This window comes from Pogona vitticeps, chromosome 4 (genome assembly GCF_051106095.1).
Source record: "Pogona vitticeps strain Pit_001003342236 chromosome 4, PviZW2.1, whole genome shotgun sequence".
Classification (NCBI taxonomy): domain Eukaryota; kingdom Metazoa; phylum Chordata; class Lepidosauria; order Squamata; family Agamidae; genus Pogona; species Pogona vitticeps.
In genome coordinates, this window is record NC_135786.1 from 1168535 (window position 1) to 1310427 (window position 141893).

Sequence of the window (141893 nt, forward strand, 5' to 3'; positions counted from 1 at the left end):
GCGCCTGGGGCAGGAGCCTCTCTTCAAGCCATGCGCCCCCATCCCCAAAAGAGGGGGGGTTAGGAAGAAAACCTCCCCCCCCCCAGTCTTCCCTTGCTTCAGCAGGATGCCCTGGGAACGGGGAGACGGAGCCACCGCAGGGGCCCGGGATCCCGGAGGGCCAAAGGCTGCCGGCCGGGAAGGATCGCCATGCCTTGGCATCGGGGCCCTTTTGGTAGCCCGGGGCAAGTAGCTCCCTGGCCTCCGGAAAGGGGGGGTTGGGCCCCACACACGCACGCATGGAATTGAGCTGTGACGAGGCAGTGCACCGAACACGAGGGAGCCGGCTGGTGAAAATGCAGGAGGCGGGATGGTCAGGGGAGCGGGAGAGCCGCGGGGGGGGCGCGCTCCTTACAGGCAGCCTGCGACTGCCCCCCCAACGGGTCCCGAAGCGTCCGAGCGGGGTCTTCCGCGGGGTTTCGCCGGATCAGCTTCCGTCTGGGGAGCCTCCTAGGCTGCAGGATCTGTGAAGACAGCAAGCGAAGCTGGTGAAAAGGGGCCCCGGGCGGTGGCGATGGATAGACGGGGCTGGAGGGGGGGGATAGTAGCGATGATGCCCTTTTTCTTCCTTAAAAGCACCCTCGCTGGCTCCGGGGAACCAAAACGGGCTCGGCCACTGGGTGAGAGGAGACGAGACTCCTAGGAAAGGTGGATATTGTGGGCGGAAAAGAGGAAAGCGAAAAATATGAGATGGATTGACTCAGTCCAGGACTCCCGACCTCGATATTTTAAGACCGGAGCAGGGCGCTTAGTCTCAAAGCAGCCTCCCTCCCCCTCCAGGCCAGGTTGTCCTTTCGCTGAGCCTCCCCCCCCCCCGCCAGTGATGGTGGCCGCTGCGCAGCATTCCTAGGTTCATCTCTCCTTGAGAGGGGAGGGGGCAACCCCTGTCTGCGCCCCTGGCCCGGCATCCTCCTCTGCCTAGGAGTCCCCGCAGCTTTTCCTGGACTTCTTCCGAAGAAAAGAAGGCTGGCCTCCCCCACCCTGCCTCCGCCTTTCCTGACAAGGAGGGGGTCACTTGGTCTCTTGGCCCTCTTCTTTCTCCCCCTCCAGGGTTATTGTGTGCTTGCAGTCGAGCACCAACATTGACAGGTAACACGAGTGGGGAAGGGAGACAAGGACAGGCAAAGAGAGGGGGCCAAGCGGGACACCTTGGAAATGGCTCCTGTGTGTGCCTGCTCTCCCACAGTTTGTCCCTTCTGAAGAGCAGGTAGACTCCTTTTCTCAGGCTCCCTTCCTTCCTCCTCCTCCTCCTCCACGAGGCAGTGGTGGAGACGGGGAGGAGGGACAGGAGCGGGAACCGGGTTGTGGGGCAGAAATTCTTATCTCTCTCTGTATGTCTGTCTGTAGGTCTGTTTATCTATCTATCTATTCTTGTGCATGTATTTCTTCTAAAGCCTACAGAGAAACAGAAGAGCCGGTGTGGTACAGTAGACTCGTGGTGGGGCAAAGAATGAATGGCATCCTTCAGTCTCAAGAGACTATGGTAACTTGCTCTATATGGAGGACTTGGAGAGTGTCCTCTCCAGAGCACGAAGCCTGGGTAAACTAATATGGAGCACAGGCTGTTAGCCAAGCAGCTATCCCCCCCGTGATAAAATTGCCCCCACCTCACCCCCACAGTTTCAACACTGAGAGAAAAAAATCATTTACCGTAGAAGACTGGGTCCTCGCAACTCTGGCCGCAACCATTGAAGCAGCACTTCTGTCTGCCAGGGCACTCGTAATCCGAAGTGCAGTCATTCACACACACACCGGATCCTGTGAGCTTGGGGCACTTTCCAGGTTTCCCTGGAACAAAATATCCCCGTTACCTCCAGAACTGGGGAGAGGATGCCCTTGCAAGCCATTTCAACCTGGGTGCCAGGCCTGACCCCATGAACCCCTCATCACAGGCCAGCGAGGCAGAGAATGACCCCCCCCCAACCCTTTGAAGATGTGTGGGGAGGGCAAGGACCCTGCCTTCAGGCCCCAGTCTGGAGTGCTAACTGGTGGCACTGGGCAAGCTGCTTGCCGGCGCAGCCACAGGAATGGGGAGCATGCCCGTGTCTTCGTGTCCTTGCAAGTGAGATCCGGCACAAGCCAGGAAGTCCCTAGGATGTCCTTAGACGGAGGGTGGTTGGTATGTGAGCCTCCAAGCCGTCCTTGCACCTGATGGTTGGGTTAAAGGAAGCCCCTTGGGACGTGATTCTCTATTCTCGGTCATATATTTCAGTGTCTTCAGTTCAGGATCTCCTGAACCACAGTCACCCCACTGCTTCCCAGTCTGGCCATGAGGTGGTTGCTACCCTGGGAGAAAAGCCTGGAGGTAAAGACATACAAGTAAACCAGTTCCCATCACAAGTTGCCCTATTTTGGTAACTGGGTGCAAACCAAGTAACTTTTCAAAAATACCACAAGTCGGAATCAAGTTACTTGCATGCTTTCTAGCTGCTTTTCCATGACCTTTTTGGCCTTTTCAGAAGTGTTTCAATGCAAATGTTTACTCCCTTTTTAATCCTAATGGATGTTGTTCTAAAGGTAAGAAAATGATTCCCTCAACATTGCAAATTTTTGCTCCCCTATCCATCCTAAGGGATGTTGTTCTTAACGTAACAAAACGACTCCCTCAACGTTGCAATGAGTAATGGCAATGGGTTAACCTTTCAAGCATTACTGTGCGTAAGGAAAATGCTTTCCTGGAAAAAGAAAGCCACGCCTTCTGGGAGCCCTGCCTAGAGGAGCAAACCTGGGCATGTCAGCCCGAGAGAGAGCTTCTCGTTGAGCGCCAGAGGTCAACCCAGGTAGGACTGGGGTGTGTATGTGTGTCGCTGGCTGGTGGAGGATGCCTCCTGGAGCCAGAGGGGCTTCTGGCTGGGTTCACCTCTGTCCCCCATCACTACCTGGGGGAGAGACACGTGTGGTGTGGGGATGCTAACTTCAGAGGGAAGGTTAGTGCTCCCAGGAGCAAAAGCCAGAGATGGGGGGGCTCTCAGGAGATCCGCATGTGCTCAGACGCCCAGCTGTGCAAGGTTTGGTTTCTAGGAGGTTCCCTGCCCATGCCAGTGTCTTTTCCCCCCCCAAGGGCATCTGGAATATTTCAGTGCCAAGTGGGTGATGCTATAAAGGGAACAGTTGATCCCTTGCAATGCTTCGGTAGTGCCCCAAAATTTGACCTCGTCTTGCCTGGAGCTAGGCTGGACCCCTCCCTATTGATGGGGATGCGGGGAAGCATCCTCTTGGGTGGAAGGGGTTGGCCATGGATCGGCAGTGTCATCTCCAGTCCCTCTCCCTGCATGCAACCTCCAGCTTCCACCGACAGCTTTCCATGTGCTTGTGGTGGGGAGTGCCTCGGAGGCTCCCATCAGAGCAGTTGGAGCTGCATGGTGGCTAGTGGGCCAAGCCCTTCCCAGCTGGCATCCTCTGCCCCAGATGGAATGGAGCCTTTAGGCCCGCGGCATCCCTGCACGGCTTACCTCCTGCAGTCATTCCGATGCAGAGGCAGAGCACTGCCACAAAGACAAGTCCCGATCTCATGGTGCCGCCGATCTCTGTATGGAAGGGCTGAGCCTTCAGCTGTGCAGAAAGGGAGTTATAAACCCTTTCCTGGAGGAGGCTGGGCTAGGAGTGTGACAGAGAGGTGATGCAACGGTGGCAGCACACGAAGTGGAGCATGAGCTCCATCTGGTTTTCGGAGGAAGGCGTTTGTGCCTGGGGTTGAGCAAAACCTGTTTGTGGCTTATGCTTGTCACAGAACCCAGTTCACGCTGCCTGGGTTTGTCTGCTTCTGGTGGGGGTCGGAAAGGTGGCAAAATCTTGCACCATCCATCTTGTCAGAGGCCCAAAGGGATAAGGGGTGTTTTTCTTGTGTCCTTCAGTTGGCAACACTTTACAAGTACTGTGGAAACACCTCCAGGAAGCTGGAACCCCAGTGGTACGGGGCGAACTGGGAATCATAGAATCATAGAAAAGTGAAATTGGAGTCGCCCATAAGGCCATCAAGTCCAAACCCCTTCTGAACGCAGGAATACAATCAAAGCAGATCTGCCAGGGGATTATCCAAGTTCTTCTTGAATTTCTCCAGGGTTGGAGCACTCACCAACTCGCGAGGTCACTAGTTGCACCGTCGTCCTGCTCTAACAGTTAGGAAGTTTTTTTCTGATATTTAACCGAAATCTGGCTTCCTGGATGGGTACAGGAAATTGTTCCTCTACCCGTCCAGCAGCTGAAGGGGACTCCTCCTCTGCTGGCAAAGGGTTGTGTGGCTCATTGTCCTTCTCTCAATCCTCACCGGCCTTTAATTGACATCTAGAGTGCTGAGATGGGTGTGGGGGAGGAGAACTCCCTTTCCTGCCAGCTGCTTGATTTAACTGGTCCTGTCCTACACCGTGTTCTAGGTGCCGTGAGGGGGCTGAGTCCTAGCCTCGCCATTGCTAGCTTTAATCTGGCGTTTTCTGCCCTCCCTGTTCCATGGCCTCTCTGGCAAGGAAATCCCAGAGCAGGAACGGGAAAGGCTGTCACGGGTACCAGGAAGAGGGAAACTCCAGGCTCATGTTCAGGTTATGCAAAGTCACTAATGAAAAAGGTCAGGAAGCCCAAAGGGTGCTTTTGAAGCAGGTGAGTTCATCAAGGTGTGGTTTCACCACCTCCCCCTTCAGATGTTTTCCATGGAATCCAACTGTTGAAGGATGACATATCCTCTGCAGCATTGTGCTCCCCATGCTATTTAGCAGCAATGCGAAAAACATGGGACCGTAGTCTGGAGGTCGTGAGTGAGGTGCTACACCTCAAGGAAGTGGCGGCTTGAGTGCTGAGCGGGTGCAGGATGGACAACCCAGAAACGGTAGGGAGCCCTGACCCTGGCTCCTTCGGGCTTCTTTTCTTCCTTGGTCTGCTTGACCCTGAGTGACCATGACTGTCTAGGGGTCTGGCAGGAGCCACAGAACCCATGAGGTTCTAGAGATGAAAGGGAGAACCAAGGGCCATTGAGCTGAGCCATTGCAGAAAACCCATGGGGTTTCCATCCAGTGGTGTCTTTCAAGTCTGTGATGGATGTCCCAAAGATGGAACCTGGGGTCTTCCGCCTGGAAAACAGGAGGGCAGCTGGACCTGCCAGGAAGGAAGTCGCTGCTGATATTACAATGTAAACAAAGAAACATCCAAAAACCACCCTCCTGCCCCCCCGGCCACATAGGGTGGATGTTAATTACATGGACGCATCTAATACTGTGCCCAGTTTAGCTGAAACCAAGGTGAGGTTTCCGTTGGGTAACGCCTCATAACACTTTGATCTGCTTCCCAATTAGTCCTTGCCAAGTGAGCAAGGTGTTGTTAGAATGCTTTGACTCAACATTTCCCATGCATCCTCCTTCTCAAACTCAACATTACAGGTATCCACATGGACTGATGAACAAAGGAAGGGAGGGGCCTTTGAGAGAGACACGATCCGCACGCCACAAATGGACTGTTCTCCTCTGCCAAAAGAACCAGCACAAAACAACGGCTTCCAAGCGGCTGTGGCAGAGGGACCACCTCCGAGAGAAACCTGGGTTCCTAATGTAGGTCCGAGAGTGGCCTCCCTCCGTTGGCCGCCACGGAGCCCTTCCCCAGAGAGCTCTCTTCACGTGCCTGTGCCCACCAAGCCCACCTGGCCACGGTCATGTGGAGTCTTTTGCTGTTGTGCCATTCATTTGGCAGTTTTTGTCAGCTGTGTGGGGCCCAGGGTGGTGTGGGTGGCACTGGGGCCTTCGGGAGCTATATAGGGCCCTCGTGTGACCCACAGGCTGCCTTTTGCCCCTCCTGGCCTGGTCCACTGGCTCGCCTTTTCTTAGAGTCCAAGAAAGATGGAGCCGAGAGAGGAGGGAAAAGAAGCCAGCGGTGTCAAAATGCTGTGGGAGAAAATGATGATACGCTCAGGTGCTGGAGCAAAAAATGGGCCAGAAATTCATAGAAGTGGAAGAGGAACCAGAAAAGGAGCACAGCCATTACAGGGATCTGGGTTCACCTTAAGGGAGCCCAAACATTGTCCCGGTTGGCCATGGAGACCTGGAAGAAGAGTCCGGCCACGGGTCTTGACAGAGTTGTTAGTGTGCCAGGGGGTGCCAACGAGATTTTCCCAGAAAGACAAAGTTGCTCAATGAGTCACCAAGCAAAGAGACAATACTTGCTAGGAGAACAGTTATATTATACTAGGTTTGTTGCAAGATATATATACAGCTTTGTCCTCATTCAGTCCAATGGTCATACATGGCAATATCAAACAAAGTTCAGTCCATAGATCAGTTCTGTAGTCGATGTCCTTGTAAATCAGTCCAGTAGCACTTCTTCTCCTCCACAATCCAGGACACCACCTCAGTTGTGTGTGCTGAGGCTGCTGGCTTTATTCCAGGTTCAGCCAATCCTTGGCTTCTCTCACAGCTGTTTTAATCATCATTTTACATTCTTTCTTTACATGTGTGTTTAGTCGTTTAGTCGTGTCCGACTCTTCGTGACCCCATGGACCAGAGCACGCCAGGCCCTCCTGTCTTCTACTGCCTCCCGGAGTTGTGTCAGGTTCATGTTGGTTGCTTCGCAGACACTGTCCAGCCATCTCATCCTCGGTCGTCCCCTTCTCCTCTTGCCATCACACCTTCCTAACATCAAGGTTTTTTCCAAGGACTCTTTTCTTCTCATGAGATGGCCAAAGTACTGGAGCCTCAGCTTCAGGATCTGTCCTTCAAGTGAGCATTCCTTTAGAACTGATAGGTTTGTTCTCCTTGCAGTCCAGGGGATTCTCAAGAGCCTCCTCCAGCACCACAATTCAAAGGCATCAATTCTTCGGCGGTCTGCTTTCTTTATGGTCCAGCTCTCACTTCCATACATCACGACAGGAAAAACCATAGCTTTGACTATTCGGACTTTTGTTGGCAAGGTGATGTCTCTGCTTTTCGAGATGCTGTCAAGATTTGTCATCGCTTTCCTCCCAAGAAGAAGGCGCCTTTTAATTTCAGGGCTGCTGTCTCCATCTGCAGTGATCATGGAGCCCAGGAAGATAAAATTTGACACTGCCTCCATATCTTCCCCTTAATTTCCCAGGAGGTGATGGGACCAGTGGCCATGATCTTAGTTTTTTTGATGTTGAGTTTCAGACCGTTTTTTGCACTCTCCTCTTTCACTCTCATTACAAGGTTCTTTAATTCCTCCTCACTTTCTGCCATCAGAGTGGTATCATCTGCATATCGGAGGTTGTTGATATTTCTTCCGGCAATCTTAATTCCGGCTTGGGTTTCTTCCAGTCCAGCCTTCCGCATGATGTATTCTGCTTTCTTTACATAGATCCTTACAAATACTTACATCATTTTCAGGCTCTTTACAACTGTTTTACAAAACTGAATTAACAATTCCCATCAGGTTTATCTCAAACCTGTGAGGTCTGTTTCCTTCTTGCTAGGAATTAAGACTGCGGTGAAGCCCTCAAGCCAGGCCAGTGCCAAGGGGCACTTTCCTCCAGGGAAGCCAGGAGCTGAGCTTCCCCCGTGCCTGATGGCCCTTCCTTCTTGCACCACCAGGCGTCAGTAGACACAGAGGTTTTCGCCTTGGTGGTACAATCACTCTGGCAAAGAGACAAACTGACGGTACTGCAATTCACCGGATGGTTCGTGCTGGAGTTGGTATGGTTACACTGGATGGATTTTCCATCAGTTACCTGATGTACAATGAGTCAGGGGTAAGGCTGGTATTTCTGGATAGCCTTTGGGTGCTTTTTAGCTCTGCCTGCTGAGGCTTGCTTGCGTTTGCTTGCTGGCTGGCTTGTTAGTTTTTGAGCAGTGCTACTCATTTCACTCTGTTTTAGCTTCTGGCCTGTGTGGTTGCCTGTAGTGATCCAAAGAGGCTGTGATGTTATTGGTGCAACATCTTCTTTAATAGGGGAGAAAAATAATTTTAAAAATGGTTTGGAGATTCTTTGAGTAGGGATGTTCCTGCTGTCATGGCATACTCTTCAATGGGGGCGATTATGCCCTGACAGGGAGAACATTCTTGTCAGATCAGCACCTCTTGCCTCTCATCCAGACAGTTGTAAAGTTATGTTTTTCTAGCACAGTGTCTGTGATTTAAGTCATGGCAACTGGACTTCTTTCTTTTTAGGTTGAAACGTTTCACTACAAATCCAAGTAGCGTTTTCAGGCTGAAGAGAGTTGTTGGAAAATCCCTGATATCTCCAAATGGGTTTCCCTTCCACCTGGTCTGAGTAGGCTCCTTAGAAGGGGGAAGGACGGGGTGGGGGTGGGGGTGAGGGATAATCCCACTTCTGCAGTCCTTCGCCTTCCTGCAGAAGGACTGTAAGCCGCCCCGAGTAGACGGTGTCTAGAGGGGCGGGGTAGAAATCAAATAAATAAATCAAATAAATAAATTCTCCACCCATTGTCATGGGTTATTAGCAATCATTAAGAGTGATCTTTCTGGTTTGTGTGGTCCTAATCTTTCTGGGGATGGATGAAAGGGCAGCAAGAAACATCCTCACCTCCACAGAAGCGAAGAAGAATGAAGCTGAACATCTGAGGACAGTCTTTAAGGCCTGTGGATATCCAAAATGGATATCAAGGTCGGGACATTTAACAAGGCTATATCCCGATCCAGGAGGATAATGGAACAGGCCGAGACCCAGAGCTGATGGGAGAACCTTGTCATTCCTCACATGGTGGGTGTGTCTGAAAAGCTCAAAATGATTTTTGGTAAACACTACATCCTCGTGCACTTGAAACCCACAAACACACTAACCCAGAGTCTCGTCCACCCAAAGTATCGGGCACCAAAACAGAACAGAAGCAATATAGTATATGGATTATAGGACAGATGTTTGAAGGCTGTCTACTGTTCTGGCTCTGTGACCAGGTAGCCAGCCCAGCCACCCCTCCACTCTAAAGCTGGTGTTGTTGAATGCCAGATCTGTATCCAATAAGTCCCAGCTGATCCGAGATCTTTTTCTGGAGGCGGAGGCAGATCTGGCTTGCATAACCGAAACTTGGATGGGCAGTGACGGGGGTGTGCCTCTGTCTCTTGCCTGTTCTCTTGCTTATGCTGTCCAACATCATGAAAGACTGGAGGGGTGTGTGTGTGTGTGTGTGTGTGGTCATGGTTTATGGAAATACTCTTGAGGTTGTTAGGCTCTCTGCTGTGGCGATGCCAGGTCTGTAGACCCTTCACATGTCGATTGGGGCCAGGGATGAGATTGGGATCTTGCTGGTCTGCCGTGCTCCCCGCAACCCAGCCATTTCCTTACGGGAGCTGGCGGACTTCATCTCTGCAGCTCTGTTGGGATCCCCAAGGCCATTGGTCTTGGATGATTTCAACATCCAGGCGGAGGTTTCTGGACCAGCTCTTGAGTTCTCGGAAACCATGGCTGCCTTGGACATATCTCCAGGATGTTAACGGCCCCACCCATGTGGGACCTGGTGTTCTCCACTGAGCAGAGTTTGCTCCGCTGGCCTGCTATGCTTGCTTCTTTTTGTCTTTATGTCACAAAAAGGCAGTGCGTGCCACCAGGAAGTCTTCAGAACGCAGCCAAGGTAGTGCGCACATGGGGCAGCTCCCCCCCCGGCGTCCCAAGCCCCACTTCTCAGAGCTGGGGGGGGACAGGGGTGTGCCCCGACAGGCGCTCCAGCCTTTAACCCTCCCTGCCCTGTGGTGACAACCCCAATCCTATGTGGGTAGGGTTGCCCAACGTCAGCCTAATGTCCTCTGTGGGGCAGGCAAAGATAAAAACCTTTAAAATGTCAGGTTTTTGTATATTTTATGTTATAATTTTGGATGGGAGGGGGAGAGGTGGAAGGACCCCCCTCCCCCTATCTTTCCCCACCCCCAACCACCTGCCAAGCCAGTCAGGAGCAAGCAGTGCCCGAGCGCACTGTATTGATTGCGGGTTTAAGATGGAGCAATTCAAATGAACCATTCAATACGTCCTCCTCTGTACTTTTTTTTTGGTCTTTCCATGTCCTCCTTTTGGTACCCATGTACTGTATCTGGCAACCCTATACGTGCGGCAGTGGGGCCAGCAGTGTTGGGCTCCGAGGGGCCTCTCGTCCTCCCTCGGGGGCTGCAACAGAAGCCCCTCCTGCGAGGGCGCCATGTGGCTAGCCCAGGACCCTGGCCCGAGCTGGAGGGGGGTTTCTCGTGTGAAGGAGTCGGAGGCTGTCCCCTCCCCTGGGGCCCAAAATCATGGCTCCCACAAGAAGGAGGTAGCAGTGGGGGGGGGGCAAAGGAGGAATGGATTGGGCAGGCTGCTGGTGGGGGCCGAAATGTATGCCTGGGGCAGGACCCTCTCTTCAAGCCCCCCATCCCCCCAAAAAGGGGGTTAAGTACAAGCCCCCCCGAAGTCTCGCCTTGCTTCAACAGGATGCAACGAGAACGGGGAGACGGAGTGACCGCAGGGGCCGGGGATCCCAGAAGCCAGACTCCACCATGGGCCCCCTTCTCGCCCGGGTTGAGAAGGCTGAAGGCGGGATGGTCAGGGGAGCGGGAGAGCCGCGGGGCGGGGAGCACTCCTTAGAGGCAGCCTGCGACTGCCCTCCCAAGGGGTCCCGATGCGTCCAAGCAGGGTCTTCCACAGGGTTTCTCCGGACCGGCTTCCATCCCGGGAGCCTCCTAGGCTGCAGGACCTGTGAAGACATCAAGCGAAGCTGGTGAAAAGGGGCCCCGGGCGGTGGCGTTGGATAAAGAGGGGTGGGAGGGGAGGGGGAGGATATGACAGGACAGGGGGCCCTTTCGGAGGATGCCGGATGTGTCAGTGGCAGGGGGTTGCACAGCCCTTGTGTGTAGAGTCCGGGAAGAACTTGGCTGCCTGCCTGTGCAGCCGGAGACACTCTGATATCTGATGTCCGGGAGGGGTGGAAACGCCTCCCCCTCCTCCTCTGTTTGAAAGGTTTAAGCACCAAGCTCCTTCCGCCCCAAAACGGGGATTGGCAGAGGTGAAATAAATCACTCAAAATCAAAGAAGATTTGGTTTCCCTTCCTCCCAGTCTGGCTGAACGACCAGGGTTCCCCATCCCGCCTTTTCTGAGTTGAACGCCCTGAGCGCAACCTCCTAGATTTTTTAAAAATCTCCAGTTCTTCGCATTCCATAAGGTAGTGAACATATTTTGCATATTTGGCCAGGTTGTCGTTTCGGTGAGCCTCCCCGTGGTGGCCCCTGCGTGGCTTTCCTGGCTTCATCTCTGCTTGAGAGGGGAGGGGGCGACCCCTGTCTGCGCCCCTGGGCCGGCCTCCTCCTCCGCCTAGGAGTCCCTGCAGCTTTTCCTCGGCTTCTCCTAAGAAAAGAAGGCTCTCCTCCCCCACCCTGCCTCCGCCTTTCCTGACAAAGAGGAGTCACTCGTGGAAACTCAACTGGTGCCCAGAGTCATCCCCCTCTTCCATCGTCCCCTGCCCCCCAATTGGGTGCTCAGGCCACGAGGGGCAGCCTTTCACATGGGGGGGCCTCTGTTCCATTTCTGGTCTTTCAGAGCCCCTGGGGGGATGGACAGAGCCCCCCCCTCCGGCTTTGACCTTGGGGGCCAGCCTCTCCGCCCCACACAGGGCCTCTTCCACTTCCGTGAGGGGAGAACAACTCCAGGGAGGGCTCCCGAGGATGGGCAGGGGAAGTGGAGGGAAGGGCCTGGCAGCAGGCGGGCACCACCCACTTTGCGGTGCGAGGGGAAGGTCTACCCCAGGAGCCCCTCGTAGGCTTCTTCTGGGAGCCCAAGGGCCCGGCCAGGAGTGGAATTGGGGTTCGGGTGCAGGAGACAGCCATGGATGCCGAAGCAGACAAACAGCAGCCGAGCAGCCTAGAAATGGGACTGCTTGGTTTTCAGCTGGGGGCTGGGCAAATTGAGCAGAAAGAGGTGTAACGATTTGTGTTTTTATGTGTATTAGAATGGGATATGTAGTCCTAAGATTGTCCCAATAGCATCCATCTTGATTTAATGTCTGTGTCTGTGGTAGGAAAATTTTACATGCTGTTTCAGAGAAGCTTTGTTCTCTGGTTATCTAGTTGCTAAGGAGAGCCAGAGAGTTACATTCCTGGTAGTCATAATAATTCTGCTACAAGACATGATAACAACTCAAGCTCCCATGAGAAAGTTAGGAGGGACAACAAGACCCAGGAGGGGGTGTTCCTTATGAAGAATTCTGGGAAGAAGAAGGAAGTTGGTAGAAGTTGGAAAAAGATGGAGTTTGACTGAGAAAGGACAGACATGTGCTTTTCCCCAAAATGGATTATAACTTTTGAATGGAGCCTTTTTGCCAACATGGACTAATGGATTACTACTGGATTTTACCTTACCAGTTGGACTATGGACTGTGAAGTCTCAAGATACGTAAGAATGACTACGCTTATGCATTATCCTAGTTTAGAATGCATTTCTTGTTTTATTTTTATAGCTGGAGTGGTGGGGGTGATCTGTCAGCCTTGATATGAAAATGTTTCTAACTGAAATGCTTTACTATAATCTGAAATCTTTTCTGAACCATATGTCTTAATAAAGCAGTAATGTTTTGGAATTGCATGGATTGGTTTCTTGAACAGACTAACCTATCTAATTGGCCATGTGCATTTGCTACCATATAGAGCCCAGATCTGCCTGAGTGTAAACTCATGGATTGTCTGTGCTTCTTGTTTGTACTTAACAAAGGGGATGGACTTGAGGAAGGAAAATTAGTGCAGGGCCTGCCTGAGATCTAGGGCTCGTCTTAGCTGAAAAGGACTGACTAATTTTCTGGAATCTCTCCTTCTGCGGCTTCCCCTTAATCTCCTTGGAGATGGGGGATTGCTTACAAGAGGCACATGTGGGGGTGACAGATGGGAGCCTGTTATGGTCTGTGTGCATTCGTGTGTGTGTGCAAGCACTATCTCTCCAACTTACTGGCTGGGAAACAGACGTTGCTGCAGCCCTGAGGGCAACATTTCTCTCTTCCTTTGCAGTCAGAAACTTGACGGCATTCCAGTTTGCAGGGCAGCCCAGGAGGGAGTTTGAACTTGGGGCATTCGCCAGGCTTTACTGGGGGGAGAAAGGAAACGGGAAGCGTGAATGTGGCTGAAGGCGTGGGAAAATCCGAAGCCGTAGGGAGAGGGAAGGCAGCGTGGGTTTGCCCAGCCTGGAGGGCTGCCAGTCTGCAAGGCCTCTCCCCAAAGATGTCTTCCCGGCCACTTGGTCTCTTGGCCATCTTCTTTCTCCCCCTCCAGGGTTCCTGAGTTATTTGCTGTGTGTTTGGAGTCGAGCATCAACATTGACAGGTAACACGAGTGGGGGAGGAAGACAAGGACAGGAAAAGAGAGGGGGCCAAGCGGGACACCTAGGAAAGCTCAAACTAAAAGATCAAAGAATATAACTGGAGTGATCAGAGAGAAATCAGGAAAGAATTGTAGCCTAATGAAAGAAAAATTAGATACTACAAGAATTAGAAAAAAAGATAAAGGATGAAGAGATTATAGAGATCATCAACAAACTAAAAAATGGTAAAACTTCAGGCTTTGATGGAATGGGATCAGAATATTATAAAGCTTTTAAATCAATACTGACCCCCAAATTAAAAATAATTTATAATGGGATATTGGAAGGAGAGAAAATACCATACTCTTGGAAACATTCATTAATACAGAGGTGCCTCGCATAGCGATCGCTCTGTATAGCGATGAAATCGCTTTGCGATGGACTTTTTGCCAGATGGTCCCTATCGGAAAATTTCACTTTGCGATGATCGCAGGGAAGCGATCATCGCAAAGCCACTATTTTCGCACAGCTGATCGGCGGTTTCAAAATGGCCGCCGGGTAAACATAATGGCCGCCCGCTGTGTTTTCTCACTTAAGGGGCACCGAAAATGGCCGCCCCTATGGAGGATCTTCGCTTAAAGGTGAGTTTTTAGCCCATAGGAACGCATTAATCACGTTTTAATGCGTTTCTATGGGCTTTTTATTTTCACTTAGCGATGTTATCGCTTAGCAGTGATTTTTTCTGCACGGATTATATAGACCTATTTCATTATTAAATCAAGATGCAAAGATATTTACTGCAATCCTGGTATTAAAGAGGATCAAAATGGGTTTTTACAGGGAGTCAAATGGAAAATTTAACTAGGAGGGTTTTGAATATTGTATATATTATCGTTGTCGTCTAGTCGTTTAGTCGTGTCCAACTCTTCGTGACCCCATGGACCAGAGCACGCCAGGCCCTCCTATCTTCCACTGCCTCCCATAGTTGTGTCTTTATAGTCCAGCTCTCACTTCCATACATCACAACGGGAAAAACCATAGCTTTGACTATTCGGACTTTTGTTGGCAAGGTGATGTCTCTGCTTTTTAAGATGCTGCCAAGGTTTGTCATCACTTTCCTCCCAAGAAGCAGGCGTCTTTTAATTTTGTGGCTGCTGTCTCCATCTGCAGTGATCACGGAGCCCAAGAAAGTAAAGTCTGTCACTGCCTCCATATCTTCCCCTTCAGTTTCCCAGGAGGTGATGGGACCAGTGGCCATGATCATAGTTTTTTTGATGTTGAGCTTCAGACCGTTTTTTGCTCTCTCCTCTTTCACCCTCTTTAATTCCTCCTCACTATATATTATAGAAAAATATAATTCAAAGGCAGGTATTTTATCATTTGATATTTTTAAGGCATTTGATTGTGTAGAATGGCCAACATTAAAGATTCTCTTAAAGGGTTGGGGGTTTGGAAAGAAATTTAGAGGGATAATAAATAAAATATATGTGGAGAATACTGAATAATGATGGGATGACAGAAGAGCTCCAGGTCGGGGCACTAGACAAGGTTGCCCTCTTTTCCTGTTTTGTTTGATTATTGAAATGTTTGCAAATGCAGTAAGGAATGATTTGAAGGTATGGGTGAAAATAATAAAATAAATATTAATTTATTTGCTGATGATTCCCTATTGACAGTGAAAAACCCTTTGGAAATTATAGATAGAAATAAAATTCATTTGGAAAAATCTGCAAGAAATAACTGGATAACACATAAATTGGCAAGAATCTGAAATAATGTTTAATCATAATAAAATAGAACAAGAAAGATTTGCTGATAAATATGATTTTAAGATATGTAAAACAGGTAAATATTTAGGTATAGATTTAGTAAAAGATATTCAAAAAATAAAGGAACATAATTATAATAAACTAAAAGAAGAATTTAAAAGGGATTACAGGAATATACTAATTAAATCTTTCTTGGTTTGGAAGGATTGCACTGATAAAAATGAAAATTTGGCAAAAATTAATTATTTATTTAGAATGTTACCTATACAGCTTAACAGATGATAATTTTAAATTTTGGCAAGGAATTATTAATAAATATTATAATGAAGGGAAGAGAGCCAGAATAAATAAAAACTATTGGTATAAAAAAAGGGGGAAAAAAGGTGGTATAGGTATACCAAACATAAAAAATTATTATCTGGCTAATCATTTGAAGTTTATTGGGGAAGTTATATATAATCCAGAAAGGTTAATTTGGTGGGAAATGGAATCATCAGAATTACAGGTTGTAGCAGAATCCAAAAAGGTGACGTCATTCCTGCATGTCCATCACAGCAGCTAAGGGGGAGGAGCCAAGGAAAGAGCAGGAGGGGCGGAGTTAGAGTGACAGTTAGAGGGAGTTGCGGGGAAAGTTAAAGACAGTTGGAGTTAGGGAGAGGTAGAAAGAGTCAGGGACCAGAAGAAGATATACGGAGAGTGTTAGGGTTCAGGAACAGATCAAATGGGTTTGGGAAAGGAACTTAAAAGTAAAACACATGGAACCAGCAGGAATGAACGTATAATAATAATAATAATAATAATAATAATAATAATAATAATAATAATAATAATAATAATAATAATAATAATAATAATAATAATAATAATAATAATATAATTTATTGTCATTGTAAGTATATACACAGTATACCCATACAACGAAATTCACAGACACCCAGAGACCAGACACATGCACACACATAAAATTCCCCAAACACTCCCCACCCACTAGAAGTCCCCCACTAAAAATACAAACATCTACACCTCAGGCCAAGTAACACAGTCCAACTAATTATTCACTACTGGTGGTCTTTAAGCTCATTATTAATTGCAATTATAGCTCTGGGATAAAAACTATTCAGAAAACGTGTGGTCCGAGTCTTAATTGTTCTGTATGTTCTGCCAGATGGTAACAGTTCAAAAAAGTTATAAGCAGGATGGGACGAGCCTCTCAGGATGCTGTGTGACTTCCTCAGACAGCGGGATGTGAAGATGTCATCCAGGGTTGGTAGATATAAAATTGATAGTAAAGTGATTGACTGCATGATCTTAAAAACTGCATGAACAAACTCATATATGATTTTCCTGTTGAATAATAATAAAAGAACACTTAATCATAAACCCTGCTTCCTACGTTATATGACCTTTTAGGGGTGGCAGCTCCTGTGTGGGACTTGAAGTGGTGTTAGAAAATACCTGGTGGCAGCGAAAAGGCCGTGTGTTCGTGTGGAGCCCAAGGAACTAGGGGCCACAAAGGGTTGATTGCCACACAGGTAGATACAGAAAAATATTTATTTGGTATGATCAAGAAGCCATCAAGTGGAAGTGACATTTGACAGTGGAAAAATAGAAGTTTCTGTCTCTCTGTGTGTGTCTGTCTGGAGAGAGAGAGAGAGAAGATGTGGTCTTTGCCTTTTTCGATTTTCACATCTGTGCACAACAAGCTATGCACCTTAAAGACTATTAAACCTACCCTTTTGTCTCCTTGAGGTCTAGCAATGGAAATCTCCGACCCCTGAGGGCTCCCGGCTCTGCTTTCTCTCCATCTTCTCCACCACTGACAAGTTCTCGTCTGCCCTCTGGTGGTGGCTGGACCATGACCGGAGGGCGGGGGGTGGGTGGGGAGAGATGGGATGAGCTTTCCACAATTTGGCCGTGACATGCTTGCAAGGCGGTTTGAGGGTCAAGCCACTCTCGTCTCTCATCCCACCGGCTGCCTTGTTTTCCAATGGTGGGGACGAAAGGCGAGGTACCAGTCAGTCAAACAAACGAAGTGACATTTCACCTGCCCGCTCCCCCGATGCCACCGATGGGATGCTGGCAGGAGAGGTTCCCAGATCTCCATGCCATCTGGCACACGGTGGGATCCATTTCAGCTGCTGAGGCATGAGGAGACGGGCAAAGCCCTTGGACAGCTGCAGCTGACCGCCTGTGGCTTCGATGCTTGCCCGTCTCGGCCACAAGCCGCTAGCCAGGCGTGAGGATCAACTGGCGGGACGGATCTAGAAGGCAGCCATAGTTTTATGATTATTTGGCGGGACAGACGAGGAGAGTTGGGGTCCTGTTGCATGACACCCCTTTCTCTCTCTCCGTGGCTTGTGACGCTATCAGGCAAGGCCCCTTTCCAGTTAAATTCATCGGGCTGGCTGGGTGTTGGTGGCACAGGGACTCCCGTGGATTTTGTCCTGTGGGCAGGACCAACTGCAAAAAGGGACACTGGGGCATTTTTGCCTCCCGATACTTGAGCTAGGAGGTCTCACAAGGATCACCCCTTCTTTTCCTTTTAAACGCCTAGAGGAAGCTGCTGGCCGAGAGTCACCAGGAACGGTCAATATGCTGGTAAGGATCTAAGTCGGGTGAGGCTTTGCAGGTGTTGAACACCTGGTTTGGGGTCCCGGAAACTGAGGCTGGAGAGCCCGAAGGAGGCCCTCTGGGGAGGCCGCTCTCCTTAGGGTAAGGTCAGGGGAGCAGCCTGCCTCACACGGGGCTGCCAGGGGTATCTGGGAGGGCTTCTCTCCACCCCCAGCAGGATCTCCAGCTAAAACAGCCAATCTCTCCACCTAATCAATTCTGGATTGGATTACTGTAGTGTGTTACCTGTGGGACTGCCCTTGAAGCTGGACAAGGGATTTTTCAGCTCTTGGCTTCGGGGATCAGGCCAACAGTTGGTGCTTATCCTGGGTCCCAAGCGATCTCAAGGACTATCGCTCTCTTTATGAGCCTGCCCAGATGTTAAGACCATCAGGAGAGGCCTTTATCTCAGTCCCACCACATTCCCAGGTGTGTCTGGTGGGGACACGGGAGAGGAGGGCCTTCCCTGGTGCTGCTCCTGAACTCTGGAACTCCCTGCCACAGGAAGACAGGCTGGCCCCTTCTCGGCTGTCCTTCTGCAAGCAGACCAAGACCTCTCTCTTCCGGGAAGCTTTAAGGAATGGCTGCCCAAGTGGGGTTTTCAATGGATGGTGGTTCCTTCCTGCTTTGAATGTGTTTTTGCTGTCGCTAACCGTCTTTAAGTCTTTTTGTTTAATCCTTTATGCTCATTTTATTTATTTATTTATTTTATTTATATCCCGCCTATCTGGTTGGTTAAGACCATTCTTTTGAAAGGGGAAAGAGCTGTCATGCCTTTCTTGGGCCTCCAGGGTGCGCCGTGGCCTCAGAAACAGCTGTGGATTTGGGGACATGCAGTCCCTCTCTCTTTTTCCCTCTCCCCAAGCACGGGCTCTCGGCAGAGCTGGCCCCTGCGGAGAAGGTGGCTCATCTGGCCAAGCCGGGCTTCCTTCGGGGCCACCCCGTCCCCTCGTCTTCGGTGCCTTCAGCGCTAAAAGGGCAGCGGGCGTCACCGGGAGGTCTCCGGAGCGCAGCTGAAAGCGCAAGCGGCTCTCCCCCCCCTCCAGTGCCCCCAGCCCCCTTTCTCACAGCCAGGGTGTGTAGCCACTCCGACCACTATCCCTCCCTGCCCTGCAGCGGCGGCCCCAATCCCACCCAGGGCACTGCTGGGCCAGCTGGTGCTGGGCTCCGAGGGGCCTGTCCTCCTTCCTTGGGGGCTTCGACGGGAGCCCCGCCCGCGAGGGGGCTGCGTGGCTGGCCCGGGACCTGGCCCCGGCTGGATGGGGTGGGCGAAGGTGGCAGGGGGGTGGGCAGCCTGCTGGTGGGGGCCGAAATGTGCGCCTGGGGCAGGAGCCTCTCTTCAAGTCACACGGAATGGTTTGCTCCGAGCCCCCCATCCCCAAAAGAGGGGGGTTAAGTACAAGGGACCCCCCCACGAAGACTCGCCTTGCTTCAACAGGATGCCCCGGGAACGGGGAGATCGAGTGACCGCAGGGGCTGGAGATCCCTGGAGGCGGCATCCACCACCGGCCCACTTCCCTCCTCGTGGAGGGGGTGCCTTTCAGTCCAGAGAGAAGTGGGGGGGCACAAAGCATCCCCTTGAGCGCGGCGGCAGGAGAGACGGAGCAACCGCAGGGGCCCGGGATCCCGGAGGGCCAAAGGCTGCCGGCCGGGGAGGATCGCCGTGCCTTGGGAGGGGGGCCCTTTCGGAGCCCGGGGCAAGGGGCTCCCTGGCCTCCGGGGAGAGGGGGTGGAGGCCCACACACGCACGCATGGACTAGAGCTCTGACGAGGCAGTGCATTGAACACGTGTTTATTGAGAGAGCCGGCTGGTGAGAAGGCGGGAGGCGGGATGGTCAGGGGAGCGGGAGAGCCGTGGGGGGGGGCGCTCCTTACACACAGCCTGCAACTGCCGCCCCCAAGGGCTCCCGAAGCGTCCGAGCGGGGTCTTCTGCGGGGTTTCGCCGGACCGGCTTCCGTCCGGGGAGCCTCCTAGGCTGCAGGATCTGTGAAGACATCAAGCGACGCTGGTGAAATAGGGTGAGGCGGTGGTGATGGATAGACGGGGCTGGGGGGGGGAGAGGATAGTAGTGATGCCCTTTTTCTTCCTTAAAAGCACCCTCGCTGGCTCCGGGGAACCAAAACAGGCTCAGCCACTAGGTGAGAGGAGATGAGACTCCTAGGAAAGGTGGATATTGTGGGCGGAAAAGAGGAAGGCGAAATATATGAGAGGGATTGACTCAGTCCAGGACTGAAAGCAGCCTCCCTCCCCCTCCAGGCCAGGTTGTCCTTTCGCTGAGCCTCCCCCCCCCCAGTGATGGTGGCCCCTGCACAGCATTCCTAGCTTCATCTCTCCTTGAGAGGGGAGGGGGCGACCCCTGTCTGCACCCGTGGCCCGGCATCCTCCTCCCCCCAAGGTGTCCCCGCAGCTTTTCCCGGACTTCTTCCGAAGAAAAGAAGGCTGGCCTCCCCCACCCTGCCTGCGCCTTTCCTGACAAGGAGGGGGTCACTTGGTCTCTTGGCCCTCTTCTTTCTCCCCCTCCAGGGTTATTGTGTGCTTGGAGTCGAGCACCAACATTGACAGGTAACAGGAGTGGGGGAGGGAGACAAGGACAGGCAAAGAGAGGGGGCCAAGCAGGACACCTTGGAAATGGCTCCTGTGTGTGCCTGCTCTCCCACAGTTTGCCCCTTCTGAAGAGCAGGTAGACTCCTTTTCTCAGGCTCCCTTCCTTCCTCCTCAGCTGTGCAAGGAGCGGGTTCCAGGGCAGAATGTCATATCTCTCTGTGTGTGTCTGTCTGTAGGTCTGTTTATCTATCTAATCTTGTACAGTATATTTATATACACATTATATATATATGTCCTAAAGGTAAAGGTTCCCCTTGACATTTAGTCCAGTCATAAACCAGTGCAGTAAGATCCTGTAGGTAGCCTGGCACATGGACTCTTCTCCCTCCCTCCCCCTCCCCCCTCTCTCTATGTCATAAAATTGCCCCTACCTCACAGTTTCAACATTGAGAGAAAAAATCATTTACCGTTGAAGACTGGTTCCTGGCATGTGTGGCCGCAACCGTTGCTGCAGCACCTCAGTCTGCCACGGCAGTCATCATCCGAAGTGCATGCTTCCACGCACGGGCCCAATCCGTAGGGCTCGGAGCACTTTCCAGGCTTCTCTGGAACAAAACAGCCCCATTACCTCCAGAACTGGGGAGAGGATGCCCTTGCAAGCCATTTCAACTTGGGGGCCAGGCTTGACCCCATGAACTCCTCATCATAGGCTGGAGAGGCAGAGAATGACCCCCAACCCTTTGAAGATGCATGGGGAGGTCAAGGACCCTGCCTTCAGGTGCCTAGTCTGGAGTGCTAACTGGTGACACTGGGCAAGCTGCTTCCCGGCACAGCCACAGGAACGGGGAGCATGCACGTGTCTTTGTGTCCTTGCAAGTGAGATCTGGCACAAGCCAGGAAGTCCCTAGGACTTCCTTAGACGGAGGGTGGTTGGTATGTGAGCCTCCAAGCCGTCCTTGCACCTGATGGTTGACTTAAAGGAAGCTCCTTGGGACGTGATTCTCTATTCTCGGTCATATATTTCAGTGTCCTCAGTTCAGGATCCCCTGAACCAAAGTCACCCCACTGCTTCCCAGTCTGGCCATGAGGTGGTTGCTACCCTGGGAGAAAAACCTGGAGGTAAAGACGTACAAGTAAACCAGTTACCATCACAAGTTGCCCTATTTTGGTAACTGGGTGCAAACAAAGTAACTTTTCAAAAATGGCACAAGTGGGAATCAAGTTACTTGCATGCTTTCTAGTTGCTTTTCCATGACCTTTTTGGCCTTTTCAGAAGTGTTTCAATGCAAATGTTTAGTCCCTTATTAATCCTAATGGATGTTGTTCTAAAAGTAAGAAAATGACTCCCTCAACATTGCAAATTTTTGCTCCCCTATCCATCCTAAGGGATGTTGTTCTTAACATAACAAAACGACTCCCTCAAGGTTGCATTGACTAATGGCAATGGGTTAACCTTTCATGCATTGCCCCGCATGATGAGAAGGCTTTCCTGGAAAAAAAAGGAAGAAAGCCCTGGAGAGAGAAAGCTTCTCGTTGAGCGCCAGAGGTCAACCCAGGTAGGGCTGGGGGGTGTAGCTGGGCGGTGCAGGATGCTTCCTGAAGCCAGAGGGGCTTCTCACTGGGTTCACCTCTGTCCCCCAGCACTACCTGGAGGAGAGACATGTGTAGTGTGGGGATGCTAATTTCAGAGAAAGGGTTAGTGTTCCCAGGAGTGAAAGCCAGAGATGGAGGGGGCCCTCTCCGGAGATCTGCATATGCTAGATGTCCAGGGCTCAGACACCGAGCTCTGCAAGGTTTGGCTTCTACCTCCTGGTGGTTCCCTGCCCATGCCAGTGTCTCCCTCCCCCCCCCAGGTTATCTGAAATATCTCAGTGCCAAGTGGGTGATGCTATAAAGGGAATGGTTGATCCCTTGCAATTCTTCGGTAGTGCTCCAAAATTTAACCTTGTTTTGACTGGTGCTAGGCTGGGGCCCTCCCTATTGATGGGGATGTGGGGAAGCAGCCTCTTGGGTGGAAGGGTTTGGCCATGGATCACCAGTGTCATCTCCAGTCCCTCTCCCTGCACGCAACCTCCGGCTTCCACCAACAGATTTCCATGTGCTCGTGGCAGGGAGAGCTTCGGAGGCTCCCATCAGAGCAGCTGGAGCTGCGTGGTGGCTAGTGGGCCAAGCCCTTCCCAGCTGGCATCCTCTGTCCTGGATGGAATGGAGTCTTTGTGGCTTACCTCCTGCGGTCATTCCGATGCAGAGGCAGAGCACTGCCACAAAGACAAGTCCTGATCTCATGGCGCTACCAATCTCTGTACGGAAGGGCTGAGCCTTCAGCTGTGCAGAAAGGGGGTTATAAAACCTTTTCCTGGAGGAGGCTGGGCTAGGAGTGTGACAGAGAGGTGATGCAACGGTGGCAGCACATGATCTGGAGCATGAGTTCCATGAGGGTTTAGGAGGAACACATTTTTCCCTTGGGTTGAGCAAAACCTGTTTGTGGCTGTTAAAGTCAGCTCTGATGTCACCTGTCCTTCAAGGGTTTGGAGGGAAAGTTATCATCCAATGGTGGTCGGAAGGCGGGACATCAGGGGGAGGAGCTGTGTTGTGTATATATAAGGTGGGAGTTTTATATGGGGAGGAGAGTAGGAGTTTGGTTCTGTGTGAACACGTGTGTAGAGTCTGTATAAGCTTGAGCCTTTCTTTACCTGATTACATGATATTTGTGTTTTACCAATCCATGTGTACCAATCAATAAACATTTAGTTCTTTTATTTTTTAAATCCATTCCAGTCTGTCTGACTCAATTCAGGGAATGGTTGGTGGCAGACTACCGGAAGTGTAGAAGTGTGGTGACGTAGTGACTTTCCTTTGGGAGGTGGAAGGAGGTCGTTACATATAAAAGTGGTGCCAGCTGGTGGGATTACAAAGAGATCCAGTGAGGCCTTGGCTGAATCGTGCCCAGAGCAAGGGTTTGTAGTCAGGGAAATCTGAGGCGAAGCGTGGGTAACCTTCTAGGATCTGGCTCATGGGGAGCAGGTCTAGTAGAGGGGCGCTGAAACTTCAGATTGGGACTAGACAGGGAAGCTCTGAGGTAACCTTTTTGGCGGGAAAAGTGCCCAGAAGGCAGAGGCTGTAGTGGGGCTGGCCTGTCCTGAGTTTAGTGAAGCTCTGAAGGGACAAGGCTGAAGCCAAAAAGACAGCTACGCTGAGGGAACTTCCCATTAGTGAACAGCAGAGCCTGAGGAAAGGCAGAGCTGTGTGAAATTAAGATTGGGACCACCGACAGAGCAAAGTGATTTCACTCTGTTTACTGAGAGGCCTAGCGAAAGGGGCAGAAGCCTGCCTGGTTACTGTTTCTAGCTGGGGGGTGCTAGAAGGACAGCAACAGTGTACAGTAGAGACTCTAAGTAAAGAGAAAAAAAAGAGTGGTGTGCGTTTATTCTGAGGCTTGGAAATTGGGAAAAAGCCTTGTGTGATTAGAATATGCCACTAACAAGCAGTCAGACATCAGAAATGGGGGAACTGAGGGACCCACTGGTGGATGAAGGGGCTGAAGAAGAATTTGGCTCAGTGCAGGGAGAAAATATTGGGGAACAGACATCAGAACTCAGGAAGATGCACTTAGCCCAACAATATGAATTGAGAGTGAGGGAAATAGCGGCTCAGAGGGAGAGAATGACAATGGAAATGGAGGAAAGAGAAAGAGAGAAACAAAGACAATTTGAATTGGAGAAAGAACGGATGGCATTTGAACTGAGGAAGTTGGAAGTAATGAATGAAAATAATAACAATAATGTTAATCCAAGTGATGAGGGCAAATTGTCAAAAGCTGACCTGAAGAAATTCCCAGTTTACAGGAAGGGAGATTGCCCTGAAGTTTTCTTTTCTCTTCTAGAAAGAACGTTTATAGATTTCTCAGTGAGGGGGTCAGAAAAGATGACCATTGTGAGGTCTTTAATTAGTGGAAGCCTGGCTGAGGTCTATGCCGAGATGCCAGTAGAGATGTTAAAAGATTTTTCAGAGTTTAAGAAACTGGTGTTTGCCCGGCATGGTATCAACGCTGAACAGTTGCGTCAAAAGTTCAGATCACTTACCAAACGGCCAGACCAAACTTTCACACAGTTAGGATCCGATCTGGTGAGGTTTTTGGAAAAATGGCTGTCTCAAGAGGGGATAGAGACATTCCAGCAATTGAAGGATGTTATAGCGTTGGAACAATTCTATTCTATCCTACATAGGGAATTAAAATTCCAGGTTAAAGAAAAGAAGCCGAAAACTCTGAAAGAGGCCACGGAAATCGCTGATTTTATATCTCAGATCAGAAAACCACTATATTCTGAGGGAAAACCTGTGAGGAAGACAGGGGAGACTTATAATAGGTTCTCTCAGGGACAAGTAAAGAGTCAGCAGGGTGGAGGTAGCCATGTTGAAGGGAAGCCCTCGGACCATAAACAACAGAGACCTCAGATTTTGGAGGGAAAACCAAAGATAGATGAGAAATACTCAGGGAACAATAGAAAATGTTACTTTTGCCAAGAAAAAGGCCACTTGATCTCCAACTGTGAGAAACTAAAACACAGAAAGGAAAATTTGCCTCAATATTTGAGCAGGAATAAGCCAAAAGCTGTTTATTGTGTACAGCAGGAGCAGAGTTCTTCTCCACTGGGAGAGACTGTTGCCATAGCGACCCCGGCACGACTTGATACAGCAGCTGAGGGGGATGCGGAGTGTATTCCTCTGGCTGAAATAAAGTACTGTCTATTAGTTAGGATGAATTCCCAACTTTTCGAGACTGCTGGAGTTAAAATAGGGATATTTGATCATGATTATTTGGCCCTAAGGGACACCTGTTCCCAGGTGACTCTTTGTCACCCTGATATTATTCCTAAGGAGCATATTATCTCACATGAGAGCCTAAAAGTTAAAGGGATAGAAGGACAAGTAATTTCTCTGCCAGTGGCTGAGGTATTCGTGCGTTATCAAGGCTGGAGGGGCAATTGGCGGATTGGAATTTCACCGGAGTTGCCAGCAGCCGTGCTTGTGGGAATTGACTTGGCTGAACATGTCAAGAGGGTGTTAATGCTTACACGTTCACAAGACCCAACAGGGACAGTTCAGGAAGTTACTGAGGAACAGGAGGTGAAAGTAGATGAGGGTAGACACGAAGATGAAGCAGTTAAAATGGTATTACCCAAAGACAAGAGCAAAAGGAAGATGGCACGCTTAAAAATTGCTTTGGTAAGGTGACAGAAACCCAGTTAACACCAGAAACGCCAGAGAGATTTCACATCAAACAGGGAATATTATACAGGGAGACACTAATGAATATCTCAAAAGGGGGAGATGGGATTAGAAGTCAGATAGTAATGCCGGTTAAATATCGCCAGATGATATTAGAAAGGGGACACTCTGACATATTTGCTGCACACTTGGGAGTAAATAAAACTAAGCACAGGATCACACAAAATTTTTATTGGCCTGAGATGGGGAAGCAGATTAAGGAGTTCTGCAGACAATGCGATGTTTGTCAAAGGCAGGGGAATAACCGCGACAGAACCAAAGCTAAGTTATGCCCATTACCCGTGATATCAAAGCCATTTAAATGCATAGGGGTGGACATTGTGGGGCCATTGCCTAAGGCCACAAAGAGAGGGAACAGATTCATCCTTACCATTGTGGACCATGCCACGAGGTACCCAGAAGCCATTCCCCTAAGTAACATAGAAACTAACACAGTGGCTGATGCCTTGGTAGGGTACATGTCTAGGATGGGATTCGCTTCGGAAATAATAACAGATTTGGGAACATCTTTTACTTCTAAGCTCATGAAACGATTATGGCAAATTTGTGGAATCAAACACAAAGAAACCACCGCGTATCATCCTGAGAGTAATGGGTTAACGGAAAAGTTTAATGGGACCCTAATGAGAATGATCAGGGCTTACCTGGCAGAAAACCCGAACAACTGGGATCAGAAATTGCAGTCATTGTTGTTCGCGTATAGATCAGTGCCACAAGCCAGAAAAGGGTTCAGTCCTTTTGAACTTTTGTTTGGGAGGAAAGTGAAGGGACCACTGGAGCTGATTAAACAGAATTGGGAACAGATCATAGAGGATGATCCCCAAGATGTAGTTACCTACATAGACACGCTAATGAATGATCTGAAGAGGAATTTAGAGTTAGCGTCAGAAAATTTGCAAGCACAAAAAGCTAGACAGAAAGCCTGGTATGATAAAAAGGCACAAGAAAGGCACTTTGGCCCGGGAGATGAGGTGTTGTGGTTAAAACCCTGCAAAGGGAACAAGTTACAGTTAAATTGGGCAGGACCATACAGGGTCATTTCAAAAATGAATGACCTGAATTACATTATCGAGAATGAGGAACACCAAGTCAGGAGAGTAATGCATGTTAACGCTCTGAAACCTTACTTCAGGGGGGATCAGAGAGTCTTATTTGCCATGAAAGCAGCTGATAGTGAGGAAGCTGACTTGCCTTTCTGGGAGGGTAGAGGTGAAGTGAAATACAACCCAGAGGAGGTGAAGATCAGTCTGGCACTCACCCAAGATCAGCAACAAGAACTGAAATTGCTGATCAACAAATATTATAAGGTCTTTTCAAATAAGCCTGGGATAGCTAAGGGAGTGATGCATAGGATCCATACAGGGAATGCACCCCCGCAGGCAGTATCCCCATACAGAGTTACAGGACCCTATAAGGACAAGGTGCGTAAGGAGTTGGATGAGATGCTCAGGGAGAATATCATAGTTCCATCTTCTAGCCCTTGGTCCTCTCCTATAGTACTTGTGGAGAAACCAGATGGGAGTGTCAGGTTTTGCGTTGACTACAGGAAGTTAAACCTAGTGACCACACCTGATGCCTACCCCATGCCCAGATTAGACAACCTGATTGAGACCATAGGGGGTTGTCGGTACATATCATCATTAGATCTGGTAAAGGGATTTTGGCAGATGAGGATTGATCCAAGAGATCAAGAGAAGACCGCTTTTTGCAGCCCTTTCGGTTTGTTTGAATTTCGTGTCCTCAGTTTCGGCCTCAGGAATTCACCAGCTACATTCCAAAGGCTGATGGACCGTACTTTAGAAGGTCTCAGTGACTTCACAGTAGCCTACATCGATGATATAGGGGTCTTCAGTAACACCTGGGAAGATCACCTGAACCACCTAGAAGTAGTGCTGCAGAGGTTAAGTGCAGTAGGGCTAACAGTGAAAGCAAGCAAGTGTCAGTTGGGTAGCCCAGAGATCAAATATTTGGGTCATATGGTAGGGGGAGGAGTGATCAAACCCCTAGAAGCCAAGATAGAGGCAATAAGTGATTGGCCTAGACCCAATACCAAGAAGAAAGTCAGATCATTTCTTGGTCTGGTAGGCTACTATAGAAAATTTATCCGTAGGTTCAGCGAGATGGCAGCGCCGCTAACCGAGCTGACGAGGAAGAAGACCGCCTAGAGTGGTCCTCACATGACCAGATAGGCGGGATATAAAATAAATAAATAAATAAATAAAATAAATAGGACCGATGACCACGTCCCGTGGACCAGCGACTGTGAGGAGGCGTTCCAGAAGTTGAAGGAGGCGCTAATCCACCATCCAGTGCTGCGTGCTCCAGACTTCGACCGGGAGTTCATCGTGTACACAGATGCGTCCACAGGAGCTGTCCTGTGCCAAGCTGATGACAACGGAGACCAGCATCCAGTGTCCTACCTTAGTAAAAAGCTCCAGAAAGGAGAGAGACACTTAGCTACCGTGGAGAAGGAGTGTCTTGCCATCGTTTTTGCAGTCCAGAAGTTATCGCCTTACATCTGGGGGAGACATTTTGTTCTTTGCAAGGACCACTCCCCACTACAGTGGTTAAAGACAATGAAAACCCACAATAGCAAACTGATGAGGTGGGCTATGATGTTACAGGACTTCGACTTCGAGGTTAAGGTTGTCAAAGGGACGATGAACTGTGTGGCTGACGCCTTATCCCGAAGACCAGAAGAATGAAGACGACCAGATGGACTATGGACTATGCAATTTGGTGGAAAAGGTTAAATGTTTATGCATACATGTTGATTAAAATGGTGTTATGTATATGAATAAAGATGAACAATGGAGAAGTAAGTATAATTGTTTTGATGCATGAAATAATTTAAGTATATGTTGCATAGTGTTGGTAAGTTTGTGAATAATGCAATGTTATCAAGTTATAATGTGTTGATTTTGCTCCTAGTTGTTTTTGGGAGAAAAGCAATCTAGCTTTCCCCCGCAAAAACAACTTATAAAGGGGGGGAGGTTTTACAGTCAGCTCTGATGTCACCTGTCCTTCAAGGGTTTGGAGGGAAAGTTATCATCCAATGGTGGTTGGAAGGCGGGACATCAGGGGGAGGAGCTGTGTTGTGTATATATAAAGTGGGAGTTTTATGTGGGGGGGGGAGTAGGAGTTTGGTTCTGTGTGAACACGTGTGTAGAGTCTGTATAAGCTTGAGCCTTTCTTTACCTGATTACATATTTGTGTTTTACCAATCCATGTGTACCAATCAATAAACATTTAGTTCTTTTATTTTTTAAATCCATTCCAGTCTGTGTGACTCAATTCAGGGAATGGTTGGTGGCAGACTACCGGAAGTGTAGAAGTGTGGTGACGTAGCGACCTTCCTTTGGGAGGTGGAAGGAGGTCGTTACAGTGGCTTATGCTTGTGTCAGAACCCAGTTCACGCTGCCTGGGTTTGTCTGATTCTGGTGGGGGAACACCTCCAGGAAGCTGGAGTCCCGTTGGCACAGGACGAACTGGGAATCATAGAATCATAGAAAAGTGTAGTTGGAGTCGCCTATAACCCTGTTCCCCAACCCGGGGCCCCCGGCCCGGTGCCGGGCCCTGGACTTCTTTGAAGTGGGCCACGGACACAGATCTTCCCCCAACCTCGCGGGTGGGCGTGTCACACATTTGAATGCAAGGGCTGTTAAAAGGAAGGTTTTGTTGCCGGCCATTGTGGAAAGAGAAGGAAGCAAGCGCCGGGTTTGTCTACTCTTTCCTCCCAGTCACTTTTATCGCTCTCCCCCCCCCATCCTCCAGCTCGGGATAGAAAGAGAGTGGGTTTTCAATAAGGCTAGGATCCAACCTTTCCTCTTTTGATTCTGGGCAACGGCGTGGGGGGGGGGGAATCAGCCCTTTCCTCCCAGTCTTTTTGATCGCTATCCCCCCCTCCCATCCTCCAGCTTGGGATAGAAAAAGAGTGGGTTTTGAAGAAGGCTAGGATCCAGCCTTGCCTCTTTTGTTCCTGGGCAGCGGCGTGGGGGGGGGGGAGAAAAACCAGGCCTTTCCTCCCAGTCACTTTGACCGCTCTCTCCCCTCCCCATCCTCCAGCTCCGGATAGAAAGAGAGTAGGTTTTCAATAAGGCTAGGATCCAACCTTTCCTCTTTTGATTCTGGGCAACGGCGTGGGGGGGGGGGAATCAGCCCTTTCCTCCCAGTCACTTTGATCACATTCCCCCCCCCATCCTCCAGCTCGGGATAGAAAGAGAGTGGGTTTTCAATAAGGCTAGGATCCAACCTTTCCTCTTTTGATTTTGGGCAACGGCGTGGGGGGGGGGAATCAGCCCTTTCCTCCCAGTCACTTTGATCACATTCCCCCCCCCCCCCCATCCTCCAGCTCGGGATAGAAAGAGAGTGGGTTTTCAATAAGGCTAGGATCCAACCTTGCCTCTTTTGATTCTGGGCAACGGCGTGGGGGGGGGCGAAACAGCCTTTTCCTCCCAGTCACTTTGATCGCTCCCCCCCCCCCAAATCCTCCAGCTCGGGATGGAAAGAGAGTGGGTTTTCAATAAGGCTAGGATCCAGCCTTGCGTCTTTTGATCCTGGGCAACGGCGTGGGGGGGGGAATCAGCCCTTTCCTCCCAGTCACTTTGATCGCTCTCCCCCCCCATCCTCCAGCTCGGGATAGAAAGAGAGTGGGTTTTCAATAAGGCTAGGATCCAACCTTTCCTCTTTTGATTCTGGGCAACGGCGTGGGGGGGGGAATCAGCCCTTTCCTCCCAGTCTTTTTGATCGCTCTCCCCCCCTCCCATCCTCCAGCTTGGGATAGAAAAAGAGTGGGTTTTGAAGAAGGCTAGGATCCAGCCTTGCCTCTTTTGTTCCTGGGCAGTGGCGTGGGGGGGGGGAGAAAAACCAGGCCTTTCCTCCCAGTCACTTTGACCGCTCTCTCCCCTCCCCATCCTCCAGCTCGGGATAGAAAGAGAGTGGGTTTTCAATAAGGCTAGGATCCAACCTTTCCTCTTTTGATTTTGGGCAACGGCGTGGGGGGGGGGAATCAGCCCTTTCCTCCCAGTCACTTTGATCACATTCCCCCCCCCCATCCTCCAGCTCGGGATAGAAAGAGAGTGGGTTTTCAATAAGGCTAGGATCCAACCTTGCCTCTTTTGATTCTGGGCAACGGCGTGGGGGGGGGGCGAAACAGCCTTTTCCTCCCAGTCTTTTTGATCGCTCCCCCCCCCCAAATCCTCCAGCTCGGGATGGAAAGAGAGTGGGTTTTCAATAAGGCTAGGATCCAGCCTTGCGTCTTTTGATCCTGGGCAACGGCGTGGGGGGGGGGAATCAGCCCTTTCCTCCCAGTCACTTTGATCGCTCTCCCCCCCCATCCTCCAGCTCGGGATAGAAAGAGAGTGGGTTTTCAATAAGGCTAGGATCCAACCTTGCCTCTTTTGATCCTAGGCAATGGCATGGGGGCGGGGAAATCAGCTCTTTCCTCCCAGTCACTTTGATTGCTCTCCCCCCCCATCCTCCTGCTCGGGATAGAAAGAGAGTGGGTTTTCAAAAAGGCTAGGATCCAACCTTTCCTCTTTTGATCCTGGGCAACGGCATGGGGGGGGGAAAATCAGCTCTTTCCTCCCAGTCACTTTGATCGCTCTCCCCCCCCATCCTCCAGCTCGGGATGGAAAGAGAGTGGGTTTTCAATAAGGCTAGGATCCAACCTTGCCTCTTTTGATCCTAGGCAATGGCATGGGGGCGGGGAAATCAGCTCTTTCCTCCCAGTCACTTTGATTGCTCTCCCCCCCCATCCTCCTGCTCGGGATAGAAAGAGAGTGGGTTTTCAAAAAGGCTAGGATCCAACCTTTCCTCTTTTGATCCTGGGCAACGGCATGGGGGGGGGGAAATCAGCTCTTTCCTCCCAGTCACTTTGATTGCTCTCCCCCCCCCCCATCCTCCAGCTCGGGATAGAAAGAGAGTGGGTTTTCAAAAAGGCTAGGATCCAACCTTTCCTCTTTTGATCCTGGGCAACGGCATGGGGGGGGGAAATCAGCTCTTTCCTCCCAGTCACTTTGATCACATTCCCCCCCCCCCACCATCCTCCAGCTCGGGATAGAAAGAGAGTGGGTTTTAAAAAAGGCTAGGATCCAGCCTTGCCTCTTTTGATCCTAGGGAACGGCATGGGGGGGGGGGGGAGAAAAACCAGGCCTTTCTTCACAGTCACTTTGATTGCTCTCCCCCCCCCCATCCTCCAGCTCGGGATAGAAAGAGAGTGGGTTTTCAATAAGGCTAGGATCCAACCTTTCCTCTTTTGATCCTGGGCAACAGCGTGGGGGGGGGGGGGAGAAAAACCAGGCCTTTCTTCACAGTCACTTTGATTGCTCTTCCCCCCCCCCCATCCTCCAGCTCGGGATAGAAAGAGAGTGGGTTTTCAATAAGGCTAGGATCCAACCTTTCCTCTTTTAATCCTGGGCAATGGCGTGGGGGGGGGGGAATCAGCCCTTTCCTCCCAGTCTTTTTGATTGCTCTCCCCCCCCATCCTCCAGCTCGGGATAGAAAGAGAGTGGGTTTTCAATAAGGCTAGGATCCAACCTTTCCTCTTTTGATCCTGGGCAACGGCGTGGGGGGGGGGAATCAGCCCTTTCCTCCCAGTCTTTTTGATTGCTCTCCCCCCCCCCCATCCTCCAGCTCGGGATAGAAAAAGAGTGGGTTTTCAAAAAGGCTAGGATCCAGCCTTGCCTCTTTTGATCCTGGGCAACGGCGTGGGGGGGAGAGAAAAAATCAGCTCTTTCCTCCCAGTCACTTTGATCGCTCTCCCCCCCTCCCATCCTCCAGCTCGGGATAGGGATAGAAAGAGAGTGGGTTTTGAAGAAGGCTAGGATCCAACCTTGCCTCTTTCGATACATCCCCCCCCATGCTCCCGCTCAAATCAAAGCAAAAAAAGTGTGCTGCTTATATACTGCACCATAGCACTTCAATCACTCTCTGGGTGGTTTACAAGTTAATGATGCAGGCTACACATTGCTCCCCCCCCCCAGCGAGCTGGGCACTCATTTAATTGACCTCAGAAGGACAGAAGTCTGAGTCAACCTTGAGCTGCTACCTGGGATTGAACCTCAGGTCGTGAGCACAGTTTTGGCTGCAGGACAGCGGTTTAACCAGCTTTGCCCCTTTCTATCCCTGGTGGCGGCGTGGTGGGGGTGGTGGGAAGAAATCAGCCCTTTGCTCCCAGTCACTTTGATCCCTTCCCAAGCCTCCTTTACTCCAGCTCAGGATAGATAGACAGGGAAATCCAGATCCAAGCCTTGGCCAAGACCCACTGCCTTTGTAAAGGCAGTGCAGCTGATCCCATTCTCCCTCGGTCTTCAGTCTTCGGTACTCTTCGCTGTCCTCCATTGTTTGAATTTCCCACCATCAGCCGGGGAGGGAGCCAAAGAGCGCAGAGGATGAGGTGGAATGGGATCAAAGCTGCACTACCTTCAGAAGTCATCCCTTCCTTTTCCTCCTTTCCTCTCTTGGGTCTCTCCTCTTCCACTTCAAGCTCAAAGCTGGAGTCTCAGAAGCCCATTAACTTTTGTTCCCATGTCTCTTTTGATTCAGCTGGTGACAGAATAAATCAAGATGGATCAGGCTTTGCCTCTTTCCGGAGCTGGAGGCACCAGCGACTCAGTCCCAGAGCATTCCCAGAAGAAGGGAACGGTAAACCTGTTCTGAATACTCTTATACCTGAAAACCCTCAGAAGTGCCACCACAAGTCAGAATTGACAGCATGTTATTATTAATAGTATATCTGGAAAAACTTAAAAAGACAAGAATTAGGCATTTCAGCAGTTTTTTTTTAAAAAAATTTCCCAGCTCTGATTAGATCTGATTAATTTTTTGTCTGCTGGATGAATGAGGCAAGAAATGATCTTCCCTTGCTGGTCTCTTCTTCTTCATGGGACCTTGCAGTCCCTGGAAGTCTCTTCAGGATGACTAAGATGAGATGGAACAATTGTAGCTGGAGGTGGGAGTGTTGTGGCTTCAGTGAAAACTGGCTGTCACCTTTCTCTTGATGGGATTATTCTAAGCAGTAGTACTTTCACTGATGGGATAAAACAAACCACATTTCTTCTAAAGAAAACATTGTGCCTGTTAGCCCGGGATTGAGTAGACTGCCTATCCAAGAGGGTTGTCCTCTGTATTCTGCCTTCTGTTTACCAATCAACGCTTTGCATGTGTTGGTCTGGCGTCACTGACATTCAAGCTCAAAGCGGGAGACTCAGAAGTTTCTTGTCTTTTGTTCCCAAGCACTTTTGATTCAACCAGTGACGGAAGAAATCAACACAACCAAACAATATATTGGCAGATTTTTTTTGCTCACTTTTGCCCTTTCCTAGTTTCCTCTATAGAGTGGCTATACGCAGAGGAGTGTGGGACTCACCTACCAGTTGTTTCGAAAGGATAGACTGACAACACTGTTTCTATATATAGGTATGCACATAGACCTACAACTGAGCTTAAAGCTTGATATGTCTGAACACAAGTTTATATAACTTGCTGTGCTTTTAACTGCTTTGTCTACTGATAATTTGTGAGGCATAGCTGGATTACTGGTGGACCCCACATGTGGCTGGACTAAACTTCCCTTCATTGCTCACATTGACTAGTTGGCTAGGATTGACTGGAACTGAAGTCCAGCAGTATCTTGAGGGCACATGTTCATCAGTCTTCTATTTTATGAAAGCTATTATTACATCTTACATCATGGTTCCACAGACAGTACGTGGAGACACTCAACAGGCTGTGCTTAAGAGATAAAATAGGTTTTCAGGTCTGTTGGATCAAGGCCAAGAATTTAGTCTAGGTCCAGAGTTCAGGTCCCGCGGTTGACCATACATTTGTCTCCAAGGGTTCCACAACGAGGGCATAATGCAGATTGTTTCTGTTTTTGATTTGTTTTTGAAACCTCTAGATTTCTGGGGTATTCTGTCTCTTTTGTCCACAGCCTCTGTATATAGAGGTTTTACTTAGCTGTCATGTACAGAAAATAAGTGAATAGAATTGTTGTTGTCATTCAACTGTGTTCTGTTTAGTTCCGTGCAACCTTTTCCTTGTACAATTGGCTTCTTAATTCTTTAAGAAAGATGTGAAGCATTTTCTATTTTATAATTTGTATGTCTGTTTCATTTATTTCATGCCTTCCCTTTATTGAATTTAAGCCTGATCTCTCCCTGTTATCATAACAATTTTGAGGAAGGTCAGAATAAGAGGATCTGGCTTGCCCAAATCATCCAGTAAATTTCGTTCCCTGGTATAACGCAGGTCTCTTCAGTTTTAATCTAGCACAGTAATTGTTATACCACAGTGTTTCTCATTTTATCGATTTGGCTTTCTTCTTCTATCTATAGATAGACTTGTTACAGTCAACACTCAGCAAGCTAACTGTAGCCAAAATGAGCAAAAAACAATCATCACTGGAGAGCTTCTTTGCAAATGGGGGAAAGACCCAATGACGAGAGAGTAGAAGACCCTAAGACTGCCAACAAAAAGAAAGCTGCATTTAAGAGAAAATACCAAGAGCCCTCCTTAAATTATGGCTTCATTGCAATGGGTGATTCACATTCTCCAAGCCCACTTTGTATAATATGTGGTGAGCAGCTATCCAACGAAGCCATGAAACCATCCAAATTGCTTTGCCACATGGAGACAAAGCACCCTGCATTAAAAGACAAGCCTTTGGAGTTTTTCAAAAGAAAAAAACGTGAACACGAAGAACAGAAGCAATTCTTGATGGCCACCACTTCATCAAATGTGTCTGCACTGAGAGCATCATTCTTAGTTGCTAACCGCATTGCTAAAACTAAGAAGCCCTTTACTATTGGTGAAGAGTTTATCCTGCCTTCTACTAAGGACATTTGCCGTGAAGTTTTAGGAGAGGCTGCAGTTCAAAAAGTGTCATGTGTTCCTCTTTCAGCCAGCACCATAAGTAGACGAATTGATGAAATGGCAGAGGATATTGAGGCACAGTTATTAGATAGAATTAAAGAGTCACCATGGTACGCACTCCAGGCGGACGAGTCCACTGATGTTGACAACAAGGCAACAATGCTTGTATTGTGTGATACATTTTTCAGGAGGATGTGCATGAGGATATGTTATGTGCACTTTTGTTACCAACCAACACCACAGCTGCAAAACTATTCAAGTCTTTGAATGATTACATGTCAGGAAAATTGAATTGGTCATTTTGTGTTGGTATATGCACAGACGGAGCGGCTGCCATGACTGGACGGATTTCAGGTTTCGCTACTCAGATCAAGGAGGTTGCTTCTGAATGTGAGTCTACACACTGTGTCATTCATAGAGAAATGCTGGCTAGCCGAAAAATGCCACCTGAACTTAACAAGGTTTTGCAGGATGTGATTAAAATGATCAACCACATTAAAGTGCATGCCCTTAACTCACGTCTGTTTGCACAGCTCTGTGAGGAGATGGATGCAGAGCATAAACATCTGTTATACACCAAAGTGAGATGGCTTTCTAAAGGTAGATCTCTGGCCAGAGTTTTTGAATTACGAGAAGTGCTCCAGAGATTTTTTTTACAGAAAAACAATCACCAATGGCAGCACATTTTAGTGACACAGAGTGGGTTACAAAACTTGCTTACTGGTGCGACATATTCAACCTGCTCAACCAACTCAATCTGTCACTTCAGGGGAGAATGACAACGGTGTTTAACTCAGCAGATAAAGTGGCTGCATTCAAAGCCAAACTAGAATTATGGGGGCAAAAAAGTAAAAGATGGAATTTTTGAGTAGCAAAGATTTTGAAAGGGACTGAGCCAGCGCCTTCTTTCTCGCAACTGGTGCATGATCATCTATCTCAGCTTTTGAAAGACTTTGAGAATTACTTCCTAACAGCAAAAGACCCCAGAACTGGGAAGCAATGGATCCGTGACCCATTTTTGAACAAGCCAGGTGAATCAAATTTATCTGTGCTAGAAGAGGATCAACTGCTTGAGATCGCAAATGACGGTGGCCTTAAACGTATGTTTGAGACAACTTCAAATCTCCATACTTTCTGGATCAAAGTAAAGACAGAATATCCTGGAATCGCCACAAAAGCACTGAAAAGCTTTCTTCCATTTCCAACATCCTATCTTTGTGAAGCAGGATTTTCTGCTATGACTGCAACAAAAACTAAATTACGCAATAGACTGGACATAAAAGATACGCTTCAGGTGGCATTGTCTCCCATCCCCCCCAGATTGGACCATCTAGTTGCAGGAAAACAAGCCCAGGGCTTCCACTGATTCTGCATTATGGTGAGTTGTATTATTATTTCATTACAGTGGTCCCTCGCTTAACGAGCGCACCGTTTAACGATGAATCCACATACCGATCTGTTTTTTGCGATCACATTGCAATGTTTTAGTGGGTAAAACATCGCATTGCACCGATTGGTAAGCGTTTCGCTTACCGATCTTCGCATTGTGATGTTTTTTTAAACATCTGATCTGCGGTTCCAAAATGGCCGCCGTGCGCCCAAAATGGCCGCCGCAACCATTTTTGCACCCTGCCCTCGCTTACCGAGGGCGCGAAAATGGCAGCGCTATGGAGGAACATCGCTGAACGGTGAGTTTATCCCCCATAGGAACGCATTAAACGTTCTGTTTAGCGATGTTTCCACATAGCGACGATTAATCCGGAACGAATTAACATCGCTATGCGGGGCACCACTGTATATATTATAATGCCTGTTACTGCCTGGTACTGTACTGTCTGTACATACTGCATTTTTGGCTTGTTTTTTAATTTTGGATTTTTGGATTTTTGACTTTCTTTTTTAAAACAGAGAGACTGCCTGTTTTGGGTGAGTGCTGTATGTATGCTGTATTTACTGTACAAGGGTTTTGCATTTTGGGTTTAGGTTGAGGGGGTCTGTTTGCTGGAATAATGGTTGCTGTATTCTGTGGCTCCTAAAGGTTTGTGTACAGTGGGGTCTTGACTTAAGAACGGCTCGAGTTAAGAACATTTTGACTTAAGAACCACTCTCATAGGAAAATATTGACTTGACTTACATACTTAGATTTGAGTTAAGAACTGAAAAAAACCCACGTGGGAGGCAGGGAAAGTGCAAAATGTGAACTTTCAGTTAACTGTTGGCCAGTGAAAAGGGTGCCTGTCTGCTTCCTCACTCCTCCCAGTGTTTAGAGAGTGGATTGGGAGACAGTCTTCAGACTGCCTGGTACTGTCCTGCCTGGACTGTATTTTCCCTGACTTCCCTGAACCTTTCTTGACCTAAGAAACAAAATATCCCCCTCTAGTGGTCGAAGGCAGAATAGCAGCTTCTCATTATTATTAATTAATTATACTTTATTGTTACGGCATCAAGCCATACAAAATTGAATACAAAACTTCAAAGACTGGCATGCACTACAAAGTCATACAAAAGGTAAAATATCTAAAACAGCAAATATAGCAATGTAAGGCCAAGGTCTAAGGGTTTAGCTGTCTAGTCTGTCTGCTATAGCATGCCGCCCAAAATTTCGCTACCAATTCTGTAGTAGTCCGATTTTGGTCGGTTAACAATTGATTACAGTAGTCTGAATCTGATTGGCCTGCCATATCTTTTAAGAGTGGTGTAATATATTTTCCTCGGATCTTATTATGCCTGTTACACCTGAGCATCATGTGCTCGATAGATTCTATCTCGCCAGAGCCACAAGGGCAGAATCTCTGTTCCCTCGGGATTTTCTTAAATCTGCCTTCCAACACCGCAGAAAGGAAGGCCTCGCATCTAGCCAGAGTAAAGGCTTTCCTATACTTGTACGTTTCCAGCTGTGATAGGTAGGCCATAGGGAGTGGACGATATTTATGCATGTCTGTTGCTCTAAAATTGGGGCATCTACTGAGATCTACCTGTCTCTCCATATCCATTAATCTCTGTTTAAGGGCTGATTTTGCTTCATCCCATTGCATGCTTAATATTGTTTGAGGAGAGAAGCCCATTACTTGCAATTTATTTAGGACCACTTTTAACCAGCTCAATTGGAAGTTGTCCTCTAGGAGTAGGTGTGTTAATCCCTGTGATTGAAAGTTTATTTTAAGCCAATACTGAAGGGAGGCTAGTTCAATTTTGGCTACCATTTTTAGTGAGCCGGTCTCTAATCGGATTTGTGCATTCGTTACGCATCTAGGGACTTCAAGTATTGCTCTAAGGAATTTTGACTGAACCCGCTCTATCGGGTCAAAACTACTGGGTGAAGGCCCCATAAAGGTGCCATAGAGCATCTGGCTGACCACCTTTGCTTGAAAAAGTTTTTGGGCTGCTGGAATATAACGACCCCCTTTTGAATGGTAGAACCTTAGGATGGTGTTTGCTGTTTTTTCCCCTTGGGTGGCTGCATATTGGATATGGGCATTCCTGTCCCCAGTGGATTGCAGGGCCATACCTAGGTATTTAAAGCAAGAGACCTGTTCAGTAGGTTGCCCATTTATAATCCAAGATATTTTCTTTTGTCTTCTACCAAAGGCCATGATTTTGGTCTTTTTATAATTTATTTCTAATTCCTTCTTTCTGCAGAAGTCTGCAAATTTCTTAAGGGCTCTCTTTAGGCCAACTGGCGTTCTCGCTAGAAGCACGGCATCATCTGCATAGAGAAGGATAGAAATATGTCTTTGTTGTAATTTTGGAGAATGAAGACTAGGAGAATTCAGATGTTCTACTTTGTCATTTATATATAAATTAAACAATGAGGGGGCCAGTAAGCAGCCCTGTCTGACTCCTCTATAGGTATTAATCGGTTCTGTTAAATTCCCTTTCCTATTGAGCCTGACCTTAAGATTGGTATTATTGTGTAGCACACGCAACAATAGAGTAATCGTTTATCTATTGAGGTGGCTTCTAAACTGTCCCATAGTTGCTGTCTCGAGATTGAATCGAAAGCCATTTTCAAGTTGACAAATGCAGCATATAATGAGGTTGGACCTTTTGTTGCATATTTCTCTATAAGATGTTGAATAATAAGACATTGGTCCATAGTGGATCTACCCTCTCTAAAACCGGCTTGCTCTACAGCAATCCTAATTTCTTCAGTCAACCAGGTCTCGAATTTGTCCTGCAGATGCCTAGCATATAGTTTACTGCATATATTTAAGAGACTAATAGGGCGATAGTTTGCCGGCTCATCTCTTAGTCCTTTTTTAAATAAAGGTACTACTATTGCTGTATTCCATTCTACAGGAAAGAGGCCTGTGGAATTGATGTGTGTGAATAATGCTGCTAAAAAAGGTGCCCACCAGTCAATATTTTCTTTGAACAGTTCTGGAGGCAAGCCATCCGACCCTGGTGCTTTGCCTATTTTCAGTCTGGCAATATGGGATGTAATTTCCTCCTGGGAAACTGGAGGCCAGACCGGTAGATCTTTGAATTCACTAGCTGGGACTGGTGTTGGTGGAAGGTCTTTATAAAGTTTATTGAAATAGGCAACCCATTTACCATGGGAAATTGGGGGATCAATTTGGCAGGGGAGGTTTTTGTCTCTTGTCCCTAACCAGTCGCCAGAACTTAGACGAGTTTTTCTGTTTTGCAGCTAAAATTATTTCCGCCCATAGGGAATGAGTGTATTCTTTTTTCTTTTGATAAATTAGATGTTTGTATGCTGCTTTTTGAACCCCAAGCTTCTGTTAGATTTCCTGTCTTTGTTTGTTGTTTGATTTTTTAAACAGGTAATAGATGGCTGTAAGGGCTTTTCTTGCTCCTTGACAATCTTTATCAAACCAGGGTTTGGACTTCCTAGAGGATGTGAATGGGTGCTCTTTAGGTTCAGTTAAATTTATTTTTAAGTCCTGTATTAAACTATTATAGATCTTAATGGGGTCCATCTGTATATTGTGATCTCACTCTTCAAATTTATGAATACTGTAATCTTTGACTTCTATTATTTCTCTAAACTTGGATTGAGTTTGTGTGGACCATCTCACTCTATGACTTAATACTTGCGAGCCTTCATAAGAAGGCTGATCAGTCATAGTTTGGATTGTAAATAAGAATTTAGCATGAAGCAGTAGGGGGAAATGGTCACTCTCTAAGTAGGGTAACACCTGGAAGCTGGTTATGAGTGGGATTAGAGAGGCACAAACTAGCATATAATCAACAGTACTAGATCCTTGGCCTGACACATAGGTGAATTCGGCCAGATGATCCTCCGGAAAGGTTCCATTCAAAAGGTACAGATCCAATTTGGTGGCTACTTTGGCCAGATACAATCCTGCAAGGTTTGAGGTTGAGTCTTTAAAAAGCCTTGGGAAAGGGAGAAATTTATAAGAGTTATCCGGATCATTAAAAAATTCCTTGTACTTAAATTCAAGGCTGGTATCATCAGGGCCAAGACGTGCATTAAAATCTCCTAGAAGTATCACCTTTGCTTTTGGGTGATCTACCAATAGGTTTGCTACATATATCTCTAGAGAATTCCAGGCTTCAGTTATTTGTTGTTTTAATGTGAGTGGGGGAATATATACATTTATTAAAATTGACTGTCTTCCCCACTTTTCAGGACTATTGCCATAGCCCTTGAGTTCATAGGAGGTTTCTCTATGCGTTTAAAATTTAGAGTCTCTGAAATTAAAAGTGCCAACCCACCTTTCAATCTTCCTAGGCCCTCTCCCCTTTTGGCTTTCACCCAATAATTATTGTAACCTTGCAGGATGATTTCTTGATCAGTCCAAGTCTCTTGGACTGCTATAATATCCAATTTCTGGCGCTGGAAGGGACTGTCATGTGAATTTGTTAGACAGCGAAACCACCCTGCAACATTCCATGAGAGTATTTTGTACGAAGAGGTTAATCATTGTCATTCTGTTTTATCTATATTTTTATCTGTTTGTTCAGTCGTTTAGTCGTGTCCGACTCTTCGTGACCCCATGGACCAGAGCACGCCAGGCCCTCCTATCTTCCACCGCCTCCCGGAGTTGTGTCAAATTCATGTTGGTTGCTTCAATGACACTGTCCAACCATCTCATCCTTGGTCGTCCCCTTCTCCTCTTGCCTTCACACTTTCCCAACATCAAAGTCTTTTCCAAGGAGTCTTCTCTTCTCATGAGATGGCCAAAGTACTGGAGCCTCAGCTCCAGGGGTTGATTTCCTTTAGAATTGATAGGTTTGTTCTCTTTGCAGTCCAGGGAACTCTCAAGAGTCTCCTCCAGCACCACAATTCAAAGGCATCAATTCTTCGGCGGTCAGCTTTCTTTATGGTCCAGCTCTCACTTCCATACAACACTACAGGAAAAACCATAGCTTTGACTATTCGGACTTTTGTTGGCAAGGTGATGTCTCTGCTTTTTAAGATGCTGTCAAGGTTTGTCATCACTTTCCTCCCAAGAAGCAGGCGTCTTTTAATTTCGTGGCTGCTGTCTCCATCTGCAGTGATCATGGAGCCCAAGAAAGTAAAATCTGTCACTGCCTCTATATTATCCAAGATCTTATTGGTGTCATTGAATACACAACCATTACGATTAAAGGAGGCTCCGTTTTTTGATGTCAAAGGTGGTAAAGGAGATATCATACTGGCTGTTTGACCATATGACTCTTGATTTGTAGCTCCTGGGACAGATGTCGATGGTATAATCAGTGGGGTCCTAACCTCCTTTACATTTGGCAGCTCGGACCCCCGTGAGGAGCCACTTGCTAACATGGGGGATTCTCCCCCGCTGCTAACTGGACAGCTTCCCATTAGTTTCTATGGACGGAAAAGAGCAGATACGGATCAAATGGTTTTCAATGCATTCCTATGGGAAATGCAGATTTGACCTGAGAACTTTTTGACTTGAGAACCGCCTTCCAATACGGATTAAGTTCTCAAGTCAAGACCCCACTGTACTGTGGTGTGCTGAACAGTACTCGTGGCTCCAAAAAAGAGAGAGAGAGAGAGAGAGAGAGAGAGAGAGAGATCACAGCAAAGGGAAGAAGAATATCATCTCCACTGAAATGAAAAAGGACATCATCAAAAAGCATGAAGATGGAATGTGTGTGACTGAACTGAAGCAGACGAAATTGGATAGATTTTTCACCAGGATGGAGCCTGCAGCCAAGAGACAGCAACAGGGAAACCCTGGAGAAGATGACCCAAAGGAGGGGAACTCTACCTTGCAGTGATGACAGTCTCATCACCCACCTGCCTGTCCTCCAGTCCAGAAGACACCATGATGTCCTCCAGTCCAGAAGACACCAAAAGCGATGTGACCTCTCTTTTGTTTTAAAAGGTGTTGGTGGGTGGGTTTAAAATTTGCTTGGTTTGGTTTAAAGTGTGTTTTGTTTAGAAGTTGCTTGGTTTAAAAAGTGTTGTTGTTAAAATGTGTGGGTGTAAAATGTGTTTTAGCCTCCAAACTGTCTCGCTCCCCCACTGTCTTCTCTCTCTCTGCCTTCTCTCTTTTTGTGCTTAAAAGCACAAACCTTTGTCTGAGGGGTCTGTGTGCCTTCTTTCTTTCTTTCTTTCTTTCTTTCTTTCTTTCTTTCTTTCTTTCTTTCTTTCTTTCTTTCTTTCTTTCTTTCTTTCTTTCTTTCTTTCTTTTCTCTTTTCCCCATTGTTCCCTCCCTCCCTCCTTTCCTGCCCTTTTTATATTTATTTATTTATTTATTTATTTATTTATTTATTTATTTATTTATTTATTCATTCATTCATTCATTCATCCAGTCATGTGAGGACCACTCTAGGCGGTCTTCTTCCTCGTCAGCTCGGTTAGCGGCGCTGCCATCTCGCTGAACCTACGGATAAATTTTCTATAGTAGCCTACCAGACCAAGAAATGATCTGACTTTCTTCTTGGTATTGGGTCTAGGCCAATCACTTATTGCCTCTATCTTGGCTTCTAGGGGTTTGATCACTCCTCCCCCTACCATATGACCCAAATATTTGATCTCTGGGCTACCCAACTGACACTTGCTTGCTTTCACTGTTAGCCCTACTGCACTTAACCTCTGCAGCACTACTTCTAGGTGGTTCAGGTGATCTTCCCAGGTGTTACTGAAGACCCCTATATCATCGATGTAGGCTACTGTGAAGTCACTGAGACCTTCTAAAGTACGGTCCATCAGCCTTTGGAATGTAGCTGGTGAATTCCTGAGGCCGAAACTGAGGACACGAAATTCAAACAAACCGAAAGGGCTGCAAAAAGCGGTCTTCTCTTGATCTCTTGGATCAATCCTCATCTGCCAAAATCCCTTTACCAGATCTAATGATGATATGTACCGACAACCCCCTATGGTCTCAATCAAGTTGTCTAATCTGGGCATGGGGTAGGCATCAGGTGTGGTCACTAAGTTTAACTTCCTGTGGTCAACGCAAAACCTGACACTCCCATCTGGTTTCTCCACAAGTACTATAGGAGAGGACCAAGGGCTAGAAGATGGAACTATGATATTCTCCCTGAGCATCTCATCCAACTCCTTATGCACCTTGTCCTTATAGGGTCCGGTAACTCTGTATGGGGATACTGCCTGCGGGGGTGCATTCCCTGTATGGATCCTATGCATCACTCCCTTAGCTATCCCAGGCTTATTTGAAAAGACCTTATAATATTTGTTGATCAGCAATTTCAGTTCTTGTTGCTGATCTTGGGTGAGTGCCGGACTGATCTTCACCTCCTCTGGGTTGTATTTCACTTCACCTCTACCCTCCCAGAAAGGCAAGTCAGCTTCCTCACTATCAGCTGCTTTCATGGCAAATAAGACTCTCTGTTCCCCCCTGAAGTAAGGTTTCAGAGCGTTAACATGCACTACTCTCCTGACTTGGTCTTCCTCATTCTCGATAATGTAATTCAGGTCATTCATTTTTGAAATGACCCTGTATGGTCCTGCCCAATTTAACTAACTTGTTCCCTTTGCAGGGTTTTAACCACAACACCTCATCTCCCGGGCCAAAGTGCCTTTCTTGTGCCTTTTTATCGTACCAGGTTTTCTGTCTAGCTTTTTGTGCTTGCAAATTTTCTGACGCTAACTCTAAATTCCTCTTCAGATCATTCATTAGCGTGTCTATGTAGGTAACTACATCTTGGGGATCATCCTCTATGATCTGTTCCCAATTCTGTTTAATCAGCTCCAGTGGTCCCTTCACTTTCCTCCCAAACAAAAGTTCAAAAGGACTGAACCCTTTTCTGGCTTGTGGCACTGATCTATACGCGAACAACAATGACTGCAATTTCTGATCCCAGTTGTTTGGGTTTTCTGCCAGGTAAGCCCTGATCATTCTCATTAGGGTCCCATTAAACTTTTCCATTAACCCATTACTCTCAGGATGATACGCGGTGGTTTCTTTGTGTTTGATTCCACAAATTTGCCATAATCGTTTCATGAGCTTAGAAGTAAAAGATGTTCCCAAATCTGTTATTATTTCCGAAGCGAATCCCATCCTAGACATGTACCCTACCAAGGCATCAGCCACTGTGTTAGTTTCTATGTTACTTAGGGGAATGGCTTCTGGGTACCTCATGGCATGGTCCACAGTGGTAAGGATGAATCTGTTCCCTCTCTTTGTGGCCTTAGGCAATGGCCCCACAATGTCCACCCCTATGCATTTAAATGGCGTTGATATCACGGGTAATGGGCATAACTTAGCTTTGGTTCTGTCGCGGTTATTCCCCTGCCTTTGACAAACATCGCATTGTCTGCAGAACTCCTTAATCTGCTTCCCCATCTCAGGCCAATAAAAATTTTGTGTGATCCTGTGCTTAGTTTTATTTACTCCCAAGTGTGCAGCAAATATGTCAGAGTGTCCCCTTTCTAATATCATCTGGCGATATTTAACCGGCACTACTATCTGACTTCTAATCCCATCTCCCCCTTTTGAGATATTCATTAGTGTCTCCCTGTATAATATTCCCTGTTTGATGTGAAATCTCTCTGGCGTTTCTGGTGTTAACTGGGTTTCTGTCACCTTACCAAAGCAATTTTTAAGCATGCCATCTTCCTTTTGCTCTTGTGAAAATGTGCTGTCTTTGGGTAATACCATTTTAACTGCTTCATCTTCGTGTCTACCCTCATCTACTTTCACCTCCTGTTCCTCAGTAACTTCCTGAACTGTCCCTGTTGGGTCTTGTGAACGTGTAAGCATTAACACCCTCTTGACATGTTCAGCCAAGTCAATTCCCACAAGCACGGCTGCTGGCAACTCCGGTGAAATTCCAATCCGCCAATTGCCCCTCCAGCCTTGATAACGCACGAATACCTCAGCCACTGGCAGAGAAATTACTTCTCCTTCTCTCCCTTTAACTTTTAGGCTCTCATGTGGGATAATATGCTCCTTAGGAATAATATCAGGGTGACAAAGAGTCACCTGGGAACAGGTGTCCCTTAGGGCCAAATAATCATGATCAAATATCCCTATTTTAACTCCAGCAGTCTCAAAAAGTTGGGAATTCGTCCTAACTAAAAGACAGTACTTTAATTCAGCCAGAGGAATACACTCCGCATCCCCCTTAGCTGCTGTATCAAGTCGTGCCGGGGTCGCTATGGCAACAGTCTCTCCCAGTCGAGAAGAACTTTGCTCCTGCTGTACACAATAAACAGCTTTTGGCTTGTTCCCGCTCAAATTTTGAGGCAAATTTTCCTTTCTGTGTTTTAGTTTCTCACAGTTGGAGATCAAGTGGCCTTTTTCTTGGCAAAAGTAACATTTTCTGTTGTTCCCTGAGTATTTCTCATCTATCTTTGGTTTTCCCTCCAAAATCTAAGGTCTCTGTTGTTTATGGTCCGAGGGCTTCCCTTCAACATGGCTACCTCCACCCTGCTGACTCTTTACTTGTCCCTGAGAGAACCTATTATAAGTCTCCCCGGTCTTCCTCACAGTTTTTCCCTCAGAATATAGTGGTTTTCTGATCTGAGATATAAAATCAGCGATTTCCGTGGCCTCTTTCAGAGTTTTCGGCTTCTTTTCTTTAACCTGGAATTTTAATTCCCTATGTAGGATAGAATAGAATTGTTCCAACGCTATAACATCCTTCAATTGCTGGAATGTCTCTATCCCCTCTTGAGACAGCCATTTTTCCAAAAACCTCACCAGATCGGATCCTAACTGTGTGAAAGTTTGGTCTGGCCGTTTGGTAAGTGATCTGAACTTTTGACGCAACTGTTCAGCGTTGATACCATGCCGGGCAAACACCAGTTTCTTAAACTCTGAAAAATCTTTTAACATCTCTACTGGCATCTCGGCATAGACCTCAGCCAGGCTTCCACTAATTAAAGACCTCACAATGGTCATCTTTTCTGACTCCCTCACTGAGAAATCTATAAACGTTCTTTCCAGAAGAGAAAAGAAAACTTCAGGGCAATCTCCCTTCCTGTCAACTGGGAATTTCTTCAGGTCAGCTTTTGACAATTTGCCCTCATCACTTGGATTAACATTATTGTTATTATTTTCATTCATTACTTCCAACTTCCTCAGTTCAAATGCCATCCGTTCTTTCTCCAATTCAAATTGTCTTTGTTTCTCTCTTTCTCTTTCCTCCATTTCCATTGTCATTCTCTCCCTCTGAGCCGCTATTTCCCTCACTCTCAATTCATATTGTTGGGCTAAGTGCATCTTCCTGAGTTCTGATGTCTGTTCCCCAATATTTTCTTCCTGCACTGAGCCAAATTCTTCTTCAGCCCCTTCATCCACCAGTGGGTCCCTCAGTTCCCCCATTTCTGACGTCTGACTGCATGTTAGTGGCATATTCTAACCACACAAGGCTTTTTCCCAATTTCCAAGCCTCAGAATAAACGCACACCACTCTTTTTTTTCTCTTTACTTAGAGTCTCTACTGTACACTGTTGCTGTCCTTCTAGCACCCCCCAGCTAGAAACAGTAACCAGGCAGGCTTCTGCCCCTTTCGCTAGGCCTCTCAGTAAACAGAGTGAAATCACTTTGCTCTGTCGGTGGTCCCAATCTTAATTTCACACAGCTCTGCCTTTCCTCAGGCTCTGCTGTTCACTAATGGGAAGTTCCCCCAGCGTAGCTGTCTTTTTGGCTTCAGCCTTGTCCCTTCAGAGCTTCACTAAACTCAGGACAGGCCAGCCCCACTACAGCCTCTGCCTTCTGGGCACTTTTCCCGCCAAAAAGGTTACCTCAGAGCTTCCCTGTCTAGTCCCAATCTGAAGTTTCAGCGCCCCTCTACTAGACCTGCTCCCCGTGAGCCAGATCCTAGAAGGTTACCCACGCTTCACCTCAGATTTCCCTGACTACAAACCCTTGCTCTGGGCACGATTCAGCCAAGGCCTCACTGGATCTCTTCGTAATCCCACCAGCTGGCACCACTTTTATATGTAACGGCCTCCTTCCACCTCACAAAGTAAGGTCGCCTCACCTCTACACTTCCGGTAGTCTGCCACCAACCATTCCCTGAATTGAGTCACACAGACTGGAATGGATTTAAAAATAAAAGAACTAAATGTTTATTGATTGGTACACATGGATTGGTAAAACCCAAATATCATGTAATCAGGTAAAGAAAGGCTCAAGCTTATACAGACTCTCCACACGTGTTCACACAGAACCCAACTCCTACTGCTCCCTCCACGCATAAAACTCCCACTTTATATATATACAACACAGCTCCTCCCCCTGATGTCCCGCCTTCCGACCACCATTGGATGATAACTTTCCCTCCAAACCCTTGAAGGACAGGTGACATCAGAGCTAACTGTAACAGATACCAATAAAATTATATTAATTGAGGCATCAGTTGGTTAAATGTTTTTGAAGATACTGCCCTTCTGAGCTGCGAGACACACTTCACTGAGGGAGGACTCATACCGGATGCTGCACTTATTTACTGCTCTATTGTGCGTAACAAGATGGAGGGAGACGGAGGATGGAGGAGGAAGGGGGATACATATAATATGCAGAAGGAGGAGGATGGGAGTGTCCTGGAAGTGGAAATGCAGTGTACTTAACCCGGGTCATCGGACCACCCACAGAGGCTGCAGGTGCCTGTAGATGAGTGGGGGAGTCCAGAGAACACTCACACTGCAGGGGAGAACATGTAATTTTAACACTGACTCGAATATAAGCTGAGGGGGGAGTGCTTTTTTTTTTAGCAAAAAAATTGTGCTGAAAAACTAGGGTTATACTCAAGTATATACAGTATTTTAAAGGTCCGACCTCATAGGCTACTGAATCCTGTAGACATGATCACTCCTAAAAGCCCACTCCACGCAGGGCTTGACTAGTGACCTGGTTTGACAAACAGCTGTGAGCTATGAAGTGGAACAGGAGAAGGCTGGAGAGCTTTTGGAGGCGGGACCCAATGGAAAGTAATCTAAATGCTGAGGCGGGGCTTTGTTGCGGTGCTGCCAGCAACTCCAGAGAAGAGCTCTCTGGAAAAAACTGGAACCCTCTGGCCCGGGATCCCCCTTTTGAAATGGGGATCAAAGGAGAGTCTAGAAGAAGTCTCTCTGAAGCAGATGGTGAGCAGCAGAAGGAGAAGAAAGGGAGGCAGACCCAGACTTTTTTCTTCTGAAGAAATCACCGTGCACGGACTGGAGCGGGCACCATTTTTTGGCACTGAGCCGCGAGGAACCCTTTACCGGGGGAGAGGAGAGCAATCAATATAAACTAATAATATAAAACAAGTAAGTAAGCCGAAGCCTCTGATTTATGAAACAGCCTCATTAAGCTGAAATAAGAATGAAAATATTTGGCTGAAAGAATAAATGCAGCGGCGGGTTTATCTTATCAGTCTGACTCAAAAGCGAAACTAAGCTTCTCCAAGTGAACTCTTAAAACACCAGGCTGATTCTAAAGCCGAGAGTCTGAGATGGAAAAATAAATCTTATGTTTCTGGAGAAGAATCCCAGACAGCAACACCGTCTGACTGGATTTAAGAGACTTTGGTGGATGCAGTGTGGCTGGGATACGTTACTCTTTGCCTTCTCTGGACTTTGGGAACTATAAATAATAGAATCTGGTGGTTTTTGGGAGAAGGAGCTGACGTGGCCGACTGGACTAAGGAGCATTAAGGGGTTAATGAAGATCACAAGACGAGCTCCAAGGACAATCTACTGGACAGTTTGAGACTTTATGATTGTTGTTTTGTTTGTCGAACTGCAGACCACGTGTGTCTAATAACAGAAGCTTGCTGAACCCAGGAGAAGAAGAAATAACTGTGTCACGGTTCTATTTGATATTGTATTTGCTGGGCTAAAAGTTGATTTTTATATTACAATATTTGGATAAAGATTGGAGGGAGATCTAAGGGGAGGATTATGATGAGGGGTTTGAATTGTTGATAAAATCGTGGAAACTGTGGAAGGATTTCTAGGGGGTGATTATTGTGGTATTTATACCAACCCCAAAGCCTGAGATGGACCCCAAAAATTCAAAAGAACAAATGGAGATCTGGTCTGTTCAATCCCAAAGTTCTGGAATAGTGGTGGAAGAAATAGAAAAGGAATGGCAGATTAATATTAACAGGGTTCCAGCAAGTGAATGCAGGTCTTAGCAAAATAGAAGATTTGATGAAAGGGACGAAAGAGGGGACAGTAGATGCCAAACAAAACTTAAATGAAGTTGTACAAACTTTAGAATCGTCTGTATTAGACATGACACCAGGTAATATGAATGCAGTAGAGAGTTATCCAGTGACCCATGCAGCTTCCAAAATTAAAAAGCATTATGACAAAAATCTTAAGGAGGCAGAGATACTGAAACCAGACAATCTTATGGTGAAAATATGGGAAGTGAAAAAAAAATGGATATTCTGTCAGATGGGCTGAAAGACTGTTCAATTCAAAAAGAAACTGAACGATGGGATGTATTGTATAAATGGCAGCAGCTACCAGACAATGTTGGAATAACATAGAATAAAATTAAAATTAAATGATAAGATAAAAGCAGGAGGGTAATCAAACTGTGAAAAAGCAAAAAGTTGATATGTATTAGTAATATGAATTGATTGGATGATGTTATACTTTATGCTCTCCTATCCCCCAAAACCATTTTTCCTTCTCTATCCCCTCTTTCTTTTTGTACCCTTTATCCCTGTTCCTAAATAAATATATAAAAAAGGAAAAAAAAAATAAAAAAGAAAGTAATCTAAATGCTGCTAGGATCCCGTCTAACCTTTACTTTGCTAAGGTGAAGGCTTCCAGGAAAGCTTACTTCGCTGTGCGAATAAGCGAAGCTTCTAATCAGCAGGTGAAACTCTACCGTGTAGTACATGATCTATTTGGAATTGGTCATAATGACTGGCCTACCCTTACCATTTCACCTGACCAATTTGCAGCATTCTTTAAATCTCAAGTGGAGGCCATCTGCCAGGACCTAAACCCCTAGTTGAAAACAGTAGATCGAGTTGAGATATCCAGTGCACCATCTTGCCCAATGAAAATTACTCAGTTTCAGCAGGTGACATCAGTAGAGGTGGGCAAACTGCTTGATTGCTATTGGGCCACCACATCCTCCCTTGACCCTCACCTGCCCAGGCTCATCAAAGCAGCCAGGCCTGTGACAACTGAATGGGCCACTGCCATAATAAATAGCTCTCTCCAGGAGGGCAGGGTTTCCCTTGCCCTCAAGGAGATGCCCATTAGGTCCATCAGGAAGAAATTGAGCTTGGGAGCGGAAAACATTGGCAATTATCGGCCAGTTGCCGTACTGCTTTGAATGTGTTTTTGCAATACAAAAAGCAACTGAAGGGTGAGATTTATTATATAAATGGCTTGAGTCACCAGATAGTACTTGAATAACATAGATTAAAACTAGGATGTAAATGTAAGTAAAAACCTGGAGGGAAATCCAATAGTAGAAAAGTGGAAAGTCCAGTTGATATGGCAGCATGAATAGACTGGATGTCAGTACATTTTGTGTTCCCCTCCCCCTCCTTCTTTCTCCCCTCATATCCACCTTTACCTTCTGTACGCCCTACCTTATCCCTTATCCTTTTGTTAAAAACAAAAGGAAGAATGTGTGTTTTGCTGTTGCTGGCCCCGTCTTTAAGTCTTGGTGCTGATTGCTCCTCTCTGGATGAGCTCACTCTTGGGTTGCTTGGGACACCAGTGTCGAGGAGGAGCATCGCCACCCTCCCAGAGGAGGGTCTCTCTTAGCCCCCCTTTTGGAACCTCTTTGTAGCTCCAAGAAAGAGCCTTCTCCGTGCTGGACCTTCCCAGATCGGGAAACCACCGGCTGCCCCCACGGCCGGTGCGGCTGCCGCCCTCCCAGGAAGCGTCCGTTCCTGCCTTTCATGTTTGCAAAGGCCTTTTTGCAATCAGGTCGTTTGCTTTGCTGGCCTGCTACCCTTGATACTTTGTGTCTTCGTGTCACAAAAAGGCAGTGCGTGCCACTGGGAAGTCTCCGGAGTGCAGCCGAGGGTGTGCGCACATGGGGGGCTCTCCCCCCTGCGCCCCAAGCCCCACTTCTCAGAGCTGGGGGGACAGGAGTGTGCCCTGATAGGTGCTCCAACCTCGACCTCTCCCTGCCCTGTGGTGACAGCCACAATCCTGACCAGTAGTGCGGGGCAGGCTGGTGCTGGGCTCCGAGGGGCCTATCGTCCTCCCTCGGGGGCTTCGACGGGAGCCCCTCCTGCGTGGCTAGCCTGGGACCCTGGCCTGAGACGGAGTGGGGTTTCCCGTGTGGAGGAGTCGGAGGCTGGCCTCTCCCCTCGGGCCAAAAAGCATGGCTCCCGCAAGAGAGGGGTAGCAGGGGGGAGGCAAAGGTGGCAGAGGGCGGGGAGGCTGCTGGTGGGGGTCGAAATGTGCGCCTGGGGCAGGAGCCTCTCTTCAAGCCACACGGAAGGATTTGCTCCCAGCCCCCCAGCCCCAAAAGAGGGGGGTTAAGTACAAGCCCCCCCCAAGTCTCGCCTTGCTTCAGCAGGATGCCCCAGGAACGGGGAGATAGAGCGACCGCAGGGGCCGGGGATCCCAGGAGGCGGCCTCCGCCACGGGCCCCCTTCCCTCCCTGGGGAGGGGGTGCCTTTTGGTCAAGAGAGAAGTGGGAGGGGGGTCGGGCCCCACACACGCACGCATGGACTAGAGCTCTGACGAGGCAGTGCATTGAACACGTGTTTATTGAGAGAGCCGGCTGGTGAGGAGGCGGGAGGCGGGATGGTCATGGGAGCGGGAGAGCCGCGGGGGGCGCTCCTTACACACAGCCTGCGACTGCCGCCCCCCAAGGGTCCCGAAGCGTCCCAGTGGGGTCTTCAGCGGGGTTTCTCCGGACCGGCTTCTGTCTGGGGAGCCTCCTAGGCTGCAGGATCTGTGAAGACATCAAGAGAAGCTGGTGAAAAGGGGCCCTGGGTGGTGGCGATGGATAGACGGGGCTGGAGGGGGGGGGATAGTAGCGATGATGCCCTTTTTCTTCCCGATCAGCACCCTCGCTGGCTCCAGGGAACCAAAACGGGCTCGGCCACTGGGTGAGAGGAGACGAGATTCCTAGGAAAGGTGGATATTGTGGGCGGAAAAGAGGAAGGCGAAATATATGAGAGGGATTGACTCAGTCCAGGACTCCCGACCTCGATATTTTAAGACCAGAGCAGGGCTCTTAGTCTCAAAGCAGCCTGCCTCCCCCTCCAGGCCAGGTTGTCCTTTCTCTGAGCCTCCCCCCCTCCAGTGATGATGGCCCCTGCGCAGCATTCCTAGGTTCATCTCTCCTTGAGGGGGGAGGGGGAGACCCCTGTCAGCTCCCCTGGCCCGGCATCCTCCTCCGCCTAGGCGTCCCCGCAGCTTTTCCTGGACTTCTTCCGAAGAAAAGAAGGCTGGCCTCCCCTCCCCTGCCTCTGCCTTTCCTGACAAGGAGGGGGTCACTTGGTCTCTTGGCCATCTTCTTTCTCCCCCTCCAGGGTTATTGTGTGTTTGGAGTCGAGCACCAACATTGACAGGTAACACGAGTGGGGGAGGGAGACAAGGACAGGCAAAGAGAGGGGGCCAAGCGGGACACCTTGGAAATGGCTCCTGTGTGTGCCTGCTCTCCCACAGTTTGCCCCTTCTGAAGAGCAGGTAGACTCCTTTTCTCAGGCTCCCTTCCTTCCTCCTCCTCCTCCTCCAGGAGGCAGTGGAGAAGATGGGGAGGAGGGACAGGAGCAGGGAGCGGGTTGCGGGGCAGAAAGTCATATCTCTCTCTGTGTGTGTGTGTGTCTGTCTGTTGGTCTGTTTATCTATCTAATCTTGTATATTTATATACACATCATATATATATATATATATGCCCTAAAAGTAAAGGTTCCCCTTGACATTTAGTCCAGTCATAAACCAGTGCAGTAAGATCCTGTAGGTAGCCTGGCACCTGGACTCTTCTCCCTCCCTCCCCCTCCCCCCCCTCTCTCTATGTCATAAAATTGCCCCCACCTCACCTCCACAGTTTCAACATTGAGAGAAAAAAATCATTTACCGTAGAAGACTGGGTTCTGGCAAGTGTGGCCGCAACCGTTGCTGCAGCACTTCAGTTTGCCACGGCAGTCGTGATCCGAAGTGCATGCTTCCACGCACGTGCCCAATCCCGTGGGCTTGGGGCACTTTCCAGGTTTCTCTGGAACAAAACAGCCCCGTTACCTCCAGAACTGGGGAGAGGATGCCCTTGCAAGCCATTTCAACCTGGGGGCCAGGGCTGACCCCATGAACCCCTCATCACAGGCCGGCGAGGCAGTGAATGACCCCCCCAACCTTTTGAAGATGCATGGGGAGGTCAAGGACCCTGCCTTCAGGCCCCGAGTGCGAAGTGGTGGCACTGGGCAAGCTGCTTCCCGGCACAGCCACAGGAATGGGGAGCATGCCCGTGTCTTCGTGTCCTTGCAAGTGAGATCTGGCACAAGCCAGGAAGTCCCTAGGACTTCCTTAGATGGAGGGTGGTTGGTATGTGAGCCTCCAAGCCTTCCTTGCACCTGATGGTTGGGTTAAAGGAAGCCCCTTGGGATGTAATTCTCTATTCTCGGTCATATATTTCAGTGTCTTCAGTTCAGGATCTCCTGAACCACAGTCACCCCACTGCTTCCCAGTCTGGGCATGAGGTGGTTGCTACCCTGGGAGAAAAACCTGGAGGTAAAGACATACAAGTAATCCAGTTACCATCACAAGTTGCCCTATTTTGGTAACTGGGTGCAAACAAAGTAACCTTTCAAAAATGCCACAAGTGGAAATCAAGTTACTTGCATGCTTTCTAGTTGCGTTTCCATGACCCTTTAGGCCTTTTCAGAAGTGTTTCGATGCAAATTTTTGCTCCCCTATCCATCCTCAGTGCCAAGTGGGTGATGCTATAAAGGGAACGGTTGATCCCTTGCAATTCTTCGCTAGTGCCCCAAAATTTAACCTCGTCTTGCCTGGAGCTAGGCTGGACCCCTCCCTATTGATGGGGATGTGGGGAAGCAGCCTCTTGGGTGGAAGGGTTTGGCCATGGATCAGCAGTGTCATCTCCAGTCCCTCTCCCTGCACGCAACCTCCGGCTTCCACCAACAGATTTCCATGTGCTCGTGGCAGGGAGAGCTTCGGAGGCTCCCATCAGAGCAGCTGGAGCGGTGTGGTGGCTACTGGGCCAAGCCCTTCCCAGCTGGCATCCTCTGCCCCAGATGGAATGGAGCCTTTAGGCCCAAGGCGTCCCTCCATGGCTTACCTGCTGAGATCATTCCGATGCAGAGGCAGAGCACTGCCACAAAGACAAGTCCCGATCTCATGGTGCCGCTGATCTCTGTATGGAATGGTTGAGCCTTCAGCTGTGCAGAAAGACAGTTATAAACCCTTTCCTGGAGGAGGCTGGGCTAGGAGTGTGACAGAGAGGTGATGCAACGGTGGCAACACACGATCTGGAGCATGAGTTCCATGAGGGTTTAGGAGGAACACATTTTTCCCTTGGGTTGAGCAAAACCTGTTTGTGGCTTATGCTTGTGTCAGAACCCAGTTCACGCTGCCTGGGTTTGTCTTCTTCTGGTGGGGGTCGGAAAGGTGACAAAATCCGGCCGCCTTTCGGTTGGCCTTGCACCATCCATCTTGTCAGAGGCCCAAAGGGATAAGGAGTGTTTTTCTTGTGTGCTTCAGTTAGCAACACTTTATTTATTTATTTATTTATTTATTTATTTATTTATTTATTTATTTATTTATTTATTTATTTATTTATTTATTTATTCATTCATTCATTCATTCATTCATTCATTCATTCATTCATTCATTTATTTATTTATTTATACAACGCCTATCTAGTCATTTCGACCACTCTAAGCAGCTTACAACATAAGGATAACAAGTTCTAAAAAATTTATAACAATTAATTAATTAAATGATTCTACAAGATGGGAAAAATTAAAATAAATCAAATAAAGAGAAAAAAAAGGAAAGAGGACAGGAATTAACTGGAAGGGAAGGCCTGCCTATACATCCACGTTTTCAGTTGGTTCTTAAAAGTACCCAGCGAGGGTGCAGCGCGAATCTCCGGAGGTAGGTTATTCCAGAGATGAGGAGCCACCGCCGAGAAGGCCCGGTTTCTAATTCTTTCTTTCCGGGCCTCCCTCAGAGTCAGGCTCCTCAGCCTCACCTCCTGGCTCGCTCGGGTGACATGGGTAGAACTAGTTGGGAGTAAGCATTCCGCCAAGTATCGAGGTCCTAAACCGTTTAGGGCTTTATATGTAAGCATTAACACTTTGAAGTCAATGTGGAAACAGATGGGCAGCCAATGCAGCATGGCCAGAGTAGGAGAGATATGTTGGTATGTCTCACTCCACTAAGGAGTCTGGCCACCACATTCTGCACCACTTGAAGTTTCCTCATCAGCTTCAAAGGAAGCCCCATGTAGAGTGCATTACAGTAGTCTAATCTAGAAATTACAAGTGCATGTACTAAAGTAGTGAGCACCCCCGTGTCTAGGTAATCCGCCAAAGGTGGAAAAAGGCAGTGCGGACTACTGATGCCACCTGCGTTTCCATGGTGAGCATCGGGTCCAGGTGTACCCCCAGGCTGCGGACCCCACTCTTTGTGGCCAGGATCACCCCCCCAAACATGAGGGAGTTTCCCAAGCCACCATCCACAGGGCCACCGACCCTCAGAACTTCCGTCTTGTCCGGGTTCAGCCTCAGCCCGTTCTCCTGCATCCACCGCTGTACGGCCCCCAGGCAGTGCTGGAGGGACAGGACGGCATCACCTGCAGTTGGTGAAAAGTAAATATAGAGCTGGGTGTCATCAGCATATTGATGACATGATGCCCCACATCCCCTGATGACCCCACCCAGCGGCCTCATACAGATGTTAAACAGCATTGGGGAGATGATCGACCCCTGTGGAACCCCACAATTGAGACTCAATGGGGCTGAAATACTCTCCCCAAGCTGCACTCTCTGGGGGCAGTCCTCCAAGAAGGAACGGAGCCAGGCCAGAGCCAAGCCACCGATACCCAATTCAGAGAGCCTCCCCAGGAGGATACCATGGTCGACGGTATCGAAGGCCGCTGAGATGTCGAGGAGGACCAGCAGAGACACTTTGCCCCTGTCAGCCTCCCTCAACAGGTATCGTACAGGACGGCCAATGCCGTCTCTGTACTGTGGCGCGGCCTGAAGCCTAACTGAAATGGATCCAGGACGTCTGTCTCATCCAAGTGGGTCTGAAGCTGGTCGGCCACCACCCTCTCCACCACTTTGCTCATGAAAGAAACATTGGCGACAGGCCTATAATTGCCAATTTCATCCGCCGCCAAATTAGGTTTCTTTCTTATGGGCCTAATGATTGTCTCCTTGAGGGTAGAGGGAAACCTGCCCTCAAGGAAAGACCCATTTATTATTGCAGTGGCACATTCTGTTGTTATTGGCCTGGCTGCTTTGATTAGCCAGGCCGGGCAAGGGTCCAAGGAGGAGGTGGTGGCTCGACAGCAGTCAAGTACCCTGGCCACAGAATCAGGTGTGACAGGCTGAAAGGAGTCAAGGGTTATCGGGAAAGACGGAGTGCTGGACATCTCTGCTGGACTTACTGTGTTCAAAAAAGGAGAGAGGTCCCGTCGGATGGCCTCCACTTTAGATTTTAAAAAGGCTGAAAACTGGTCAGGTGAAAAACTAAGGGGAGGCCTATCATCCAGACCAGTTCCGGATAGGTCGCGCACTATACGGAATAACTCCGCCTGCTGGTTGGACGCTTCACTTATCCGGTTAGCAAAGTAAGTTCGACAAGCAGCCTTTACCTTAGACAGGTAAAGGTTAGTTGCGACCTTGACAGCTATCCTATTATAATCCGTCGGATTCTTCCTCCATCTACGCTCTAGCCTTCTCCTATGTCGCTTCAGCGCTCGAAGCTCCTGGTTAAACCAGGGCGCTGGATGAGCTCTATGACGGAGAGGGCGTTTAGGTGCGATCGTGTCTATAGCCCTGGTTATGAAGGTGGACCAGTTATCAACCAGAGCGTCGACAGGAGCACTAGCCAGGTCCGCCGCGACCCCTCTCAAGACGTCCTGGAATCCAGCCGGATCCAGTAGCCGTCGAGGGCGGACCATAGAAATAGGTCCCTGCTCCCTGCGAGGGGGGAGAGCCACTGTGAGGTTACATTTTATTAGGTGGTGATCTGACCATGACAAGGGGACTGACATGAGGTCTGTCACCACCACATCACACTCGCTCTAACTGGAGGAAAAGACCAGGTCCAGTGACATGTTGGGACATGTTCAAGGAAGCCATGGTTTCCAAGAACTCAAGAGCTGACCCAGATGGCCCTGCCCCCGCGTGCACGTTGAAATCACCCAAGACCAAAAGCCTCGGGGATCCCAATAGTGCTGCGGAGACAAAGTCAGTCAACTCCGGAAGGGAAGTGGTTGGATTGCAGGGAGCGCGGTAACCCAGCAAAATCCCAAAACCATCCCTGGCCCCAATCAACACGTGGAGTGCCTCTAGACCCGGCTTTACCACCGAGGAGCGCCTAGTAACTTTGCATGTACTGTGAGCGCGGTAACCCAGCAAAATCCCAAAACCATCCCTGGCCCCAATCAACACGTGGAGTGCCTCTAGACCCGGCTTTACCACCGAGGAGCGCCTAGTAACTTTGCATGTACTGTAGGGACACCTCCAGGAACCTGGAGCCTCGGTGTCATGGGACAAACTGGGAATCATAGAATCATAGAAAAGTGAAGTTGGAGTCACCTATAAGGCCATCAAGTCCAAAGCCCTTCTGAATGCAGGAATACAATCAAAGCAGATCTGCCAGGTGATTATCCGAGTTGTTGGAGCACTCACCAACTCGCGAGGTCACTAGTTGCACCCTCGGACTGCTCTAACAGTTAGGACGTTTTTCATGATATTCAACCGAAATCTGGCTTCCTGGATGGGTAAAGAAAAATGTTCCTCTACCCATCCAGCAGCTGAAGGGGACTCCTCCTCTGCTGGCAAAGGGTTGTGTGGCTCATTGTCCCTCTCTTAATCCTCCCCAGCATTTAATCGACATCTAAAGTGCTGAGATGGGTGTGGGGGAGGAGAAGTCCCCTTCCTGCCAGCTGCTTGATTTAACTGGTCCTGTCCTACAAGGTGTTCTAGGTGCCATGAGGGGCCCGAGTCCTAGACTCACTATTGCTAGCTTTAATCTGGCGTTTTCTGCCCTCCGTGTTCCATGGCTGGTGGAGAGGAGGCCCACCAGACCAGGTCCTCTCTGGCAAGGAAAACCCAGAGCAGGAGCGGGAAAGGCTGTCATGGGTACCAGGAGGTGGGGAACTCCTGGCTCATGTTCAGGTTATGCAAAGTCACCAATGAAAAAGGTCAGGAAGCCCAAAGGGTGCTTTTGAAGTAGGTGAGTTCATCAAGGTGTGGTTTCACCACCTCCCCCTTCAGATGATTTCCATGGAACCAAGCTGTTGAAGGATGATATATCCTCTGCAGCATTGTGCTCCCCGTGCTATTTAGCAGCAATACGAAAAACATGGGACCGTAGTCTGGAGGTCGGAAGTGAGGTGCTACCCCTCAAGGAAGGGGTGGCCCGTGTGCTGAGCAGGTGCAGGATAGACAACCCAGAAATGGTAGGGAGCCCTGACCCTGGCTCCTTCGGGCTTCTTTTCTTCCTTGCTCTGCTTGACCCTGAGTGACCTAGAGGTCTGGCAGGAGCCACAGAACCCATGAGGTTCTAGAGATGAAAGGGAGAACCAAGGGCCATTGAGCTGAGCCTTTGCAGAAAACCCACGGCTGAAGCTACCCAGACAGGTCTCCATCCAGGGGTGTCTTTCCAGTCCAAGATGGATCTCCCAAAGAGTGAACCTGGGATCATCCATCTGGAAAACAGGAGGGCAGCTGGATTCGCCAGCAAGGACGTTGCAGCTGATACTACAATGTAAGTGAACAAAGAGGGAAAAACCCTCCTGCCCCCCAGACACCTAGGGCGGATGTTAATTACATACACTCGTCTAATACCGTGCCCAGTTTAGCTGAAACTGAGGAGATGTTTCCGTTGGGCAACGCCTCATAACACTTTGATTTGCTTCCCAATTAGTCCTTGCCAAGTGAGCAAGGTGTTGTTAGAACGCTTTGACTCAACATTTCCCTGCATCCTCCTTCTCAAACTCAGCATTACAGGTATCCACATGGACTGATGAACAAAGGAAGGGAGGGGCCTTTGAGAGAGACACGATCCGCACGCCACAAATGGACTGTTCTCCTCTGCCAAAAGAACCAGCACAAAACAACGGCTTCCAAGTGGCTGTGGCAGAGGGACCACCTCCGAGAGAAACCTGGGTTCCTAATGTAGGTCCGAGAGTGGCCTCCCTCCGTTGGCCGCCACGGAGCCCTTCCCCAGAGACCTCTCTTCATGTGCCTGTGCCCACCAAGCCCACCTGGCCACGGTCATGTGGAGTCTTTTGCTGTTGTGCCATTCATTTGGCAGTTTTTGTCAGCTGTGTGGGGCCCAGGGTGGTGTGGGTTGCACTGGGGCCTTCGGGAGCTATATAGGGCCCTCATGTGACCCACAGGCTGCCTTTTGCCCCTCCTGCCCTGGTCCACTGGCTCGCGTTCTCTTAGAGTCCAAGAAAGATGGACCCAAGAGAGGAGGGAAAAGAAGCAGGCAGTGTCAAAATGCTGTGGGAGAAAATGATGATACGCTCAGGTGCTGGAGCAAAAAATGGGCCAGAAATTCATAGAAGTGGAAGAGGAACAAGAAAAGGAGCACAGCCATTACAGGGATCTGGGTTCACCTTAAGGGAGCCCAAACATTGTCCCGATTGGCCATGGAGACCTGGAAGAAGAGTCCGGCCACGCATCTTGACAGAGTTGTTAGTGTGCCAGGGGGTGCCAACAAGATTTTCCCAGAAAGACAAAGTTGCTCAATGAGTCACCAAGCAAAGAGACAATACTTGCCAGGAGAACAGTTATATTATACTAGGTTTGTTGCAAGATATATATACAACTTTGTCCTCATTCAGTCCAATGGTCATACATGGCAATATCAAACAAAGTTCAGTCCATAGATCAGTTCTGTAGTTGATGTCCTTGTAAATCAGTCCAGTAGCACTTCTTCTCCTCCACAATCCAGGACACCACCTCAGTTGTGTGTGCTGAGGCTGCTGGCTTTATTCCAGGTTCAGCCAATCCTTGGCTTCTCTCACAGCTGTTTTAATCATGATTTTACATTCATTCTTTACATAGATCCTTACAAATACTTACATCATTTTCAGGCTCTTTACAACTGTTTAACAAAACTGAATTAACAATTCCCATCAGGTTTATCTCAAACCTGTGAGGTCTGTTTCCTTCTTGCTAGGAATTAAGACTGCGGTGAGGCTCTCAAGGCAGGCCAGTGCCAAGGGGCACTTTCCTCCAGGGAAGCCAGGAGCCGAGCTTCCCCCGTGCCTGATGGCCCTTCCTTCTTGTGCCACCAGGCATCAGTAGACACAGAGGTTTTCACCTTGGTGGTACAGCCACTCTGGCAAAGAGACAAACTGACGGTACTGCAATTCACTGGACGGTTCGTGCTGGAGTTGGTATGGTTACATTGGATGGATTTTCCATCAGTTACTTGATGTACAATAAGTCAGGGGTAAGGCTGGTCTTTCTGGATAGCCTTTGGGTGCTTTTTAGCTCTGCCTGCTGAGGCTTGCTTGCATTTGCTTGCTGGCTGGCTTGTTAGTTTTTGAGCAATGCTGCTCATTTCACTCTGTTTTAGCTTCTGGCCTGTGTGGTTGCCTGTAGTGGCCCAAAGAGGCTGTGATGTTATTGGTGGAACATCTTCTTTAATAGGGGAGAAAAATAATTTTTAAAATGGCTTGGAGATTCTTTGAGTAGGGATGTTCCTGCTGTCATGGCATACTCTCCAACGGGGGCGATTATGCCCTGACAGGGAGAACATTCTTGTCAGATCAGCACCTCTTGCCTCTCATCCAGACAGTTGTAAAGTTATGTTTTTCTAGCACAGTGTCTGGGAGTTGAACCATGGCAACTGGACTTCTTCCTTATTAGGTTGAAACGTTTCACTACAAATCCAAGTGGCATCTTCAGTCTGAAGAGAGTTTTTGGAAAATCCCTGATATCTCCAAATGTGTTTCCCTTCCACCTGGTCTGAGTAGGCTCCTTAGAAGGAGGAAGGACGGGGTGGGGGTGGGGGGTGAGGGATAATCCCACTTCTGCAGTCCTTCTCCACCCACTGTCATGGGTCATTAGCAGTCATGAAGAGTGATCTTTCTGGTGTGTGTGGTCCTAATCTTTCTGGGGATGGATGAAAGGGCAGCAAGAAGTGTCCTCACCTCCATAGAAATGAAGATGAACATCTGAATGAAGATGAACATCTGAGGACAGTCTTTAAGGCCTGTGGATATCCAAAATGGATATCAAGGTTGGGACATTTAACAAGGCTATATCCCGATCCAGGAGGACAATGGAACAGGCCGAGACCCAGAGCTGATGGGAGAACCTTGTCATTCCTCACATGGTGGGTCTGTCTGAAGAGCTCAAAATGATTTTTGGTAAACACTACATCCTCGTGCACTTGAAACCCACAAACACACTAACCCAGAGTCTCGTCCACCCAAAGTATCGGGCACCAAAACAGAACAGGAGCAATATAGTATATGGATTATAGGACAGATGTTTGAAGGCTGTCTACTGTTCTGGCTCTGTGACCAGGTAGCCAGCCCAGCCACCCCTCCACTCTAAAGCTGGTGTTGTTGAATGCCAGATCTGTATCCAATAAGTCCCAGCTGATCCAAGATCTTTTTCTGGAGGCGGAGGCAGATCTGGCTTGCATAACCGAAACTTGGATGGGCAGTGACGGGGGTGTGCCTCTGTCTCTTGCCTGTTCTCTTGGTTATGCTGTCCAACATCAGGAAAGACTGGAGGTGTGTGTGTGTGTGTGTGTGTGTGTGTGTGTGTGTGTGTGTGGTCATGGTTTATGGAAATACTCTTGAGGTTGTTAGGCTCTCTGCTGTGGCGATGCCGGGTCTGTAGACCCTTCACATGTCGATTGGGGCCAGGGATGAGATTGGGATCTTGCTGGTCTACCGTGCTCCCCGGAAACCTGTCATTTCCTTACTGGAGCTGGCGGACTTCACCTCCATGGCTCTTTTGGGATCCCCAAGGCCATTGGTCTTGGATGATTTCAACATCCATGCGGAGGCAGAGGTTTCTGGACCAGCTCTTGAGTTCTCGGAAACCATGGCTTCCTTGGAGATGTCCCAAGATGTCAACGGCCCCACCCATGTGGGAGGTCACATGTGGGACCTGGTGTTCTCCACTGAGCAGAGTTTGCTCCGCTGGCCTGCTATGCTTGCTTCTTTTTGTCTTCATGTCACAAAAAGGCAGTGCGTGCCACCCAGAAGTCTCCAGAATGCAGCCAAGGTAGTGCGCACGTGGGGCAGCTCTCCCCCCCCGGCGTCCCAAGCCCCACTTCTCAGAGCCGGGGGGGGACAGGGGTGTGCCCTGACAGACGCTCCAGCCTTTAACCCTCCCTGCCCTGTGGTGACAACCCCAATCCTATGTGGGGTTGCCCAACGTCAGGCAAAAGGAGGACATCTCCTCCTTTTCAGCCTAATGTCCTCCGTCAGGCAGGCAAAGATAAAAACCTTTAAAATATCAGGCTTTTGTATATTTTATGTTGTAATTTTGGATGGGAGGGGGAGAGGTCGAAGGACCCCCCTCCCCCTGTCTTTCCCCACCCCCAACCACCTGCCAAGCCAGGCAGGAGCAAGCAGTACCCGAGTGCATCGATGGGAAGGCAAGCACCTGGACTGTGTGTGTTCAAAGTTCCTTTCGATGACTCCAACTCCCACACTCCCCAGCCTTGAACTTATGACCCTCGGGGGAAGGGAGGCTGCCTCATTCGGCTTTGCCCGCCTCCACTTTCGCCCTGCCTGCACTGGAGCCTTGTTTGGGTGTCCAGATTAGCAAGGTTGCCTCTGAGCCTGTTCAGAGTGTGAGCGGCTGGAGGATCTCACATCTGGGCTGGGGTGGGTTCGGGTACAATTGGCTGTTTAAATAATGTTTTTTTGGTATTTTGAAAAAAAGCCTCCATTTAATTTATTTTTATTTTCTAACATGACTGTTTCTTGGTCAGTTCACTAAGAGACATTTATTCACAGCTATTGTAATAAAACTGTATTGATTGCGGGTTTAACATGGAACAATTCAAATGAAACATTCAATACGTCCTCCTCTGTACTTTTTTTTGGTCTTTCCATGTCCTGCTTTTGGTACCCATGTACTGTATCTGGCAACCCTATACGAGGGGCAGCGTGGCCAGCAGTGCTGGGCTCTGAGGGGCCTCTTGTCCTCCCTCGGGGGCTGCGAAGGGAGCCCCTCCTGAGAGGGGGCCACGTGGCTAGCCCGGGACCCTGGCCCGAGCTGGAGGGGGGTTTCTCGTGTGGAGGAGTTGGAGGCTGTCCCCTCCCCTGGGGCCCAAAATCATGGCTCCCACAAGAAGGGGGTAGCAGGGGGGGCAAAGGAGGCATGGGTTGGGCAGGCTGCTGGTGGGGGCCAAAATGTGTGCCTGGGGCAGGAGCCTCTCTCCAAGCCGCAGGGAATGGTTTGCTCCAAGCCCCCCAACCCCCCCAAAGAGGGGGGTTAAGTACAAGCCCCCCCCAAGTCTCGCCTTGCTTCAGCAGGATGCCCCGGGAACGGGGAGACAGAGCGACCGCAGGGGCCGGGGATCCTGGGAGGCGGCCTCTGCCACGGGCCCCCTTCCCTCCCTGGGGAGGGGGTGCCTTTCGGTCCAGAGAAAAGCCGGGTGGGGGTCACAAAGCATGCCCTTGAGCGCGGCGGCAGGAGAGACGGAGCCACCGCAGGGGCCCGGGGATACCAGAGGGCCAAGGGCTGCCAGCCGGGGAGGAGCGCCGTGCCTTGGGAGGGGGCCCTTTCGGGGGCGCGGGGCAAGGGGCTCCCTGGCCTCCGGGGAGAGGGGGTGGAGGCCCGCACATGCACGCATGGACTAGAGCTCTGAGGAGACGGTGCACCGAACACGTGTTTATTGAGAGAGCCGGTGGTTGAGAAGGCTGAAGGCGGGATGGTCGGGGGAGCGGGAGAGCCGCGGGGCGGGGAGCGCTCCTTACAGGCAGCTTGCGACTGCCCTCCCAAGGGGTCCCGAAGCGTCCGAGCGGGGTCTTCCATAGGGTTTCTCCGGACCGGCTTCCATCCCGGGAGCCTCCTAGGCTGCAGGACCTGTGAAGACATCAAGCGAAGCTGGTGAAAAGGGGCCCCGGGCGGTGGCGTTGGATAGAGAGGGGTGGGAGGGGAGGGGGAGGATATGACAGGACAGGGGGCCCTTTCGGAGGATGCCGGATGTGTCAGTGGCAGGGGGTTGCGCAGCCCTTGTGTGTAGAGTCCGGGAAGAGCTTGGCTGCCTGCCTGTGCAGCCGGAGACACTCTGATGTCTGATGCCTGGGAGGGGTGGAAACGCCTTCCCCCCTCCTCCATTTGAAAGGTTTAAACACCAAGCTCCTTCCGCCCCAAAACGGGGATTGGCAGAGGTGAAATAAATCACTCAAAATCAAAGAAGATTTGGTTTTCCTTCCTCCCAGTCTGGCTGAATGACCAGGGTTCCCCATCCCGCCTTTTCTGAGTTGAACGCCCTGAGCGCAACCTCCTAGATTTTTAAAAATCTCCAGTTCTTCGTGTTACATACAGCACTGATGTTACCTGTCTGTCATGGGTTTGGAGGGAAAGTTCCATCCTATGGGGAGTGGAAGGCGGGACATCAGGAGGAGGGGCTGTACTGTATATATATGTGGAGCGTGTGTGAGGAGATGCTGGGAGATGCTGGGAGACGCTGGGATGTGACGAAGCAGCAGCTGGGAAGAAGAAGCTGTTGTGGGAGTCTGTGTGTCAGACAGGGTACTTCTGTGTGTCAGAGTACCAACCTGATAGGTTCAGGTGTCTGTTGGTTAGCCAGAACTGATAGGTTCAGGGTCTGTGCTTCAAGTTATGGGTTCTGTGTGAACCAAACTGTATGCTTGTATGAGTGAGAATAAGCCACGTTACTTTATCCTATTCACCTGATTGTTTATTTTTCCCTGTGTGTATTTAAAATAAACCTTATTCTTTTATTGTTTAAAAATCCATCCCTGGTCTGTGTGACTTCTTACAGGGAATGGTTGGTGGCAGCTTAGTGTAACTGTGTGACATATCCCAGTAGGTCTGGGTTTGTCACATTGATTGGTGTCCAGCGTGTGGGATACGACTGGTCCAGTTGTCCAGCGGTCCAGCAAAGCCTTGGCAAGTGTGCCCAGAGCAAGGGGGTCTAGTCAGGGACAATCTGAGGCGCGTAGGTAATCTTCTAGGTGTACCTCACGGGGAGGTGCGCTAGTAGAAGAACGTGCCAACTGGGGAGACTTAGATTAGGGTGCTCTGAGGTAGCCTAGTTTTGGCGGGAAAAAGCTGAGGCAAAACTGCGTAGTAACAGTGATCTAGCTTGCCAGCTGAGAGGCCCAGCAGAGGGGGGTAGGCTCTGACTCGATACTGTTGCAAGTTAGTGCTGAAGAACAGCAGCAATCTCTAGGGAGAGCTGGTTCTGAGGCAAGAAGGAAAAAAGTGGTCGTTTTATTTTGAGGCTTGACTTTTTAAAGCAGCCTGTTCTGAGGGGGGGATTATGCCCTTGACTCGAAGCCAGATGGCAGAAATGAGTGATGTGAAAGACCCCCAGATTGACCAAGGTTCTGAGGATGAATTTGGCTCAGTGCAGGGTGACAGCACAGGAGAGCAGAACCCAGAACTCAGAAAATTGCTCATAGCCCAACAGCATGAACTGAGGATGAGGCAATTTGAAGTGGAGGAAAAGGAAAGGGAAAGGCAATTTGAAAGGGAGGAAAGGGAGAGAGAGAAACAAAGGCAATTTGAATTAGAGAGAGAGAGAATGGAGAGGGAGGAAAGATTGGAGAGAGAGAGAATGGCGTTTGAATTAAGAAAACTGGAACTGATGAACCAGAACAATAATAACAATAGGGATTCTGAGGGAGGCCAACTGTCTAAAGCTGACCTGAAGAAATTCCCTGTGTACCACAAGGGAGATTGTCCTGAGGTGTTCTTTTCCTTAGTGGAAAGAGCGTTTGTGGACTTCTCAGTGAGGGAAACTGAGAAGATGACCATCATGCGATCTTTAATCAGTGGTAGCCTGGCTGAGGTCTATGCCGAGATGCCTGAGGAACTGATGAAAGATTTTGCAGAGTTTAAAAAACTGGTCTTTGCCAGACATGGGATAAATGCGGAGCAGCTGAGACAAAGATTCAGGTCCCTCACCAAGAAACCAGAACAGACTTTTACCCAAGTGGGGGCCCAATTGGTGAGGCTGCTCGAGAAATGGCTATCGCAGGAAGGGACAGAGACCTATGAGCAGCTTAAAGATTTGATAGCGCTGGAACAGTTCTATTCAGTCCTGCATGGGGAATTGAAATTCCAGGTGAGGGAAAGGAAACCTAAATCTGTGGCAGCAGCCGCAGAGATCGCAGATTTTATTTCCCAAATAAGAAAGCCCTTGGGTGAGGGGAAATCTGTAGGTAAACCCAAAGAAACCTACAGCAAGTACTCTCAGGGACCAGGGAAAAGCCAGCAAGGGGGAGGGGCCCATGGTGAAGGGAAGCCCTCAGACATGAAACCAAGACCTCAGATTTTGGAGGGAAAACCAAAACAAGATGAGAGAGAATCAAAATACACCAGAAAATGTTATTTCTGTCAGGGAAAGGGTCATCTAATCTCAGAATGTGAGAAATTAAAGCAGCTAAAAGGAATGGTGCCTCAGAATGCTAGTGGGACCAAGCCAAAAGCTGTGTTCTGTGTCCAGAAAGAGCAAGGCTCAGTGTCACTGAGGGAGCCTGTTGCCATGGCTACTCAGTCTGGAACAGCTACCTCTGCTGACCAGGCTGAGGAAAATGGTCCTCTTGTGGAGGTAAAGCGCTGCTTGCTGGTGAAAACAGATTCTCAGTTGTTTGAGACAGCCGGGGTGGACGTAGGAATACTTGACCGTCAGTATAGGGGGCTGCGGGACACTTGTTCCCAGGTAACCCTGTGCCATCCAGATATCATCCCTAGGGAGTTTATAATCCCAAATGAGAGCATGAAGGTGGCAGGGATTGAGGGGCAGGTAATCTCTCTGCCAGTAGCAGAGGTACCTGTCAACTTTCAAGGCTGGAGGGGAGATTGGCGGCTAGCGATTTCATCGACTCTGCCAGCAGCCGTGCTCGTGGGAAATGACCTGGCTGAACATGTGAAACGGGTGCTAGTGATTACACGCTCACAAGCCACCACGGGGACAGTTCAGGGGGGTAATGATGAGCCAGAGACGGAAGCAGAGGGGAGTTCAGAAGCTGTGGTGGAAACCTTAACCACAGACAGCAGATTTGGACAGGAGCAAAAGGCAGACGCCACTCTCCAAAAGTGTTTTGAACAGGTGACGGAAGCCCAGCTAACACCTGAAACCCCAGTGAGATTTCTAGAGAAAAAGGGGATTTTATATAGAGAAACCCTGAGGAATATCTCAAAAGGGGGAGATGGGATCAGAAGTCAGCTGGTGGTACCTGAAAAGTATCGCCCCATGATCTTACAAAGGGGTCACTCTGACATGTTTGCTGCACACTTAGGGGTGAAAGGGCCCCTTGATTTGATCAAACAAAATTGGGAGCAGATCACCCAGGATGACCCACAAGACGTTGTGACTTACATAGACACCTTGATGAATGACCTAAAAAGAAATCTAGAGCTGGCAGCAGAAAACCTGCAAGCTCAGAAGGTCAGACAGAAAACATGGTATGACCACAAAGCTAGAGAGAGGCACTTTGACCCAGGGGAGGAAGTGCTTTGGCTTAGGCCCTGCAGAGAGAATAAACTGCAGCTCAAATGGGCAGGACCATATAGGGTCATTTCCAAGATGTCAGACCTGAACTACCTTATAGAGCAGGAGGAGAACCAAGCAAGGAGGGTGGTTCATGTGAATGCCCTAAAACCCTACTACAGAGGGGAACAGAGGGTTTTATTCGCGATAAAAGCAGCTGAGAGTGAGGAAGCGGAATTACCCTTCTGGGAGGGTAGAGGGGAAGTAAAATACAACCCAGAGGAGGTAAAGATCAGTCCTGCACTCACCCAAGACCAGCAGCAAGAACTAAAAATGCTGCTTAGTAAATATCAACAGGTGTTTTCCAACAAGCCGGGGATAGTGAAGGGAGTGATGCATCGGATCCACACAGGGGATGCACCCCCGCAGGCAGTATCCCCATACCGAGTAACGGGACCCTATAGGGACAAGGTGCGGAAGGAGCTGGACGAGATGCTGAGGGAGAACATAATCGTCCCCTCTTCTAGTCCTTGGTCCTCTCCGATAGTCCTTGTGGACAAGCCTGATGGGAGCATTAGGTTTTGTGTCGATTACAGGAAATTAAACCGTGTAACCACTCCTGATGCCTACCCAATGCCCAGGCTAGACAACCTGATTGAAACCATAGGGGGTTGTCGGTTCATCTCATCATTGGACCTGGTAAAGGGATATTGGCAATTAAGAATTGATCCCAGGGATCAAGAAAAGACTGCCTTTTGCAGCCCTTTTGGTCTCTATGAGTTTCGAGTCCTGAGCTTTGGTCTCAGAAATGCACCAGCCACATTCCAAAGGCTGATGGACCAGACCTTGGCAGGGCTCAGTGACTTTACAGTGGCCTACATTGACGACATAGGGATCTTCAGTAATACCTGGGAAGATCACCTGATACACCTGGAGTTAGTGCTGCAGAGGTTAAGTGCAGCAGGGCTAACAGTAAAGGCCAGCAAGTGTCAGCTGGGTAGCCCAGAAATAAAATACTTGGGTCACATGGTAGGGGGAGGAATGATAAAACCCCTGGAGGCCAAAATAGAAGCAGTTCGTGATTGGCCTAGACCCAACACCAAGAAAAAGGTCAAATCATTTCTTGGGTTGGTGGGCTACTACAGAAAGTTCATCCCGAGGTTTAGCGAGATTGCGGCTCCGCTGACCGATCTGACGAGGAAGACGGCTGATGACCGCATCCCGTGGACCAGCGACTGTGAGGCGGCGTTCCAGAGGTTGAAGGAGGCGTTAATCAACTATCCTGTCCTGCGTGCTCCAGACTTCGACCGGGAGTTCATCATCTACACCGATGCGTCTAACAGCGGGGTAGGAGCAGTTCTGTGCCAGGAGGATGGGAATGGTGACCAGCATCCAGTGTCCTACCTGAGTAGGAAACTTCAAAAAGGTGAGAGACATTTGGCAACCGTGGAGAAGGAGTGTTTGGCCATAGTCTACGCGATCCAGAAGGCCAAGCCTTACATCTGGGGAAGACATTTTATTCTGTGTACTGACCATTCACCATTGCAATGGTTAAAGACAATGAAAACCCACAATAGCAAACTTATGAGGTGGGCTTTAAACCTACAGGACTATGACTTTGAAGTGAAGGTGGTCAGAGGGTCAGTGAACTGTGTTGCTGACGCCTTATCAAGAAGACCTGAAGAATGAAGACGGCGAAAGAAACATGGACTATATGTATATATATTGATGATAAAAAGTAAAATGTACCTGTTTTGTTTGAAGTTGGTTTGTATGAATAAAGGTAAATTGATGTAATGTATATGGTAAATGTTTAAATGCCTAATTGCTATGGTTAACTTAGAATGTAAGTATGAGTAAGTATAATATGGTATGTATAACTGTTGTTGTGTATTTTATACAGGTTGTTTTTTGGTGAAAAGCACCTTAGCTTTCCCCCTACAAAACAACTTATAAAGAGGGGAGGTGTTACATACAGCACTGATGTTACCTGTCTGTCATGGGTTTGGAGGGAAAGTTCCATCCTATGGGGAGTGGAAGGCGGGACATCAGGAGGAGGGGCTGTACTGTATATATATGTGGAGCGTGTGTGAGGAGATGCTGGGAGATGCTGGGAGACGCTGGGATGTGACGAAGCAGCAGCTGGGAAGAAGAAGCTGTTGTGGGGGTCTGTGTGTCAGACAGGGTACTTCTGTGTGTCAGAGTACCAACCTGATAGGTTCAGGTGTCTGTTGGTTAGCCAGAACTGATAGGTTCAGGGTCTGTGCTTCAAGTTATGGGTTCTGTGTGAACCAAACTGTATGCTTGTATGAGTGAGAATAAGCCACGTTACTTTATCCTATTCACCTGATTGTTTATTTTTCCCTGTGTGTATTTAAAATAAACCTTATTCTTTTATTGTTTAAAAATCCATCCCTGGTCTGTGTGACTTCTTACAGGGAATGGTTGGTGGCAGCTTAGTGTAACTGTGTGACATATCCCAGTAGGTCTGGGTTTGTCACACTTCGCATTCCATAAGGTAGTGAAAATATTTTGCATATTTGGCCAGGTTGTCGTTTCGGTGAGCCTCCCCATGGTGGCCCCTGCGTGGCTTTCCTGGCTTCATCTCTCCTTGAGAGGGGAGGGGGCGACCCCTGTCTGCGCCCCTGGGCCGGCACCCTCCTCCGCCTAGGAGTCCCCGCAGCTTTTCCTCGGCTTCTCCTAAGAAAAGGAGGCTCGCCTCCCCCACCCTGCCTGCACCTTTCCTGACAAGGAGGGGTCACTCGTGGAAACTCAACTGGTGCCCACAGTCGTCCCCCTCTCAGAAAGGGCAGCCTTTCCCATGGGGGGGCCTCTGTTCCATTTCTGGTCTTTCAGAGCCCCTGGGAGGATGGACAGAGCCCCCCCCAGGCTTTGACCTTGGGGGCCAGCTTCTCCACCCTAAACATGGCCTCTTCCACTTCCGTGAGGGGGGAACAACTCCAGGGAGGGCTCCCGAGGATGGGCAGGGGAAGTGGAGGGAAGGGCCTGGCAGCAGGCGGGCACCACCCACTTTGCGGTGCGAGGGGAAGGTCTCCTCCAGGAGCCCCTTGCAGGCCTCTTCTGGGAGCCCAAGGGCCCGGCCAGGAGTGGAATTGGGGTTTGGGTGCAGGAGACGGCCATGGATGCTGAAGCAGACAAACAGCAGCCGAGCAGCCTAGAAATGGGACTCCTTGGTTTTCAGCTGGGGGCCGGGCAAATTGAGCAGAAAGAGGTGTGATGATTTGTGTTTTTATGTGTATTAGAATGGGATATGTAGTCCTAAGATTGTCCCAATAGCATCCATCTTGAATTAATGTCTGTGTCTGTGGTAGGAAAATTTTACATGCTGTTTCAGAGAAGCTTCGTTCTCTGGTTATCTAGTTGCTAAGGAGAGCCAGAGAGTTACATTCCTGATAGTCATAATAATTCTGCTACAAGACATGATAACAACTCAAGCTCCCATGAGAAAGTTAGGAGGGACAACAAGACCCAGGAGGGGTGTTCCTTATGAAGAATTCTGGGAAGAAGAAGGAGGTTGGTAAGGAGTGGGGAAAAGATGGAGTTTGACTGAGAAAGGACAGACATGTGCTTTTCCCCAAAATGGATTATAACTTTTGAATGGAGCCTTTTTGCCAACATGGACTAATGGATTACAACTGGATTTTACCTTACCTGTTGGACTATGGACTGTGAAGTCTCAAGATATGTAAGAATGACTACGCTTATGCATTATCCTAGTTTAGAATGCATTTCTTGTTTTATTTTTATAGCTGGAGTGGTGGGGGTGATCTGTCAGCCTTGATATGAAAATGTTTCTAACTGAAATGCTTTACTATAATCTGAATTCTTTTCTGAACCATATGTTTTAATAAAGCAGTAATGTTTTGGAATTGCATGGATTGGTTTCTTGAACAGACTAACCTATCTAATTGGCCATGTGTATTTGCTACCATATAGAGCCCAGATCTGCCTGAGTGTAAACTCATGGATTGTCTGTGCTTCTTGTTTGTACTTAACAAAGGGGATGGACTTGAGGAAGGAAAATTAGTGCAGGGCCTGGCTGAGATCTAGGGCTCGTCTTAGCTGAAAAGGACTGACTAATTTTCTGGAATCTCTCCTTCTCCGGCTTCCCCTTAATCTCCTTGGAGATGGGGGATTGCTTACAAGAGGCACATGTGGGGGTGACAGATGGGAGCCTGTTATGGTCTGTGTGCATTCGTGTGTGTGTGCAAGCACTATCTCTCCAACTTACTGGCTGGGAAACAGATGTTGCTGCAGCCCTGAGGGCAACATTTCTCTCTTCCTTTGCAGTCGGAATCTTGACGGCATTCCAGTTTGCAGGGCAGACCAGGAGGGAGTTTGAACTTGGGGCATTCGCCAGGCTTTACTGGGGGGAGAAAGGAAACGGGAAGTGTGAATCCAGCTGAAGGCACGGGAAAATCTGAAGCCATAGGGAGAGGGAAGGCAGCGTGGGTTTGCCCAGCCTGGAGGGCTGCCAGTCTGCAAGGCCTCTCCCCAAAGATGTTGTCCCGGCCACTTGGTCTCTTTGCCATCTTCTTTCTTCTCCTCCAGGGTTCCTGGGTGATTTGCTGCGTGTTTGGAGTCGAGCATCAACATTGACAGGTAACATGAGTGGGGAAGGGAGACAAGGATAGGCAAAGAGAGGGGGCCAAGCGGGACACCTAGGATAGTTCATACTAAAAGATCAAAAAATATAATTGGAGTGATCAGAGATAAATCAGGAAAGAATTGTAGCCTAATGAAAGAAAAATTAGATACTACAAGAATTAGAAAAAGAGATAAAGATTGAAGAGATTATAGAGATCATCAACAAACTAAAAAATGGTAAAACTTCAGGCTTTGATGGAATGGGATCAGAATATTATAAAGCTTTTAAATCAATACTGACCCCCAAATTAAAAATACTTTATAATGGGATCTTGGAAGGAGAGAAAATACCATCTCTTGGAAACATACATTAATACAGTGGTGCCTCGCATAGCGATCGCTCCGTATAGCGATGAAATTGCTTTGCGATGGACTTTTTGCCATTGCAAAAGCGATCGCTTTGCGATGGCCCCTATGGGGAAATTTCACTTTGTGATGATCGCACGGAAGCAATAATCGCAAAGCCCTCATTTTTTCACAGCTGATTGGCGGTTTCAAAATGGCCACCGGGTAAACAAAATGGCAGCGCACTGTGTTTCCTCGCTTGAGAGGCACCGAAAATGGCCGCCCCATGGTGGATCTTTGCTTAAAGGTGAGTTTTTAGCCTATAGGAATGCATAAATTGCGTTTTAATGCATTTCTATGGGCTTTTTATTTTCGCTTAGCGATGTTATGGCTTAGCAGCGATTTTTCCTGCACGGATTAACATCACTAAGCGAGGCACCACTGTAACGCTTATTCCAAAACCCAAAAAAGGTATGACAGACCCAAGTTCATATATACCTAGTTCATTATTAAATCAAGATGCAAAGATATTTACCGCAATCCTGGTAAATAGAATGAATAAGTTTATTGTAAAATATATTAAAGAGGATCAAAATGGGTTTTTACAGGGAGACAAATGGAAAATTTAACTAGGAGGGTTTTGAATATTGTATATATTATAGAAAAATATAATTCAAAGGCAGGTATTTTATCATTTGATATTTTTAAGGCATTTGATTGTGTAGAATGGCCAACATTAAAGATTCTCTTAAAGGGTTGGGGGTTTGGAAAGAAATTTAGAGGGGTAATAAATCAATTATATGTGTAGAATACTTCAACAGTAATTGTTAATGATGGGATGAGAGAACAGATAGCTCCAGACCGAGGCACTAGACAAGGTTGCCCTCTTTCTCCAGTTCTGTTTTGTTTGATTATTGAAATGTTTGCAAATGCAATAAGGAATGATTTGAAGGTATGGGTGGCAGCGAAAAGGACGTGTGTTCCTGTGTGGAGCCCAAGGAAATTGGGGCCACAAAGGGCTGATCGCCACACAGGTAGATACAGAAACATATTTATTTGGTATGATCAAGAAATATAAGTTAAATTAATAGCCTGTTTTTAAGGACAATGTTTTTAGTTTAATTAGGCATCCTTCAGTCTCGAAAGACTATGGTACCGTGCTCTGTATGGAGGACTTGGTGCAGCGTCTAATGTGGCTGAGGAGGCCAATTCGAGAGTGACAATCCCTTCCACACTGAGGACAAATCCAATCTGTCCCCTGTCCGGCTCCCTGGTTTTGCTGCTTTTGTGACTTCCTCCTTGCCTCAGCCTGCTGGGCAAGGGTCTCTTCAAATTGGGAGAGGCCGTAATGCAGTGCCTGCCTCCAGGCTGAACGCTCAAATGTCAGGGTTTCCCATCTGTTGAGGTCTATTTCTAAGGCCTTCAGATCTCACTTGCAGATGTCCTTGTAATGCAGTTGTGGTCTCCCTCTGGGGTGCTTTCCCTGCACTAATTCTCCATACAGGAGATCCTTTGGAATCCGACCATCAGCCATTCTCACGACGTGCCCAAGCCAACGTAGTCATCACTGTTTCATCGCTGAAAATTCCAGCTCGTTCTAGGACTACTCTGTTTGGAACTTTGTCCTGCCAGGTGATACCAAAAATCCGTCGGAGGCAACGCATATGGAAGGTGTTCAGCTTCCTCTCCTGCCGTGCACAAAGGGTCCAGGACTCACTGCAGTACAGGAGTGTGCTTAGGACACAGGCTCTATAGACCTGGATTTTCGTATGTGTCGTCAGCTTCTTATTGAGCCATACTCTCATTGTGAGTCTAGAGAACATGGTGGCTGCTTTGCCAATGCGTTTATCCAGCTCGACATCCAGAGAGAGGGTGTCAGAGATGGTTGAGCCAAGGTACACAAAGTCATGAACAACCTCCAATTCTTGTGTGGAGATGGTAATAGAGGGAGGTGAATCCACGCCTTGGCCCATGACTTGTGTTTACTTCAGGCTGATTGTTAGTCCAAAGTCTTGGCAGGCCTTGCTGAAACGATTCATGAGTTGTTGGAGGTCTTCAGCAGAGTGGGCAACAATGACTACATCATCTGCGAAGAGGAAGTCCCGCATGTATTTCAGTTGGACTTTGGTCTTTGCTCTCAATCTAGAGAGATTAAAGAGCTTTCCATCTGATCTAGTCCGGAGATAGACACCCTCGGCTGCAGTTCCAAAGGCATGCTTCAGCATGACAGCAAAAAAGATCCCAAAAAGGGTTGGTGCGAGGACACAGCCCTGTTTCACTCCGCTTCGGATGTCAAAGGGGTCTGATGTTGAGCCGTCAAAAACTACAGTGCCTTTCATTCCCTCATGGAAAGATCTGATGATGTTAAGGAGACGAGGTGGATATCCAATCTTAGGAAGTATTTTAAAAAGGCCATCCCTGCTAACCAGATCAAATGCTTTTGTAAGGTCTATGAAGGCCACTAGGAGTGGCTGTTGTTGTTCCCTGCATTTCTCCTGCAGCTGTCGGAGGGAGAATACCATGTCAGTGGTGGATCTATTAGCTCGAAATCCGCACTGTGATTCTGGGTAGACTCTGTCTGCAAGCACCTCTTCAGCACAACACGGGCAAGCAGCTTCCCTACAACGCTAAGAAGAGAGATGCCACGGTAGTTATTGCAGTCGCCCCTGTCTCCTTTGTTCTTGTACAATGTGACGATGTTTGCATCCTTCATGTCCTGTGGTACTCCACCTTCCCTCCAGCAGAGACGAAAGACTTCATACAGTTCAGTGGTGATGATCTCCTTATAGCATTTCAGCATTTCAGCAGGGATGTTATCCTTTCCAGGTGCCTTGCCGGAGGCAAGGGAATCCAAAGGCGCTTTTATTTCTGCTAAGGTTGGTTCGCTGTCCAGCTCTTCCAAGACAGGCAGGCACTCAATGTTATTTAATGCTTCTTTGGTTACTACATTCTCTCTGGAATATAGCTCAGAGTAGTGCTGTACCCAGCGTTCCATCTGCTGTGCTCGGTCCTGGATGAGCACACCTGTAGCAGACTTCAAGGGTGCAGATTTCTTCTGTATTGGACCTAAGGTCTGCTTGATACCATCATACATTTCTTTGATGTTGCCTGTGTCTGCTGCTATCTGTATCTGAGAGCAGAGCTGGAGCCAATAATCATTGGAGCATCTCCTGGCAATCTGTTGGACTTGGCTACGAGCAGCTCGAAGAGCTTGCAAGTTGTACTCGCTAGGACAGGCTTTGTATGCTGCAAGAGCTCTTCTCTTATCCTCAATGGCTGGCATTAACTCCTCTGAATGGGTTTCGAACCAGTCAGCCATCTTTTTGGTCTTCTTGCCAAAGGTGGACAAGGCGGTGTTATAGACAGTGTTCTTGAAGTGTTCCCATCGTTCAGGTGCATTTGCATTAGCTGGACCTGGAAGGACTTCCTCAAGTGCTTGGGCAAATTCCTTCACTTTTCTTTGATCGCAAGTCTTGCTGATGTCAATACGTGGTCTTCCTTCCTTTTTCGTGTGATATACTCTCTTTGTTCGTAGTTTTACTCTACTACACACCAGGGAGTGATCAGTATCACAATCAGCACTCTGGTAACTGCGTGTGATTGTAATACTAGGAAGGCTGGAACGTCTAGTGAGGATTAGATCGAGCTGATGCCAATGCTTGGATCTTGGATGCCTCCAGGAAACTCTGTGTTGCAGTTTCGTGTTAAAGAATGTGTTGCTGACACAAAGACCATAATAGCAGCAAAACTCCAGCAAGTGTTGGCCATTTTCATTCATCTTTCCAATGCCAAAACGGCCTAGACAAGTGGGCCAAGAATTATGATCAGCACCAACTCTAGCGTTAAAGTCTCCAAGAATGAATAGTGCCTCTCTTTCAGGGACTTTTTTGTTAGTAGCTGCCAGATCGTCATAGAATTTGTCTTTCACTTCTGGAGTGGATGACAGTGTTGGTGCATATGCACTAATGAGGGTTACTGGTCCTGCTGATGAGTGGAGCTGCAGAGACAGGATTCTTTCACTCCCCGCAGTAGGTGGAACAATGCATCTCAGAAGAGTATTTCTGACTGCAAAGCCGACACCATATTCCCTGGTCTCATTCGATGGTTTTCGCTGCCAGAAGAATGAGAAGTTTTTTTCTTTGACAGATCCCGAGTCTGGAAATCTTGTCTCTTGCAGGGCAACAATGTCCATCTGCAGTCTACTCTTACTCCAAGCGGAGCAAGAGCCCGAGGAAGCTGCCCAGGAGTTTCCTCAGCCGACAGACAGGTGGGCTAGCTGGCAGGCTGCAGTTCTGGATGGAGGACAATGTTAAACATCTGGTATAAGTACAGAAAGAATTTATGTCCATTTAATTATCCATTAGGACTAATCACTGAAATAGAGAATTTTCCTGTCAATATGAAAGTTTATGTTGAATTATTTAAAGAAAAAAAGTGATTAGACTAAAAGATTGGTTGTATAAAATGAGATTGAAAGAGCAAATGAATCAAATCCTTCAGAATAAGAATATTTCATGGTTGAACTATTTGCAGTTAGAAAGATGGACTAATGAATGGGTAAAGAAGTATAACAAAGATAGAGAATATACGAAGTATTGACAAGGGGCAAGGATGAGGTTCTGATATAACATATATGAAGTACCGGCTTTAAGACAACACATGCTATTTGATTCACATGTACTTAACATTCATAATCAGTATTTTACACAACTAATCATACCTTGTACCTGTAATTGAAATATGAGTTCTTACTATTTCCTTACTATAATGATATTCTATATGCATGTTGTATCTGTACTTTATATGCATTTTCTATAGTCAATATATTTTGTATCCTCATTTCTCTCTTGGTGCTCCTGACCCCTCCCGCTTGGAGAAAACCTACATTATCACACGGCTGTTCCCCATTCAAGGCCAACCCAGAACAACAACAATGTATAATTCACTCAGGACTGTAACTTCTACCCTCACTCATAGCTCATTTGGGAACATATTTAAAGATAAGCTGCACAATGGGTCACACAAATTCACAAACTTGGCAGCCACTAACCCAGAGGTCCAAAGGGAGGGGGGTTTGGGATACAACAAATTCACAAACTTGGCAGCCACTAACCCAGAGGTCCAAAGGGAGGGGGGTTTGGGATACAATTTGGATATTTTCTTCCAACTATCATGGCCAATAGGATGACCCAACAGGCACCCATAGGGTTCAGGAGACCAATAGGAGATGCTGTGCTGTGTAAGAAAACTTATAAAATGCTTTACCAATGGATGATGGGGGCTCCCGGTCCGCCTTTTAGGAACGAGGCCCAGCTATATGTTTAATAAATTGGCTTACATATAGACTGATCGATGCACTGTCTTTATCTGTTATCCCTGCCGGAGAATTGGGACCAAAATTGGGTGGTAACAGTATGAACAATTTCTATTATCATATGAAGATATTCAGATGACTGATTTAGTAAAGGGAGCAGTGAGTAAAATTTATAGATTCTTTCTTGACTTAGAAGAAGAAGAGAATGAGAAAGAAGGATTGACGTTAGTGTGAGAACAGGAAAAAGAATAAATGATGAAGAATGGGGGAAGATGTGGAAAATGAGGGTTTTAAGATTTATATCAGTGAGAATAAGAGAAAAAATTTTCAAATTGGGTTTAAGATGGTATTTGACACCGATAAAATTGAATAAAATTAATGCTAGTTATTTGAATGTCTGTTGGAAATGTGAGAAGGTAATTGGTACATACTTCCATATGTGGTGGGAATGTGAAAAAGTACAAAGATTTTGGAAACTAATTTTTAAAGAACTAAATGATATCTGTGAAAAAGATATAGGATTTAATCCTGAGATTGCTCTGTTATCGATATTTGAAAATGTGGAATATGATAAGATGACTAAAGAATTGATTACTAATTTATTATCATCAGCTAGATTAATAATAGCTAGGCAATGGAAATCAAAATCTGAATTACGAATGGAAGAATGGTATAATGAAATATGGAATATAGCTATAAATAAGCTAATTTGTAATTTAAAGGTTAAGAAAGGAGAGATGAAAAAGAATATTTTTAATGATATATGGGGCAGATTTTTGGAATATGTGCTAACAAGAGGAAAAGGGAAAGCTCCAAATCAGGAATCGATACAGTTCTGGAGAAGAGGACAATAAAAGAAGAAGATTATTGCAAGAGGTCCCATCCATGGTGGTGGGGAACACAGTTAATTTGTATTTTGGTTTATGTATTTTATGTTTATGTTATAGCTTAAAAAATGACAGTTAACACGAGTGGGGGAGGGAGACAAGGACAGGCAAAGAGAGGGGGCCAAGCGGGACACCTTGGAAATGGCTCCCAGGTGCCTTCTCTCCCAAAGTTTGCCCCTTCTGAAGAGCAGGTAGACTCCTTTTCTCAGGCTCACTTCCTTCCTCCTTCTCCTCCTCCAGGAGGCAGTGGAGGAGACGGGGAGGAGGGACAGGAGCAGGGAGCGGGTTCCAGGGCAGAAAGTCTTATCTCTCTCTCTCTGTCTGTCTGTAGGTCTGTTTATCTATCTAATTTTGTATATTTATATATGCAATATATAGCTCCTAGAGGAGGTCTTTTCCTTGCTATACCTATATAATCTCTTCATTCACAAGTCTGTTTATTTTTTTTAAGCCTACAGAGAAACAGGAGAGCCGGTGTGGTGGGGAAAAAGAGTCAATTCTAAACTCCTTTTTGAACCTCGTGCCCACCTTGAAAAGCTTTTCAGAGTCACCCGAGGATCATCAGGAGAGGCCTTCCACCACCCTCACAGATGCCTTTGGTGGGGACACGGGCCTTTTCTGCAGCTTCTCCCAAACGGTGGAACTCCCTCCCACTGGAGGCCTGCCGGGCCTCCTCATGGCTGTCCTTCTGCAAGCAGGCAAAGAGATTTTTCTCTTCAGCCAAGCTTTCCCTGAGGGATTGGCAGCCTGAGAGGGGTTTCTGGATACATTATTGTACTTTAGTCCTTTGAATGTTTTTTGGTTTTGCCTATGTTTTTTGTAGGGTGTTTGTTTGGTCCTTTTTAGTCTTTGGATATGCACGGTGAGCTTTTATGTTGTCTTTTAGTGAGGTAAGCTGCCTTGAGTCCTTTTAATGAGAAAGCCAGGGAAAAGATGTTTTCAATGAATGAATGAATGAATGAATGAATGAATGAATGAATGAATGAATTTTGCTGGCATGTGGCAACAGCATGGTGCAGAGGGGCATATCCCCAGCAACCGCTCCCTCCTGAACGGCTCCTTTTTCAGAGCTGCTCTGCTGGAATCAGACTGTGCTAGAAGGGAGCTCCCAGCCCACGAGGCACCTGGTTCGTATGTAGAGGATTTGCATGGTCCTGAAATTGAAGGACAATCTCTGGGAGATGGAGGGTTATGGAGCAGCCAAGCAAAGGAACCCAGTGCAGTAAGATCCTGTTGGTAGCCTGGCATGTGGAGACTTCTCTCCCTCTCCTTCTGTCTCTCTCTCTGTGATAAAATTGCTCTCACCTTACCCCCACATTTTCAACATTAAGAGAAAAAAAATCATTTACCATAGAGGACTGGGCTCTGGCAAGTGAGGCCGCAACCGTTGCTGCAGCACTTCAGGTTCCGAGGGCACTTGTAATCCGAAGAGCATTCTTCCACACACAGGCCAGGTCCCGTGGACCTGGGGCACGTTCCAGGCTTAGCTGGAACGAAACATGCCCGTTACCTCCAGAACTGGGGAGAGGATGCTCTTTCAAGCCATTTCAACTTGGGGGGACCAGACCTAACCCTGTGGGGGAATGCCCCTCCCCAAGGTTGCTAAGCTGTTGGCTGATTCTACCTGGATGACGTGACAGCTGCCTCCAAGAGGAGCCGTGGCTACTACCCAATCTTCTTTCTCAAAGTGGTAGGGAGCTAATTTCAAAAGCCTTTCATTTGAGCCGGTCCTGATGGCATTATGTAACCATTGTCCTATCTGTATACTGTCAACCGTCTGTGAGCTTGTAAGGTTAATAAACATAGTCCTCTTGGGGACACGGCAGTCTGATTCGAGGTCCTCTTCATTTAATCACCCATCAGGAGCACTGCAGGCAAACATCTTTCTCTGTGTGTGGCTGACTTCTTTAATCTCTCTAAGACTATTTACTATCCTAAATATCTGGTGATCACCATAAACCATCAGCCTTCTCATTTCGCGATTCTACATGACCCCATGAACCCCTCATCACAGGCCGGCTGGGCAGAGAATGACCCCCCCCCCCCCGCACCTTTAAAGATGCATGGGGAGGGCAGGGACCCTGCCTTCAGGCGCCCAGTCTGGAGTGCAAAGTGGTGGCACTGGGCAAGCTGCTTACCAGCACAGCCACAGGAATGAGCAACATACCCATGTCTTGTTGTCCTTGCTCTCCTCACAGCCGGAAAGACCGTGAGATCCAGCACAAGCCAGGAAGTCCCGAGGACCTCCTTAGACTGAGGATGGGGGATCCGTGAGCCTCTGAGCAGTCCTTGCACCTGATGGTTGGGTTAAAGGAAGCCGCTTGGGACCTGATTCTCTATTCTCAGTCATATAGTTCAGTGTCCTCAGTCCAGGATCCCCCGAACTAAAGTCACTCCCCTGCTTCCCAGTCTGGGTATGAGGTGATTGCTACCCTGCGACCGCTTGGTTTTCAGCTGGGAGCCGAGGCACTGGGGGCCGGGCAAATTGAGCAGAAACAGGAGCATGTGGTTGTGACAGATAGGAGCCTGTTACGGTCTCTCTCTCTCTCTCTCTCTCTCTCTCTCTCTCTCTCTCTGTGTGTGTGTGTGTGTGTGTGTGTCCAAGCACTACCTCTCCATCTTACCAGCTGGGAAACAGATGTTGCTGCAGCCCTGACGGCAACATTTCTCTCTCCCTTTGCAGTTGGAATCTTGACGGCATTCCAGTTTGCAGGGCAGACCAGGAGGGAACTTGATTGTGGGGCATTCGCCAGGCTTTACTGGGGGGAGAAAGGAAACGGGAAGCGTGGATCTGGCTGAAGGTGGGGAAAAATCCGAAGCCAGAAGCGGAGGGAAGGCAGCGTGGGTTTGCCCAGCCTGGAGGGCTGCCAGTCTGCAAGGCCTCTCCCCAAAGACGTCTTCCCGGCCACTTGGTCTCTTGGCCATCTTCTTTCTCCTCCTCCAGTGTTGCTGCGTGTTTGGAGTCGAGCACCAACATTGACAGGTAACAGAAGCGGGGAAGGGAGACAAGGACAGGCAACGAGAGGGGACCAAGCGGGACACCTTGGAAATGGCTCCTGTGTGTGCCTTTTCTCCCACAGTTTGCCCCTTCTGAAGAGCAGGTAGACTCCTTTTCTCAGGCTCACTTCTTTCCTCCTCCACCAGGCAGTGGAGAAGATGGGGAGGAGGGACACGGGCAGAAAGTCTTCTCTCTCTCTCTCTCTCTCTCTCTCTCTCTCTGTGTGTCTGTGTGTGTGTGTGTGTGTGCGTTTATGTGTGTGTGTGTGTGTGTGTGTGTCTGTGTCTGTGTCTGTGTGTGTGTCTGTCAGTTGATATGTTTATCTATCTATCTAATCTTGTATATTTATATATACAATATATATCTCCTAGAGGAGGTCTTTTCCTGGCTATACCTACATAATCTCTTCAATCGGAAGTGCATTTTCTTCTTCTAAAGCCTACAGAGAAATAGGAGACAGACTATCACACAATGTGGGACACCCTGATTTAAATCCCCACTTAGCCCTTGTCAATCGTGGTGGGGGAAAAGAGTCAGTCCTAAACTCCTCTTTGAACATCGCATCCACCTTGAAAAGCTTTTCAGAGTCACCCGAGGATCATCAGGAGAGGCCTTCCTCTACATCCCACCACCCTCACAGATGCCTTTGGTGGGGACACAGAAGAGGGCGTTTTCTGCAGTTTCTCTCTGACAGTGGAACTCCCTCCCACTGGAGGCCAGCCTGGCCTCCTCTTGGCTGTCCTTTCACAAGCCGGCAAAGAGACCTTTCTCTTCAGCCAAGCTTTCCCCGAGGGACTGGCAGCCTGAGAGGGTTTTTTAAAAATACTTTCTTGTATTTTAGTGCTTTGAATGTGTTTTGGTTTTGCCTACATTCTTTGTAGGGAGTTTGATCCTTTTTAGTCTTTGGATACCCACGGTGAGATTTTATGTTGTCTTTTAGTGAGGTAAATCGCCTTTTGTCCTTTTAAGGAGAAAGGCGGGGTAAAAACCTTTTGAGTGAATGAATGAATGAATGAATTTGCTGGCATGTGGCAACAGCATGGTGCAGAGGGGCATATCCCCAGCAACTGCTCCCTCCTGGACAGCTCCTCTTGGGAGCGAGTCTGCTGGAATCAGACCCGGCACTGTGCTACAAGGGAGCTCCCAGGCCAGGAGGCGCCTGGTTCGTATCTTAAGGATTTGGATGTCTCTGAAATTGAAGGACCATCTCAGGGAGATGGAGGGTTATGGATCAGCCAGTCGAAGGAACCCAGTGCAGTACGATCCTGTTGGTAGCCTGGCACGTGGAGCCTTATCCCTCCCTCCCTCCTTCCTTCCCTCTCCCCCCCTCTCTCTATGTCATAAAATTGCCCCCACCTCACCTCCACAGTTTCAACACTGAGAGAAAAAAATCATTTACCGTAGAAGACTGGGTCCTCACAACTCTGGCCGCAACCATTGAAGCAGCACTTCTGTCTGCCAGGGCACTCGTAATCCGAAGTGCATTTCTTCAGGCACACGCCAGCTCCCGTGGGCTTGGGGCACTTTCCAGGTTTCCCTGGAACAAAATATCCCCGTTACCTCCAGAACTGGGGAGAGGATGCCCTTGCAAGCCATTTCAAGCTGGGTGCCAGGCCTGACCCCATGAACCCCTCATCACAGGCCAGTGAGGCAGAACCTCTAAACCTTTGAAGATGCATGGGGAGGGCAAGGACCCTGCCTTCAGGAGCCCAGTCTGGAGTGCGAAGTGGTGGCACTGGGCAAGCTGCATACCGGCATAGTCACAGGAATGGGGAACATGCCCGTGTCATGAAGTCCTTGTTCTCTCAACAGCCAGAAAGACCGTGAGATGCGGCCGAAGCAAGGAAGTCCCGAGGACTTCCTTAGACGGAGGGTGGTTGGTATGTGAGCCTCCGAGCCATCGTTGCAACTGATCCTTGGGTTAAATGAAGCCGCTTGGGACGTGATTCTCTATTCTTAGTCATAAAGTGCCCCGTGATCTCCTGATAAGCAAGCTAACTAGGTGTGGGCTGGATAGATCAAGTGTCAGGTGGATACACAATTGGCTACAGAATCGTACTCAGAGGGTGATGATTAATGGATCCTTCTCTAACTGGGAGGAGGTCACATGTGGAGTATCCCAAGGCTCAGTCCTGGGCACAGTGCTCTTCAATATTTTTTATTAATGACCTGGATGAAGGAGTGCAGGGAATGCTTGTCAAATTTGCTGATGCTACCAAATTGGGTGGAATAGCTAATACCCTAGAAGAAAGAAATAATATTCAAAATGACCTTGATAGGATGGAGCCCTGACCCGAAAGCAACAGAATGACATTCAACAGGGATAAATGCAAAATCCTGCACCTCGGAAAAAATAAACCAGTTGCACAGTTACAAGATGGGGACCACCTGGCTCAGCAAAATTGTGAGCGAGAAGGATCTTGGAATTGTCGTAGATCACAAGCTAAATATGAGCCCACCGTGTGATGTGGCTACAAAAAGGGCCAATGCTATTTTAGGCTTTACTTTAAAATGTATGTTTCAGCAGTAATGAATATCTAGCTTTCTTGTCTCTTAAGAAATATTCTAGCATGAAACAGGATACTATAGAGGCCAAATAACTGTTGAAAGTTCAAAATTCTATTCTGAAAGGCTCTAACACCTGAGCCAGGTAGGTGGGGCTCATCAGCCTTGGGAGGCAGCCCATCTAGGAGAAGGAAAACTCCGATTTCAAACCCCCATTGCCTTGTCGCTGTATCCACTGATGGAAAAGGCTTCAGGAGTTAACCTCTAGGCAAAATCTGGAGCCGGAGTCCCAAAGGCAGTTCGTGTCATTCTGGCAACTCCTGCGAAGTCGCTGGAACCAGTTGTATTGGCTCTTGCCTTTCCATTGGACTATTTCAGCAACATGGAGAGGGGGGATTTGCTGCTTGGGTAACAGCCTGTGCTCCATATTAGTTTACCCAGGCTTCATGCTCTGGAGAGGACACGCCAGCTTCGCATACAGCATTGAAACAACACAGAAAGGGATGGTCACTCTCAAATTGGCCTTCTCAGCCACACTAGACGCTGTTCCAAGTCCTCCATACAGAGCATGTTACCAAAGTCTCTCGAGACTGAAGGATGCCTATGATTTTAGGCTGCATTAATAGAAGTATTATTTCCAAATCCTGCAAGGTGCTAATTCCCCTCTATTGAGCACTCATGTCTGGACACCACACTTCAAGAAGGACTCTAACAAATTGGAACAAGTTCAGAGGAGGGTGACAGGATGACCAGGGGACTGGAAACCAAGCCCTGTGAGGGAAAGTCTGAAAGAATTGGGCATGTTATCCTTGAGAAAAGAAGACGGAGGAGTGATATGATAGCACTTTTCAAGAGGAGGGTCAAGATCTGTTCTCGATCATCCCAGAGTTCAGGACATGCAATAATGGGCTCAAGTTAAAGGAAGCCAGATTTGCGTTAAATGTCGGAAAAACATTCTAACTGTTAGAGCAGTACAACAGTGGAACAAGTTATCTTGGGAGTTGGTGAGTGCTCCAGCACTGGACGCATTCAAGAAAAACCTTGAATAATCACCTGGCAGAGATGCTTTGATTGTATTCCTGTCCTGAGCAGGGGTTTGGACTTGATGGTCTTATAGGCCCCTTCCAACTTCACTTTTCTATGATTCTATGATTTTAGTGTCCTCAGTTCCGGATACCCCAAACCAAGGTCACCCCACTGCTTCCCGGTCTGGGAAGGAAATGGTTGCTACCCTGGGAGAAAAACCTGGATGTAAAGACTTACAGGTAATTCAGTTACCATAAGAAATTGCCTTATTTTGGTAACTGGGTGCAAATAAAGTAACCTTTCAAAAATAACACAAATGGGAATCAAGTTACAGTGGTGCCCCGCATAGCGAGTGCCCCGTTTAACGACGAATCCACATAGCGATGTGGATTTTGCTATCGCAAAAGCGATCGCATTGCGATGGTTTTAATGGCTAAAAATCGCATTGCAATGATTGGTAAGCGTTTCACTTACCAATTATCACATTGCAATCTTTAGAAAACAGCTGATCGGTGGTTCCAAAATGGCCGCCCACAGCGTTTTCGCGCGGTTTCCTCGCATACTGGGCGGTGACAATGGCAGCCGGATGGAGGATTTCCCCATAGCGGTGAGTTTCCACCCCATAGGAACACATTAAACAGGGTTTAATGCGTTCCTCTGGGGTTTTTCATTCCGTATAGTGACGATTCCGGATAGCGACAATTTTCCTGGAACGGATTATCGTCGCTATGCGGGGCACCACTGTACTTGCATGTGTTCTAGTTACTTTTCCATGACCCTTTTGGCCTTTTCAGAAATGTTTCAATGGAAATGTTTACTCCCTTATTAATCCTAAGGGATGTTGTTCTAAAGGTAAGAAAACAACTACCTCAACATTGCAAAGAGTAATGGCAACAGGTTAACCTTTCAAGCATTGCCCTGCGTAAGGAAAATGCTTTCCTGGAAAAAGAAAGGAGCACATTCCAAGCCCTGCCTAGAAGAGCAAACCTGGGCATCTCAGCCTGAGAGAGAGAGCTTCTCCTTGAGCGCCAGAGGTCAACCCAGGTGGGGCTGGGGGGTGTCGCTGGGTGGTGGAGGATGCCTCCTGGAGCCAGAGGGGCTTCTGGCTGGGTTCACCTCTGTCCCCCAGCACTACCTGGGGGAGAGACACGTGTGGTGTGGGGATGCTTATTTCAGAGGGAGGGTTAGTGCTCCCAGAAGTGAAAGCCAGAGATGGAGGGGGCCTCTCTGGAGATCCGCATGTGCCAGATGTTCAGGGGTCAATCGCCCAGCTCTACAAGGTTTGGCTTCTACCTCCTGGTGGTTCCCTGCCCATGCCAGTGTCTCCCCTCCCCCCAGGTCATCTGAAATATCTCAGTGCCAAGTGGGTGATGCTATAAAGGGAACGGTTGATCCCTTGCAATGCTTCGGTAGTGCCCCAAAATTTAACCTCGTCTTGCCTGGAGCTAGGCTGGACCCCTCCCTATTGATGGGGACGCGGGGAAGCATCCTCTTGGGTGGAAGGGGTTGGCCATGGATCGGCAGTGTCATCTCCAACTCCTCTCCCTGCACACAACCTCCAGCTTCCACCGACAGCTTTCCATGTGCTCGTGGAGGGTAGCGCCTCGGAGGCTCCCATCAGAGCAGCTGGAGCTGTGCAGTGGCTAGTGGGCCAAGCCCTTCCCAGCTGGCATCCTCTGCCCCAGATGGAATGGAGCCTTTAGGCCCACGGCGTCCCTCCATGGCTTACCTGCTGAGATCATTCCGATGCAGAGGCAGATCACTGCCGCAAAGACAAGTCCCGATCTCATGGTGCCACCGATCTCTGTACGGAAGGGCTGAGCCTTCAGCTGTGCAGAAAGGGGATTAAAACCCTTTCCCGGAGGAGGCTGGGCTAGGAGTGTGACAGAGAGGTGATGCAACGGTGGCAGCACACGATCTGGAGCATGAGTTCCATCAGGGTTTAGGAGGAAGGCATTTTCCCCTTGGGTTGAGCAAAACCTGTTTGTGGCTTATGCTTGTTCAAGCTGCCTGGGTTTATCTGCTTCTGGTGGGGTCAGAAAGGTGACAAAATCCAGCTGCCTTTCGGTTGGCCTTGCACCATCCATGTTGTCAGAGGCCCAAAGCAATAAGGGGTATTTCTTGTGTGCTTCAGTTGGCAACACTTTACAAGTACTGTAGAGACACCTCCAGGAAGCTGGAACCCCAGTGGCACAGGACGAACTGGGAATCATAGAATCCTAGAAAAGTGTAGTTGGAGTCGCCTATAAGGCCGTCAAATCCAAAGCCCTTCTGAATGCAGGAATACAATCAAAGCAGATCTGCCAGGTGATTATCCGAGTTCTTCTTCAGTTTCTCCAGGGTTGGAGCACTCACCAACTCCCGAGGTCACTAGTTGCACCCTCGTACTGTTCTAACAGGAAGTTTTTCATGATATTCAACCGAAATCTGGCTTCCTAGATGGGTAGAGGAAATTGTTCCTCTACCCATCCAGCGCCTGAAGGGGGACTCCTGCTCTGCTGGCAAAGGGTTGTGTGGCTCATTGTCCTTCTCTCGATCCTCACCGGCCTTTAATTGACATCTAGAGTGCTGAGATGGGTGTGGGGGAGGAAAAGTCCCTTTCCTGCCAGCTGCTTGATTTAACTGGTCCTGTCCTACACCGTGTTCTAGGTGCCGTGAGGGGGCTGAGTCCTAGCCTCACCATTGCTAGCTTTAATCTGGCGTTTTCTGCCCTCCTTGTTCCATGGCTGGTGGAGAGGAGGCCCACCAGACCAGGTCCTCTCTGGCAAGGACATCGCCAAGCTGCAGTGGGAAAGGCTGTCATGGGTACCAGGAGGTGGGAAACCCTAGGCTCATGTTCAGGTTATGCAAAGTCACCAATGAAAAAGGTCAGGAAGCCCAAAGGGTGCACGTACACATGACCTTTTGAAATAGGTTTGTTGATCAAACCCACCCAACAGGCAGAGACCTGTCCACCCAAAAGACCAGACACCAAAACACAACAGGAGCAATATAGTCTATGTGATCCAATGCAAAGAGGTGTGTTTGGAGCTCTATGCTGGAGAAACCCAGCAGCCGTTAAAGAGGAAGATGGCCCAGCACAGGAGAGGCAACGGCTCAGGACCACAACCAGCAGTATTCCTTCATGTGAAGGACAAAGGACACTCATTGGATGACCAGGATGTACTCATTTTGGACCAAGAAGATAGATGGTTTGAGGGAGGGGTCAGGGAGGCCACTCATGTACATATAGAAAACCCCTCACTCAACAGGGTGGGGGCCTTAGATACAATCGGTCTCCAATTTCTCGTGCTGCCCTTTTGTCCACGATGCATGCTTTGGGGTGAAATATATTTCAAGAGCGTAAAATGCGTAGTGTCATGCACAAAACAGATGTGCAGATCATGGCGAGAGGGAGCGTGCCTCTGCATATGGTAGGGGAAAGGCCTGTAAAACCCGAGACCAGAGTCGTACCCATTACCCCCTTATGCCTTTGCTAAGGAGCCCCAGAGATGTCGGGGGGGGGGGAGGGCAACAATTCTCTCCTGAGTTCCTGACTTTCTGACAGCTAAAAGCAAAACAAAAAAAGCAAAACAAGACAAAAAACAAACAAACACCCCAGCTTGTTTTCCAAGACAGCCCACCTCCCTGCCGCCCTCTCGAAATGGCCGTGTGTGACGCAGCTGTGTGACCTTGAAGTGTTTTCTGTTTTTGTTAGAAGCCGGGGTGCCTTGGCCACCTTCCCAAAGGTCTATTGTTCTCATGGTCAGCCTGGAGGGACCTCCACTCCTTCTTGTTTGCTGCTGGGGTGGGAATGAAAGCTCCTGCGTAGAGACCGGGCATGTAACAATGAGAGCCTTTCTCTTTCTATTGTTCCACTATTTTGGGTGGGTGGGGGGGCCCTCCAGGCCTCCCGGGAAGGGATATAAAGCACCCTCGGCAGAACTGGAGAGCACTCCCTCCTGCCTCGCCATGAAGTCCAACGTCCTCACCTTCCTCCTCGTGGGCATCCTGGCTCTCTTTGCCACGATGACCTTGGCTGGTCATAAAGGTGAGTGGTCTCTGAAGATCTGGAGAGGGGAGCCGTCCCCCTCCCCTCGCTCCCCGCATGAGCAAGGCCCTGCACAACCGCTTCAGCTGCTGTCAGCCTCAGATTCGTCTATGGCTCTTCTTGAGTATTTCCGTAATATTTGAGACATGGAGTGTGGAGACAAGTGACAGCCTTAGGAGTGATTAAAAGGGCATGTCTTTAGGAAGTGATAGGGATGTGGTGGCGCTGCGGGTCAAACCACAGGAGCCTCTGTACTGCAAGGTTAGAAGACCTGCAGTCACAAGATCAAATCCATGCAACGGAGTGAGCCTCCGTCACTTGTCCCAGCTCCCACCAATCTAGCAGTTCGAAAGCATGCAAAATGCAAAAAATGTCGAAAGCATGCAAAATGCAAAAAATGTGAGTCGATAAATAGGTACCACCACAGTGAGAAGGTCATGGCATTCCGTGCCTAGTTGCGCTGGCCACGTGACCACGGAAGATTGTCTTTGGACAAATGCTGGCTCTTTGGGTTGGAAATGGAGATGAGCACTGCCGCCTAGAGTCGGACACGACTGGACAAACTGTCAAGGGGAACCTTTACCTTTACCTTAGGAGGTGATAGTTTAAGACTCTTGCTTCTGCTCAGCAGTAGAAGCTCGGGCTGAAACAAGAGCCCAAGGGGCTCTCAGTGGTGAGAAAGAGGCAGCAATGGGTCAATGGCCCCGAGAAGAGAAAGAGAGGAATCCATTCCTAGCGCATCATCAACAGCCACAGAGCTGCAGCCCAATAGTCGGTGGCTGAATAGGAAGTCAGTCTCAGAGGGATGCTCTCTGACGGGGAGCCATCTGCCATTGAGCAAAAGAATTGTACCTCTCCGGAGAAGTGAACCAGCCACAGCCGCTCAGGTGTCCCTGGTGGGAAAAGCTCTCCTGGGAAAGGGGGAAGGTAAGGGGCCTTGTTCTGTAGCCATGCTGAGGCTGTCTGGCTTGTCCAAGGGTGTGTTTTGTCTCCCTGCTCGTTCTCTCTGTATGTTCTGCAGAACAGATCATATACAGAGCTGGATTAGAATCAGAGGAAGAAAGAATGAAAATGGATGGAAGAAACACCAGTAATTGGATGAATTATTCATCAAATGAATAATAACCATACTGATCAATTTCTTGAATAATTCATCAAATTGATGAACTCATTGGGCAAGAGGTGAAAGTGCAGAAACAGGATTACAGTAGACTTGGCGTGGCCCAGTACTCTCTTGATTGTATTTACTCACCAGTTTGCTCTATGGATTGAGAACGATCCACCATAAAGTCATCTGGAGGCAGCAGGAACCAGTTTGTTCTCTGGCTGTATGTTTCCAGACGGGAGCTAGAGCCGGGGAAAACATATTTTATTTATTTTATTTTATTTATTTGTTTGGCTTTTACTTCGCCCATCTAGATTAAAATGAAAACATAGAACTAGTGACCTGGGATACGTGGCACAACACAGCATGATTGGTTTTGGTTGAGTGCAGACAAAGTACAGGAGAAAAGGAAAGAAGTGGCAGATATTAAAATGGAGAAAGTTCAGAGATATTTGATATATTGAAAAGGGATTTTTTTTCAAATTTAGTAATAAATCTAATAGATGTTGGCCAGAGCCATGCAAGTTAGAAAACTGAAGAGTCTTATTAGAGTATATAAAATTTAAATGGGCAAAAGATGTACAGTACAGTGGTGCTTTGACTTACAAACGTAATCCATTCCTGAAGGTGGGCATAATTCAAAATGGTCATAAGTCGAAGCACCATTTCCCATTGAAATGCATTGAAATGCAATTAATCCGTTCCGGCTGAAGAAAAAAAATCACAAAAAAATCACTGCATAACTAATTAGAAACGCAATTAATCCCTTCTGGCTGAAGGGGGGGCAAAGAAAAGCAAGTGAAGCATGCATGACAGATCGGAAATGGGGAAAAAGCAAAGCCAGGCTTTGTTGGCTCCCAGCACTGAAAAATACAGCCTGCAAAGTGAACGAACTCTACTTAGCCACAAGGACCAGTGATCCCTGTACACAAAAGACCAGCAAACAACACCCATCAATCACAGTGACAGATCATCTCTCCATCTTATCATAACAGGACACCCATGACAAAAAACACGCTGATCATTATAATCACCCAATCTCCTGAAAAAGGACAAAAAGCTGTTTCCACAGCTATAAATACTCAACTATCCCACAAAACTGCAACAGAGCACAGACAGAGTTCTGACTCCTATCCTCTGAAGATGCCCATGGCCACAGAGACTGGCGAAATGTTAGGAAGAAAAACCGTAAGAACACGGCCAGACAGCCCGGAAAACCCACAACCACTTCCTTGCTTCCTTCCTGCTGCTCAGCTGATGGGGAAAGTGCTGAGCCAGGAGGAAGAAGCAGCACCTCCAGTGGCTTTGAGCTTTAGTCCAAAAGGGTTCCGGGGACCTCCCTGGTGATGCCAGATTTCCCAGATGGGATGTTGAGGGTTAAGAGGAGCCTTTGGGAACGGCCTCCTCACTCCCAGAGGAGCTTCTGGAAGCACCTGTTGAGGGCAGGATCTTCCCCCGTCAGACTCCGTTCTTCACTCCCAACGGTGGCTTCTCTGAGGACTCTCCCTCTCCCTTCTCAGTGGCACGAGGTGACGGGCTCTTTGCTGCGCCAGGAATGCCAGACAGGACCCGAGGGGGGAAAGCTCCTGTCCGACCTTTCCCTTCCCCAGCTCCTCTCTCTTCCTCTCTCTGGCTGGCTGCAAAAAATTCCTGAGGGGTCCACCAATTTTCGCAATGAGGGAGGTGCTGGTTCCAGTTCGACCAGTGAGCTTAGTGGTGTTTCTTCTTTTTCCACAGAGATCTGCCTCCTTCCTAAGGTGGTAGGGAAATGTCTCGCCTACATGCCCCGTTATTATTACAACCCAGAGACCAAGAAGTGTGAGAAGTTCATTTATGGCGGCTGCGGGGGGAACGAAAACAATTTTGAGACTTGGAAGGAGTGTCATTACACCTGCGAAGGTAAGTGGGAAAACACGAAAGTCTCGGCTTATCTATGTGTGGCAATTACAGTGGTCTGGAAGAGGGTCACGAGGGGGCCTGATATGTGATTTGGTACACTCCGCACATCCCAATGCCCTGTGGACCTCAGGAGACCCTCTTTGGTTCAGAGCAGTCTGATGTCAATTGACAAATATTGTGAATTGGCTTAAGAAGAAAGGCAGTTCATGGTACTATTTATTTATTTATTTATTTATTTATTTATTTATTTATTTATTTATTTATTTATTTATTTATTTATTTATTTATTTATTTATTTATTTCCCACCTATCTGGTCGATATGACCACTCTAGGCGGCTTACAAAGTCATAATACAATAATATAACAGTAGTAGGCATCCTTCAGTCTCGAAAGACTATGGTAGCGTGCTCTGTATGGAGGACTTGGAACAGCGTCTCGTGTGGCTGAGAAGGCCAATTCGAGAGTTACAATCTCTTCCACACTGAACCCGTGTTGTTTTGACGCTGTATGTGAAGCTGGAGTGTCCTCTCCAGAGCACGAAGCCTGGGTAAAATAATATGGAGGATAGGCTGTTACCCAAGCAGCAAATCCCCCCTCTCCACGTTGCTGAAATGGTCCAATGGAAAGGCAAGAGCCAATACAACAGTAATAGCAATAATAAAAAAAGAATTATTACAATCAATTTTAAAAACTTCAAGATGGGGAAAAATGAAAAATGAACTACAAAGAAAAGAGAAGAGAAAAGCAAATATTAACTGGAGGGGAAGGCCTGCCTGAACATCCAAGTTTTTAGTTGACTTTTAAAAATACTGGCAAATTAAAGGCTTCCTCAGCTCTGTGGCAGGGCAGAGGAAGTGAACTTTTTTAAAAAGTGTGTTAGAGCAGCAGATACGTGCTGCATCACTTATGCATTGTGAATTAGGCATGTGTATATCAAAACAAAATGTAAAGGAGATGGGGACAGTTATAGGAAATTGAATGCAGACTTCCAAAGAATAGCAAGGAGAGACAAGAGGGCCTTCTTAAATGAACAGTGCAAAAAAATAGAGGGAAATAATTGAAAGGGAAAAACCAGAGATCTGTTCAAGAAAATTGGAAATGTTAAAGGAACATTTATTTATTTATTTATTTATTTATTTATTTAATTTATATCCCGCCTATCTGAATCACATAGGACCACTCTAGGCGGCTAAGAGTGCAAAGATGGACATGATAAAGGACAAAAATGGTAGGGACCTAATAGAAGCAGAAGACATCAAGAAAAGGTGGCAAGAACACATTTGATCAGCTGCATGCACAAAGCGGATGGTCCAAGGGAGGTGGTCTGGGACCACCTCATGATGCAGCCTCGTGATGGAAAGGTCTCTCCAGCAATGTCAGCAGGCGAGGGGCTCCTCGTTCACTGGCAAGGGGCTCATTCCTGGTGTGTAGAAGGCCAGAAAATGGGCACCCCATTCCACACCGCCATGTCCCCCTTAGGAGCTCTGGGCTTCCCTGACCTGCTGCATAGATGCAAAAGTACCTTTTGGTTCAAAAAGTGCCTTCACATCCAAGGGCTGTGATCTGTTGCAGAGAAACCGGGCACCTGCCCCAAGCCTCCTAAAGATATTGTCACCACCTGTGATGTAAAATGCGAGAATGACTGGAAGTGCCCAGGGAAGAAGAAGTGCTGTCCCTATGGGTGCAAGATTGGTTGCTACTACCCACTGAAGGTGAGTTGAATTGTAAAACTGCTGTGTTGTGCAGAACGGCAGTTAAGGTATTCCCTCCTAAGGACCCCGTGGTGTCCATCTTTGAAGCCAAATTCTCTTCCCTCTCAGGCACGTTGCCTTCAGCTCTAGAAACGGTGCTGGGGGTGGCACCGTTCGACCAGCAGAGTCTTTAGGGCCACCTGGGGAGAGGTGGCTCATGATGCTTTTCCTGGCCAGTGATGTCCCTCGCGGACACCTTCGGAGCCTGAGCCATCCTCCACCCACCTCTGCTTGTCAGCTTTCATTTTTGTTACTGCCCAAATGTTTTAGTGGAAAAATGTGCTCAGTTGCATGCTCATACTTTCATAGCACCTATGCAACAGAACATCATAATTGCTCTTTTAAAAAGGAAGTCAGCATGAGTTTTGGGAGGGGAAAAGACTATCATGCAGACCAGAAAAGCCAGCTTCTCCCGACAGGTGCATGAGTAGCGCTCTCCCAGGCTGGCGGGGCCATTCAGACCACCTCCAGAATTGCTCCTGGGATGGAGAGTCAAGGCTTCTGGGTCTCCACAGCTGAACCAAACAGGCCGGCTGTCGCTCAGAGGAGGTAGAATCGCAGAATCGTAGAACTGCAGAGCTGGGAGGGACCCTGTGGGTCCCTGAGTCAAGCCCCTGCCAAGGAGACTCAGTGGGGGATTGAAATCCTCACCTCAGCCCCTGAGCTATCCTGGTCACATATGATGTCTAGAAATACAGGAAAATAGGCTCCAATAGGGTAAGACTGGCAGAGCAGGACACACAAATACATGCTGCAGGGTGAGGGTCAGATGCATCCCTATCAATGGCCTTACTATTTTGTGTTCCTGGATATCGGTCATTGGCTGTAGGAAAGTATCTGTCTCTCTGTGTCCTTGAACTGCCAAGGCACAGGACACCCCTCCCCAGCCCCAAGAGCCAGCTGTCCGAAGCCGGGTCTTGTGCCCCTCTCTTTAGGCTCCGTCTTGCCTCTAACTTTCATCAGCATCAAAGCAGAGGGGGAAACAAAGGTTGGGCCATGTTGTGTTTCCAAAGCAAGTCAAGGTGATGCTGGTGATCCCAACTCACCAATCAGCTTTCATCCAGGACACTTGTTGAATTGGGTGAAGCGGAATTCCCCTGGACCAGACTGAGATTCATCCCAGTTTGTTCAACGAGTCCCCAGGACCAACTGAGGCGCCCATGCAGAGGCCTAACTCGTAGGTCTGTGGAATAGCGCATGACCTCCTTTGCTGCAGCTGCGCCCCGTGGGGGCATGGCTTTGGTTGCTCACTTTGAACAAGCTGGCCCAGACTAGACCCGCGGGCAGCCCAGGGTTTCAGCATCCCACGGCAGGATCTTCCTGCGCCTCTTACTGTGGACTCCAGCCTTCTTCCACCAACCCTCTCCCCACCACCCCTCCCTCCACCCTGCCAAGACCGGCTGCTTCGGAACAAGAGCTCCTCTCAGGTCCAGGAAGCTTCCCAGTGGGTTGTCCTTATGGTGGGTCAGAGGAAGCCATTGTCCCGGCCTGCCCTCTTCACGACACCCAAAAACTGATTCACCCCCTTTTTCTTTCTTTCCACAGTAGGCCCCGGAGAAGCAGCTGGAGACGTTGACTGAAATTGGCCCTCTGCATGTCTCTGACGCAACCCACCTCCATCCTCCCTCAAGAGATTTGAACCATGATGGTTGTTCAAAGTTTCCTCTTCTCCTCAATAAAGGCACCAACTCATTTGTGTGTGCGATTTGTCTGAGCACCCTCCTTTTTCTACAGCTGCACCCACTGTCTCTGGGAGCTGAAGTGTGGGAGAGAGTGAACAGGAGGAGTAGGCAGGCACATTCTGGATGGCATTGGTGAAAAACACAAAAGAGAGTGAGGTTGTGTGTCTTTGCCTGTTTGTCTGAACTGCAGCTCTGTGCCCTACTTTAAGCACATGGTAGTGTAGCTGGCTTGGAATAAACCAAGAGCAGCAGCAGTTAGAGGCTTTGAGAGGCAGCCGGTGCAAGGGGAGAGAACAAAGCCTCATGTGCAAGGATTCTAAAAGCCTGTGTAGCCCCCTCAACTGATATACAACACAGTTCAAAAATGGATTAAAAGCTTCCTGAAAACCATGCACATACTGAGCCAGCAACCATGCAACTACCATGTGACTTTAAACAGACTTCAAAAACCTTGATCCATGAATAACTGAAAGGCAGAAAAGCAGTTTAGCAGGTTAATAGAACTCTGGGGGATTGGCTGAATAAAGGGAGGGAAAAAACTGGTGATGAGCCTACCAAATATTTCTAAAACTGCCAAAAAAAACAGCCTCTGCACCCTCATCTGGGGCCGCCAGTCCAGTGCAGCAAAGCTCCATTGACACAATGTTATTTCAGGAGAATTTTCAGAAAGACCTACAAGCAACACTTCAGAAGATTCAAGACAGAGTTATGCCACACAAAGAGGAGATCCCCCCCCCAAAAAAAAACCCTTGAGTCGTCACTCACTTTGTTTTAATTCTGTAACCTTACCCTTTGAAGCAAACTATTGCAGAATGATTTCGGGGCTAATTTCCCTTCTGCAAGTATATTCAGGCTCTGGTGGAAGCGATAGATCAAGAACAAATACATGTGATTGCCAAATGCGCAGAGGGAGACACACAGAGGATCTCAGATACTCTTGGCATATCTAGAGGAGGACACTTGCCCGGACATTTAAAGACTCCCCCCCAAAAAACTTCCTCTGCTTCCTCTGCCCTCATCCAATCCCATCCACCCCTCTCTCTTTTTCCCCTCTCCATTGTCCCATTTCATGCCATTGTGCTTTGAACAAGAGCTTTACGGGTCAGAAAGCTGCATGACTCCAGAGGGGAGCAAGTATAGGAGTGGAACAGACTACTTATTTTTATTCGTTTTCTTATTAGATTTCTATGGCGCTTGGTGAGTGCAGCCCTTTCTTAATTAGGAGGCTGGTTGTGTCAGTTATTTGCCCGTTGGCCAGGTTAATGCCATAGTTCCCGAGGAACATGAAGCCATGCACAGGGTGTTGAAATGCACACAAACACACTTGAGTAAATGGGGTGAAATGCAGAAGTTAGGTGAGCTGTTTAAGCAACGTTAGGGAAAATGCCCAGAGAGCACACACATGCTTGTGGTAGATGTTGAAGAAACTCAGTAAATTTGAGACACAGGAGTTACCAAATTCCCTGGCAGTTTATTTTCGGGGGGAGGGAGGGGGTAATCATAGAGGATGGGGAGGGAGGGAATCTTTCCCTCCCTGGCCTTGGCCCGCTTGAAAAGTCCCCTTCCACCTGAGTCATAATTAAGCACGGACAATACCTCCCATTGCCATTTATGGAGATTTGGGATTTTGGAAGCTCGAGTCCCTCTCCTCAAGTGGACTGATGATGACCATCAAAGCACCCAGCTTGCATGAGCCTTCTTAAGGGCAAAGATGTGGGAGGACTTGTGAAAGCTGTAGTGGCCCTGCATTCTTGAAATAAATATAGAGAATCAGTCTTCAGCGTAAGTGGTCACTCGGATGGAATATGATCTGAGTTATGGGGACACCCATGTTGCCCTAGTGTTACATTAAATTTCTAGTTAACAAAGAATGGCATTTAGAGTTACAATGAACATCATCGGTGTGCCAAAATGTTCCTCCCCCTGACACCACAGGCCTGCTGAGCCTTCTACAGAATCATCATCATTCTGAGGAGTAGTAGTTTTATTTATATGCTGCATTTCTCCCAGCAAGGGACCCAAAGTGGCTCACAACATTAATCAAGGAATCATGGAATTGATTGGAGCCCTCACCACCTCCCAAGGTATTTGGTTCCGTTGTCATGCTGCTCTAGAAGTTAAGACATTATTCATGATATCCAGCCTAACTCTGGCTTCCTGTAGCTTGAGCCCATTATCAAGAGTCCTGCACTCTACAGTGGTTGAGAACAGATCCTGCCCCTCCTCTGAAGGACAGCCTTTCAAGTCTTCGAAGAGTGCTCTCCTATCTCCCCTCAGCCTTCTTTTCTCAAGGCTAAGCAGGCCCAGTTTTTTCAGCCTTTCCTCATAGGGCTTTGTTTCCAGCCCCCTGATCCTCCTCGTCGCTCTCCTCTGAACTTGTTCCAGTTTGTCAGTATCCTTCTTGAAGTGGGGTGTCCAGAACTGGATACAGTTCTCTAGATGACGCCTAACCCATGCAGAATAGAGGAGGACTATCACATCATGGGATTTGGAGACTATACGTCTGTTAATGCATCCTAAAATAGCATTGGCCTTTTTTGCAGCCACATCACACTGTTGGCTCATATTTAACTTATGATCTACAACAATTCCAAAATCCTTCTTGCTCATAGTACTATTACTTAGCTAAGTATCCCCTCTCTTATAAAGGTGCCTTTGGGTTTGATTCCGTAGGTGTAGAACTCTGCACTTCTCCCTGTTGAAGTTCATTCTGTTGTTTTCAGCCCAGTGCTCAAGCCTATCTTGATCATTTTGAATTTTAGTTCTGTCTTCCACGACATTAGCTCTTCCACCCAATTTTGTGTCATCACCAAATTTGATAAGCATTCTTTGAACTCCCTCATCCAAGTCGTTAATAAAAATGTCAAAGTGCACCGAGCCCCAGTGCTCGTTGTTCTGAGTTTATTAAAACTGGCTTTCCTAAAGTCCAATATATACGGGCAGATACATTCTGCTTTTGTTTCTTCGAAAATCAAGAACTCAGGGAGAACATGGTCACGCTCTCCACGAGTTCCTCTTGCTCCCACTTCTTCTACCTAGTCATCTCTGTTGGTCAGAATCAAGTCAACGATAGTAAATCCTCTCGTTTCTTTCTCTAGTTTTTTGTAGGAGAAAATTATCAGCCACACAAGCCAGGAATTTCTTTCTCGGAAGGGCCATACTTGGCAGAATTTGCCTCCCAACATATATCTGGCTAACTGAAATCTCCCATTACTACTACATCATGTTTCTTTGAGATTGTTGCAATTTATTTTCCAAAAGTTTCATCTGCATCTTCTTTTTGATAGGGTGGTTGATAGTAGACTCCAATGACTATGTTCCTTTTGTTTATTGCCCCTATTATATTGATCCAGATGCTCTCAATGGGACAACCAAGCTCATCCCCTTGTATTTCTATGCAGGAATATGGCTGTTGTTGTTTTTTGACACATCATGCTACTCCAACACCTTTTCTATTCTGTTCTTTTTGAACAACTTACATTCTTCAATTGCTACATTCCATTCAACTAAGCTTATTGTGATCAGACGTTTTTGTCTGGATCCTCATTTCCTTCTGGGTGGGGAAAGAGAGGAGAAGAGAAGGGGAAAGGAGGAAGATGTATTTGCCATCTTCCTTGAGAAGTTGACTCATCTGGGGAAGGGTTTTTCTATGGATGCCCCAAGTGTGGGGCACGGTTGGGTTGATGCCTCTCCTGCATCAGCTTTTCCTGCTTGAGTCTGGAAAGATAATCAAAAACATGATCAGCTCTGAGACTGTTTTGCAATTGCTGGTTTCCCAATCTTGCCAATGAGGCTTCCACTCCCCCCCCCCATGTCCACATCCTTCCTTGAACTCTCCCCAGCTGAGCCTGTTTGCTGGTGTTTAAAAGAGCCGGCACCCTGGCCGGACGCCGGACTCCACAGCCTGCCTCGCGCCATGAAGTCTTTTGGCCTTCTCCTCCTGGTTGGGCTTCTTGCCTTCTGGGCTGAGCTGACCCCCACCCATGGCCAGCCAGGTAAGAGACCCCTCCTCTCTCACCAACAACCCCCCCCCGCCTGCCTGCACATACAGAGGCCAGTTCTCCTGTGATGCTCCGAAGGGAGCTTCCAGCTGGACCCCTGCTTTCCCTGGCCCGGACCTTTGCCCCGGGGCCTTCTCCCCTCATGCCTCCCTTCTCAGAACCTCTCTCTAGAGGCCACAAAAGGAAAGGGCCGTCTGCCCGTGGCCAGACTCTGCCTACAGCTGGTTGTCCTTGCAGAATTTTTTGCTCATCAGGTCAGCGAAGTGCAGAAGGTCATTCAGGGGAGCTCCTGAGCACAAATTAGGAGTCCTCACTCAGGGTGATCATGGCCATGTAAAATAATAATAATAATAATAAACATTATTCTGCCATTCAGGATAAAACAGGATAAAAACCTAGACTTGGATACAGGCAGCCATCAACCTGGATCCATTGCAGGCAAGCGTGCTGAAATCCTTGAGGGTGGAGGGATGGGTGGCAGATGGCCAGACATCATTCCTGGAAAGGGGTGGGAGCCACAGAGGAAGCCATCGGTGAGTCTTTATCATGAAGGTCAAGACTGAGCAAGGGACCGAGATCCTCTTGGCGAACCGTCCATCTCTGGTGCTGCTCCCTTGTGACTGAAGGTTTTATTTTAATTCAAAAAACATCCAGTTTGTGAATGTGGGATATTGGGCTTCTGTACCCATGATTCAAAAAGCCAGGAAGTGGTCTGATATTTCTGCACAATAGCATAAATACTATTTACCATATGTAAATAGTTTTCTGCCTTGCCAGCAGAAAAAAGGATGCTAAGCCTTACATAGCAAAGAGCAGCCGTCAAGATGCCCTCTTGGGTTCCCTATGATTAGGAGGTCACAAGCAGGGTTACCCCAAGGCTCAGTCCTGGGCCCAGGGCTCTATCTTTATTCATGACCTGGATGAGGGAGTGCAGGGAATGCTTGTCAAATTTGCAGATGATACCAAATTGGGTGGAATAGCTAATACCCTAGAAGAAAGAAACGATATTCAAAATGACCTTGATAGGATGGAGCACGGGGCCGAAAGCAGCAGCAGAATGACATTCAGCAGGGATAAGTGCAAAGTCCTGCACCTCGGAAAAAGAAAGCAAAGGCACAGTTGCAAGATGGGGGAGACCTGGCTCAGCAAAACCACAGTTTCTTTTTCCGAGGTGCAATACTTGGCACTTATCCCTGTTGAATGTCATTCTGTTGTTTTCAGCCCAGTGCTTGAGCCTATCCAGGTCATTTTGAATTTGGTTTCCGTCTCCCAAGTTATTAACTATTCCACCCAATTTTGTGACATCCCCACATTTGACAAATTTGTTTGACATTCCTGCTGCTCTTTGCTGCGCCATGAATGCCAAACACAACCCAAGAGGGGAAGATCCTGGCTCAGCTTTCTCTCCCCTTCCTCAGTTCCTCTTTTTTCCTCTCTCTGACCGACTGCTCCCACTGTTGCAAGCAGAGTTTGATCCGATTGCCCTATGGAGGAAGGAAGGAAGGAGGGCAGGAGCATGCAAGCCAGTACCTGCACCCTGATAAACTCTGGGACACAAGTCAGGAGGAGAGGGGCGCTGTGTGGGGTGGACCCTTTGCCCTGGCTTGTTTCAGGAGGTGTGACCAGTCGTCTCAGAGGGAGGGGAAAAAAGGGGGGGGGGAGAGAGCTGTGAAGAGGGTAAGAAGGGTGTGCAGACAGAAGGCAGCCGAGCAACCAAAATGCCCGTGAAGAGTTCAATTTGCCTGTCCACTTGCACCTGGTCAGGCAGGAGAGAAGTGACAGGCAGGTGTAGGGTTGCCAGATGTCAGGCAAAAGGAGGACAACTCCTCCTTTTTAGCCTAATATCCTCCGTCAGGCAGGCAAAGATAAAAATCTTTAAAATGTCAGGCTTTTGTATATTTTATATTATAATTTTGGATGGGAGGGGGAGAAGTGGAGGGACCCCCTTCCCCCTGGCTTTCCCCGCCCCCACCTGCCCACTTTTTGAAAAAAAAAAGCCTCCATTGAATTTATTTTTATTTTTTAACATGACTGTTTCTTGGTCGGTTCACTAAGAGACATTTATTGGCAGCTATTGTAATAAAATTGTATTGATTGTGGGTTTAATCTGGAACGATTCAAATGAAACATTCAATATGTCCTCCTTTGTCCTCCTTTTTATCTTTCTACGTCCTCCTTTTAGTACCCGTGTATCTGGCAACCCTAGGCAGGTGGGCAGGTGCTCAAAACCCTTTGAGTTTTAAAGCTCTCTCTTTTTTTCTAATCACATTTTAAAATGCCATTAATTGCAAAACGAATTCTTTGTTACAAAAGTAGATGTGGGGTCTGTGTGTGTAGGTGTCTGTTGCCTTCATGGAGCAGCAGGTGCCTGTCCAACCTGTACAGTTTCCAGGCCCAGAAGAAAGATTGGAGAATTGCACCTTTGATGAATGACGACTCCAATAAATAACCTTGTGGGCTCCTCCTGCCCAAATGGACAGGCCTAAGACAGTCCTCCAAGAGCCGGGGTGGGGCAGCAGCGAGGGCCTCAGGCTCAGATTCAGGAGCCCTGAGTTCAAAGCCCCGTTCAGCCATGGAAATTCTCTGAGGGGTGGCGGCCATGATAAAACTTCCCCTTGGACGTTTGCCATCTTCCAAAAGGCAGACAGAGAGAAACCAGTGTATGGTAGCAGATCGCGTGCCAAACAAGGGCGTAGGGGACGTGCTCGGAAGCCCTTGCTCAAGGATGGCAGGGGTCAGCCTGAGCATCCCTTCGAGCATTGGGCTTACCTCAAAAACCCTCTTCAGGTTGTCCTCCCTCAGAAGCAACTTGCGGGCACAAGACGGGACTGAGATGGCATTGCAGGTCTCACAGCCGTTCAGTGGCAACAGGCATAGGAGTGGCATGAGAGCCACTAATTCCTTATAGGAATGCTTTGGGAATTAGGAATGCTTTATGGTAGGGCAACCCCAGACCCCACCTGGTAACACATATTTGCTTTATCCTGGCTGTCTTGAATCAACTGCCCAGCCATTTAACTCAATCTCTTGAACCTAAATTTTGTGCAAAGAGAGGGAAATGCTGAAGAGTTTCAACCATATCCAGTCTTCGTCATTCCTATATACATACATTTTTTTAATAGTTACCATGTACCTCTGATTAACAGCTACTTTTACATAGGGAAGCCTCCAGCCGGTTTCTCTAGACTCCTTCCGGCTCCATCCGTCTGTCTTCTGAGAAGGCAGCAGCAGAAGCGGCAGTGAGCGCCAGATTCGGAAGACAGGTGGAGGCTGTAGGTTGACCTAAGAGACATGGCGAAAATACCTGAAATATAGCCGTTTGTTTCTTAAGTTGCCACAATATTTTTTAAATTCTTTATTCTTTATTTTTCATTTGTTTTTGGCCTGAGATGCTAGCACAAACTATTTATTTTATTTATTTTATTTATTGTATTTTTACCCCGCCTATCTGGTCAGATGACCACTCAAGGCGGCTAAAGTGGCTACCTCTTCTTAAACCACAACCGTAATATTACTGCTATGTTTACAATTGTAGCCTTAAAAGGGGGGGGTGGTTTCATCTTCCACAGGCCATGAAGGTTTTCCCACGACCCTCGCCTTTTCAGTGACGTTTATCATGGCAACTCCAGGATGAAGCCAAAGATTCCCGAGGGGTCCACTAATTGTTCCAACGAGGGAGGGGCTGCTTCCAATTCTACCAGGGAGACTAATGATTTTTCTTCTCTTTTCCGCACAGCAATCTGCCGCCTTCCTAAGGTTGTAGGAAACTGTCAAGCCTACTTCCCCCGTTATTACTTCAACCCGAGTTTAAACAGGTGTGTGAGGTTCATTTATGGTGGTTGCGGAGGGAACGCAAACAATTTTAAGACTTACGAGGAATGTCTTCGCACCTGTAAAGGTAAGCTGGATCAGACTTGACAGGGTCTCCAGGAGGGAAGGTGTGTCATTTGGTACCATCCCTGCATCCGAGTGCCCTCGGGCGAACCCCCTTCGGTCCCCAGCAGCCTGCCTTCAATTTGCCAGTATTGTGAAGGGGATGCAGAAGAGAGTCTGGGAGGTGGAGGGGCCAAGGAAGTGGGGGAAAAGCATTTTTTTCAAAGTGTGCATTAGAGCAGTGAAGATGCGCTGCATCACTTTAAAAACAGCATTAGATATGCGTATCACAAGTTAAATGTGCGCATTAGGTATGTGTACTGGATACACCATACCTAATACACATACCTAACTTGTAATACATATAAATCCAATAAATAAATAATATATAGCTAATGCTATTTTTAAATCCAATACTGAGTAGGCATCCTTCAGTCTCGAGAGACTATGGTCACATGCTCTGAATAGAGGTCTTGGAACAGCATCTAGTGCAGCTGAGAAGGCCAACTCGAGAGTAACACAATCCCTTCCACATTGAGGACAAATACAATCTTGTCCCCTGTCCTGCTCCCTGATTTGGCTGGTTTTGGGACTGCCTCTTTGCCTCGGCCTGCTGGACAAGGGTCTCTTCAAATTGGAAGAACTAATGCTGTGCATATCCACTGCTCTATCACACAGTTAAAAATGTTCTTGTTTTTTCACTTCTGGGTCCCTCCACAAAGCTGAGGAAGTGTTTAACTTGCCAAGAAGATGAAATGGCTGTCTTCACCATATTGGCAAATTGACAGCCAGGGGATCACTTTGGTTCATTTCCAGCAATTGTGTGGGCTGGATATAAAATTAATTTATTTAATTTAATTTTTTCTTTTTTCTTTTCTTAACTATTATTTATTATTTTTAGTATGTTTGTTAATAATGGATGTTAATGGATTCATATTGTTTTGTATTTTTTTTTCTGTTGTTAGCCGCTCAGAGTGGTATAATTATACTAGATGGGCGGGATATAAATCAAATAAATAAATAAATAAATAAATAAATAAATAAATAAATAAATAAAACAAAATGGAGGAAACCTACTGCCACTAAAAAAGTCATAAATAATAATATATAAAGGTAGTAGCTGAGCGGAAAGTGGCAATGGCAAATTGCTGCTAAACTTTCCGTACCGTGAAATCCCTATGATGGGTCAGGCCAAAATACAACTAGAGATACTGCTGAAAAATGAGACTCCCAGGTTGTAAAGCTGTCAATCAGCTACTGGAAAAAAAGCAGAGGACAAGTACGACTAGCTCTGTTGTGAATGACACAACTGGATTAAAGCTAAAAGGACAGCTAGTGGCTGATGTGCATAGAAGTAAAAGGAAAGTCTGATGCTGCACAATAGATACAATTGAAATATGGAATGTGGGAAATATAGATCAAGGTAAACTGTAAACTGTAAAGCAAGAAACAGAATATTTAAACATGGCACGTTTGGCCTGAATTTTTTTTTTCATATCTTGAACCATATTACTACTGTTTTTTTATTATTACATGTTTTTATTATATCTATTATTGTTAGCTGCCCAGAGTAGACTTCAGTCTAGATGGGCGAGGAATAATTTAAATAAATAAATAAAATTTCAGTAAAAAGTGGACTGTAATAGGATTTTTTCAGTAAGACACCTACAACATGTTCGACTCTGGAAATGACGAACCCAGAAGAAATGGAGTGGATCTAATACTGAAGCAAGATATGGCACAGGCAGTTAGAATCTATAATGCTATTTCTGACTGAATGACATCAATCCGACTCTGTGAAAAATCTATCAAAACAACCATCATTCAAGTCTACCCTTCATCTACAGATGCTGAAGAAGATGAAACTGAAAACTTTTAAGCATGTAGGAATAAACTGATCACACACTAAAGCAAGGCATAATTATAATTATTGATGATCAGAACGCCTAAATAGGAAACAAAGCAGACCTAAATGTCACTGGAAATTTTGGTCTAGAGTCAGAAATACAGTAGGACAATGACTCACAGAATTATGTGGAGACAACAATCTGCTTATTGCAATTGGTTCAAGCAATCAAACACATAATTGTACATGTGAATGTCACCAAATGGTCAATATAGACTACATAATTGGAAGCAGAAGATAGAGAAGCTGTATTCTATCTGCCAAAACAAGACCAGGAGCAGATTGTGGTACTGATCAAAAAGTGTTAATATCCAACATTAGAATAAGACTGAAAAAGAACACTAACAGAATTGTAGTGCCAAAATAGAATTTGAACAACCTTCCTCATTTTGGTCTACTTGCCAAATGTGGACGGGGTGGTGTTATAAACAGCGTTCTTGAAATGTTCCCATCGTTCAGGTGCATTTGCACCAGCTTAGCCTGGAAGAGTTTCCTCAAGCACTTGGGCAAATTCTTCCACTTTTCTCTGATCACAAGTCTTGCTGATGTCAATACGTGGTCTTCCTTCCTTTTTATGTGATACAATCTCTTTGTTTGCAATTTTACTCTGCTGCACACCAGGGAGTGATCAGTATCACAATCAGCACCCTGATAACTCTGTGTGATCATAATACAGTACTAGGAAGGCTAGAACATCTAGTGAGAATTAATTCGAGCTGATGCCAGTGCTTCGATCTTGGATGTCTCCAAGAGACTCTGTGTCGAAGCTTCGTATTAAAGAACATGTTGCTGACACAAAGATCATAATAACAGCAAAACTCCAGCAAGCGTTGGCTTTTTTCGTTCATCTTCCCAATGCAGCCTAGATAAGTGGGCTAAGAATTGTGATCAGCACCAAATCTAGCATTAAAGTTTCCGAGAATGAACAGCGGTGCTCTTGCAGGGATTTTTTTGGTAGCAGCTGCCAGATTGTCATAGAATTTGTCTTTGCCTTCTGCTGTAGATGACAGTGTTGGTGGCATATGCGCTAATGAGGGTGACCAGTCCTACTGATGAGTGGAGCTGCAGAGACAGGATTCTTTCTCTCTCCGCAGTAGGTGGAACAATGGATCTCAGCAGAATATTTCTGATCACAAAGCCAACACCGTATTCCCTGGTCTCATTCAATGGTTTTCCCTGCCAGAAGAATGAGAAGTCTTTTTCTTTGGCAGATCCCGAGTCTGGCAATCTCGTCTCTTGCAGGGCAACAATGTCCATCTACAGTCTACTCAGTTCCATGTCGATGACAGCTGTCTTGAGCACATTGTCTATTTCCTGCAGGTCATCAGAAAAGCCAGAGGACATTGTCCAAATATTCCAGGTGCCCAACTTTAGGGCAGAAGTTTTCTTATGATTGTTGCATGGTGCAGGGTTATCGATCTGCTTGTCAGCTTTCACCCTAAACCCCATGCACCCCATGAGGTTAAAAAACCATGATGAGGCAGCACTTTACTGGCTGGTGGCTGGAAAAATGCATTGGCAAAACACCTACCATGTTCTCTAGACTCACAAAGAAAGTATGGCTTAATAAGAAGCTGACGGCATAGACCAAGATCCAGATCTATAGAGCCTGTGTCCTGAGCACACTCCTGTCCTGCAGTGAGTCCTGGACCCTTTGTGCATGGCAGGAGAGGAAGCTGAACAGCTTCCATATGCATTGTCTCCAATGCATTTTTGGTATCACCTGGCAAGACAAAATTCCAACTAGAGTAGTCCTAGAATGAGCTGGAATTGTTAGCATGTATACATTACTGAAACAGCGACGTCTACATTGGTTCGGATATGTCGTGAGAATGACTGACGGTTGGATTTCAAAAGATCTCCTATGTGGAGAATTAGTGCAGGGAAATCGCCCCAGAGGGAGACCACAGCTACGATACAAGGATACCTGCAAGCGGGATCTGAGGGCCTTGGGAATGGACCTCAACAGATGGGAAACCTTGACCTCTGAACATTCAGCCTGGAGGCAGGCGGTGCATCAGGGCCTCTCCCAATTTGTAGAGACCCTCGTCCAACAGGCTGAGACTGAAGGATGCCTACAGTAGTGGCCTGATTAATATAAAATCCACATAAGGAACAATTTTGTCTCGCTAGACTTAATTGACTATGAACCAGAACAACTTTAGATTGAAACCAAAGACATCATTAGGGGAAAATGCAAAAAGACAATTCCTGTAGTAAAACAAAAAGAAAACCTAGATAGATGACAGAAGAAACACGTAAACGCCACTCTCCACAGACACCGTGTGGTTTCAAGGGAGTGGCTGCTTCCACCACCCCTGTTCTCTCAGAGACCTCACAGTGTGGCCAGTTTTGTTCTGCAGCCACTCCGGGAGAAAACTGGATCCCCATTCCACACCGCCATGTCCACCTTGACCTGCTGGGAGGAGCAGTGGGTTCCGCCTGAGTAGTTTTTTGCTCTTCAAGTCCTCTGACTGTTTTCTGTTTCAGGGAAACCAGGAACCTGCCCTAAGCCTCGTCCAGGTACTATCACCACCTGTGACGTAAGATGCGAGAATGACTGGGTGTGCCCTGGGAAGCAGAAGTGCTGTCACTATGGGTGCAGGATTGCATGCATGGCCCCCATCTAAGGTGAGTTAAGTAGGAAAACAGGCTGCCCTGGGTGCTGAATGGCAGTTAAGGTTAACCCATCATCCCCCCTAAGAACGTGGTGTCCATCTTCGAAGCCAGGTTCTCTTCCCTCTCAGGCACATTGCCTTCAGCTCTAGAAACAGCGCTGGGGGTGGCACCCTTCGACCAGCAGAGTCTTTAGGGCCACCTGGGGAGAGGTGGCTCATGATGCTTCTCCTGGCCAGTGATGTCCCTCGTGGACACCTTCGGAGCCTGAGCCATCCTCCACCCACCTCTGCTTGTCGGCTTTCATTTTTATTACTGCCCTCATGTTTTAGTGGGGAAATGTCCCTCCTCATCCTCATCGAGGTATGGACATCACCTGTGATGTAAGGTGGAAGAGTGAGACGTAGTTTGTGGTGCTTCTCCTGGCCACTGACAGGCCTCAAGGACACCTTCGGGGTCTGAGAAACTGTCCACTCTTGTTGTCCTTAATTCTTTTTTTACCACCACAATCTTTTAACAGGAAAATGATTTACTTTGGTAGCATCTATACAAAAGAACATTCTGGTTACTCTTTTTTAAATGTTCAGAATGAGCTTGGGAGGAAAGGACCATCTTGCAGGCCAGGGACTAGAAATGCCCCCCCAAAAGCCATCCTAAACCACCCGTGACATGGCATGCCTCGTGGGTCGCTTCTCCCGACAGGTGAATGAGTAGCGCTCTCCCAGGCCGGCGGGGGCATTCATATCAACAACAGAAAGGCTCCTGGGATGGAGAGCCAAGGCTTCTGGGTCTCCACAGCTGAACCAGACAGGGCGGCTGTCACTCAGAGGAGGTCTCATATGGTATCTCATAATCCAGGAAAATAGGCTCAAATACGAGAAGACCGGCAGAGCAGGACACACAACTGCAGTGTGTGCATGGGGTGAGATTTGGCAATTCGGTATGCACAAAACTTCCTCCCCCAGTTTGTTCCTGATCCTAACCCATGGCCAAACCATTGTCTGTTCTTGCACTGCCAAATATATCTGAGGTGTGGCTCTTTCCTGTTGAGTATGTAACAGTCTTTTTTGGGAGGTCAACATTTATTAGGGCCATGCCTCTGCTTAATCTCAGTCAGGAAGCACAAACAGAAAATACCTTAACCTGAATCTGGTTCACACGGGACCTGGATCGCTTGATGATGGGCTGAAATGAAGGTGGGGAAGTCAAGAGTGTGGACTTGATTCCATGAGTTGAATTTCTAAACTGGATGCCCATTTTGAACAAGCTGGCCCAGACTGAGACCTGTGGGCAGCCCAGGGTGTTAGCATCCCATGGCAGGATCTTCTCACACCTCTTGTTGTGGACTCCGGCCTTCTTTCACCAATCCTCTCCCCACCACCCCACCTTCTACCCCTCCAAGACAGGCTGCTTTGGAACAAGAGCTCCACTCAGGCCCAGGAAGCTTCCCTGTGGGTTGTCCTTACGGTGGGTCAGAGGAAGCCTTTGTCCCGGCCTGCCCTCTTCACAACACCCAAAAACTGATTCCCCCCGTTTTTCCTTTCTTTCCACAGCAGGCCCTGGAGAAGCACCTGGAGATTTTGACTGAAATTGGCCCTCTGAACGTCTCTAACACAACCCACTTCCATCCTCCCTCAGGAGGTTGAACCATGATACAGTAGTTGTTCAAAGTTTCCTCTCCCCTTCAGTAAAGGCACCTATTCATTTGCAGGGCGGTGTCTGTGTGTGATTTGTCTGACCACCCTCCTTTTTCTACAGCTGCATCAACAGTCTCTGGGGGTTCATGTGTAGGGGAGAGTGAACGGGAGGAGAAGGCAGGCACATACTGGATGGGATTGGTGGAAGACACAAAAGAGAGCGAGGTTGTGTGTTTTGGGATCTTTGTCTGCCTGCAGCTCTGTGGTCTGGTTCAAGCCCAGGGTGCTGAGGCTTGGGCTATAGCTGGAAGGACGGACGCTGAGATGCTGACTTGTCTTGCAGGGGGGACTAGCAGTTGTAAAGTATAAAGTGTGAGGTGGTGTGTAGGACTGAATGAAGAGCAGAGTTTTGCTTGTGCAACTACGGGAGTTCATCCATGGTGGGCCTGAGAGACCGCTCCCCCCCACCAACCTTGAACCCTGGAAAGCTAACTGAATCAGGTGGAAACCTGTCCTTTTCTTCGCCAATGATAAGGCAGAGCAAGACATCCTTAATGAATCCCAAGGCAAGCTAGTCACCTAACAGATCACACACTTTTAATCACACACAGACTCTCTTTATATATATATAAAGTGGTGCCCCTCATAGCGATGATAATCTGTTCCAAAAAAATCATCGCTATATGGATTCGTCGCTATGCGGGGCAAAAAAGCCCATAGGAATGCATTAAAACATGTTTAATGCATTCCTATGGGCAAAAAACTCACCGTTATGCAGAAATCCTCCATACGGCTGCCATTTTCGCTGCCCAGTAAGCGAGGAAAGGGTGTGAAAACACTGCCATTTTTTTTTACCCAGTGGCCATTTTAGAACCGCCGATCAGCTGTTTTCAAAACATCGCTATGCGAAAATCAGTAAGCGAAACGCTTACCGATCATCACAAAGCGATGTTTTGCCATCTAAAACATTGCAATGCGATCACAAAAAACGATCGCTAAAAACACATCGCTATGCGGATTTGTCGTTAAATGAATCGCTCATTATGCGGGGCACCTGCATATGGTTATCCATCTACATCCTTCCTCCCTCTCCAGTCCTGATAATGTCGTGCATAAATGTGTACACACACACACCTTTTTTATGCAAGGCACTCTCAAAACTGTAGAGGCAGGGAATATGCAGATGGAAAACCAGGTCTTTCTGGTGCAAACTATTATTGGACTGGTCACCCTCCTGTGGGGAGCTCTATCCTGATCCCCACCTCCAGTCCTTCCTGCTTCTTCCTCCCTGGTGCCCTACACAGCAAAGCCAATGCCTAGAGATCTTTGAGTCTGTTGGCAGATGTGAAAAAACCTGAGTATATCTCTGTTCAGGCCAACCTTTCGGTTCAGGTTAGACCTTTGGTGCCTTTATTTCCTCACTAGGGACAAAATCCTTTTTGCACCTTATTTCCGGAAGCTGAGCTGATGCTTTGGAGAATCAACTACACAGCATATCCATTTCTGGATTCTCTACAGAAACCTGTTACTCTTTTGCCATGTAGCAGATGATTTATTTATCTTTATTTATTTAAAATGTTTTTACCCTGATTTTTTATTGTTCCTGGTGCAAACCAGCCTCTTGGAGGGAATTCTCTCCCACACCTGAAAAAGGGCAGGGCTGTTGAAATGGAAGCTCACGGATCCCTCTGTCGATGGTCCACCACATTCCCAAAACGGAGGGGGCTGTGTTGCGTCCCCAGGCCGTGGTCCTTTCTCTTCTCCATAGACTCTGTGCGCATGTGTGTTTTAAACGGCACTCTAGAAATACAGAAATACCTAAATGGAGCTTTTAAAAAAATGTTCGGACCACCACTGAAACGGATGGAAGCTACTCAGTCCTGACCTGCAGAACAAATATTTGGATGCAGACCGTGTGGGGAGATGACTTGCACACCCCAAGCTGATCTATTGACCCATAAATCAGGAAAAGTCTTGAATGCATGCACGTAGAGTTCCTGTCTGTGGAGGGCTTCAGTTCTTGGTTGATCTCAATGGAAGGCTCATTTCTCACGAAACAACCCAACCAACGTGTGTTACATTTTGGCTGATGCTGCCACTTCTGTGAGAGTTGGAGGCTTGCTTATTTTTTAAAAAGGAAAGGATTGACTCTGGGCCAGCTGATGACTTAGTCAGGCAGTGAGAGTGGATTGCTCGAAATACCAGCCAAACCTGTCCACCTAGATAAGGTGGCCAACCTTTCTTGGGCTCAACAGGGAAGTGGAGGTGTTTCTGGATGCCTCAGAGCAAACTTTCCTGGAAAAGCAATGCGGGCGGATGCCTCCAGGGAGGAGGAAGGATAACAAGTTCAGGAGGCAGAATGATGTGACAAGGTGACGAAAGACCTTCAGGAAACCTGGTATGTCTTTGAAGCTACACAACTGATATCAGGCCCTCTCCGTGGGCAGTGGTTCTAGGCCAGGGGCACAGGGGCGGCCGTCCCAGGCATCAGCAACCACTGAGGGGGACCTGGAACATTAAAGAAAATCAGAGTAGTCCCATGATAACTGTATTCAGGACTCCAGATGAGGTCTGACCAAGTGGTACCAGAAGTATCTTTAAACTGGACATCCTACGTCTGCTGAAGCATCCTGAGATTTCTTTTTTTCTTCTTCTTCTTTTTCTTTTATTTAACAATGGGTGACAAAAAGGAAAAGGGGAATTGAGGTTAAATGGGAAGAGGAGAAACAATAACATACTAACGTCCATTCAATACATGGGTGCATAATAAAATGCACCCTCAAAATGGCTCTCCCCCCTCGCAGGGAGCAGGGACCTATTGTTATGGTCCGCCCTCGAAGGCTGCTGGATCCGGTTGGATTCCAGGAAGCCATGAGACGGGTTACGGCTGACCTGGCTGGCGCTCCTGTCGAGGCTCTGGTCGACGGCTGGTTTACCGCTGCGACTAGTGCCGTAGACACGATCGCTCCTGAACGCCCTCTCCGCCGCAGAGATCGCCCGGCGCCCTGGTATAACCAGGATCTCCGGACATCGAAGCGGGTCAGGAGACGGCTAGAGCGCAAGTGGAGAAAGGACCCAACGGATTTCAATTGTATAGCTGTCAAGGTCGCTACTAACCTTTACCTAGCGAAGGTAAAGGCTGCTAGTCGAACATATCTCGCTAACCGGATAAGCGAGGCTGCTAACCAGGAGGCGGAATTATTCCGTATAGTACGCGACCTATCTGGAATTGGTCCGAGTGACGGGCCTCCCCCTAGTTTTTCACCGGACCAATTTGCAGCATTTTTTAAATCAAAAGTGGAGGCCATCCGCCAGGACCTCTCTCCTTTTTTGAATACAGTGAGTCGAGCAGAGATGTCCAGCGCTCCGTCTTGCCCGGTGACCTTTGACTCTTTTCAGCCTGTTACGCCCGATACTGTGGCCAGGGCACTTGACCGCTGTCGTGCCACCACCTCCTCTTTGGACCCCTGCCCGGCCTGGCTAATCAAGGCAGCCAGGCCTTCAACAACGGAATGGGCTACTGTAATAATTAATGGGTCTTTCCTTGAGGGCAGATTCCCTTCTGCCCTCAAGGACACACTCATTAGGCCCATTAGAAAGAAACCTAGCTTGACGGCGGACGAAATTGGCAACTACAGGCCCGTCGCCAATGTTTCTTTCTTAATGCAAGGTAGTCGAGAGGGTGGTGGCCGATCAGCTTCAGGCGCTCCTGGATGAAACAGATGCCCTGGATCCATTCCAGTCGGGCTTCAGGCCGCGCCACGGTACAGAAACGGCATTGGTCGCCCTGTGTGATGACCTATTGAGGGAGGCTGACAGGGGCAAATTGTCTCTGCTGGTCCTCCTCGATACCTTGATGTTGGGGCGCTCACTACCTTGGTGCATGCGCTCGTAATCTCAAGATTAGACCACTGTAATGCGCTCTACGTGGGGCTACCTTTGAGGCTGCTGCGGAAACTACAGGTGGTGCAGAATGCGGTGGCCAGATTACTCAGTGGAGTGAGAAGATACCAACATATCTCCCCCACCCTGGCTGCATTGCATTGGCTGCCCATCCGTTTCCGCATCAACTTCAAAGTGTTGATGCTTGCGTATAAAGCCCTAAGCGGTTTAGGACCTCGATACCTGGCGGAACGCCTCCTCCCACCAAGATCTACCCGTGTCACTCGTGCGAGCCAGGAGGTGAGACTGAGGAGCCTAATGCCGAGGGAGGCCCGGAAGGAAAAGACTAGAAATCGGGCCTTCTCGGCGGTGGCTCCTCGTCTCTGGAACGACTTACCCCCTGAGATTCGCGCGGCTCCCTCGCTGGGTATTTTAAAGAAACAATTAAAAACTTGGATGTTTAGGCAGGCCTTCCCAACAGATAATTCCTGACGATTTTTCCCTACCTTATAGCAATCCTATCTTGTTTAATAATTTTTTGTTTTTTTTCTTTTTGTTAAGTAATATGGTTATATGTTTTTTATTGTTTTATTCTTATGTTGTTAGCCGCCTAGAGTGGTCCTCACACGACCAGATAGGCGGGATATAAATAAAATAAAATAAAATAAATAAATAAATAAATAAATAAATAAATAAATAAATAAATAAATAAATAAATAAATAAATAAATAAATAAATACATATTGCCATATCAGAATTCCAAATTACTCTTTTTACTATTTTGTGCCTTCCAGATTTAAGTTCTTCCAGATTTAAGTTCACCATTTCAATATATGCTCTTCATACGCTGCCTGTTGACTCAATCCATTTGTAGAATAAGTCCCATCTTTCTGTTGCCTTTTGTAAAGGACAGTCCTTCATAACTTCTGATAAAATGTCCATTTCCACTGTTTCCCGTATCTTTTCTATAAGATCTTCTTGTTTCGGTACCATCGGACTTTTCCAATTTTTGGCATAGAGAATGCTGGCTGCAGTAACTATGTATATAACTATATATTCCTTTGTCTTATCTATGTTATCAGGTATCATACTCAATAAAAACAGTTCTGGGGTTAATGGCACCTTACAAAGCAATATTTGTTGCAACACAGCATGTACTCTTTTCCAATACTGTTTCGCTACTCCACATGACCACCACATATGAGAATAGCTTCCCACATGTGCTTCACATTTCCAACATACATTTGATACATCTGTATACATCTTTGACAGTTTTTCTGGAGTCATATGCCACCTATAAAACATCTTGTATATATTCTCCTTAAAATTAGCCGATCTTGTAAGCTTTATATTATTTTGCCATATTTTCAACCATTGTTCAATATCAATATTATGCCCTATGTTTTGTGCCCACTTAATCATACAGTCTTTAACCATTTCATCTTGCATTTTAATTTCTAACAGATAGTTATACATTTTCTTAACAATTTTGTCTTTTGAATCTAATAAAAGCTTATCAAACATCGTTTGTTCTCAGTAGAAACCTTCTATTTTGTCTTTTATATATCTAGATTCCAGCTGTGCTCTGGACCACCAGTCTATATAGATATTCTGTGTCTCTAGCTCTTCTTTAGACCTTAATTCACCATCCCTTTAAAAAATAAATCTTGATATCATAAAAGTTTTGCTTTTGTCATGAGATTAGGTTGTATAAAGGCCTCAATAGGTGATACTCATACAGGTGTTTTGTGATAAATTTGTTGTAGAATCTTTCTCCACATTCCCAATAAAGCTCTTCTAATCATATGTAAATTAGAATGCTTTTGCTCTTTATCCTTTTTATTTATTTTATTTATTTATTTATTATTAAATTTATACCCCGCCCCTCTAGACCATGTCTACTCGGGGCGGCTTACAACATAAAATAGGACAGTATAAAATATAAATAATCATAAAATACAATTAATATATTAATTAATACAATTAGATTAAAATTAGCAGAATGGAATGAGATGAGAGAAAAAAAATAAAAGACTTAATTGACTGGAGGGAAGGCCTTCTTGAATAACCAAGTTTTTAACTGGCTTTTAAAAACACCCAGCGAGGATGCCAGCCGAATTTCTGCTGGAAGGGCATTTCACAGCTGAGGGGCCACCGCCGAGAAGGCCCGGTTTCTAGTTTTTTCCTTCCGAGCCTCTCTCGGTATCAGACCCTTCAGCCGTCCCTGCTGGCTATATCGGGTGATCCAGGTAGATCTGGGTGGGAGAAGACAATCTGCCAAATATTGAGGTCCCAAACCGTTTAGGGCTTTATAAGTGATCATTAGCACTTTGAAGTCAACACGGAAACGGATGGGCAACCAGTGCAGTGCAGCCAGAGTGGGGGAGATGTGTTGGTGTTTTCTCACCCCACTAAGTAGCCTGGCTGCCGCATTCCAGACCATCTGAAGTTTCCGCATCAGCCTCAAAGGCAGCCCCACGTAGAGTGTGTTACAATGGTCTAACCTCGAGATTACGAGCGTATGTACTAGAGTAGTGAGGGCCCCCCGATCAAGATATGGACGCAGCTGGGTAATCCACCATAGATGAAAATAGGCGCAGCGGACCACGGACGCCACCTGGGTTTCAATGGTAAGCGCCGGGTCCAGATGTACCCCCAAGCTGCGGACCTCATTCTTTGCGGTAAGGGTCGTCCCCCCAGAAGAAAGGGAGTTGCCTATACCGCTGACCCTCAAGACCTCCGTCTTGTCTGGGTTCAGCCTTAGTCCATTCTCCTGCATCCATTCCAGTATAGTCTCCAGGCAGCGCTGAAGGGACGGAACGGCATCCACTGAGGTAGATGAAAAGGAAATGTAGAGCTGCGTGTTTTATACCATAGATAAGCGTGCCAGCCTAATTGTAAATCATATCCTTCCAAGTTAAGAAATCTATCATTTTCCAAAGTTATCCATTCTTTTAACCAATCTAAAATACAAGATCTATAATACAGAACCCAATCTGGAAGACCAAAGCCAGCCCTCCGTTTAGGATCTTGCATTGCCTTAATTTTAATTCTTGTTTTTTTACCTTGCCATACAAATCTCATGATTATTTTATTAAGTTCTTAGAAAAAGGTCTGTTTTAATACGATAGGAATTGTCTGAAATAAGAATAGGATTTTTGGCAAGACACTCATTTTAATTGTCGCAATCCTTCCGAACAACGATAATTGTAGTTTATCCCATTTCTCCAAATTGTTCTGTATCTCCTTCATCAATTTCATATAATTATCTTATATGAGACCTCTGGGTAGTGTGGGCGGCATATAAATTGAATAAATAAATAAAATAAATATAAATAAATAAATAGTGTACTCGTCTTCTTTGTAATTTGGATCCCTAAATATCGAATTCTCTTTTCCTCTTGGAAGTTCGTCTTCTCTATTAACTTCTGCCGTTCTTGTTTTCTTATATTTTTAATAAGTATTTTTGTTTTCTTTTGGTTTATTCTCATTCCTGCCATATCACCAAAGTTTTTTAACGTTGCCATCAGGTCTTCTATTGAATGCACTGGATCTTCCAGTACAATGACTAAGTCATCTGCAAAAGCCAGAACAGCCATTAGATCCTGGCCGTGAAAGTCTTCGCGAAGACACTTCCATAGCATCTTAAGGAAGTACGGCCACTGTATTTGAATAGCCATGTTAGTATGGACTGAGTCATGGCTACTGGTGTGTTTCTGAGGTGACTGCAGGGCAGAGCAAATTGCTGAGGAGCAGCCATGGAGGGGAGGGACGTGGTGGCGCTGCGGGCTAAACCTCAGAAGCCTGTGCTGCAGGGTCAGAAGACCAAGCAGTCGTAAGATCGAATCCACGCGACGGAGTGAGCTCCCGTCGCTTGTCCCAGCTCCCGCCAACCTAGCGGTTCGAAAGCATGCAAATGCAAGTAGATCAATAGGGACCACTTCGGTGGGAAGGTCACAGCGTTCCGTGTCTAAGTCGCACTGGCCATGTGACCATGGAAAGATTGTCTTCGGACAAAAAACGCTGGCTCTATGGCTTGGAAACGGGGATGAGCACCGCCCCCTAGAGTTGAACACGACTGGACAAAAATGGTCAAGGGGAACCTTTACCTTTACCTTTACCTTTACCCATGGAGGGAGCAGCACCCTCCCAGATTATCTGTGTTAAATCCAGTACAATGTTAAAAAAGGACAAGCCTAGTAAAAGATGTAATCCACTTTAAAATTGTGAAAAGGGGATGGACCGACCAGTACCTTATAAGGAAGATGCTGAGCTGGACTCAGTGGAGAAGAACATTGACAGCTTCATATCTAATGAGAAACCCAGTGCATAGGCATCCTTCAGTCTCAAGAGACTATGGTAACATGCTCTGAATCAAGGAGTGTCCTCTCCAGAGCATGAAGCCCGGGTAAGGTAATATGGAGGATAGGCTGTTACCCAAGCAGCAGATCCCCCCTCTCCACATTGCTGAAATGATCCAATGGAAAGGCAAGAGCCAATACAACTGGTTCCAGCAACGTCGCAGGAGTTGGCAGAACGACACATGCTGCCTTCGGGACTCCAGCTCCGGATTTTGCCTCGAGGTTAACTCCTGAAGCCTTTTCCATGAATGGATTTAGCCACAAGGCAGTGGAGGTTTGAAATCGGAGTTTTCCTTCTCCTAGATGGGCTGCCTTCCATGGCTGATGAGCCCCACCTACCCGGCCTGCTCTTTAATAGTGCAAAAGTATGATCTGATCCTTAAAACTTTCCTGACTCCCCGCCTTATGCAAATCTAGTTGGCTTTCCTATTTACCATATTAAGGCCAGATACAAAATTTAACGGCGCGCGGACCTGGGAAACGCTCTTATAAAGCAGGAAGTCCCACCCCTAGGCCCCACCCCCAGGCCATGTGCTCAGGAGACAAAAGGAAATCCCAGGAAAAAAAAACTCAGCATGGCATCCATCAGCATGGAACTGATTATCTTTCTGTAATTATGGGAATCGGCTGGGAAAAAAGGCTTTTGAGCTGCATTCACAGGGGAGTCGTCTCCCCATCACATCAAGTCTTGCTCCCTCCTACTCCCACCATGTCCAATTCTGCCCTTTAAGAAGGATGCAGGTCAATGGGAACAGGCTCGGGGGGACAGTAAGGACAACTGAGGAGGAACTAGAAAACAGGCCCCACGTGGAGAGACTGAACAAACTGGGCATGTTTAGCCTTCAGGAAAGAAGACTGAAGGGTGATATGAACACACTTTTTAAATAATTGAAAGGTTATTACACAGAGGGGCAGGATCTGTTCTCAGTTCTATCAGGGTGTAAGACACAAATTAATGCACTCAGGGAGCCAGATTTTGATTGAGTGTCAGGAAAAACCTTCTAACTATTTGAGCAGGACAGCAGTGGAACTTGAGGCTGAGGGAAAATTGGGCTGCCATCAGATGCACTTTAATTTCTGCACTGAGAAACCCAGTACATTGTGAGGATTGAGAGCGTATGTACAGAAGTGCAGATAAAGGCCAGGATTCTTGTGATTAGGTTCACTTTAGGACTTCCTGCCCCACTTTTTTTCCTCCTTTCCTGTTGGTGAGTTGTTGCCACTGAAGTTCACCATGGCGGTCTCCTTCTTCTCTTTTTCTTGTTTTTTTTTCAGTCTGGAGGTGGAAAAAAATCATTTTTCCAAAAGGAACGTTGATGGTGCTATGGAGCCAGCCTCTCAGCCCAAGTCATGGCTGTTTGCGTGTCCCCGTTTTCAGGGATGGGGCTTTTCAGGGGAATCCTGAACAACATGGATCACGGCACGGTCATGGATGAGGATGGGGCTGGACTGTCTCGAAAAGGGCCCCAAGGGGTCAGGCCCCTTCTTTGGGCACAGGCAGGATCGGAGAGAGGCGAGCACCCCCTGCCCATTCTCAGCCCTCCGGAGCAGTTGGCCCAGGTCCTGTCAGTGGCTTTCCAGAGGCCAGAGGTCATGAATGGCCCCTTGTTGGCGTTCCAAGGAGACAACTGGCATAAAACGAATTCCAGTGGAATCTAGAACCTTCCGCCTAACCTGAGCATTCTGTATAGGAGAAGAGTTTGGGCTCATCCAGATTTGAGGTGACGTCTCTGGATGTGTTTTGCATCTTTGTCAACACCTAAAGTAGGTTGGGTTTTGCAAACTTCTAGCTTTGAACTCACTCACTCAGCTCATTTGATTAGCAAAATTTGATTATCAAAACAGCATTGCCTTTGATGACTCCTCCTGATTAGAATTCAGGACATTTGATCTCCTGTTGATCTCACCTGGCAGCTGGGAATCCACTTTCATATAGGTCATCCTTCTTCCTTGCACAATTAGAACATATGTCTATATTACATTTTTCTTTCCCTTCCCTGTTCAGGGAAGAGGGTGGTGTTATGTTACCTGTTGGGTGTGTATCTGTTCTAACTGTTCTTTCCTGTCCCACATATAGGTTTCTCAGGAGATAGATAAGGTGGTGAGGCACGCCCATTTCTTTTAGGACTTGCCATAGTTTGCTGTGGTCCACACAGTCAAAGGCTTTTGCATAGCCAATGAAGCAGAAGTCGATGTTTTTCTGGTACTCTCTGGCTTTCTCCATAATCCAGCACATGTTAGCAATTTGGCCTCGAGTTCCTCTGCCCCTTCGAAATCCAGCTTGCACTTCTGGGAGTTCTCGGTCCACATGCTGCTGAAGCCTTCCTTGTAGGATTTTGCGCATAACCTTGCTATCATGTGAAATGAGTGCAATTTATTTTATTTATTTATTTATTTATTTATTTATTTCATTTCTATCCCGCCTATCTGGCCAGATTCGACCACTCTAGGCGGCTTACAATCAGCAGTAGTAAATATTAAAAACATTACAAATACACGAAAATAAAGATCATAGGAGTATAGAAGAAAGAGTCGTCAGGAATTAACTGTTGGAATTAGCTGTTGGGAAGGCCTGCTTATACATAAATGTTTTTAGTTGTTTTTTAAAAGTGCCCAGCGAGGGGGCCGCACGAATCTCAGGAGGTAAGTTGTTCCATAGGCGAGGAGCCATCGCCGAGAAGGCCCGATTTCTGGTCTTTTCCTTCCGGGCCTCTCTCGGCGTCAGGCTCCTCAGCCTTACCTCCTGGCTTGCGCGAGTGACACGGGTAGATCTTGGTGGGAGGAGGCGTTCCGCCAGATATTGAGGTCCTAAACCGTTTAGGGCTTTATAAGTAAGCATCAGTACTTTGAAGTCGATGCGGAATCGGATGGGCAGCCAATGCAATGCGGCCAGAGTGGGGGAGATATGTTGGTATCTTCCACTGAGTAGTCTGGCCGCAGCATTCTGCACCACCTGAAGTTTCCGCAGCAGCCTCAAAGGTAGCCCCACGTAGAGCGCATTACAGTGGTCTAATCTTGAGATTACAAGCGCATGTACCAAAGTAGTGAGGGCCCCCACGTCAAGGTAGGGTCGCAGCTGGGCTATCTGCCTGAGATGGAAAAATGCGGTACGGACCACAGACGCCACCTGGTTTTCCATAGTGAGCGCCGGGTCCAGATGGATACCCAAGCTGCGAACCCCATCGCTGACAGGCAGGGTCACGCCCCCAAAAATGAGGGAATTACCCAAATCCCCAGCTGTGGGAGCGCCCACCCTCAGTACCTCCGTCTTGTCCGGGTTCAGCCTGAGCCCGTTCTCCTGCATCCATTCCCGTACAGTCTCCAGGCAACGCTGAAGGGACAGAACGGCATCTCCTGCAGTTGGAAAAAAGGAGATGTAGAGCTGCATGTCATCAGCATATTGATGGCACCGAGCTCCACACCCCCTGATGATCCTCCCCAGCGGCCTCATGTAGATGTTAAACAGCATTGGGGAGATGATCGACCCCTGTGGAACCCCACAATTGAGGCTCCACGGGGCTGAGACATTCTCCCCGAGCTGGACTCTCTGGGGTCGGTCCTCCAAGAAGGAACGGAGCCAGGCAAATGCCCGGCCACCTATTCCTAACTCGGAGAGCCTCCCCAGGAGGATACCGTGGTCAATGGTATCGAAGGCCGCTGAGATGTCGAGGAGGACCAGCAGAGACATTTTGCCCCTGTCGGCCTCCCTCAACAGGTCATCGCACAGGGCGACCAATGCCGTTTCTGTTCCATGGCGCGGCCTGAATCCCGACTGGAATGGATCCAGGGCATCTGTTTCATCCAGGAACGCCTGAAGCTGATCGGCCACCACCCTCTCAACTACCTTGCTTAAGAAAGAAACATTGGCGACGGGCCTATAATTGCCAATTTCGTCCGCCGCCAAGCTCGGTTTCTTTCTTATGGGCCTAATGAGTGTGTCCTTGAGGGCAGAGGGAAATCTGCCCTCAAGGAAAGACCCATTAATTATTACAGTGGCCCATTCCGTTGTTGAGGACCTGGCTGCCTTGATTAGCCAGGCCGGGCAAGGGTCTAAAGAGGAGGTGGTGGCACGACAGCGGTCAAGCGTCCTGGCCACAGTGTCGGGCGAAACGGGCTGAAAAGAGTCAAAAGTCACCGGACAAGACGGAGCGCTGGACATCTCAGCTCGACTCACTGTGTTCAAAAAAGGGGAGAGGTCCCGGCGGATGGCCTCCACTATAGATTTAAAAAATGCTGCAAATTGGCCCGGTGTAAAACTAGGGGGAGGCCTATCTCCCGGGCCAACTCCGGATAGGTCACGTACTATACGGAATAGTTCCGCCTGCTGATTGGACGCCTCGCTTATCCGGTTAGCGAGGTATGTTCGATTGGCAGCCTTTACCTTGGCCTGGTAAAGGTTAGTAGCGACCTTAACAGCTATACGATTAAAAACCGTCGGGTCCTTTCTCCATTTGCGCTCTAGCCGTCTCCTGACCCGCTTCGACGTCCGGAGGTCCTGGGTAAACCAGGGCGCCGGGCGATCTCTGCGGCGGAGAGGGACGCAGAGATTGTCCGGTAGTTGGAGCATTCTTTGGCACTGCCTTTCTTTGGGATTGGGATGTAGACTGATCTTTTCCAGTCCTTTGGCCACTGCTGAGTTTTCCAAACAATTCCTATTATTCCTCAGTCTTTTCCTAAAGGACAGACTACGACCCTTCAATCGAATGTGTGTTGTTTTTCCTTTCCACCTGTTTTTTTGGGCAACAGACTGTCAATTTCAACACAGCTCCATGGGAAAGCAGCCAGGGCAGCTGCCATGTTGTGTAGAGAATATAATGGTTCTCCACAATTTGGTCTTTATTCCTGGGAGAAGAAATGAAATGCAACCTCTGAGAAACCCCCTGGCATTTCTTGGGTTGAGTGGGTGGGAAACAGTCTAAGACATGGAAAAGTGGAGGAGAAACAAGGCTTTAACCCCTTGATTTCCTACTGAGGGTGATAGCCAACAAGATTTACACCCATTCCTTCCTCATCTGGCTTCTTTCACCTTTCCCTGCAGCTTTCCATGGCCGGAACAGGTTGCCAATTATAGCAATATCTCTTGGAACAGGTTGAATTTTCCAAACGTTTCATTAGCCTGCTGTATTTGATTTGCAACAGCATTTGCATAGGCATCCAAGTAAGTGTACCTTCTTCTCTTAATGCCGTAGCATCTTTCTTAATTACAGAGAGACAACATAGGCAAAGTGGCACTTCCCTGGTGCTGGCCCTGATATACACACACACACACACACACACACACACACAGAGAGAGAGAGAGAGAGAGAGAGAGAGAGAAAGCGAGCTTTGCCTGTTCTTGCAGGCAACTGTTTCCAGACGGGAAGGGGAGGAGGCCCTTTCTGAGAAAGGCTGGGGGTCATTTGTCCACCTGATCCTTTTCCCAGCCGCCCTTCCTTGCTTCTTCTTGTGAAAGCGATGGCCATCTGTGACATCTCATTCTTTTCGAGGATCAGATGCTCTGGGTTGCAATTAAGTCCAGAACTTGCACCACCGCCCCAGCGTTCAGGGCCATCAGGAGGTTGTGCAAGTGAGACTCAATGACATCAGAGGAAAACTTCATGCCTGGCGGTGAACTGGAAGAGCTTTCCGGCTCTGCCATCCTTCTGGCCCAGGGGTTACTGGAAATGGCATCGTTTCCAGTGTCACAGTTTTATCGGCTCCCTTGCCTGCTTTGCAGGATCCTATGTCATTGGAAATGCCCTCCAGGTGCCCAGGACCTCTGTCCTGCTCAGGCATGCCCTTTGAGACGATTCCTTGTGCTGTGTCAAACAGGTCCTCATTGGTGCAGACTCGACAAAAATGGTACATCCCAAGGTGATGGTTGACCACATCTGTGTTTGATGATTCCTTCAGTTGAGTGTTCTCTCTCTCTAGATACCCAGAGACTGATGTAACCTCCAAGCTCCTCGGCTGTGTGGTCATGCTGTACTGGATTGGGGAGATGTGGCTGAGCCAGGGGTACCACCCACTTGCTTCCATTCATAGATGCAGCCATGCATGCATTGGACACAGCTCCCACCCTGCGCAAGTGGAAAATGAGGAGGAACATTGCCAGAGGCCCTCCGAATCCCAAGAACAGAACGATTTTAAGGGACTGGCAGGTCATTCTGAAGTGTTCGATACCGGGGTCGGTTGTCACTTCTCAGCTGCAGGTGTTCCTGGGTTAGAGATGGTGATAAATTTTTAAAAAGGTAATTAGTCACGATTCATAATTCATCAAGGTCACTGAATCAATGAATAGAATTTTATTAATATTTCAGAACGAATCAATGAATCGATTTGTAAATTCATCTTCACTTTAAAATACTATAAACTGAACCTGCAGGCCACCTAGAGACACCAAAGCTTCGCAAAGGAGAGACTATGACCCTTCAGACAAATGTGAAGTGCAAGTGGAGGGGACAGGATTGTAGCTGGAGATTGAGAAACGAATAGTCAAGGAATACAGTGGTGCCTCGCTAGACAGTTAGCCCGCATGACAGTTTTTTCGCTAGACATTGACTTTTTGTGATCGCTATTGCAATTCACAAAACAGTGATTCCTATGAGGGAATTTTGCTGGACAATGTTTGGTTCCTGCTTCGCAAACCAGTTTTCGCTAGACAACGATTTTGACACCTCTCTCTGTGCTCGCAAAATGGGTGTTTTCGGGACCTAAGCTTCGCAAGACAGCTATTTAAACAGCTGATTGGCGGTTCGCAAAGCGGCTTTCCTATGGCTGATCTTCGCTAGACAATGATGATTCTTTCCCATTGGAACGCATTAAACAGGTTTCAATGCATTCCAATGGGGAAATGCTTTTCGCTAGACAATGATTTCGCTAAACAGCGATTTCAGTGGAACGGGTTATCATCGTCTAGCGAGGCACCACTGTACCTGCACTACCCTGAACAAGTTCAAATCTCCAGGACCACTGGATGAACTGCATCCGAGAGTACAGAAGGAACTGGCTGAACAATTCTTGGAACGGCTATCCATTATTTTCTTGAAATCATAGCAAATGGGTTCTAGAGTTTTAGAGGAGAGCTAATATTGATTGTCCCATTCTTCAAAAAAAAGGGCAAAAGAGAGGAACCTGGGAACTACAGACCTGTCAGCCTGACATCTATGCCAGGGAAAATTGTGGAACAAATTATAAAATGGTCACAATGCAAACAGCTAGCAGTGATACCTAGAAGCCAACAGGGATTTGTCAAGAAAAAATCCTGCTAGATTAACCTGATTTCATATTTTGATCAGGTAGCCTCCCTGATAGACAGAGGCAACACTGTAGAGATAGTATATCTTGACTTCAGCAAAGCTTTTGACAAAGTGCTCCATGATATTTTTACAGTATTTGCAAGCTAACTAGGTGTGAGCTGGATAGATCAAGTGTTAGATGGATACACAGTTGGCTACAGAATCATATTTAGAGGGTGATGATTTATGGTTCCTTCTCCAACTGGGAGGAGGAAAGAAGTGTGGTTCTTCAGGGCTCAGTTCTGGGCCTGGTTCTCTTCAACATTTTTTATTAATGACTTGAATGAGGAGTGCAGGGAATGGTTGTGGTAGTTTTTCCGAGCTGTTTGTCTGTGTTCTGGAGGTTTTTCTTCCTAATGTGGCTGGCATCTGCAGAGGACAGGAGTTAAAACTCTGTCTGCGTTCTTGTGTAGTGTGTGGGATAGTTCTGTATTTGTAACTGTGGGATCAGCTTTTTGTCCTTTTCAGGAGATTGGGTGATTATGTTTATCAGGGTCTTTTTTTTTTAATGGATGTATTGTTGTGATAAGGGGGTGGGAGATGATCTGTCATTGTGATTAATGTGTGTCGTTAGCTAGTCTTTTGCATGCAGTGATCACCGGTCCTCGTGGCTGGGTAGAGTTCATTGACCTTATGGAAGGCTGTATTTTTCCAGATGCTGGCCACAGAGACTTGTGAAACATTAAGAAGAAAAACCTGCAGAACACGGTCAAACAGCCCGGCCAAACAACACCATTGGATCCCGGGCGTGAAAGCCTTCAAGAATACAGTGTAGGGAATGCTTGTCAAATTTGCTGATGACACAACATTGGTTGGAATAGCTAAGAACCTGGGAGACAGAAACAAAATTCAAAATGATCTTGATAGCCTGGAGGTACCCTAAATAGTTAAACAGATACCCAAAAGAAACACGCGATCCACACACGGACACATAGCCCTCTCGCCAAAGGTCACCCATCCTGTCTGAACACCAGCTTCCGGAAAGAACTAATTTTTAAAAATAAAATGTGACCTGCCTTTAAAAAAAAAGCCCTCCCCAGTCTCCCACTAATGAAAATGATATTATTTATAAATCATACATTTATTCTAAATTGAATGTGCTTTCTAATCACATCAGCTGGAGAAGCACACACACACGCACACACACACACACACACACACACACACACACACACACACACACACACACAAACACAAACACAGACGTACCAGGCAGCAAGAAGACAGACACTCAAGCACTCAGGAAATGAATTTTGGGGAAAGGGACCACCCGCCCCCGCCTAAACGCAACCCTCCCAAAAGATCTAGCCTAACTGAAGGACCACAGGCAGCTAAAGAAATCTCTCCCCAAATTCCCAATAAAGTTCAAAATGAATGATATCATTGAATGATATCAATGATCTCCTTGATCTCATTCGATTCAATATCATTGAATCCAAATGAATGAAGGAAAAGGAAAGAAATTTGCTGCCACAGAAGTGAAAGCCCTGCAGTAGTACGACGAGCCAGCCAGCGACTGCTCTGTCTCAGCCAAAGACTGGCGCAGAGGTGGGAAACAGCTGCAGGGAAAAGGCTTATAAAGGGTCTGAAAAAGGTACGCCTCCCCAGCCCTTTCAGCAGCGCCATTGGTGGCCTGACATGTCAGTCCAGGATCTCCTGACTGGCAAGGGCTTATGACTGGCACCAGCAGGCTGCAGAGATGGCGCACAGAGGCCACAAAAAGGGTGATGAATCGACAAATATAGACGATTTGACAAATCAATAGTGAAACTGGGTGCATTTTAGTCACTCCGAATTCGTAGGGGTCTCCAGGGTTGACAAATACAAAGTGACAAATATGTGATGAATTGGCAATATTCGTCAAAATTGCAATTTGTTTTTATATTCATCCTCCTCTCTATCCTGGATGAGATGGATTGTCTAGCTCCATTCCAATCTAACCTCAGACCTGGCTGTGGGACAGAGACAGCTTTGGTCTCCTTGGTGGATGATCTACACTGGGAACTGGACAGGCAGAGTGTGTCCCCGTTGGTTCTGCTGGACCTCTCAGCAGCTTTCGATACCATCAACCATGGTATCCTTCTGGCCTGTCTCTCTGGGACGGGACTTGGAGGGCCTGTTTTATGGTGGCTCCGGTCCTTCCTGGATCACAGAAGGTAGTGCTGGCTGCTGGCCTGTGACATCCCTCAGGGTTTAATTCCCCACCTTATACTACAGTATTTGACATCTACATGAAACTATGGAGAGAGGTTGTCCTGAGTTTTGGGGTTGGGTGTCACCAGTATGTGGATGACGCTCAACTCTACCTTGACTTTCCATCTAAATCCAATGAAGCTCTTCCAATTCTAAATCTTTTTCTGGTGTCGGTAATGAACGAAATTGAAGAAACTGAAGCTTAATCCGGACAAGACGGAGGTGCTCCTGGGCAATTGGAAGACATATCAAGGAATAGGGTTGCAGTCTGTTTTGGATGGGGTTCCGTTTCTCTGACAAAAGAACCATAGCCATTCTACTTTCATTGCCAATGTCTCCCCTTTTAATATGCATTTAAATGCATTTGTATTTCTTAGAATCGTTTTCATCTGATGATTTGAATAAGTGATTGGTTAACATTTTGAATTGCTGTTTGTATGTGTTTTCTACAAACAGCAATTCCAAAATTATTAACCAGCCATGTGTTTTCTAATTCTTCTCTCTCTTTTTATTCGTGATCCCCCAAGAGTCCAACTGCTGGGAGGGGGGCAGCATATAAGTGTAATCCATAATTAGTAAAATAAAGAATAAACACAATTTCACGGCTTGGGTATATGGAAAAACATGTGTATATCCTGAGGATCACAACAGCTCTCGTTCACCAGACTGACTGTTCCTTGAAATCCGTCCTGTCCTTTACAGCAGTGGTTCTCAACCTTCACCGCAGCTGGTGGTGAAGGCTTCTGGGAGTTGCAGTCCAAAAACACCTGAGTCACCCAAGGTTAAGAACCACTGCTTTACAGCACTCATGGTCCTAGGCAAGCAGAAAAGAAATTGTTTCCACACCTTTGCTTGTAACTTAAGCATTTTCATCTGTAATTGTATTTTTGTCCTTTTTGTTCCTCCTGAGTGTTGGAACTCTGGCTGGAGGAATGGAATCTGGAACCCACAGATCCCCACCTGAGCCTTCAGTGGCTCAGCGGATCTTCTTGGAGGACACAGAGCACGGAGGCATGTTCTCATTGCACAGAAGACGCTGTGGTGCCTTTGCCCTACTAGGCCTCCCGGGACTGCCGCTTTTCCAGACAAGACCAGGGGTTAACCCTGTTCTGTACAGATGTCAACCTAGCCATTCGAAAGCATGTAAATGCAAGTAGATAAATAGGTACCACCATGGTGGGAAAGTAACAGCGTTCCGTGTCTAGTCACGCTGGCCACGTGACCACAGAAACTGTCTACGGACGAACGCTGGATCTACGGCTTAGAAACAGGGATGAGCACTGGGCCCTAGAGTCAGACAAAACTGGACTAAATGTCAAGGGGAACCTTTACCTTTACCTATACAGATGTTAGCCTGGCCCCCCCAGGGATCTCTTATGCAACAAAAGCATTGACCAATGTCACCTTTAGCTATCCTTTTCTTGTTGAGTCAAAACAGGTAGGGCTAGTTAAATCCCTCTTTGGATGGGATATAAAGCAGCTGCGTGGAGACAGAGCAAAGCTCACCGCTGCTTCACCATGAAGTCTGCTGGCCTGACTCTGCTCCTGGTGGGGCTCCTTGTTCTCTCTACCGTGATGCCCTCTCACCAAGGTAAGTGCCCATGAGCAAGATGATGCCTTCCAAGTCATCTTTGCTGCCATCGGGCAAGACTCTCCAGGTTGAATTGTTCCTCAATGGTGAAGGTCCTGGGCGTGGTGGAGGTCCTGCTGACAATCCAGAACCTTCCAGGTGTCAGGTTCAGACCAGTTCTGCACTGCAAAAACCTTTGAAGCATGGGAGCAAGGGTTTGGCACATGATTGACTCAGGGGTGTTTAAAGGGACAAACTGGGGTGTCGTTCCTACTGTAGACTTCTGGACATGAGCAACAGCGATGAAATAATCCGGGGCTTCTCAGTTGAGAGGTAGATGCAGCAGAAGCAGAGGGATGACTAAGAGGTGAGAAAGGAAGTAAGTGATTCATTCCCAGGGAGATAAAGAAGCAATGGCTGCAAGCCCAGAGTGGGTGGCCCAACTGCTGGAAGAGAGAGCCAGCATGCAGGAAGTGATTTAAAGAAGAAAGAGGAACATAGACTTAATTCTCTTCTCTTTTCTGGATCTACATGTGGATTGAATAGCTCATACCCTAGAAGACAGGAACAAAATTCAAAATGACCTTGATAAGATGGAGCACTGGGCTGAAAGTAACAGAATGAAATTCAACAGGGATACAGTAAGTGCAAACTACTGCACCTTGGAAAAAGAAACCGATTGCACAGTTACAAGATGGGGGATACCTGGCACAGCAATACTACAAGCAAGAAGAATCTTGGAATTGTCGTAGATCACAAACTAAATATGAGCCAACAGTATGATTTGACTACAGAAAAGGCTAATGGTATTTTACATAGACTGCATTAATAAAAGTATGATATCCAAATCCCATGAGGTGCTAGTTCTAGTCCACCTAGATCTACCCGAATCACTTGCTTTAGTCAAGTGGGATGGCTGAAGGGCCTAACGCCGAAGGAGGTCCGAAGAGAAAGAGCAAGAAAGTGAGCCTTCTTGGCAGTGGCCCCTCGCCTCTGGAGCAATCTCCCCCCAGAAATTTGTCTGGCTCCCTTGCTGGGTGTTTCTAAGAGCCAACACAAGACTTGGCTCTTTAGGCAGGCCTTCCCTCCTGTCAGTACCTAATCTATTTACTATTTTCAACTGTATTAATATTGTTGTTTTATTTTTTTGTTCTTGAGTGTTGTTAGCTGCCCAGAGTAGACTTCGGTCTAGATGGGCAGGATGATAATAATAATAATAATAATAATAATAATAATAATAATAACAATAACAATAACAATAACAATAATAACAATAATAACAATAATAATAATAATAATAATAATAATAATAATAATAATAATAATAATAATAATAATAATAATAATAATAATAATAATAATAATAATAATAATAATAATAATAATAATAATAATAATAAAAAATAGCCCTCCTCTGAACTTGCTCCAATTTTTCAGCATCCTTCTTAAAAGTGCACTGTCCAATAACTGGACACAGGACTCAATATGGGGCCTAACCTGTGCTGACTAGAGGGGGATAGCACCTTGCAGAATTTGGAGACTATACATCTGTTAAGGAAACCTAAAATCGCATTGGCCTTTTTTGTAGCCACATCACAATGTTGGCTCATATTCAGCTTGTGATCTACGATAATTCCAAGATCCTTCTCATTTGTAGTATTGCTGAGCTAGGTGTTCGCCATCTTGTAATTGTGTCTTTGGTTTCTTTTTCTGAGTGCAGGACTTTGCACTTATTCTGAGTTGAATTTCATTGTGTTGTTTCCTGCCCAGTGCTCAAGTACTTCCTGATCACTTTGAATTTTGTTTCTGTCTTCCAGGTTATTAGCTATTCCACCCATTTTTTTTTCATCCACAAATTTGATTAGCATTCTCTTCACCCCCTGATCCAGGTCATTAATAAAAACGTTGAAGAGCACAGGGCCCAGGACTAAGCCCTGAGGTACCCCACTGGTTACGTCCTCCCAGGTGGAGAAGGAGCCATTAATACTCTCTAAGTACAACTCTGTAGCCAACTGTGTATCCACCCGACGGTTGTTCTATCCAGCCCATACCTAGTTATCTTACTAATCAGAATATCATGGGGCACTTTGTCAAAACCTTTCCTAAAGTCAAGATATACTATGTCTACAGCATTCCCTCTGTCTATCAAGGAGATTACCCAATGAAAAAAATGAGATCAGATTAATCTGGCAGGATTTGCTCTTGGCAAATCCCTCTTGCCCCCTAGTTATCAGTGCTTTGTTTTCTAAGTCCTTGCATAGTTACCAGTAAATACTCTGTTCCAGAATTTCACTGGGATTGATGTCAGGGAACAAATAAACAGACAGACAGATGATCTTTTGGGAAGAGCGAGGGAAAGGACGACTGCGCCCCCCCCCCACTCCCCAGGGCACGCTGAGATACTTGCATCTCTGGAAGGCCCTGACTCGTTGGGAATGTCTCAAACCAACTGGTTTGTTCTGTCTCACAGAAAGGCCTGGTAAATGCCCCACGGCTCCTCCAGGAACTGTGACACCCTGCATAGCACACTGTGAAACGGACGCGAGCTGCCCTATTCTGACCCAGAAGTGCTGCAGTTGGGGCTGCATGAGATCCTGCCGTGACCCTGTCTAAGGTAAGACAGCGAGCTCCCTGGAGTCCTTGACTCTCCCTCCTGTGGGAGGCCCAGCCGGGACCCCTCTTTGCTGCCGTTCCACAGGCAGGCAAAGGTCTTTCTCTGCAGACAGGGTTGCCTGAGAAGGGGCTTTGAAAGCCGAGTTCTGCTCTGCTGCTTGTAAATGTGTTTCCAGTATTGATTTTATTTACAGTTTTTAACATAATATTTGCTTAGTTTTTTATATTTGTATACTTACTGTTTTTAGCTTTTAAATCTTGTCTTTTCAATGATGTAAGTTGCCTTGAGTCCTTTTAAAGAAGAAAGGTGGATAACTAGATAGATAGATAGATAGATAGATAGATAGATAGATAGATAGATAGATAGATAGATAGATAGATAGATAGATAGATAGATAGATAGATAGATAGATAGATAGTGATTTTATTTACCATTTTAAAAAAAAGGAGGTGGCTTTTAACTCACCTAATCAGAAAAAGCAGCCAGAAGCATCTCAGTAAAGATGGTGCCTGGTTTGTTTGTTTTTTCATTTAACTTCACGGAGACAGAAAAGGCTGCAGTGAACACGGAGCTTGTACTAGAGTACGAAGGGCCGAGGGACGTTCAAGGCAGAGCTTGCTCGGTGCTTCTAGAAACGCTTTGAAGGCTCCCTGCTCACCGTTTTCTCTCTTTGATTCCTAGAAGGCGGATCTGCAAGAAGACGAGCACCCTGGATAGCGGCCAGTCCGAAGTGCAGAGCTCAAGCCTGCCCATTTCCACCTCCTTCCCTGGAGGTCCCAGGGAGCAACTGATGCCCAGCGCCTGCCTCCCCTTGCCCTCTCGAGGAGGGTGCCTGCTTTGTGGGGGGACGCGTCTTCTCCTCTTCTCCTTCCTTTGGCAATAAACTCCACCCTGCCCTCTGCGTCCTGGAGGTGGTTTTGTTTTGGGGGGCGGGGAGGGAGCGTGGATGAGCAAGTCTCCGTGGCTGTTCCCTTCCCCTGAGCAAGAAGGTGTTTTTCGCACTAGGGTCTCGGGGCTGCCTAAACTCCCGACCAGCAGCAGGTCTTGCGACATGCCCTGTTTTCCGCTGCTTGCCATGGAGAAGGAACAGACCTTGGATCCCAGAGAAAAAGAAAATTTCCATATATTTTCTCCATTCCGTCTTTCACTGCATACCACCATATGCTATTCTCATTGCAACACAGTAGTACTTCCCTGGTTTGTGTGTGTGTGTGTTGGTGCGTGTGTCTGTTTCCATTGTGTGGAAACAGCTGACAGATCTCAACCAGAGCAGGGTCTCCCATTTCCAGCAGGGCTTCTGGTTTCTCCCTTCCTTTCCAGCATAATTGCAGGGAATTGAAAACTGCTTGGCGGCATTTCTGTATCTGGTCCCCAATCAAGTACACACACACACAAACACACACACTCAGGATCTGGAAACAGCTATAAGTGCAATCTTATCAATATTGTCTCAAGTGAAAAGTGTCGAAACAATACTGAGTTGAATTAACACCTTTCATAGGGTGAAAGTTTTCCCAGGACTGCCTTTTTGGCTGGGTGTTTCCCACCGCTTGTGTGAACCTCAGTAAATCACTGATGGAAAATGTGAAAAGGAAGTGACATAAATGTAAAGAGCATGAGAAACTGGAGGAAGATCAATGGGTATTTAAGCCTCATTAGAGTCCATGTGTGCGCCTGTTGAGGACATAAAACACTAAACTAATGTATTCTTGAAGGCTTTCATGGACGGGATTCTTCCTAACGTTTTGCCAGTCTCTGCGGCCGGCATCTTCTGAGGACAGGAGTCAGAACTCTGTCTGTGTTCTGGTCTATAATGTTTCTTCGTTCCTTCCTTGTCTTTTCTCGGATTTATTTTCTGGAAATCCTTCTCCTCCTTTGTGGCTCTGCTGGCCCCAGGAACTTCACAAGGACTGACTCTCAAGAGTCCCAAGGTACGTCTCTCCCGTTCCTTGGCTGCTCACAAGGAAAGAAAGCCTTAGTGAACCAAGAGCCTTAGTGAACCATGATCCTGGGTGAGATACTGTCTCACTGGAGCAGGAAGCTGGGACTCCCTAAGCCACCTGGAAGGGTTTCAGCATGGCCTTCTTGATGGGATGGCACACCTTCAAAGTACCTTCTGGAATTAGCCGGAGAGGGTTATTAGCTTTCCAGCCTTGGGGCCATGGAATTGGCAGCCGGAGATGACACCAACTGAAATGTAGCATAGAAGAAGGAAGAGCACAGCTGGAATTTGTTGCACTTTTTTTCAATGGGATAGATGACTGTGGCGTTTGCCCCGTGGCCCCTGCTTGTTTCACCAAACCCAGAGCTCACGAAGGCATCTCAACACGCCCCTTGACACGCTGCCACCAGTTGATCTCTTTATCAACTTATATTTCTGATGAAAGACTAAGGTCCATCCAGTACTGACTTTTTAACAGAAACAGGTTTGTTGATTACGCGGGGTTTCACTTCTTAAGCACATTCTTAAAGTTACACAAAGCTTCAATATTTTACTTGAATCTCTTCCATATTAATTAATACAGGTCACACTCTGACTAATCACTCCTTCAACACACTCTTTCTCTACCTCAACCCCCCAAAACTATCCTCTTCTCAAGCTCTCTCTGACCAAACTAACCCTCTCAGCACCCCCTTTGGCTCCGCCTCACAACCATGTTAATATACGACTTATGAATAATGCATAATTTAGGGTGAACACCACATTCCTCCCCGCTTAAATATGTTTGTACAGGAGGGGAAACCTAGCAGTTTGTCCTCATAAACAAACACCTAAGTACATGCAAGTATAACAATAACTTACCAATACTTATGCATACATTATAATATCATTTTCTCTCTATTACTATGTTTACCAAATCAAAATTACTATTTTAAACATTCAAACAATCAATATAGTTAAAGCATTTACATTAACTGCATTAATACCAATTACATTGCATCACCTTTGCATCAATAAAGACATACTAACTTCTTGCATTACTTATAACAATACAAATTGCATTACATTACATTACCTCCACCTCAATAAGGCTACGCACCATTATTTTTACCATCGTTCTACACCTCTCAGTTCATTAACATCCAAGCTTTGCATTTTAATCTTATTTCATAACTATCCACACAAACAGAACATTCAATAAAACATTACAAACTTTGTTTATCCACCCATTAGTCATTTGGCCTTCGAGGCAAGGTATCAGCATCCACGCTCTGAGTTCCTTTAATGCTGTGGATTTCAAAGTCAAAGTCTTGAAGGTTCCGTGTCCATCTTGCAAGCTTACTGTTAGAGGATTCCATAGCTTGTAGCCACCCCAGAGGGAAAGGATCGGTGTAAAGGATGAACTTTCCTTCACCAAATGTAGGGTTTCAGTCTTTGCAACACCCAGACAATTGATAGGCACGCCATCTTGATGGCAGACAAACGTCTCTCACCAGGTCGGAATCTCCTGCTGATCAGAGTCCCTGGGTGTAGACTCACGCTGTCATCCGCTTGGCACAGCAGAGCTCCCAGACCCACACTTGACAGATCCGTGTATAAGATGAACTCCTGGTTGAAGTCTGGCGCAACCAGGACACTGACCTTTTGGGGGGAATTCTACATTTGTTCATCAGAATTTTCCCTTCTTTGCTAAACTCAGAATTAGGTTTTCCTGAGCGAGGCTTTTATTTTCTGTATTTATTTATTTATTTATTTATTTATTTATTTATTTATTTATTTATTTATTTATTTATTTATTTATTTATTTATTTATTTATTGCATTTATTTATTGCATTTATATGCCGCCCATCTAGACATAGTCTACTCTGGACGGCTCACAATTTATATACTCTGACTTCCCAAATTCCTCTTCATTTCTGAGTTTAATTTAGTGTTGGTTGTCATGAGTTTTTCACGCTCTCTGGCCGTGTTTTGAAGGTTGTTTTAAATACTCAAGTCTCCAAACAAACAACAACAGAGCATGGACAGAGTTCCTACTCCTGTCCTCTGAAGATGCCGGCCATAGAGATTGGTGAAACATTATGAAGAACAACCTTCAGAACACGGCCAAAGAGCCCAAAAAACCTACAACCACCAAACATTATGTATAAAAGGAAAAATGCAATGACCTTGTCGATAGGTCCCCTTGTTTAATGAAATGAAGATTATTCCGCTCTGGCTACCCTGAAAGATAACAGGAACAGCCAGGGGTGTTACTCCGTCCAGCTGAATCCCAAGCTCCATGCCTCCCCGTCAGAAAGGGGAGCATGTCCTTCCTCTCAGGGGGAAAGAAGGCGGGCAGTCCTGGCATGAGAGAGTCCACCGGAAGGGGGCAAAGCGGCCTGCCAGAAAGGGAGCTGAGGCTGAAGGCCCAAGAATTTTCAACTGTGACCCACCTTCTTTGAATTCCAATTCCTCCGGCTTCTGCTTTTCAGCATTAGCTACAACAGACCGGTTTGCTTCCTCTCTTTATTCATTTTGTAAAACTGGTGTTTTCTTAGTTCCAGTTCTTTCCAGCAGTTGCTGGGTGGAACCAGTTCATTTCCTCTGGTTACCCAGCTGCTAAGTTTACAAGGTTCTCTGTTTACCTTTAGCTGTGTTCCACATGCTACTTACTTACTTACTTACTTACTTACTTACTTACTTATTTATTTATTTATTTATTTATTTATTTATTTATTTATTTATTTATTTATTTATGTATGTATTTATTTATTTATTTATTTATTTATTTATTTATTTATATCCCGCCTATCTAATCAATTAAGATTATTCTAGGCGGCTTACAACAACACAAACGAACAACGATATAATTAAAAGCAATTTTACATAGGAAAGCTTATACCAAGGAAAGGGGAGGTCAGGAACTGACAAAGGGGAAGGCCTGCCGAAACATCAAGGTTTTTAGTTGTTTTTTGAAAATGCCCAGCAAGGGAGCCGCGCAGAGGTGGGATTGACCCGGTTCGCACCGGTTCCATAGAGGTGGTTGTTATTTTTTATTTTAGTTCGGAGATCCGGTTACTGGCCTGAGATGAATGAAGCCGGAGGAGCCAGGTGACCAGCGACGAGCGGGGGAGGGAGGGGGGCTATGTGTTTTTTTTTCAAGTTAAAGACAACTAAGGCTGTTGCTCTGACAATTTGAGGAGACAAATGGCAGGCTTACTCAAAATCAGGAAGACAGCTATCAGTTTTTTAACACTAGTAAGATTTACCATCAGGCCAGGGTTGAAGAAAGCAGATCAACATATCAAAGGGGAATCGAAACTATCCAGACATTCAGGCTGGGGGCTGGAGGGACTGCGAGGAGGAGGAGGAGGAGGAGGAGGAGGGACTAAAGCATACTAATCAAGGATTTGTGACCAGCATCTTCAAGAGGACTGTGTTGAGATAGGTTTAAGTTTCAAGCTTTCATTTTTGAGATTATTCAAGTAAGTAAGTATAATACATAAAAGGCAAACTATGTTTGAGCATAAAGCTGGCTTTTTGTTAACTATTTCCCTGCCTTAGCTGTTTGCCATGCAGTCTTGACTCTGGCAGGCAAAGACTTTTGTGGTAGGCTTTTTTAACATGTAAACTGCTGTGGAGAAATGGAGGGAGGGAAATGAAATGGGATTGCTTTTTAAAATTTTTATCATGTAAAATATATTTTCAAAATTATTTCAACAGGATTCCCTTTAGAACCTTTTAGCATTTATGTATTATTGCATCTTTATGCTGCCTTATAGTGGGATGTAAAAAAAAAAAGTTATCATTGTGTCAGGGTTTGTGAACCACTGGAGACACTCTGCAGGGAGAAAGATGGGTTAAAAATAAAAACAAACAAACAAACAACCCAAGGCTCCAGGATTTTAAAAAAACTGATACTTCTATTTTTTGAAAGAAATAAATACCTGAACTTTGGAGAAAAAAGGTCAGAAGCCTGTTGGTGATTAATTAGTTATTTAGATTTTCAGGGAGGGAACATGCCACTTTTTCCATTGGTATGCGGAAATCTAGTATTTAGGATCTATGGAAAAACTAATGGGGAACCAGGCTCTATCAGGTATTATATTTTATTATGATTGTAAAAAATTTAAAAGTGGCTAAGGGCATCTATTTGCAAAGGCTTTCACGGCTGGGATCTGATGGTTGTTGTGGTTTTTCAGGAAGAACAATTTTCAGAACAGGCCAAAGAGCCCGAAAAAAACCCACAACAAACAATTAAGGGAATAACCTTTCAACTTTCTGGAACTGGCAGTTAGATGCATAAAAAACCTGTTGTTGCTGTTATTGTTATGTGTAGTCAAATTCCCCCCTACTTAGGGTGCCCCTAGGAATGAGCAATCTCCAACATGGCTTGGCCTCAACAGCCCTGCCCATCTATTGCAAACTCAAGCTTGTGGTTTCATTAGGAAGTAGGTCCATCTTGCATTTAGCCTTCCTCTTTTCCTGCTGCCTTCCACATTACCAAGTATTATGGTCTTTTTCAATCTATGCCTGCCTTCTCATGATGTGCCCAAAGTAGTACAGCCTCAGGTTTTGTTTTGTTTTTGCCTCTGGAGATAATTTAGGCTTAATTGGATCTAGAACCCAATTACTCATATTTTTTGGCAGTCCAGGGTATCTGCCATACGATCCGATCAGGCCAAGGGTGTCTGCAAAGATGATTGAATTTTTGTTAATTGGGACAGTCCTCTTTGAAGAGCCACATGTCAGCATGCTGTTTTAAGCTTCTGTTTTTGCAACGTTGCCCCTTTGCGCTGTCCTCAACAGCCCTGCACAGCTGGTGCAAACTCAACCTTGTGGGTTCTTTGATGGTGTCAATCCATCTCACATTTTGTTTTCCTCTTTTCCTGTTGCCTCCAACTTTTCTACAGAACCTGGAATGGGGAGGGATTAAATGTTGGTGAATTGGGGAGTGGGCGGGAGATGCTTGCGTGGCAGCCTAGTATTGAGTCAGCATGTTTTTACAATTATTTTGTAAGAAAAAGTGACTCATTTGAAAACAAGACGAAAAGAGCAGAACCCACAAGCTGCAAAAAAAGCATACATTTCATAAATAAATAACTGGCCAATGGGTTTCTCTGGCCACTGTTTTGAGGGAGATCGTAACCCTGTCTTTGTGGTTGGTGCAGGATTCTGGGAGTTGTAGTCCCCCCATTAAGGGCATTTATTTGCAAAGCTTTCACGGCTGGGGTCTGATGGTTGTTGTGGGTTTTTTGGGCTCGTTGGCCGTGTTCTGAAGGTTGTTCTTCCTAACGTCTCACCACAGAGACTGGAAGAAATGTTAGGAAGAACAACCTTCAGAACACGGCCAAAGAGCCTGAAAAACCCACAACAACCAATTAAGGGAATAACCTTTCAATTTTTTGGAACTGGCAGTTAAATACATACAAAACCTGAGGTTGCTGTTATTGTTATGTATCGTCAAATTCCCCCCTACTTAGGGTGCCCCTAGGAATGAGCAATCTCCAACATGGCCTGGCCTCAACAGCCCTGCCCATCTATTGCAAACTCAAGCTTGTGGTTTCCTTAGGGAATAGGTCTATCTTGCATTTGGCCTTCCTCTTTCCCTGCTGCCTTCTACCTTTCCCAGTATTATGGTCTTTTTCAATCTATGCCTGCCTTCTCATGATGTGCCCGAAGTAGGACTTTTCCACAGAACCTGGAATGGGGAGGGATTAAATGATTGTGGCATTGTTCAGAGACCAGTTCACATCCCAGGGTGGCAGCCCTCTCTTGCTTGTGCTACAGAAAAAGCTTCATTATTACTATTACTGTTGCTTTGTGGTAAGAACTTTTTTTTTCAGAAGGGGTCAGAGAATTTGAGAGTTATTCTCAAGTTCATCTTCGCTTTACATGTGTGTTACGTGCCATTCAAGATGACCCTAATGGGCCTTTCAAGGCAAGTGAGGTTCTCCTTCTTCTTCCTTCCCTTCTTCCCACACAACTACCTTCCTTGTTTCCCCAGAGCAGGGAATAGAGATTAAACCTGCACTGCATGGGGTTACACAGCACTCTCCTTGAAAACTAAGGCTTGTATTTTAGGACTCTTCCCTGAGGACTTGTGTGGGGCTGAAGGAGAAAAGGGGCAGCAGAGGAGGACAGAGGAGATGAAAATGGAAGGTGGAAATTTGGGGAAGACAGTGGAGGGGGGGGAGTCTTATGTTTTTGGTGAAACTGTGGCATGAAGGAAAAGTGGAAAATGAGAAGATGAAGCAGCTGCCAGGGCTCTGAGGGAAGCCATCATCACTACCAGCGCCGCCAGCAACACCAACACCCCCAAAGCGACTGACGAGGAGAAGCAGTGGGTGCGGGGTGGAGGGGAAAGATGGAGGAGGAGGAGACCTCAGAGGAGTCAGTAACTGAAGGACCGATTGAGGTGGTGGGGGTGAGGTGGAGTGGCAACAGACTGAAAAGGGAACATACCTTCCAAGCCAGAAGGAAGCGGGGGGGGGGGGAGAAGAACTCCACAACAGGTGCACAAAGGCTGCCTCCAGGTAACAACAAACAGGGCTATCAGTCATTTCAGGAGCAGGAAAGGGGAGGGAAGCAATTTTTACTGGTGAGCTATAGGGCAAAATAGGAGGTAAAGGGAAGGAGAGATGTGTCAGTTCTCTGTCAAACTTGGTCATAAGCACCCACTGTGAGGTGTGTGTTTGTGTGTGTGTTTTTGGCACATGCCCATGGTGAGGGTAACAGCAGCAGTATGCCCAAACAGATGCACTTATCCAGATGTCTTAATTATGTGAGAAGTAGTTGTGATAATAGGCAGTAGGGAGACCACTGTGGAAGAAATCCTCCTCAGATCCCACTGTCCTGGGCATTTACTTACTTATTTACATATTTATTTACATATTTATTTACATATTTACATATTTACATATTGACTTATTTATTTATTTACTTATTTATTTACTTATTTATTTATTTATTTATTTATCATTAGGACATAGAACCTGTTGTTAATTTATTTGAATCCCACCACTGGAGCCGCGCGAATATTAGGAGGGAGGTTATTCCAGAGGCGAGGAGCCACCGCCGAGAAGGCCCGATTTCTTGTCTTCTCCTTCCGGGCCTCATCCTTTTCTGTTTGAGTTAGGTGGAGTCTATTTGTTTTTACATCCATTTGATGTGTTTCACCAAAAGTATAAATTGGAGATGCCCAGTATTACTGAAGAATCTTTCACTTTGTGTTATGTATGTATGTATGTATGTATGTATGTATGTATGTATGTATGTATGTATGTATGTATGTATGTATGTATGTATGTATGTGATTGATTGATTGATTGATTGATTGATTGATTGATTGATTGATTGATTGATTGAT

General features: G+C 47.2%; 3 protein-coding genes, 2 long non-coding RNA genes and 1 pseudogene across 11 annotated transcripts in view; 2 read left to right on the forward strand and 4 right to left on the reverse strand.

Moving 5' to 3' along the window:
* Positions 1–1800, reverse strand: part of LOC140706458 (uncharacterized) — a 17476-nt gene extending 15676 nt beyond the window's left edge. The window contains exon 1 of the long non-coding RNA XR_012086078.2: positions 1690–1800. This is a non-coding gene — a long non-coding RNA (uncharacterized LOC140706458). The remainder of the gene's footprint in view (positions 1–1689) is intronic.
* An 8799-nt stretch (positions 1801–10599) lies between these two features.
* On the reverse strand, positions 10600–55264 carry LOC144588805 (WAP four-disulfide core domain protein 18-like). Its single transcript, XM_078392238.1, has 4 exons — positions 54945–55264; positions 53730–53867; positions 12888–13022; positions 10600–10649 (listed from the first exon to the last, which is right to left on the reverse strand). Exons 1-4 carry the CDS (start codon positions 55003–55005, stop codon positions 10636–10638), a joined length of 348 nt encoding a protein of 115 aa, XP_078248364.1. The 5' UTR covers positions 55006–55264; the 3' UTR covers positions 10600–10635.
* Positions 19391–20884, reverse strand: LOC140706459 (uncharacterized). Its single transcript, XR_013544519.1, has 2 exons — positions 20627–20884; positions 19391–19599 (listed from the first exon to the last, which is right to left on the reverse strand). It is a non-coding gene; the product is annotated as an uncharacterized LOC140706459 (long non-coding RNA).
* A 9438-nt stretch (positions 55265–64702) lies between the features above and the next one.
* On the reverse strand, positions 64703–88075 carry LOC140706454 (uncharacterized). Of its 2 annotated transcripts, XM_072996576.2 has the most exons (6): positions 87931–88075; positions 84070–84207; positions 82297–82431; positions 81022–81159; positions 72771–72905; positions 64703–64917 (listed from the first exon to the last, which is right to left on the reverse strand). In XM_072996576.2, exons 1-6 carry the CDS (start codon positions 87989–87991, stop codon positions 64904–64906), a joined length of 621 nt encoding a protein of 206 aa, XP_072852677.2. In that variant the 5' UTR covers positions 87992–88075; the 3' UTR covers positions 64703–64903. The 2 variants fall into 2 exon arrangements, with proteins under 2 accessions (XP_072852677.2, XP_072852678.2); XM_072996577.2 differs by lacking the exon at positions 72771–72905.
* Positions 72077–96679, forward strand: LOC110080506 (fused toxin protein). Of its 5 annotated transcripts, none has more exons than XM_078392240.1 (4): positions 72077–72224; positions 93074–93235; positions 94809–94948; positions 96533–96679. In XM_078392240.1, exons 2-4 carry the CDS (start codon positions 93118–93120, stop codon positions 96533–96535), a joined length of 261 nt encoding a protein of 86 aa, XP_078248366.1. In that variant the 5' UTR covers positions 72077–72224; positions 93074–93117; the 3' UTR covers positions 96536–96679. The 5 variants fall into 5 exon arrangements, with proteins under 5 accessions (XP_078248366.1, XP_078248365.1, XP_072852680.2 ...); XM_078392239.1 differs by lacking the exon at positions 72077–72224 and adding an exon at positions 82378–82655; XM_020796479.3 differs by lacking the exon at positions 72077–72224 and adding an exon at positions 89650–90231.
* A 3828-nt stretch (positions 96680–100507) lies between these two features.
* LOC144588807 (kunitz-type serine protease inhibitor spermatin pseudogene) lies at positions 100508–109079 on the forward strand (annotated as a pseudogene). Its single transcript, XR_013544520.1, has 3 exons — positions 100508–100664; positions 104407–104568; positions 108940–109079. The product of XR_013544520.1 is annotated as a kunitz-type serine protease inhibitor spermatin pseudogene (transcript).
* The last annotated feature ends 32814 nt before the right edge of the window (positions 109080–141893 follow it).

Coding starts and splice junctions, on each gene's coding strand:
- LOC144588805 (XM_078392238.1), bottom strand. CDS start 55,005: ATGAGATCGGGACTTGTCTTTGTGGCAGTGCTCTGCCTCTGCATCGGA. Junction 53,868..54,944: donor CATCGGAATGATCTCAGCAG/GTAAGCCATGGA, acceptor GTTTTGTTCCAG/AGAAACCTGGAAAGTGCCCC. Junction 13,023..53,729: donor CCAGAACCCAGTCTTCTACG/GTAAATGATTTT, acceptor TTCTCCCCCCAG/TAAAGCCTGGCGAATGCCCC.
- LOC140706454 (XM_072996576.2), bottom strand. CDS start 87,991: ATGAGATCGGGACTTGTCTTTGCGGCAGTGATCTGCCTCTGCATCGGA. Junction 84,208..87,930: donor CATCGGAATGATCTCAGCAG/GTAAGCCATGGA, acceptor ATTTTGTTCCAG/GGAAACCTGGAAAGTGCCCC. Junction 81,160..82,296: donor CAACATCTGTTTCCCAGCTG/GTAAGATGGAGA, acceptor GTTTCGTTCCAG/CTAAGCCTGGAACGTGCCCC.
- LOC110080506 (XM_020796479.3), top strand. CDS start 89,943: ATGGTCAGCCTGGAGGGACCTCCACTCCTTCTTGTTTGCTGCTGGGGT. Junction 90,232..93,073: donor GACCTTGGCTGGTCATAAAG/GTGAGTGGTCTC, acceptor CTTTTTCCACAG/AGATCTGCCTCCTTCCTAAG. Junction 93,236..94,808: donor GTGTCATTACACCTGCGAAG/GTAAGTGGGAAA, acceptor GATCTGTTGCAG/AGAAACCGGGCACCTGCCCC.